Source organism: Corapipo altera, unplaced genomic scaffold (assembly GCF_003945725.1).
Source record: "Corapipo altera isolate COAL_440 unplaced genomic scaffold, ASM394572v1 2b, whole genome shotgun sequence".
NCBI classification, from domain to species: domain Eukaryota; kingdom Metazoa; phylum Chordata; class Aves; order Passeriformes; family Pipridae; genus Corapipo; species Corapipo altera.
The window spans coordinates 24,816,281-24,945,807 of record NW_020884874.1 but is presented as its reverse complement, the minus strand read 5'-3'; the positions used below and the strand labels follow the sequence as shown (position 1 = coordinate 24,945,807).

Below are 129,527 nucleotides of genomic sequence, written 5' to 3'. Positions count from 1 at the left end.
AGCAGACAAGAAAGTAACAATTGAGGAGAATCTTCCTAGTTTTGCCTTTGACAGAAAATAAAAGAAAGTATAATTCTGAACTTGATAAATGCCAGGGTTATGGCATGTATTGCTCTGGGTGGACAAAGACATGATAACACAATCTGACAGCAAATGCTTTTGGGGGGTATAAAAGTGGCACTTGGCCATGCAGACGATGGCCGTCTGTGATGTATGTTGTGATCTAATTTCACAGAATCACAGAATATGCCAAGTTGGAAAGGACTCACAAGGATCATCAAGTCCGACTCCTGGCCCTGCATAGGACCATCCCCAAGAGCCACACCACGTGCCTGAGAGCATCATCCAAACACTTCTTGAACTCTGTCAGGCTTGGTGCTGTGACCACTTCCCTGGGGAGCCCATTCCACTGATCAACCACCCTCTGGGTGAAAAACCTCTTTCTAGTATCCAACCTAAACCTCCCCTAGCACAGCTCCATATAATTCCCTCTGGTCCTGTCACACAGAGATCAGTGTCAGCCCCTCCTCTTCCCTTCACAAGGAAGTTGTAACTGCAATGAGGTCTCCCCTCAGCCTCCTCTTCTCCAGGCTGAACAGACCAAGTGACCTCAGTTGCTCCTTATACGGCTTCCCCTCAAGGTCCTTCACCATCTTCATTGGCCTCCTTTGGATGCTCTCTAATAGCTTTATATCTTTCTTATACCAAGGTGACCAAAACCATTTGTCTTTGTTTCAAGCAGTACATCACCTCCACCACTGGATCCAGCAGGCCTTCCAAGTCAGTGACAGCCACATGCACAATTTCTCAGTGTTCCTCTAGTGAGCTAAGCCTTCTAAGATTTTAAGGAGATCTTTGTTGATCAATACAATTCATTTTGTTTTCCCAATGGTTAAAACAACAATGTAGTATATTTCCGTGATACAATTAGTTTTAAATAATTTATTATATAATTTATCCTCCAGTGCAATCAAATAGCATTCCTAAGGTTGGAAGGAACTTTGAGTTTTTACTTACAAAATTATAAATTGTAGCAACTTTTTAATTAAAGCGCAAAAGATTGTGTTAATCTTCAAAATTTAAAAGCCTTACCTCTTAAAAATTACTATTCCCATTTTAATTCAATACTGGAAAAAAAATAGGCTGTCTTTTCAAATAGAGTATTTTCAAAAATAGTATTCTTATTTTCACAATTTTTAGAAATAGCAACATTTCTCTTTTTTTTTTTTTTTAATTGCATTTTGCAAGATCTGGACAACAACCTTTTTTACTCCAGTGAATTCCTTCCTCTCTTGAAAACTTAATCTTGTGAAAATTTCCTTTTCTTCAAAATGTGTCATTGTAATATAAACTTGGTTCGAATCCTCACAGCACAGGAGAGTTACTTCCCCACCAGCTGTATTTCTGTCTTCAAGCTATGTCCTCTTGTCCTCTCACTCCCGATGGAATAAATTTGAGTGTCCATAGAGGGCATGCTTCTGTACTGCCCATAGGTTTGGATACTGTTTATGTACAATGGAATGTTTTTTCAAAAACTGTTCTGGCACCTTCTGACTTACACCCCTGTTAAAACCCCATCCAGGGAGGAGTCACATAGCCTGACAGCCCACCAAGCAACAGAACCAGCCCAAACAATTTCCAGCCAGAGCATCCCTTATCCATGGTGGCCAAAGGCAGTGCTTCTCTTCTGAAGTGGTCTGCATAGCAACACTAGATGGAGACTTAACATGTAAGTACTTGGGTTTATTTATTCAAGGGGTTAATTGTGGTGAACTCTTCTGTTATGAGAAATACTTAGATCTACATGTACTGTACAATATGCTTTTATTTAAAATTTTCTGCTTGCTATCTATTTTGAGTAGATAGCCTTTAAGGTGTTTGAAGGCAAGTATTTTCTTCCCTCATCTCAGCTCCATGCTGGCCTCCTGGAGAGGGATGGAAGGGAATGTCGCCTGCCTCTGTCCGGCAGGGATATAGGGCAGGCAGCAAAGCAGTGAGATACAGTTGATCTGCCTAAGAGAGCCTGGGTTTTGTTCTTGTGTGAGCCTTTCATGGCACAGGTCTGACAGCTGACCTGTGCAAAGAGCATTCCTCAGCCTTCTCAAAGGCAGGAGAGGAGCTAAGCTTATGAAGTGTAAGAAGATGGAGAGCTGTAGCCTTTGGTAGGTTGGTGGAGAGGAGAGATAAACTGGTGCTTTTCATGACTTTGGAAGGAGGTGGGAAAAGGAAGTGGGAGGATTGAGTTTTTTTAGTCTTGTTGTAAAGAGAGGAAATTCTTGCATTTGTCTTCTTGAGGAGGTGCAGAGAAAGGAAGGAAATAAGTGCTTTTTTTTTTTTTTGGACGTGTATGGAGAGAAACATTCTGCCCCGTGAGCACTGGTTGGAACAAATATTCCTTAACGTAAAGGCCTTTCTTGCCCTACAGACCCAGGTGGTGCTTCTGAGGCTGTGCTGTTGCTAACACATATTTGCCTACCATCCCAGGGCTCAGGATTGCTCAGAGGCAGCAGCAGTGCTGAGATGAATATAGATAGAGTGAAAGACAATTTTATGGGGCTATTCCATGTTGAAGAGTTCACCAAAACCCACATGAAGAGATGGTATGGGATTTATCTGGTCATAGGAATTCTCACACAACATGGGAAATTGTAATTCCCTGAATCCTACCAGTCCATGTGGTCAGCAAGATGAGTGCATAGTCCCTCACAACATGGCATGTGTGCAGCTTGGCTGGGTACGGATACTTCATCCAAGATTAAAAAACTGCAGTGCCTGAAATAAACACAGGTTTTCCAGCTTTGTAGAACCAAGGTTCTGCAGAGGGGGAGAGAGTGCCAGCTACCCACTCTGGAAGAGTGGAGAATTGACAATGACTGATATTTTTCTCTTAAGTGTAGTTTTAAGAATTACATAGCCACATCTTGTGGGAATGTGAATCTTGTCTTTTTTTCCCTGCAATGAGAGAGTCCACAGTGGGCAAAGAGCTATCAATATTTCAGTGTTGCTGAAGGTTATGTGGGGATATAGCCTGTGGAGAATGGCTTTGAAGATCTTGACTGTAAACAGACCCACCTTGGATTTGCTGAAGCTCATCTGTACTAGATGCCTCCTAAATATGCATGGATGCCCAGAATGCTAGTTAGTGCTGAATGGCAGGTGCTAACTCTGAGACAGGCATCTCACACTGAGTTTTTGATTATCTGCAGCTTGTTCCAAATACAGACCATAACATGGGAATGTTAGTCTACAAGATGCAAAACCTCTTTAAATTATGAAATATTGGTTATTGCAAAAAAAAAAAGTGGTCCCTAGAGAAAAAAAATAATCTATTTTATATAAGTCTAGAAATTCCTGCAAGGTATTGGGGTGTGACATCTAGTGGCTTACCTGGCCCTGGCAGGCTCAGCAGAGGCCTGAGATGCTGTCATGATTTTTTTAAGTTGTTGCACAAGGAGCAGGTACAGTGGCAGGCACAGCAAGCAAAATAACACAGGGTGGAGTGTGTTTGCAGTGTAGGCTACACAAAGGTTACAGATGTGTGCTAGGCGTATTCTGAGCAACATGCTGTGGTTAGCTGTTGTGGTTAGAGCAGACAATTGCTGAGTGTTGTGCATAATGCATGACAGGCAGGGCTGTGGTATGCAGATAAAGCGTGGGATGGATTTTGCACTAAAATATGCTTCTCTGAGTGTGAAGAAAGGATGAAGCTAGCCTGCTAGGAAAGCCCTAGCTTTGACCCGTGTGCCAAAAGCTAGTCTGCGCCAGATGGCCTGGACAAGAATCACAAAAAAAGGAAAGTTAAATTGGGTTCTCATAAATCCCCATGAGCTGCCACAAGAAATTTGCTTTTTGTTAGATTTTCTCTGTGGAAGAAAACTGCTTTGTTGCAGTTATCTTCAGAAGTGGAAAAAATGCCAGGTTTTACAGATCATTTCCCCTTACAAGATGTTCCTTCTGAGTAAGGTGTCCCTAAAAATCCGCCTGCAGTTTCTCCCATAGGCAGTGTCAGACTTTTCCCCTCTTGATGTCCTCTGCCCCTACTCCTCAGCTCTGAGCAGCCACCTGAGGCTTCAGCCATAAACTTTACCAAGTATTCACCAACTCTCAGGTATCCAGGGCTGATGCTGTTTGCATGAAGGACTCAGACTCCACATGGGTGTTTGGAGACTTCATTCTTATGCATGTAACCTCACTTCATAAATTTTTCCATGTAAATATTTCTGTTTCTATCTCAAAGTTAAAACTTACTAAAAACCGAAGTTCATCAAGCTCAGATACTCACACAAGCTTTCCCTCCCTTCCCTCTTTCCATCTGTTGTTACTGGTCACTTGGGGCTGTGTGGCTGAGAGACAACTGAATTATGACGGTCCGCTTCATGTCCTCTGAGCTGAAGAGAAGGCAGGCTGAGTATGCTATGCTAGAGTCAAGGTGAACATATTTCTCCAATGTCTGCTTACACACACCTGTGGTACAAATGAATATGTGAATCTCACACTGGGAGGAACTCTGGTTACTCGTAAATGTTTTGCTTACATTTATATCAAGTTTGAGTTGAAATTGTTAGAATAATAGAACGGTTTTGATTTGAAGGTCTCTTAGAGATCCTCTAGTTCCAACCCTCCTGCCATGGGCAGGGACACCTCTCAGGTTGCTCAATGCCTCATCCAACCTGACCTTGAACGCCTACAGGGATGGGGCATCCATGACTTCTCTGGGCAACTTAACCTGTTCTCCATATCTCATTTCTCTAGGAAGTTTTTTTCCTATTTTGTTCCTGCTGGTATTCTGTACCTACACTCCTTTTAATCAAATAAAACATACCAATTCAGAATGCCTCCAAGACTAATCTTTGCATATTATTTATTGCATAAATAATTTTCTTTGGAATTCTGAACAGTTTTCCTGGATTTGCTGGTTACAGTTTTATTGGTTTAAGACGTGATTATACTCCAGGCTGCCGTTTGCTCATAATAATTCATTTATATGAATGCTAGTAGGTTAGTATAAACTAACTCTACAAAAAATCAGATTTATAAACTCATTCTCCTATTCTGGTGTAAAAAGCATACGTTCTAAAGTATTTCCAAGTCACTCTCAGAACCTTGGCCAAAATCTTCTCTTAACCATACAAATAATCCTATACCTTTTCTTATAAGACGTTCTTGAATGTGTTTTAGAATAATTATTAAATATTAAAATATTAAAATAATTAAGGCTAATAATCTTATAGGAAAAATAGAAATATGCTAATAATCTTATAGGAAAAAACAGAAATATGTGTTATGAGATCCATTTGGACATATTTGAAGAAGAAAAACTGAGAATGCTTAAAAGTGAACCATTGTGTTGACTGCAATATGAAATATGCATTTATTAAGTGAAAACCACATTTCCATCAGAAGATGATGCATCAACTAGTAGCAAAAGGAATTGCTAAAACTCTGATGCCAGAAACACATACCTAGTTGGGCACACGCTTCTGAGCAGAGCAAAGCCCATCCATTTAAGTGTTCACAGAAATATTGTAATGATAATGATAGTAAATAAATTTTAAAAATAGCAGAAAAAATGCTTTTGGTTTTTGATACCTCTGACCACATTTGTGTATGATAAGTATCACATTTCTGTTGATTGTCAGACTTCCTTTCTCTACCACAGTGTTGTCAGCCATATGATTCATGAGTCATATCTAATCCTTTGTATACAGAGCTCATTGAATATTCAGATTCCACAGAGTATAAATTACCAAGCAAATGAACTATTTTTTTTATTCCATTTGCTAGGGGGGAAGGGAAGGAACTCAGGCTTTCCAAATTTGAAATTAATTCAGTCCTTGCAGTGTTGCACCCCTGAACAGCACTCCTGTCTTATTGTCCTGAAAACAATAGCTCTGAGAGGTGTAAAATGACCTGTTCTCTCTTATTCTTTTTGCTCAGTGTTTTATGGTAGGAAGGTGGGAAAGAGGGGTGAGTGTGAAATCCAAGACCAACATTGCTGTTTGCTGAAAGAAAGTGTATGCCATGAGGAAGGGCAGGTCTAGAAGAGACACAGAACCAAGTTAAAGGTAGGAAAAGAAAAGAACAAGAGAAAAGCAATGATATATACTAAATCTTCTCTGTTAATGATGCTGAATGTGACAGTGAAGCATTAAAGAGATTTTCAAAAGCAGTTAGCTCCATTTTGAGATGGCCTAGTTAAGTGTTTAATGGTGTAGATAGCCCCCCTCTGGGATTGACAGAAGTCTCTAATTGCCTGATTCCCCTAGGAAAACTATTATGTATTTTGTATTAATCCATATAAGCACACATCATGGATGCATTCCACTGACAGCAATGGATGGTTCTCCTGTAAATGTTCAAAGTGCATAGTCCAAAACAGTGAAACAGCCCACAACTATAATTATTAAAAAGGCTTTTCTTAAAATGAGTGTCGTGCTCCTGCATGAGCTGGATGGAAACACTTTCTTGCACTCTACAGCAAAGCACAAGTTCCTACTTTCCGACAGTACAGTGAGTGGGTGTTTGCTGCGGCAGCAAAGAAGAGAAGGAAGAGGCAGCCAGGAAATACACATAGGGGGCAAAAATATTTGTATGTAAGATAAACTGGAGCATACTTGCAGTTATTGTTTTGTCAACCAGGAGTACAGTCCCTTCCCTAGCCTCAAGTAGGAAACAGGAAGAAAAAAAAAGAAACACCTCTAAAAGAGATATTCTTTTACACAGGAGCTATTGGTTAAAGAACACTATCTCAAAACATTTTTATTATGTTAATTGATTAATTAAAATAATTGCAATTGACAGCATCCCTTTAATTACATGACCCTTTGTAAATGTGTATTTTATTATTTTTTGTTTTGTTTCCTATGGGAACAAACTTAGGCAATTGTTTAAAGTGTCATTCAGACTTTCTTCTCTCCCCAGAGAAGAATTTGGAATTTGCTCAGCTGAATGGGAGAGTACAAGCTTCAAGTTTAATTATATTTTTTAGAAGTTTCCAGAAAATCAACGAAAGACAAATTGATGCCAACACTTTGTGAAGTACTTGGGCATTATGTATTACCATCCTGAGCAAGTCATAATGAGATGGGTTATCCAATAGTCCACCATTACCAGACACAAAAGTCCTGCTTTCCCTTCCTTCTCTGTCTTTAACTGCATGTTCTATTCCCTCACTTTTTGCCAGCTCTTGAATCCTATGGGATGCCTCCATGAGCACATCTGATTGAGCCTGAAGTTCAGTGTCAGCTTAGACCAATCTAACTGCTGCATACAGCCCTACTCTCTGCCCCTTTATTTTATAGATATTTAAGTTTTTATAATGTATATTTATAAAGAGTAAAGCTCTTTCTTCTTTCACTTCCCTTTCCCTGGGCAATGTGCTCCCGCCCCTCCATTGCAGCAGTCCTTTGTCATGCTTTGTCATGTCCTTTCCTTTGCTGAGTCATTTCAGTGTGATAAAGTGGCAGACAATGAACTTGGCAAAAAAAAAAAAAAAGGGAATAGTTTTCTATTTCTGCTAATATTTTTGTACCAAGCTCTGCAAAACATCCAATAAGCAGTGGTGAGACTGCAAGGGAGAGGGTGGAAGGATCTGAGGAGAGGACAGGCTAACTGCCACACTTCACTGCTAGTTTAGGAACAAGGAAATCTGGAGAGAGAGGCCTTCTTCCCTTGGTGCTTGTGAGCTGCGAGCTCTACTCAGCCACTCACCCATCTTATGTCAGTTCACTTCTGGTCATGCAGTGGCAGCCATCTGGTCCCCCAGTTAGCCACAGTATGGGATTCTCTTGTCACATGGAGAGAGTCAATGCAGACTATGGGGGAAAGCCAGGTGGTTGTGATGGGGGCAGAAAATCCAGCTTGTTCCATCCACTGCTCACACAGACACTCATTTTAATATTATTTATACAGAATGAGACCTGCAATTTGTACAGAATGAGACCTCATTATTTGCAAAGAATGAGACCTGGCTCAACAGTGAGGAGTTTAGGCATGAAAATACCTAGAAATTGGAAAGAGATGTGTGGTGAAGAGTACAGAGAGGTATGACCCATAATCATGTTTATTTCTCTGAAGTGCTAAGTTCATTTCCTGTACGTATTCTTAGAAAAAAAAAACAAAGTGGTTTTAAAGAGGAAGCTCACGGAAGAAAAACAACTGTTTTGATGAATGGGGATTAAGATAAAGCTGTATTAACGATATTAATCAAGAATTAATAAAGGGAATACCTGACCTTCACTAAAGTATATAGTACTTTGTATAGTACCGACCAATTAAATTAAGCTGTTCTGCATCAAGCAATGATCAATGCAAGGTTCTTCACAGGGAAGCAAAGCATCAAACAAACTGTAATTCACTCCATTGTTCGTGCAGTGTACTCTACCAATACATGATGTAGAACTGCAGAAAATTATTTCCTGGCTCTAGTGAGGGAACTTTCAGTGTGACTGGTAACACTGGAAAATTTGAGGTTTTTTCCTCATATAAGTGAACTTTCCTGGTCCTTTCTTTTGGCCGGCTCATGTTCTGTGTCAGCTTCCCAGAATCAAAGACTTTTTTTCTTTCCTTCACTCAAATTAGAGCAAGACAAAATGTTCAATAGGCTTACAATACCACACTGATAATATTGCACAATGCTCATCTTTATTTTTTCAGTTTAAATTGTAAGATTTTGAGGCAGTCTCCCTTCATGTTTGGAATCAGCCATTGATCAGGAAAGCATGGCCAATTCTGAAAATTTCTGGATTTGAATTGCATTTTTAAGGAGAATTCTCACTTTATTCTGCTGGAATAAATTAAAATATCCATAGATTCTGATTTCTATCCAAAGCAATGAAGTTATATGATAAGAGGCCAAAGTTAGAAGTTGAAAAACTACCAAAATATTCCAGACTCTATATGATTAAGCCATTTCAGATTTTTAAATTATAAACAATTGTGTTTCTAATGCTTCAAAACAGAAGAAAAAGAAAGCCACCTCGATCAAGAGATATGGTTTTAACATACCGTGGATAAATGTAAATACAAAATTGATTTTGGTCTCTAGAATTTACCATGAAAAAGCTTTCTTACCTCATCTTGTATGCTTAACTCACCTACTGCAGAGAAGTAATATATGTTACACTTTGTTAGAAGGCTATACAATAAATGACTAGTCATCTCAGTCTTTTGAAAGCAAGACTTAAGACATACTTAAAAGCTTTTTGGACCTGCTTAAGTCAATCACATTGTTGTAATGAAAAACTCTTTTTTTTGTTTTATTCCTTAGAGAGTGATTATGATGCGCATTCTCACTCTCTCTTCCTGCCAGCTCTTATGAAATATAATATTTCTAGTTTACACAACAGCTTTTTAAAGGAAACTAAGTACTTTCACAAAATGAACAGTTGGTAAGACTAAAATGATGGCAGCGAAACGTAAAACAGCACAGAAAAAGGAGAAAAATATTTGGTTGGGAAAACTCTCAGCATTACATACTCTTGACATGTTAAACTGGCATGTTTTATATACTGTAGCATTCAGCAAGTTTGGATGTGCTAGGCTACTTTCAGTGTCTTGCATAACAATGGTATTGTTTGATTTCTTTCTCATTTATTTTTCAAAATTCATAGTGAAATATGTCTAAAATGTGTCTAGAAAATGTGTCCACAGCAGTGCCTAACTTTTCTTTCCACCTGTAAGAATATTAGAAGAACTTTCAGTTCAATATTTGTCACTTCATCCCCCTTTTTTGATTGTAAACAAAGAGCATTTTATTTAGCAGTGTTGGACACATGAAGTACAGATATCTTACATACGGAATGCTAGTTTGTTTTTATTTAATCACTTAAATACTTTGCTTGATACTGCTTCCAACATATTCAAGCAGATTCTGACATGAAGCATGGTAACAGATGTTCTAGATAGGTAAGGTGACATTTCATCACAGCAAATTAGCTTCCTTGTTGTTTTAAGACTTGCCCTTATGATACCTCCACACTGCAGGCAGGGTAAGAAACAGCAATTTTTAGTGGCAACAGTTCTTTCATTAGCATTTACCTAACAAAAAGATAGTTTGTCTTAGATTTTTTTTTAAGCCAAGTAATATTGCTGCATCATATTCATCTATTGCATGACATCAACCTGAGTCAAAAATAAGAAATCAGAAGAGTACATACCATAACACATGATCCAACAAAGTTTTATGAAGGGAGAATATTTGTCCTACCTACTGTAAGATATTCAGCGCCTCAAACCAATTTTCACTACTGTGAATAAACGATAATAAATGCTTTCAAGAATAATGCTGAATTGTGTGAAATGTTAGCTGTCTAAAGTCCTTTTTATAGGGGAGTTTTCAAATTGTTTTGAAAAAAACTTCAAATAGGTGTTGATAGTGTGTTTGTAATGTTTGCAAAAGGATATAAATAATACTTGAAATTCCAATGCAATACTAGTAATGATTAGGGACTAGAACAGGCCATCATGTGAAAAGTACAATGTGTGGCACTGGACAATCCTGTTAGAATCAAAGTAGACTCATTATTGAAAATAAAAGTGTGTTTGTTCTCTGAGTTTGACTTTTAGAATTATTTTTCCATGCACTCCTCAAATTTCTTTATGTATTTCTCTCAGTTAATATGCCTGAAGTTCACTTCTCAATTATATAACATGTTAAAACCCAAGGGAAAGATTGTGGCATGAGACAGTAGCTTGAATGAGGTACTGGTATTGTTTACAAGTGTTTTGCTTTTGAAGAGTGTTTCTGAAATTAGCCTGAGTGCTACCTGTGAAGATAAGCCAACAATGACATTTTTGCATAAACCGTTTGCTCTATTTGTGAATGTCTAAAATATTCCATAATCTCAGGAGAGAACAGTGCCATTTGACATGACACAGTCATTAATATTGTCAAAGCACTGAAGACAGATCTCCAGCAATATGCTAATAAAAACCTGAGGAAGACTAAAAGTGCTTGTCAGTGAATAAAAAAGATTCTGTCAGCAGCCTTCTGCTGGCATACAGAGATGCCATATTCATTAAAGAAGAAAAATTATTAGCTGTTTATAAAGACCATTTCAAAGAATAAAAAATGCTGTGATATCCAAGTTATAAGATAGCAGGCAAACTGTCGACAACAGGCACTATAACAGGAGGTGGAGATGGAAAGGAATAAGGCAGCAACATGTGTGGAAAAAGGGTTCCAATGCATTTGCATGAGAGATGATATCAGAAACTGTTTTTATATCCTGCTGCCATAGGACTACTCCTTTACACCTTTCAGAGGGAGATGTCCCTCCATATTTTTCCCATGTGTCATTAACATTTCAAAATTATTTTTGTGTATCAATATAATGGATCATATAATCACCAAGAGTGTCTACCAGGCTACTCCATGTAATTTGGTTACCAAAGTAATTTCCTCCTAGAACAGGGAAGTTATTTAGTGCTGGTCAATCTGTTCCATGGTTCCTTTGTTATCACACACTGTTTATGGATAAAGAATTAGCTTGTTGTATTAAATTAAAGAGATAACTATTCCATTCCAAAATTCAAAACAGAATTATGAAAACAGAAAACACACTGCCTATGTACGAGCACTTATCTGCATCCTCACATGGTGTTTTTGCTGTCTCTCCTAGGACAACATTCAACCATGAGAGATGCAGGCTGGTTCCAATCAACTTTTTATCTCAGCTTTCTACAGAAGTTTGTTCAGTGTGCTTTTGAGTTTTCTGAACTGTGTTGATTCCTACCGCATATCCCAGACTAGTCCAGTCTCTGTAGTTTACACAGCTCTGCTAGTAAGTTGCAAAACTTTAAAAGAAGTGTTAAAATGAAAGTCTTTTAGCACTGTGCATGCCCGCTTATCTCTAGCAGATCATAAAATTATAGAATCACTTAGGTTGGAAAAGACTTTTAAGATCACAGAATTCACTGTAAACCTGTAAGTGCCAAATCCACCACTAAACCACATCCACGTCTTTTAAATACCTCCAGAGATGGTGACTCCACCACTTCCCTGGGCAGCCTGTTCCAGCACTTGACTACCCTTTCAGTGAAGAAATTTTTCCTAATATGCAATCTAAAGCTTCCCTAGCACAACTTCAAGACATTTCCTTTGTTCTACTGCTTGTTATTTAGGAGAACAGACCAACCTCTACCTGGCTACACCCTCCTTACAGATAGTTGTAGGGAGTTATAAGGTCTCCCCTGAGCCTCCTTTTCTCCAGGCTAAACACCCCCAGCTTCCTCAGCTGTTCCAAAGATTTATGCTCCAGACTCTTCACCAGCTTCATAGCTCTTCTTTGGATGCACACGAAGAACATATCAGGCAGAAACAACATCAAGCAGCTTTGAGACTGGTTCTGCCTTAGCTGTGGGAAGCCTCCCTGGCCTTTCTGCAGGCACTCCTGCCACCAGCGCTAGTGTGAGAAGGGCTTGGTGCAGGATTGCATTTATGGAAAGGCTTTTCCTTCATGGCTCGTCCCTTTCTGGGATGTGCAGTACCTCTGGGACGTGAAGTCAGGAGAGAGCGAGGGGCTGTACGAACATGTCAGCGTCGTTGGACGAGCCTTGGTCTTCCAGCAGCGTAGCATAATGGAGTATGTGGATGGCACCGATGGAGCAGCGAAACACTGGCACTCACGAGCGACAGCGGGGACAGCCGCCCGCTGGCCCAGCAGCGGTGCAAGCGCGCACTTCGGGCGGGCGGGACGGGAACGACCTCTGGCTACGCAGGGGACCCGAAGCGCGCGGGAGCGGCGGGTTCCAGCCCCAGCCCTCCGGCCTGACTGAAACACAAGCCTGGACATGACCCCCGGTCGCGGGGGAGGTCGGAGGAGGGCGGGGGTGCAAGCGTGGCTGCCCCGGCTGTTCGAGGCCCGGGGCACGGCCGGCCCGGGCAGAGGCACCACCCTCCGACAGCTGGCGGGGCGGCCCCGCCCCGCCCCACCGGACGACTCGCAAAGCATCCTGGGGCTTGTAGTCCCGCTCCACGCCGTCCGGCCTCCGGCTGCGAAACTACAACTGAGAGAAACTACAACTCCCGGCGGGTAGAGGCGTGTTCCCCTGAGTGCCGTGTCTGAGCCCGCACGGGGCGGGGGCTGGTCCCGCTAGGTCGGGCCGCGTGGGTGGGGCCTCTCCGTGTCCAGCGGTCGCCCGCGGGACTCGGCTGCGGGAGTCGCCTGCCCTCGGCCGCGAGAGCGGGGCAGGATCGGGCCGTCGCCGCCCAGGGCTGGCGGCACACACCGCTTGCGGCTCGGCGGAGCGTGGGGCGGGGGCGGCGAGGGCTGAGCGGGAGGCGGCGGCAGAAGCGGAGCTCCACCGCGGGCACCCGCTGCCCGGCGGGCGGCTTCCTGGGGGGGCGGCGATGGAGAGAAGTTAGCGCTATCGCCGCGCTCCAGTGGCCGGGGAGAGGGGGCCGGGCCGGGTCGGCTGGTGCCGGGGACCTGCTGCCCTCTCGCCGGGAAGCGACTGAGTGACCGAGCGGCCGGCGGGGGCGGCGGAGGGTGCGCGCCTGTGTGGTCCTGTCCCTCACCGGCTCCTCCCGCGGGCGGGCGGCCGGCGCTGCGGTGGTTACCGCCTCCCCCTGAAAATGAAAAGGTGGTGGCAGCTGCTGCTTCTGGGTCTGGCTGCTGGGGGGAAACCTGGATAGAGGCTCCTAAAGAAAGGTGGAGAGAAAGTCGCCGCTCTCTGGTTCGCGGAGGGGGAGGCCGGGCGTTTTTCTCACCTCGCTGCGGGGCCAAAGCCCAGCGGAGCCAGGGACGCCGGCGGGAGCCGCTCCTGCGCGCCGGGGGAGGGGGCGGGATGCGGGGGGTGGCCCAGCACCGCCGCGGGCCGTGGGCGAGAGCCTGCGGCGGGGCGGGGTGCGAGGGCCCGCGGCGGCGCTGAGCCGGGCGGGGAGGATGGTGCGGGGAGCGATAAGTCTTGGTGGAGGTCTCCCACCGGCGGCGAAGCCTCCCTGTCCCCTGCCTCCCAACCTCCCTGCCGCGGGGCCGAGGCGCTGGGCAGCATGAGGCGGCGGCGGGGACCTGTTGTGTAGGGGGAGGCGCGGATTGAGCAGCGCGGCGGCGGCGGGGAGGGAGGATGAGGAGAACCTGCTCCCGAGGCGCTGGTGTCTGTCGGCGACTGGCCCTGCCCCGGGCTGCCGCGGGCTCGGGAGAATCCCTTCCTATGGAGTAGTGACAGGGGAGCCCTGCGCCCCCGGGTCTGCGCGGAGCGGCGGCCGCTTCCCGCTGGACTGCGGCTTCAGGAGGAGGAGAGCTTGAAGTGTTCCTCGGAACTGGAGTTGCAGCCTGGTTCCTTACTTGAGTGTGGTTTTTTGTTTTTTTGGTTTTTTTTTTGTCTTCTCCTCCTTAATGATTTGTTACGCGTGTCTCTCGAGGGGACGTCTTAGGAATGGTCATTTTTAGCAGTGAAATCTGCTGCGCAAAGGAGGATTATAACAGATCTCTATGAATGATAGACTCGATTGCAAAACCTTGCCTTGACCAACCTTCTGACCCTCGGAGAGAGCTCTCAGGGTGTGCGTGGGAAGGATAAAAAAATCCTCCCATTTGAAAATAAACTTGAAAAAAAAAGACTTATTTTTTGGAGCCTAATTGCTTTATAATTGCTTTTTTCCCTCTTTGTTTTGTTTTGTGATAAGTTGTTTTGAAAAGGATTGTCCTACATGGTTGTTTTGTAACTGGTGGAGGAAGGAAGGATCCCTCTCAAGCGTTTCTGGTATGACAGCTTTGGTTTCTGAAGAGTTAACTGGTGTTTGCATTATACACCTCTTGCTAGTCTGGTAGCAGACTTTTCATCATTTTATTTGCATTTTTTATTAACTGGGGCTCGTGGAGAGGGCTGTCTTGGTCACAAGAATATTTGCACACATATATATATATTGTATATATTTTTGGTGGGGTTCTCCCCACATTTTACTCTTTCTTGATGACTCCTGGAGGTGGTAGTGGGCCCATGAAAGACTGTGAATACAGTCAGATCAGCACACACAGTTCTTCGTCTCCCATGGAGTCTCCCCATAAGAAAAAGAAATCAGTTCCCAAGAGAAAATGGGAGGTTTTTCCTGGAAGAAACAAATTCTTCTGCAATGGGAGGATCATGATGGCTCGACAGACTGGAGTTTTCTACCTGACTCTTGTTCTCATCTTGGTCACCAGTGGACTCTTCTTTGCATTTGAGTAAGTGATGTTAAAGTCTTCATATCTTCCTTCTCCTCCTCTAGTTATTTATTTTCTGACTGAAAGCAAAATAAACATTTTTATTTAGGTGTCATAGAGAATGCTGACTGAATTCACCTAATACAGGTTTGTATAATTGAAAATGTGATCTGATAAGATGCTGAGAAGTGCATAATACAGTTTGGGTTATCGTACTCTGTGAAAAACTAATGTTTGAGGATTAACATTGTAGGTATAAAAGCTCTTGATGATGTTGCATGAGGAGTGTAAAACAACAGGTTTGGGATGGCCAGGAAACGATGTAGCTTCTTGTGTGTTAATTACTCTGAGCATCAAAACTGGCAGGTGCAAAAATACGGACCTTTTGTCACAGAACTGAATGCAAGAAAAAAGGTATCTTTCATTAGTTTATTAATTAGGCCTGGTTTTGTTCTCTTGACATTGCTTAATAGCTTGTAGATGAGAATTCCAGGTGAGGAGGAAAAAAGTAAAGAGTCATACAATTTTGCATGTACCTAGCATTCCACCACTAGGTAACAGCATTAGTTTCTGTTTGTGATGATAGCTTGTATATGAGTTTGGTTTTAGTTTAAGCTATGTTTGCTTTGGTTTGGTTTGCTTTTTTTTTAAACACGCTTGTGTTGTCCTTCTAGGGCTGTTTTCTCTGTTGCTCTGAATTTTCAAGAGTCCTTTTCATCTGTGTAAAGTGAACATACAGTGACAGCAAATCAGTTATACTGATTTTTGCACTTATGTTGGAGTGGTTAAATTAACTACATATGGCAATAAAGAATTAGGCATTTGATATGAGCAATACAGTTTACTTATTTTTATTTAAGCACCAAGTACAAAGATGTTTATACTTCTAAAACACTTTATGTAACAATAATTGAATTATTTTTAAAGGGTTAGTGTTTTAAATTATTGTAGTTTGATTTGTGGCAGGGAAAAAAATCTTCACATTACTTTTTTTCTGGAATAGGAGCTATTATTTATAACTGAGGCTCAGTGCTGCCTACAGGAATTATGTTTGCTTTGCTAAGTGATACAGTTGAGAAACAAGGTCATTCATTACTTGGTGTCTTCAAGCAAGAAGATAGTGACATTAACAAACCCAAAATTGTACCTGTTAAATGCAGATCATCTCAACAGCACTGGTAGCAGTAAAGAAGGTAAAAATGCTCGGCAGGTAACGAGTGGCTAAATGCATATGTGAGCTCAGCAGATGAGTTGTCATTAGTGGGCTTCAGATTACTTTAGAGGGATTTATTAATTGTAAATCTTCTGCAGACATTATGAAGCTTGAATATCATGTCAGTAGTTGAAATAACACAGTCGATTATGGTATCTACAGTGCAAGAGTGTTTACTTTCCTGGTTTTGAACGGGTATTAAAGGTGTAACCTGACAGTATTGCATCAGGACTGGGTGCTACTGTATTCTGTTTGCCTAGTTTTGTAAAGCTTTTCTGTGTGGGCTGACACTTGCATCTGTGTGCAGTCTCGTCATCTTCAGAACAACCTTTGAACGCAAGTGTAAATGTAGGATCGAAACTGTAATGTTTTATGGTCATGATTGTAAAACTGATTTATCCAGCTACTGTTTACAGTTTATTTGTATGTTTTAACACTTCGATCCTTCAGAGAGAAATTTTCTCTGCAGCTGCATGATTCAGAACTGCTAAAGCAGGATGAGCAGCTGGCTGTTCATCACCTTCTGATTTTATTACTACTGTGAGTTACGTGCTCTACCGGAGTTGAATTCTGCAACTTCTGTCAGGTCTTTGAGATTATTTGCAGTGTAACCATATGTGATTGACAACATTTTTAGTCAAGCTACAGCATTTTCATATGTAGTTGGTGCTTATTCTAACTGGCAGTCTTGAAGCGGGGAAGAATCTTGGGCTTTATATAATATAACTGTAGAAATTCTCCTATGTACCGTTCTTGAGTCATTCTTGTATCACTTGCACTCTCCTTTTAAGGAAAATCAAAGTAGAGGGTGGCAATGGTATTTTATTTTTATAATTATAAGGTAGATTTTGGTCTTTAGAAAGCACTTGCATTGAAAAATTATTACTCATCCTCTGAAGGCTAATTAAAACCCAAACCTAAAGACTATGAGAACGGTCTTCAGTATGTTAGTGATGTTGCAACTGCAGAAGATTGTCAATGTTAGAAAAAGAGGGGAGTTTTTGTTGAAGAGTGTTACTTTGAAGTGTTATTCCTAGTACTGTGAAGTTACTATTTATTGATCAGTTGATAGCATCCTGAGTTGTTAAGTGTCGTTGCCATTACTGGCTTACTTGGTTATGATGCTTCTCATTAACCAGCTATTTATTGAATATGGCAGAAATGTCTTTCAGTTCTTTGTGTACATGTGGAACAAAGTGGTTTTGAAACGGGCATGTGCCTTATGTGTCTGAACTGTAAGGTTCAACTGTCATTGAAGAGGAAGATACTCTTTATGTTCTTTATGTTCTTGGAATTGTTTGGTCTTTTTTTTTTTTTTAATTGTAATAAATTATTTTGTTCCTTTTGGTTTTGGAAACTGGAAAATAGGTACTCATGGTCCAGGTCATTCCCTGGTTTCACACAGTGAAGAGGGGAAGTAGGAAAGAGATTATTCCTGGAGAACTAATTCCTTGAAAACATCATGCTAACATAAACAGTTGTCCCTTAGTCTTTGGCTTCATTTGTTTCTCCAATGTGATTTCCCCCCCCATTCCTTTTATTTTACTCTTGACATCCATTCATCCAGTGCTTTATCTCATGTACTTTGGAATACTCTTCAGGGGAGAAATACATTTTTCCAAATCAACAAATTTTAGGTCTCCAAAAGCAAACATATGTCACACATTTTGACCTGGATAACTTTTGACACTGAGCTGTGCCTTTGTAATCTTTGTTTCTTCGTATTGGTGCTTCTGTGCTTTTTTCTGCCTACTTTTTCCAGCTCCTGCTTTCAGTTGGTTTTATTCCTTTCTCCCTGTTGACTTTTATCTCTTGTATACTCCAAGTACATCACCACTTCTTCCTTTTATCATTTCACTGTTCTTTTTTATTTTCAAAGAGATAAGCTAGGATTTGCTTAAAAGAAAAGCAATAAACCATGAGCTTTCAAGCAGGTAAAATATTTATAATTCCTGTCTCCCTCCCCTTCCAAAGGAAAAGAATGCAAATAACAAGCAGTTTTATTTCTGCAACTTGTCTATTACATGTAACATGAATGATTGCAAGCACTTTTGGGTCCTAAGGGGGATGCTGTGCTTGAGTTGTCCTTAAAAATTATGCCTGTTTTAAATTACTCAAGTTGAGAGACCACAAATTACTGAATTTGTCTTTAAAATTTCAGTATATTATTTTACCTTGAAACTTTTTCCTAACTCTAATCATGTGGTATTTAACTGTTCTTTTTTTTTCTTGTAAATTTGGTGTTGTGTTTCATTTTCTTTTTTTCCTTTGCCTTCCCCTATTACACACACATGCATATTTTTCTAAAGTATTCAGTGCTCACTTATCAAGGTAGCTGCATGAAAAGCTCAGAAAACAAATTCCTTTCCCCAGAGCAAAGATAGCATCTGTAACTGAAGGGCAGATCTGCTGCTGTACCTAGCCAGTTCAGCCAATGTATTTACATATATGTAAATTCCTTTATTTGTGCAGTGGAGGCAGAACTAACTCACTTCATACTTACTGCACTTATTCAGCTAGGTATACATACTCAGGAAAGAATCCTTTATACCTGTGGTCATTTGGAGTACTGATTTTGCAGGTTACAGGAAAGCAAGATGGAGGGTGAATGACATTTAACACAGTAGGATTTTTTAAATGGGCATATTGTTAAATGGCAAATCTTGTGTGGATGCACAAGTTCATGAGTTCCAGAGCGGTGGAAGACAAGTTTGGGTATGTTGCTACTGTGAGTAGCCCCTGTGTGCCAGCTCCCTTCCCTCTTGGACCTTACTGAGCAGGTAGCAGGAGGGAATATGTCTGCACCTGAGCTGCTTCAGTTCAGACAGGCAAAATAAACTTCCCACAAAATGTGGTTTTAAGTGAAGATACTGGCTGAACTGAATTGACTCAGGCACAGTCATGTTTTCTTCTGTCAACTCATTTGCAGGGTGAGTGGCTCTGGGAGAAGGTTGAAGCAGATGGTAGGAAGCTGGAAGGGCTGAAGCAGTGCAGCTTTTTTCTCTGTAAACATGAGTCAGAGCCCTATCACTTCTGATACCATTTGAGGCTTGCACTGATTCAACAAATTGGAGGGGCTTTTAGTTTGTTTGTTTTGAGCTAATTAACCCTTGATTTTTTTTAATTTTTTTTTTTGGTGAGCATTTGTGTAATTCCATTGTCTTTGCACAAGATGGATGCTGGAAAATTATTTAAACTGAGACTGTTTGTGTGTCTATGTGTGTACAAGCCATTGATTTCTATCCACTCTTGCAGTTGCTGGCAAACTGCTCCATGCCTCCCGCTTTGAAAACCAGTGTGAGTGGAGAACATTGATGAGTCACACTCTGATGCCATGTAGATTGTTCAATATTGAACTTCTATGGCAAAGTGGTGTAACTTGCTGCTCACTGTGACAAACCTCTGTGTGTAAACACTGATGTCAGTAAGCTGAGCATTTTCACTGTGGTATCAATAATCATCATCATCTTATGGCAAGTGTTTTCTGCTCTTGCAAGAGCTGGATTCTTAGTGTGAGGTTTGTATTCCAAGTAGATAGAATGGTCTTCATGTAATAACCTTCTTTATCTTTCTTCGTCTGTTCTTAAGTCAAGTAGGTTACTTGCATCTTTAAGGACTTGCATTGCGATGTCCTTAAACTAAGAGTTCCTTAGAAGGAAGTGCTACCAATCTGACTTCAACTGTTAAAGGCTGCTATAAACTCACAGAGCATTTCCCACTGAAGTTGTCAAAATGGATTTTAAAGCAAAAATCATGGTATATAAACTAAAATTATTTTTCAACAAGAGGACTGCATCCTTTTTTACTTGGAAGGCAGTAGCTACCTAATTGTGGATAGTGACATTGGTGAATGCAGTGTTGAGTAAGTGTTTTTTTAAAAAACCCTGTCATCAAAACTGAACTGGAGCAATATTTCTGTTTCTCATTTTGCCATATTACGCATCCTTGATAAGTTAGTGAAAAAGACATGGAACAGGTTAAGTCTAATCTTATGGGTTCACTTTTTGTATTGAATTTATATAGTTATACCAAATGATATGACATATTTCTAAGGGATGACATGCGTTCAAACCAGGTGGTATTTATTCTTTGCACTTAATTGCCCTGAAAATGTTATCTATGAGTCAAATATCTCTCACATACAAAGTATATCTAACACTTTTTTCCTTGACAAGGGACTTTTCTTTCCCTGGTCACAAAAGAGTTTACTTAGTCTTTAAAGTTTCCTGGTGATCTGTGCAACTATGTCTGCTAAAGTTTTTCCCTGGTTTTGTACTACCAGACCTTAAAGTAGTACCTCACTGAGCACCTACTTGTAAACCTACTTGTAAACCTACTTTCAATTAATTATATGATATAAATTGAAATTCTTTCATCCAGAAATGACCAGCATTTGATATGAGGTTATGCATCTCTACTTTTCAAGGCTAGGTCTATTTATGTGGAAATGGATAATGATAAGTGCTTCATTTTTCAGGGTAGAATTCTGTGAGGGTAACAGAAGGATAACCTCTCAAGGTTTAGAAGTCATACCTTCTTTAGTTCCCCTGAAACCACAGAAACTTTTTATGGTTTTGTAACACTAACTGCTTTTCCAAAATAAATGTTAAACAGCTTTTTTTCCTTTCTTTCTGAGGATGTTTGAGGGTTTTTTGTTGGTTGGAAATTTTTTTCTGTATTCAGCTTAGTTGATGGTCTTTATCTACTGTTTCACTGAGGAGAGAAGTTTTGAACATAGTTTTTGTTCTTGTTTTACTTATATTTTCATGTTTTCTTTGTGGACGTGCAGGGCAATGAAAATAAGGACTACAGTGGTATAAGAAGGGATGTTGGCTTCTCAGATATCATGTCCTTTTAGGACCTTGGGAAAATCACTGTGTAGCTGTAGCTTTGGACCATCAACGCATGTGCATCTTGAGAGTGAAATGTGAACACTTGTGATGGTCTTTGCCTGATGTCACCCTGACCCGTTGCAGAAAGAGGGGAAATTCCATCACAGCTGGCTGGGAGGTGGTTTTTAGGCTCATCATAACTGCAGATAGGTGTAAATTTTTGCCTGGAATATTTGATATTCCTTCCAGAGTGGGGAAAAAAGGTAATTTCAATAATTTAGTTGTTCTTACCTATATAAATATCTTTAAATATTTACAAATGCTGATGGATGATACTTTTGTACATCTTGAGTCTCTAGAATGTGAGGCTAGACTTGTAGTTTTGTAACAGTTTTTTGATAAAATCTATCTTAATTTATCACTGAAAAGTTTGAGCTTTCTATTGCTGATATAATCTTCACAGTATGCCTATTTTATTTTGTTCTTCCCTAAGTAGGTACTGTTGTCCCTTTATCTGAATGGATGTGTGCCAAAGGTATAAAATGTATCTTCTGGAGAGACTGGTGTAGGGAGAGTCATATTAAATAGATTTACACTATTGAAATTTGTATAAGTTCTTCTTGGAAGACTGGTATTGTCATGTGGCCATCACTGGAAGTCTTCTCATATCAACCCTGCGGAAATTTTTGTACAGTGTTTAGAGAAAAGATGGTCTTTTTCAGGTGTTTTCTCAAGTTAGTTTCTCAGGAATCATATTATACGTATAGGTTCATGTAAAGTATTCTTTTCACTTATGTTTAAAATTGGACTAATTACGCAAAAAATACCTTTTTTGCTACATGATTTATTTTCTGTCGTAGCTGTGCTGCATTATTATTTTGTAAATAATAATGCAAAACAAAGTATATCAGTGGATCTGGATAACTGAGAAATTATCTTGCTTAGAAGGAAAAGAGAAAATATTAGTCTGTGCAGAACTTGAAACAAACCGTTCTCCTAATTTATTTTTTTTTCAGCAAAAATATTTTATTAAAAAGAATCTGGGCTTATTTGTAGATTCAGTAGAAATTGAAATGCTGAAATTTGAGCTGGATATTAAATATATAAATTCACTTTTAACAAGTAAGTCTCTCCACTCTAGTGCAGCATCAAACTGTTGGCTATAACATTCAAACATGAACTAGTAATGAGAAGTGAAAATTATTACAGAAGAGGAGAAAGCTGCGAATAACTTTCTAAGCTGCATTGTTGTTTCAAAATCCTAGTCCAAGAAAAACCCGCAACACTGGCTTAAAATACTGAAACATTTTGAAAAATTGCTTAAAAAGTTAAACAACTTTATGTAGGAAGTTTTTGTTATCCTGATTGGTGATTCTTCTAAGTGAGGCTGTAGTAGCTGACTTGAGGTCCAGGCTGCCAGTAAATATTTGTACGTGACAGTGCTGTTCATCTTTCACGTGACAAAACCGATGGAAAAGGGGGGAAAAATCGCCTGAAGTATATAATTACAGGCCTTTTATTTTTTTTTTTAAGAACTTAATACAGGAGTGGTTAAACTTTTTATAAATTAAAGGAGGAGACAAATTGAGAAATCAAGATTAAGCCTATGTGTAATAGCCCAAAATAAAATTCTGTTCATATTTCTCACGTTGCAGAAGTATTAAATAATACTAACATAGAACATGCTTATGGAAGGAGACTGAAGTGTTTCGAAGTTTTTTTTCATGTAACACACGCCCTGTCCCCTGCCTTGTTTTACATGTTCATATTTGAACTCCTGTTCGTACTGCAATTAGTAAGCAAAGAGGGCTTTGCATTTACAAAGCCTGACCATGGGCTTTCTACAGTGTGCATTAGTGGAGCTCTTACCCAAATATGTTCTAGAACTTCAGCTACTAAGTTGACAGTGTGCTGCAGTGTTATATGATTATTCAGCGCCTGTACCCCCTTTTCATCAGTGTCCATAGGGTTTATTCACATTATTGTGGAATGGTGGCTAATTAGGTCTTATATAATGAGCTTGGCTAATGAGATCACAGCTGGTTTTGTTTTGTTTTCCTACTCCTGCTGTCCCCTTAAGTTGCTTACTGCAATAAATACTAGCAGCATGCATTTGTTGTGGTGAATATGCAGTCAGTTCAGCTGCTTCTTTAAAATTTACTCTTATTTAAAAAAAAATAAAACTTACAAAACAGATTAAATAGAATACTGAGAATCAAATTGAAAACTGAGGACCTGAACTCAGAAGTTGATGTACATAAAATCTGAGGGTGTGAATTTCATGTTATAGTTTAAGTGCAAGATGACATTTTTACATTGGCTGCATTGAGTGAATATATGAAATAAATTTGGGTTTAGAATAAGTTTCTTGTATATATGATCAATATATATCAGTTCTTAAGAGCAAGGAACTGATATACTAGAATTTGTTAGTATTTTAGCATAAATACTCAGTATATTACTGAGTAGATTTAAAACATTATCAGGAATTGGAAGCTTCCCCTCTCCCTCTCCCTTTAAAAGGAGTACCAATACAAAATTTTTCTGATTGTGATAAATTTAGTGTATTCTCTTTTTTTGAGCTGTCTATATGTTTTGTGCTGATCAGAAAATTGCAGTCCTGGTCTTGCTTGTCCATTACACTTGTGAGATATCCCACTGGTTACGAATGCCATGATTCAGGGCAGAGAAGTGTGTCAGACCAGCCTGTACTTAAATTTTGCTGGCATGCTTGTTTGTGCACATGGTGTGGATTTTCATGGCACATCTATGTATGTTCCTTAGTAAGCACTTTTATTGACAAAAAGGGTTTTCTAATATTCACTTAGTATGTGAAAGAGTTATAATTGTTCCTAATTTGGAGCTGTGCAGAGCAGTTAAAAGCACTAAGAAGAAAAGTAAAAGCTAGAATAGCAGTGACCTCTCTCTAATCAGCATTGCAACTCTGTAATAAACTTGCTTCTTGTGGGTGTGGTTTCCTTAGACCTGAAACTCATAGTGCTTCTACACAGGGAAAAAAAATACCATTTTTAAGATACTTTTATCATTCAACATGACTTGTGTTGCATGGTGTGATACCAAAGATTGGAGTGCACTGTGTAAAGAGCATATTGATTTGCCTCAGTGACTTAGTCTGATGGGGGAATCTTATTAAAGTAAGTTCTTGACTGGAGAGAGGAAATGGAAAAAAAAAAGTGCCCTGGACCCTTCTCAGTGGTGCTCAACAATAGGACACAAAAAGAATTAAAACAGAAGAAAAAAGAGTGAGTTGGTTTTTGGTGCTTTTTTGGTGGCTTTTTTTTTTTTTAGTCTGCTTGTCTATTTGTTTTGGTTTTTTTGACATGAGGATGATTGAACACTGGCACAGGTTGCCCAGAGAGATTATGGACATAGTGAAAACGAACCAGATGTAGACCTGAGCAGTCTCCTCTAACTGACTCTGCTTTGATTTGGACTCAGTTTTCTGAGGTCCCATCCTGCCTTAGCTTTTCTATGTTACCTGAATATCTGAGAACTTACCAGAAGACAGCAAAAGGTATATCTAGCAAGATAATTTTAATCTTGTTTTGATGACCCATTTATCACATGCATACCTCAAGAAAACTTCAGTTTTATCTAGTCTTAGGATATGAACCTGAAGTCTAACAGAACTTAAAAATTGCAAGTGAAATAGATGTAGCTGTTCTTTCTGTCCCTCATTCTATTTTCTCACCTTTGAATGTAGCTTTGTCCATTCAAAGTGCACTTTCCAAGACTCTTTGGAGGTTCTTTTCCTGGTTTCTTTCATTTACATGCTGTTCCTCACCAAGCTTTGTCCTCTACTCTTCATCTGGGTTTTGCTGAATTATAGCTAGTATTGTCTTTTCTTGTCATGTAAATAACAGAATTAAGTTTAAATATAATTCACTTCATACAGAAGAATGTCTCTGTATGCAGTTGTTCCAGCACTGTTATGTATTCATTAGTTTGTTTGTCTTGTTTAACTTTTTGAACTTTTCTTGCCTTACTGTTCCTAGCCACTTGTTCACCTTAATAGACTAAGAGCACTGTTGCTGTAGAAGGAATGGGGAGGCAGTAAAGGTGAAGTTCAAAGACTTAGTTTTTCCCTTTCTGTAGTCATAAAGGATGAGAGTACCATTTTTTTCCTGCGATCTGTATTGTAAAGATATGTAAAATCGTGGTCTCTGTCTTCTAGCGCTTGAGTCAGGTAAAAAAGTTTGGATCCTGCAGATTCAGGTTTTTCCTTGAGCCTGTCTTGACAATACCAGCTTCAGGCCAACTCCTGTACCTTAAATTATAGTGTGTTCCAGCTTCTGGACTCTAGACATAAAAGATGAAATGGCTTGTCTGAAAAGCTGCTAAAGCTGGATTAGTTATCTTTAGGGAAGAGAAAACACCCTAGATATGTCAGATTAATCCAAACTCGCTTTAAATGGTGATTTGCTTAAAAAAGATAGAATGTGTAAATAATTCCAGTAAGGCAGATGTCCGTTTCTGGGTTAATAATTGGAAATAAAATGATAAGCAAAGAAATCTTAAATGAAGCAGTGTATTTTATTTCAGCAAAATGTATGTGTATGTCTCATAGCATTGATCACTGCTAAGGTTTTCCGAGGCTGGTGGAAGCCGAAGGGAGGATTTTCCCATACCACATATTCAAAGCACTGTGTTTTAGAGTGAACTTCATGCCTGTAGATCTGCCTGCTTTTTCTGAGAGGGCAGGAGTTGAGATTCTGCTTAAGAATTCAAACAAAATGTCAGATAATTTCATAGAAGCATCCCCATTTACTTTCTGTTTAGCATTCTCCATTGCAGCAAGATGAATCTGGTTGTAGGCTGCTGAAAAGGATGGACCCACCTCTTCCCTTCTCCCAGGCCTCATGTGTCACTTCTTTTGTCTGGCTCTGCTGTTTTCCCCACCCAATGGTGAGCTACTTCAGGGAGTTCCCTTCCTGCATTGAGCTTATCCTTCCCTTCTGCCCACACAAAGAAAAACTTTCTGCTGCTTTAGACCACTGAGCTGGATCCCTAAAAGTTCAGAAAAATGTTGGTACTAGTACAAGGGAGGAAGTGAGAGGGAGGAGATTGTTAGATCATCTTAGCTGTGATTTGAAACCATATCTCAACCTGAGGAAACTTGTTATAAAGTCTTGGGTCCGTTTGGCATGTGTGAGGATGCGAACAGAACATCTTAGTTGCTTAATTAGAATTTTCAGAGTTCTGACTTCTTAACCATACTTTATTTCTGAAGTAACTGGATTGTAATTTGCAGAACTTGAACTGCAACATCTTTCAAATAGCACATTATTAAATGCTCCGCAGTAATTTGTGTTAGGGATTTTATGATTTTTTTTTTTTTTTTAAATCACACTACACACAGTTCTGTAACACAGCACAGGGCAGTAACTGAAGCATTTTTCTTCCTGCATCGTTTCTTCTGTAGTCTGTGTTCCCCATATCCAGACTCCAGAGCCAATGCATTGTGTTGCATTTGACAGCAGAGCCTATGGAAAGCTGCATGAATGCCTCTTCACCTTAGTTTGTACAAAACCAGCTGAGTTAGCTCAAAATATGCTAAACTGAACCAGGAAAGGAGTATTGTCGGTCCTTGCTATTTCTTCTGTGCTTCAGCTGAGATAGCCAACAACACAGGGAAATTGCCTGTTTCTCCAGAGTCCCATTCAGCTGCCTACTTGGGTGGGTTTTTTTTGTTTTGCTTGTTTGTTTGCAATTGTAAATGTTGAAATTTTCATCTTAGAAGAATGAAGGAAGAACCATAAAGCAGTTAATGGAAATCTGAACAGCCTGCATGCAAGAAGCAGTTGGAGTGTATGCCTCTATTCACAGTGCAATTAAAAAAATGGCCTTTAAAATGATTTTGTTAAATAAGACACCTAAAGCTAATTAGAGCAGAAGGGATTGTCTATGGAGCAGAAGATAGGGAAGAAGTTGTGGACTGAAATCTAACAGAGATTACCTTGAAAGGGTAATCATTCTTCTTTTACAAGAGAGAAAGCTCAGATGGCTTTCTTTACCTTGAGCTGTGGAGGCTTTGAGACTTTTCATCACTGCTGCAAGTATTCATCTTCAGAGTAAAATTTGTTCTTTTTTTCCCTAATGTAATGAACCGCAGATCCTTTTAGGATCAGGCTGCACTGTGCATTGTTTTTAATGCTAGCCTCTGAAAGCTGAAATCTTTCCAGTACTTGAGTATATGAACAGTAGCGTGCTGAGGGACAGAGGGACATTGCAGAGGGAAGCATATAAAGACTGGGTGGAGTAAAATAATTTTGCTTTTTTACTCAGCTCATACTCGAGATGAGTTTCGGAAACAGGCAATTGACTATGAATGTGAAAATCCAAACAGTCTGATATGAGAAAAACAACTGACATACTTTTATCCCAGTAAGTGAAACTGTTACAGGCTGATATCCAGCACAATTGAAAGGTAAACATGCCCTTCCCAATTCACATACCTTTCTATTATTGCATCCTAGCAAACTTTAACCAATACTTAAAGTTGCTAAATGATACTCTGAAGGTGCAATTACCCAATGGTTGACTGTTCTTGGTAAAAGTAAGTTTATTTCCTGTTCTAAAACTTTTTTAAAACAGTTGTTGGCACTAGCTCTTGCTGTTGCAACAAAGAAATGGCATTTGTGAAAGGAGAACATAGGTTTGTTGCTTCTTAGTTCAATACAAAAGAAGCGACATTTGTTGCAAAGGTAATTCATTGTTACTGAAATAACGCTGTGACTGAAACAATATTTTAATTTGAGCTTTATTGCAATAAAGATCAAAGATTTAGGAAGTGTATAACTTGTTACTGAAATTCAACCCTACAGATAAGAAGAGTTGCATAGTTATCTTATTCATCCAGAATAAGTACATTCCTAGGCCAGCTATACTTGCCTGCATATTCTGAATGATGAAAAGAAAGACAGTGTTGGAAGACTGTTCAATGCATGCAGAAGATTTGGGAGCTGGGCGGAACAAGAAGTGGAGAAAAACTGAAGTATTTGCTGTAGTATTTGCTTCTGGAAATTATTTTCATTTACTCAAGGAAAGTTGTTTTGTTGCCATATTTAGTACATTTAAGTAAGCTAGTAATAACTTTGGATATGCATGCTGGATTTTTCAGTTATTGTAGCATCCAAAACTGTAGATAGAGTTGGACTGCACTTAAGTTGCTTATGCATGTTGTATCCTATCAACATTTCTCTCACTTCAGAGACTGAAAGTAAAAAATAAGCACATGAAAAATAGTTGAGAATGAAACACTGGCAGTCCTGCTTCATCAGTGCAGAATTAAGAACTCTGGGAATGACAACATGGTGCCTAGATCTTTGTTATTTGACTCTCTTTGGAGTTTGGTTATTTATATATTTGTTTTAAGAGTGGGTCAGAAAAGAGGGCTGTTAAAGATAGTTGTATCAGTAATGCTTCAAGGTTTCAAATTATTTTTGTGGGGGCTTTTGTTGCTTGTATAGAAAAAAAAATACAAACCCCACTTGGTAGCCCTAAATACTAATGCTGCCTTTTTAAGTCAAGGTTCTAAGCAAATTGCATAAGTGGAGCTATTTGATTAAAGTACATGTCCGTAGTTAAACTTGTGTTATAGCAAAGTGACCAGTCAAACTGCCTGGGTCTTGATGACATGGAAATTTACGCCAAATTTAGGTTAGTAAACTCCATGGCATAATAGTTTTTTAAGGTATACAATTTTCATTTTGTGACCATTTTACATGCTTAAGATGCTGTTCTTCACAAGGTAATGTAATACAGGTAGTTTGATACTTAGGCGTACCACCCCTATATTGACTGTTTTTGTTTTTCATATTGTAGTGCTTCAGAACCTTCTTTTTTTACTATTATTTTTTGTAACTACTTCCAACATAATTCTTGGGTTCTAATTCTGACGATCAGCTTTCATTTTTGCTTTTTATGTATCAGCATTACATATTAATTTTTATTTGTTTGAAGGTGCAGAAAACTTACTGCTGCTTCGGCTTTGGTCATATATCATAGTTCTAAATTTATTTTCAGTTTGTAAGATGACTCTACCTTTTGATAGCTTGTGTTGACTGAAGTGGACTAAAGTTCATTTGCCAGTGAAAGAAACTGAGGAGTTCAGCTTGGTTCTCCAGTGACAGCGTTGGTCTACTATGCACGAAAAAATATAAATATCTCAAAGTAGTGTTTTAACTGTATGTGCTAGTTATAAAAGGGTCAGGCATTGATCAGACTACAGACAAGTCAGAGATGTGTGTGAGACAGACATGCTGGATGCAAATTTTTACTTCAGTATAGATTTTCCTGGGCTCTTGATCAGTGGGCACAAAAACTAGTTAATACTAAACAGCTGGCAGAATGGAGAAGCAAAACTACTTTTGCTTTGCTGTTTGTTAATTATTTATTATTATTCTGTGACTTGGGATAGGTTTTTTGCAGTAAAATTGGCACTGGCTGCTTCCTCAGCTAGTTATCAAGACTCCCTGCCATTTTGAGTTTACTTTTCTTGCACAAAGCCTGGGAAAAAAGATGAACCTTGTTCTGAAGGTCACTATGTCCAGCTGTCTTTCTGAGCAGTGGGATTGAATCATTTCAGAACTACTGACCCTTCATGTATAATACTGTGCCACTCGCTGCCCTCATCTAAAGCAAGGGCTGACAGGATACTGAGGGGATTTCAGCAGCTGTGGAAATGAAGTAGGAGGATGTCCTGTTAAGGTAGCTGAATGCAATGGACTCTTGTATTGGCAGGTTCCACTGGAATTTTCTTTAAGCGAAAATTCATCCACAAACATTTTTCTTTATTTGAAGACAGCGGAGTTTTAAAGGACTGTCTTATTCTTATGGTAAGACATCGAGTACATTTTAGTACAAATTGCTACAGGCTTTGATACAGGAGGCTGTCTTCTGGGAGAGCTTGAATCCAGTAATCAGTGTCTGTCTCTTGGTCTCATGTTTGTGTACACGTCTATGTTACCAGTTTAATAAAGATGTACTTGTAGAGTGGAATCTTTGAAAAGGAGAAAATGGTCACTGACAGATGCAGACATGATATTTACTTTTTTTTTCTTTTTGTCTGAGGACAAATCTAATACATCCCTTCCCAAGAAGTATCTGAACTATAGTTGTGTTCTAAAAATGTTGTTTACAGTACAGACCATCCTACAAATCGAAGGCCAGCTCTAAAGTCTTGCTTATTACAGCCAAAAATATCTTTTGGAACACTCTGTATTTTAAGATGGTATCTTCCCAGTTGTTTTCTGCAGACTTTTTTCACATGCTTATGCTTAAAATTGAAAGTTGTTCCTCAGAAACTCTGTTTTCAGTTTGTACTCTGCCAGTAGGACTAACATACTCAAATCAAACTCTTCAGAATAGTACATTTCTCCTAGCAGCATTGCTTGGTTAGATGCAGGATAGCAGTTCAACAAATCGTGTGCTTTGTGCAAAACAACAATAAAAAAAATCTGTAAAAAGAAATCTTTGTGGATGACGGTTGCTGAACTATGACAAACGGGGCATTAGAATCCATTCAGAGATGAGCTTAGATCAGAATATTCTTCTCAGACTTGAATGATGATTTTTATGAAGTGAAATCTTCACATATTTGGAAGACTTCACAGGCAATACTTATGATGTGTACAAAAATTGCAAATGCAGTTAGTGTCAGTGTAAACTGTTACTGTAGATCAGGAGTGGCATGTGTTTAATTACTTGAGCATGTGCTTTTTTCTGTTGCTTTTACTGGAGAACTCAAGTCTCCTTCCTAATAGCCCTGATGGTACATGGGGTGATGTATAAGGGCAGTATAATGAAAGACGGTGTATTCCCTTGGGTATTGTTTTCCTATCTAGAGATAAGTTAGGTTGTTAAATTGAGAAATGTTTTTAATATTTTTGTTTCAATTTCCTGAATTTCTTCTCTTTTATTTCTCTGAAAATTAGAGAACCTATCACAAAAACTGGCCGTTTTCTTCATCACAGGAATTTCTTCCTTCCCTCTCACCACCCCAGATATCTTAAAAAAGGTTGGGGTTTCTTTTACTCAGAGAGGATGATGCTGGGAGAGTTAAGGTCATCGCCTTTGGATGTGTAGAAGGATGGTAAAAAATGGTTCTCCATGTTGTTTGGGATGTGACAGGACATTATGATTTTAAGTTGCAGAAGAGAGAATTCAGTTTAGAGGTTAGTAGATACTAGAAGAAAAGAATCTTTTCCAAGAAAAAGGATGGATAAGGACTGAAATAAATTTCCTACGAAGACTGTGGAATTGTCATCATTAGAAATTTTTTGCTAGGCACATTAGACAAAGCTTTACCTGAAGTGGTTCATATATAGCTGGTCTTTTCTTGAAGAAGGGTAACTTCCGAAGGTGGTTCCTCCTCCTCTTGTCAGGAATATATCTATGAAATGATAGAAGGACTTTAGTTGAAACTGTTATTTTTCTTGTCTTTATTGATAGTGCAACACAACTGGGGGTTGGGAGGAGGAATGTACTGTTTATTGAGTAGAAATAATTGTGTCACTTATTTAATGCACTTTAGCTATTACTAGGTAGAGGTGATAGTGGAAAGGACTTTTGAACTTTCAAAAACAGGGGTGCTATTGGTGACTCATAGAAAAGAGCTTTCAAATGAACCTACAATCTGGAGTTTAGAGTAATCATAATAGACTATTAATGTGTGAAGGAATCAATCTAAGTATTCACTGATGTCTTAGGAAAGGTAATTAATGAAATATGACATAAAAAATTGAGAAGGTTACCAAATTGATTAGATGGTACTTTCCAGTCCTACTACATACAAGAAAAATCTCATTATAAAGCATGGACTTTTTCTGCATTCTTATTAATCAGCTAGTTGTAAATGTATTTTCTTGTTAGCAGGAAAAATCACACTCCAGTAAACTAGTTTACTCTAGTAAACATACAAATTGCCTATTGCCTACTAGAGCAATTCATCAGTTCATCTCTTGCAAAGCTTGTGGTCTTTTTGAAACAAATGGTACTGTACTCCTGGGCTTAATATTTTCGGATGTCACCTATGATACATATCTTCTTGTAGTAGGGAAGAGTTGGCCCCCTGAAGAATAACAGCGGATGAGAACAGCTTGGTGATGCCCACAGCTTCTTTGATGGCTGGAGGTAGACTGGACCAAGTAATCAGGAGTGATGTTTAGCTCCTGCATGCCTGATTTCTAAGATAGTGTAAGCATAGTTTCTAGGAAGCCTTGGAGCTGTAGTATGTACACTTATCAGCTTACTTGACATATAACATGGAAAGGGCTATTGCCTGCAACCATCTTCTGCCACTGGAGAAAGTTATACAGTCACCTTACTAGAAATTGTGTGGTCCAGTGTCTTAAATATATTGAACTAAAATTGAAGGTAGGATGTGAAACTTGCAAAACTTCCAAAGGGCTTCCATGTGATACATTGAGATCTAAATATTTAAATTTCTAAATTACAGTATGTATTATGACCTTCCAATGAGTTTCAGTAGCATTGTCAAGAGATATATTAAAAATTAATAGTGTATGAAAACATGTTTGGTTTGGCCTACATAAAATAAATGCTTATGGAATCCATTCTTACTGTTTGCATTACTGAACATCTGAATTTTAATGAACTAGTACTTAGGACTATTTTAACATGTCTAAGCAGGTTTATCTGTCCACTGTTAGCTTCAGAATTAAAATGGGTAATGAATACCTCAATTTAGCAAGGTAACTTACAGCCGAAGACAGGTGATGAAAGCATTGGCAAACAAATGGTGGGACCAATCCTGAATTGACTGGTAGGACAATAGACTGGTCACAGTAGCAAGTAGAGGTTAGTTTGCTTCTCTCAAGCTGTTGAAGTACACCTGGGACAAGTAGTCAGGGTTTTTATGGAAATAACCTCTTAAAATGGCATGGGAGCAATTTGACAGTGAAAGAACACTTATGGATCTTGCAGCATAGCTGTAGTTACTATGCTTAATTTGAATGTTCAAATAGGTAATTTGGATAGGTAATAATCACCTGATTGGACCTGATGTTTTGCAGATCTGTGAGATCTCGTTTGTCTGCTTTAGCTAGGTGTTGTTGCTCACTACTGTTAGTCTCTTCAGCACTTGATAAGCAGACAACTAACCTGCTTTGATTAGAGTTAACTTGTAAGTTGTTGACCAACATATGGAATCATGCTCTCCTGCTACTCTCATCTTTGGGACCGCAGCTGTGGTGGCTCATTTAAAAGGGGAGAAATGAGGTCTCTTTGGATGAGTGCACGCCAGACTCTATGTGTGTGCTTCTATTACTTTGTGTCTGTAATGGAAATAAATATTATGAAAAAAAACAATGTTAAAGAAACTATATGGGAACTGTAAAGCTTTCATAGTTGAATGTTAAAAATCTCTGGGATAGGAATGGGTCATAACTGCCTGGTATCGTATTCCCACTCTGTGCTAACAAACTAATTGTGCTTCTTCCTGAGGAGGGAAAAAAGCTAGCTGTAGACTGTACGTTCACATATATTTGTCTCCCCACCCCACTTCACCATGTGTCTATTAAATATACTGCTTTTAAGGCATTCTCTTAACTGTATGAGGACTCTAAATGAGTTTCTTTTTAGGCCTGTCTTTGTTCCTGACACTGGGACTTTGCAACTAAGTTCATCTTTGTCCTGTTTTGTTGTGGGGTTTTTACAATTTTTTTTTCTTTAAAGTCTACTGTACTCTGATAAAGAGAAATTAAAGGTAAATAATGTTACCTGTTTTCTGTTTTCAGTATAGCAGTGTGATTGATTGTAGGCTTTACTGAGGTATTATGTAGAAACAGGAACATACTGCTGTGTGCGATGCTAGACAAATCAATCAGGTCTTGATGTTACCACGACTTATTTCAACTGGGTCCTTCCAAAAAGTTCATAATTTTTTCTAACAAATGTAACTGAAATCAGTACTACAATTGCCACTTGGATTTATTTGAGATTTAGCAAATGAATGGATAGTACCCTAGTTCTACAGCCATCTTTCCTCTACTTCATTTGGCTGATAAACATTTTTTCAATCTTTAGTATTAGCTGACAATGGTTTGTATCACAAAGATCAGAAAATAATGTAACATACAGAATTAAAGATCAAACACTCATGATAGTTTGTTTCTAAACTCATAGTTTTGCTTGCATTAAGTTTGTGTGTGCTTATCAAGAACTTAGCGTTACATTTTTTCTATTTTCTACTTGAAAATATTTCACTGTGTTCAATTTTTGACAGAAAGCACTTTAATTTTTTGTGAATCTAGGGATATTTAGTCATAGATTGAAAAAATGAATCTATTTGTAAATATTAGGTGTACTTGAAATAATTTACCTATTAAGTAGATTAACTGGCCCTTTTTTGTAATGTGTCATTTTGATCCACCCAAAATTATGTAGTAGTTTTTATTCTAGGTAGGTGTTTTAAGGTATATAACTTAAGACTAGATAAAAACTTCCTGTGTTAAAGAAACCTAGGTATCTCAGTGCCTTTGAACCAGTAGGCAGTTTCTTCATATAGTCTACTTTTTTTTTGGTAATGCAAGAGTAAATAACCATCATAGCTCTGACTGGCATGTGACTTAGAGCACTTTCTTCAGGGTACACTTCAAGTCTGCTTTATTTACTCTACTTTGTTGATTATTTTTTTTACACTAATTTATGTTAAATTTAGACCCTGTTTTAGGCGTGTAATTGCTAAAATTAATTGGAAAGTTTGCTTCTTCTGTGTCATTTCATAATGATAGAATTATGTCACGCTATTTGCACAGTGGTTTACTTTTGGTGACCTGCCAGAAGCCTGCTGGGATTTAGACATTTACAGAGGAAGAAGGATTTGTAAAATGTCTGCTGTAAACTCACGGAAAGGTATACAGGAAATACCATTATAGACAACATACAGTATATTTGTAGAAATGTTTATAGATGATACTGTGTTTTTGAGAGTTTGACTGAAAGAGTGTAAAGTCTACCTTTGAACATGAAGGAAAACTAATTTGGGGCTATTTTATTTGATGGCTGTCTGTAGACCCTGACACCTGGTTGTGGGTGGAGTCCTGTCCTGAGCTGATCAGTAGTGCATAGTCAGGAGATTGGAGGATGTTAAAGCAAGTCTAGTTAAGGATCAAAAAGTGTTAAAGCAATTTTGTGGACTAGTTGTAATATTTGTAAACTGAGCATGTTTTAATGCCGCTTTTCAGACAGTAGGAGTCCAAATCCAGGGATTCTTCTGAATACTGTAATTACTAAAATCTGCACTTGAATAGTTGCTTGGGGGAAAGCAAACGTTTTCCTTGTTACAGTCAGCAGAGATGTAAACAATTCCCATCAAAGTAAGAATCACTTCAAATTATTCTTTTGGGTGTGTCAGTCATTCTACAAAGTAAGTGAAGAGTGGCCTGTTTTGGCACAGATTCTTATTTCATAAATATAGCCTTGTTATCAAAATTGATGTCCTCCCTCCTTGTGGTACAAGGAATTATGTTACATCATACTTGACAGAAATGCAGCAGAAAATATAATCTTACTTACAAAGATTATTTTTACCTTACATATTACAAAAATTATCTCCTTTATATAATTGATCAGTTCTTTTTTAACTTGTCAACCTGTGTTTTCATTGCTTCTAACACATATACTTGGAAAGAACCATTTTTTCCAAGAAGATGTTTTCTCTTAGTTGTTGGGGTTTTTTTGGAGGGTTTTGTTTGCTTTTGCTGGGGATTTTTTTATGTGAGGTGCTGGGTTTTTGTTTACTTGTTTTTATTAAGCAAAGACAATAACTTTTGGCCTATTGAGAGGAATAATGGTAATTACTCTGTGTTTTTAATGGAATTATTTGTAAAGTGATTAGCTAAAGTATTATTAGTTAAGGGATGGTCTACATGGATTATAGTAATTTTCAGTGTTTGTTTAATACAAATATTGGAAATACATTTTTCTGTGTAAGCAAATGTTTGCCTACATGAAACAGTTTCCTTTTGCATTAAGATCCTGTCTAACTGAGGATGGTAAAATCCAAACAAATGCAATGATAGCTTTCTAGTGATTCATAAGTATGCAATTTAAATAGGAAGTGTGATGTATTTTGTTATTTAAACTCATTCATACCACTTAGAGATAGGGTTATGTGCCCTGCCCTCTTCTTTGACAGCTGTCTGGAGGTACAATTTAACATAATTTTTGAGGGCTGTGTTAATTGTTCAGACAGTAAGCCATTCTCTGTAAGTTGCACATATTCTTTCAGTTTTGTTAACAAGAAAGACCAGTTGCAGGATATAACAAACATAATGTTTGAAAGATTTGCAGGATCCAGAGTAAAAAAGGCAGTTATGATTATATTGCTGCAATTTAAAAATTGAAGCCTTTTTAAAATAGGAATTCACAGCATTTCCTTTTTTTTTTCCTTATGAGATTAAGATAAAGCATCTAGACAAATTAGGATCTATTTTTTCCCGCGTCTTTCATAAATGATACCCTTTGGCTGACTGTTGAACTAAATGAACAAAAATGTTAGTGTATTTTTGTAAATAGTACTTGTGACTTCTAGCTTAATTGTGGAAAGAAACTTTGCTGGTTTTTAACATGAGACTAAAGAATGAATATAGATATCAGAATTGATTACTTGATGAAGAAATATGATGACTATTGAGAGTTGAATACCATTTTCTGCTTTGGTTCCAGAAGTTATGCTGTCAAGGCATTGGAGCAAATTAGACAATTTTTCTGTGGATCCAATGATATGTTTTTCTCTTGGATCTAGGACTCTAGTATTTTCAGACATTTGTGTTTAACAAGTGGATCCTTATAAGGGCAGAAGTAGTGAAGCTGCTTTTTAAATTGTCTATAAAATCCTTTTAAGATAACTGCATCTCCTCTCTATGAAAATACCACAGAGAACCCTCAGATATAATACCTGCCCTTAACACCCACCTTCTTATCCTCCTCCCACAGTATCTCCAATACAAAAGATAACTATAGGCAACAGCTGCTGATTTAGTAGAGTACTAATTTCTTTGTCACCTCTATCTTTTGATTTTTATTAGAACAAGCAAACTTTTAGGTATTCTTTATTTCTTTATACTTTGTCAAAATCAGGTGGAAGGTTTGCCCTGGTATTTTGGAAGTTATGGAAAGAAGCTGGAAAAGGAAAAGTAGACAGCGTGATGGTGTGCACTCTGGTCCTTAGAATATCCAAGATGAAAGTAAAATGATTGAACTTTGTTTCAGTTCTTCTTCACTTTCCTTGTGTGGTAGAATGGCCACCAGAGGATTTTGAGTGGTTTTTGTACACATGTGCATACTGTACCAGATGTTTTAAAGTGAGGTGAAAATACACGTGATATTTACTGTAAAATGTAATGTGCTTTTGTATCTTTCCCTTACTTTCTCTCTGTTTAAACCTTTTAATCAGAGGCAGATAAATAGTTGAAACTTCAAAATTTTTTGGAAACATGGAGCTGAGATACCATACTCCCTCCATTTAGACCTGTGATCCCAGCCTGAGTGGAAAGAGACTGTGCACAAAATCCTAGAAGTACAAACCACACAGAATGAAGTGTAATGCAAGTGAAAGAGTGATACTATCTTGAATAGACTCTAGTTTTCTCTTATGAAAACAACGTGCCAAATGCAACAGTTTTCGGTTTTTATCATGTCTTTTTTCCCAAAATCATGTGGGGTTTTTTCACTACCAAAATAATTACTGAGATACTTTGAGGCTATTGGTTAAAATCTCACCAGTAAACCATATATAATAGTTTATATCTACCACTTTTTCATAACTATCTATTTATGCTTTTGGATGTTGTTTTTTATATATTCTAAATTATTATAAAATGTGTGAGAGCATTCTGTGGCAGTTGCAAAGGCTGGATCTGCAACGAGAGAGTAACTGTTGCAGTTGATTGGTGCAGAATGTTTCTTTGGAATTCATATTGTTATCTATTTTTCTTTTTTCTTTTTTCTTGTATAGTGATACAAAGTTGTACAGAGACAGGCAATGTTTTGTCTTCAGTGTGTGCTTTCATGTGTTTTTGACTGAGACACATGCCTCTCAACTGCCACATTTTTGGTTTGAGAACTCTCTGAACTTGCATGTTTAACATGTAGTTAAAATTTTACTTAAATGTTAGCTAAGCCATATACATTTTTCTTCTTGTTTTTCACTGCTGCTTAGGTTTAACAGTATTGAGCTCTGTAGATGACAGAGGAATTGGCAAGTTTGTTTTCAGCAAATACCTCATCCTAACTTGGCCTAAACAGGATGCTTGTACGTATTTTTAGTGTAATTGACTGTCTTTCTGGTAATTTCAGATATGTAAATTCCTGGTTGCGATGTATTAATGAGATTTTTTTTGTTTGAAAGAAATGATCTCTTAAATCTTACTACTATTTACTTTACTTTTATATAACATCAAAAGTAAACTGTTATATCTTTCTCATAATAAAATTGATTTATATGAGATTAGTGTACAAGTGGACTCAGGTCCACAGAGATATTCAGATACCTAACTTCCTGATGGAATCAGTAATATTTCAGAGAGACACCTTAAATAAATTTTTGAACCTGGCCACAAGGATTTTTAATGCTTTTTAGGCCTCATGATAACTCTTTTTTTAGATTGATCACTAAGTGAACTGTTCTTTAAAGTGATCACTTTATTCTTTAGAAGTGTAAGTTTCTTTTGCAAGAGATATTGATGTGATACTATGTATCACAGAGAATGCCAGCAAGAATAACCACGTTTCAAAATTATTATGTAGATATATACAAGCAAAGTTTTCTTTGCTTGCTTGCAAAAGTGCTGTACAGTTCTGTTCTTTAAGGGTAGCTTGACTTTGCTTTAGGAGCTGTGAGAGACAGTTTCTGTTTTGGTAAATAGCCATGGTTTGCATATTAGATTAAGCTGCCTGCTGACAGTAATTATTCTAATTGAGAATGTAATTAAAAAAAAACAAACAAACCAACAACCCAAACCTGCTCGTCCTAATTTATTTAACCTTTTTTTAAAAAGAACATCAGTGTGTGTGAGACCAAGATGGAGGGGTAAATACGTTCAAGTAGATAGCAAATTGTATTTGGATATAGGGAAGGAAGGTGTGTAGTGGATTCATTTTGCTATTCTACCTTGTGGATAACACTTCCAAAGGTGTTCTTTATCTCGGGCAAAGGGGATAGTGATGGACTTTTAGGTTATTGAGTGTGGGCTTGATTTTATTGATTGTAGTAGTGTGTTTATTGCATGGTTTCTTTTGGGACAGTTCTTCATAGCGTTTGTGGCTCGAAGGGACCATTAAATTGTCTAAGTTGCCATCCTTCACATACTACAAGTGTTTATATTTCATCCAGTTCTCCTGATAATGAACCTTGTGACTTAGCTGAGCAAAATGTAGTTTGTGCTTAGATAAAGTGCATTTGCAAGTATATCCATCATTTATTTAAAGATGCTGAGGGATTGAGAAGGCACTACTTTTTGTGCTAGTTTTGTTCTGATGGTTACTTCACTTTCTTGTTTGAAGGGAAAAAAAGTATTTCTGCATTATGACATTGATTTAAAATTGATCCTGACTTTTCAGTTTGGTAACGTGTTTTACAGATGTATCTGTATCATTAAAATGCGTATATGCACATAGTATATATGAGGTCCATACTCTCAGTCTTAATTCCATTAAATATATTTTTGTTTTTGGAAATTCTGCTAAGCCCTTTGTCATTTACCTATGATGTGTGGATGTGGCACAGAAATGACAAGCTGATTGGAATGAACATAAAGGTTTTTATGGTAGTTTTATCTAGTGTGAACACTTCAATACAATTCTGTAAATTAATAATAACATTATTATTTCTGCTTGTTATTAATTACCTTTGCTCTGAAACCTTTTGCAGCACAGAGCTTTCATTAAACAGGGTCAGAACAGGACTGCACAAACATCTGCTATTAGACTTTAATAACTTTTGGTATTTATTTTTTAGTATGTACTGGTTAGATCTAGAATTCTTCTAGCTTAAGTTTTTTTGCAGTGTTCTACAAATGCTGAATTTTTATATTTATTATTTTGTTTCGGGTGTATATGTCCATAGTACTCACCAATTCCCACACTGTATGGGGACTGAAAAAGCATTGCATTGGCCAAAATCCCTAATTGCTTTGCAGATTCCTATGAGAGTGTTCTTTTCAGCCAGGTTTTGGGTTATGGAATCTACCCCACATGGTGTTAATAAACCTTCAAATATGGTGTCATTTTCTATTCCTCTTCATTATGTTGCTGTTTGTCACACTATTGCATTAAGGTGCAAAATTGCTTTCAGGATGTATGTTTTGGTATACGTTACTGTAGTTTTCTGTGTTGTGCGGCTTGCTTTTGGTCCTACTGTATGTCCTCCTCCTACCCCATTACAAAATTTCAGCCTTTCCTAGGTAATCCTCTTATTTTTAGTATGATGACCTACATTTTTTGGCCAAGTATATATTTGAGAAGCTTGGGACTATCAGCCATATCGTTGACTTTATTTTAGAGTTTAATTATAGAGTACAGCTCAGTGTTGTGTTGAGATCTGTGCAGCATTCCTACCTTTCCCAGATTTCTTATGGTGATTCAGTTAAAATCAGAATTTCTGTAGATAGTCACTACTTGTGGGGGTTTTTTGTTCAACTTAAGAACCTTGAATTTGACTGGGAAAAGTGCTCTGAGCTCTCATGTGCAATTGAATTGATAGTAATTTTGTGTTAAATAAATACAAAATTCTATTTTTATATATAATAAAAATATGCAAGGCCACTAGTTGGGTAAATATGCTGCTGGATGTTTCAGTTTGGCATCCAAATCTTGAATGTTTTTTGCCTTTCTGTGCCTGAATTCTTCCATGTCAAATCTTGAGGTAATACTTTCTGGGTTTTAGGGACGTGTTTTCAGGACAGTGTTTTGTAAGACACTTAGTTGATATAATAGTGAGCCCTGTGGAACACCACAGCTGGAAACTGAGGAGTCTGCCTTGTAGAAATACTTGAGTAGTGCTCAGTTTGGAAGGTCTCAAGCTACATTTCAAATACTGAGAAGAAAACAAAATATTGAGTTGGTCAGTAAACAGGTGTTGATTCTTCTTTTTAACTGAATCAGGGAGCAGCCTTGTGGGCGGTAGTAGGATGTAATTCTATAAATAAAAACTTGACCATAATGCATGCACACAGGGCAAGGGCAAATCAAGGCTCCTAGGCATCTTGCCCGTTGTTTCTGGCAATGTCTTTGACATTTGCTGACTTTGGAGTGCTCGATTTTGCAGCTTGGTTTGTCTCTGGACCTAGTGTCTGTTCCTAACCGTATAACTAGGAATAGCCTGCAAAACCTATGACATGAGGGAGGTCTGGTACAGAACAGCTTTTAGAAGTTGATTTTGACAAGGATCATTGTAGGGTTGAAAAGAAAAGGGGCACGCCAAAAAAAAGGTCGGGAGTTTTTGGGTTAAGAACAAATGACTGATATGCCAGTGTATTTGTAAACTGTGTTTAATCTCTGCTGTGGACAATTCGTAATTTATCTACCACTAAGGAAAAGGAACATGAAATTTCCTTCTCAGAATGAGCAATCTAGTGTGGGAGCTATTCATCAAAGTTTGAATGTCAGAAAGGTCATGGGAAGAGATTTGTAAAATTTTCATAATTCCAGAAATAACTCCTTCGGCATCCACAAAGAAACTTGAGTGTTTAGGAAAGAACCTAGTGTATCTGATACCATCCTCTGGCAGGGTGGGTTGGCTCTCTGTGATGGATGTTCTGTTCAGCAGGGCTGTATGTTTTCACATACCTCTCCCTTCCACTCTGTGGGAAGAAAGGGGGAGGTAACATGCATATATTTTGTGTGAGACAAGCAGAATTTGTTCCCTTTGCTGCTCATGTCTGTCTTGTTTTGATTTTCCTACTCTGTATGAAAACCAACAGTATACTTTAGAGACCCTATATTAAACTTGCTGTTAATTAAATTCTTCAGATAAAATTCTCCCAGCAGGAGATTTTGAGTTGGGAAGATTTAAAATGGAGCTTTCGTGCAGAGGCTCCTGCTGTAATATGTTGCATTCTCTGTGAAGGCTCTACATAACTAAAATGTCAGAGTAGTAAGGTATTTATCATCCTGTTTGTTAATATTTTTTCCATTCAGATGTTTTTTACCTTTGTTCAGTTTTCTGATATCCCCTAATTGTCTTTATTTCTAAACACATTCTATGTCAGAGTGGTTTTCCTCGTATCTTTTTTTTCAAGTTCTAACTCTTAAACTGTTTACATCTTATGATTGCAGATAAGAGAAGGAAATGGATTTCAGAGTTTTTTTCCCCTGGATGAAGTATGCCAAGATACAAAATACTCAGTTGCCTATTATAGATATCTGTGAACTACCTTTGGAAAATTCTACTTTCAAAGACATTTGTATGAGGAACCAATATTATTCCCTTTTTGCTGAGTTTTTTCTCCACTCCCCCAAGAGTTTAATTAATGTCTGATCAGTATTAAGTAATAGCAGAGAATACAAATGTTTTTTCTAAAGGAATAGTAACAGGAGTAACTTCAGTTTCTTTTCATTAAAAGCAAAGCATGTGGCATTTTAATATACAAAAAAATCATAAAATCATAGGATGGTTTGGGTTGGAAGAGAGTTAAAGGTCATCTAGTTCCAGCCCCCTTCCGTTAGAGCAGGTTTCTAAAAGCTCCATGCAACCCAGCCAGGAACACTTCAGGAATGGAGCATCAACAACTTCTCTGGGCGACCTCTTCCAGTGTCTCACCACCCTCACAGTAAAGAATTTCTTCATAGTACCTAATATAAATCTACCCCTTGTCCTGCTGCTGCATGCCCTTGTAAAAAGTTCCTTTCCAGATTCTTTGGTATGGCATTAATTGGGGAAACTGATTTCAATTTGAAGTGTTAATGGACAAGATTCAATTTACATAGAAAAAGCTGCTTGCAAAAATGCCCTGTATTTCCCCCCTTCCTTTTTCTTTTCATATCTGTGTTGTATACGGGTACATGAAATAATGTGTGCAGCGTCAGATAAAGGAACACTTGCTACATAATTAGTAGGCCAATATAAATTTTTTAGGGAAGTATTTGATTGCAACAGGTAACATTGCCATAAATAAATAAAAAAATCTAAAACAATGGCCTCCAAAAAAAATCCAGATCAGCATTGTGTACATTTCTTCCTACAAGTTTTTTTAATTAGCATTTTGGGTAAGACCTTGTTGATTGCTGATGTAACAAGGTAGGCAGAGAGCAGAGGCAATTCAGGAACACCTTAGGGTCTTTCCTTATTGTTATCACTGTTGGAGTAGAATCAGCATGTAACAAGGTTTTTAAAATGTTCTTTCATCCATGATCTAGGGCTATTGATATAGTTCATGCAAAAATGTGAAGTTTTCAGAGTAAAAAATTTCATTTCAAGCATTTTGAGAATAAAGATCACAATGAAGAAAAAAAAAATCTGTTTTTCTATAGGAATTAAAGTGTGCCTTTGGAGGTTTTTTTTTGTTTGGTTTGGTTTGGTTTTTTTTAATAATACCTAATATTGCATTAGTGTTTTAAATTTTGCCTGTTTTGTCAACCATTTTATCTGTCTGTCTCCAGTTTCATCTTCTATGTGATATTCTGTGCCATTTTTCCCTTTCTGTTTTCATAATCTGGCAATTTTGTTCTTCCTGTACAGTGCTGAAATCTGATACTTGTAGTAAAAGATGGACACAAATTTAGCAAAGCCTTATGTAAAAATTGCTTTATAGAGGAGTTGTGAGTTTACAGTCGTACATTAATGCTGTGTAAGTATACATAGAGGACAGGTTTAATTGATGTTTTGAATTGCCTTGACTCTATTGAAAGTGACTTCACAAAAGATGAAAACTGTTGCTCTTTGGCTGACAGGAATTAACAGAGCCCAGAAAGTGCTGTGTAATGGTTTTCTTGATGATTTATTTTTAGCCAAGGAAAAAAAATTACTTCACAACCTGGTAGTGTTTTGAAATACTGTGAAAGAAATCAAAAGGCTAGTTCTGGAATGTGTCACTCCTGTTACAAAGTAAAAATGGGTTTAAATTCACTAATCAGAATTTATTTTTATACATTTGGTCTTTTTAATAATGCAGTTTTAAATTTCACTTTATTCTTTTTTGAAGATGTACTTACTTTTTGTTATGGTAGAACATTTTATTTTTAATGGATTTTTTTAGGCCAAAGGATAATATTATTGTTATGACTTGTGGAGTTACACTGTCAGTTTTACTTCCTCTTACCTGTATCAATGCCTGTGTGCAACAAACTTGCTAGTTTTAAATCAATTGCTGATTTGGAATAGTTAGTTCTGATGAGAGAAAACAATTTCATAAATTTTTCTACTGAGCTTTCTTTATCAGATGTCCTGTGAGAGAAAAGAGTTTTCAGCTTTGCTGTGCTCAGGCCAAATATTTTTGATTCTTCAGAGTGTCCATTTGGATTATGATTAGTACCATGGTATGAAGTTAGGACTGTAAAACCCTCTGTCAGAATGGACTCCCTCTGATGTTCAGACTTACTACCAAGCTAATGTTAGAAGTTGCAAGGTTTTTTATATTGATTTTTCATATATTATTTTGTTCAATAATTTTTTGTAAAATTCCCTCCTGTAGAGGTTTAGATCCGCTTTATACAGCTGCTTTAAAAAACCAAGCATGACTGTGCCACTGATGGTGCCAAATCTTTGCTGTGATCCTTTTTTTCTTTTCCTGCCTCAGATTTCTCAGATTCTCCTGCACTAGCTAATGCCTGTGTCATCTGTCTTTGTTCTTTAGAGATAAAACTTTGAATTATATTTTGAATTGCTCCATAGCTAAATATAGTTACCTTGGAAACGTTTTAAAGTTTCTTGGGACAATGAGGGTCGGAATACACGTATGTATGTATGTGTGTGTACACTTGTGTCTATAAGGATGTATACATATGTACGTATACATAACTGTGTATAGTATTAGATTCTGAAAAACACAAATTTTGTTTTGGACATGAGAAGACAAAGAAGTTTAGCAAATTCCTTAGCCTTGTGAGATTTAGACATGCAGCTATTTTAGAAGAATTTGGAGATTGTTTTAATTCTGTGACTCTGCATGAGGGGATGGATTTTAGTGTAAAATATCTTTCATTCTCTGTTTTGCCAAGGCAGCTGGCCTATTATGGTGAACAGTCAAGATGCTTATCAATTCAGGTATCTGATCTCAGTTAGAAGTCCTGTAATCTTGGCCGTAATTTTGGGAAGTTTTAATAGAAGACCAGTCTTACTGTTTCTGTAGCTAAAAAGTTCTTCCAGTTTGGATGGTATTTAACATAATGTCTTGTGCTGTATTTGGTGTATGCTGTTACTCTGTCAGGTGTGGGGATTGCCAGCTTTTCTGATTGTTCTGGTAGCATGATGTAATGTTGTGCTGAGAGTGAAATTAGTGTTATTTATAATGAACATTTCTCCTAAGCTCTTAGTAGTTCTATTTAGTAATACCGTGAGTAAAAATAACATTTTTGAAGTGGTTTTGAGGTAGTAAAATGAAATATTGAGGAGAAATGATTACTTAATGGTTTACTGCTTTAAAATAATGGCTGCTATTATAGCTGGATATTTTTCAAACTGGAGTGAGACAGCACCAAGCAAATGTAGTACTAGAAAAAAGACTTTAAATGCTGTTTGTATTTTATGTTGACTGTCTACTAGGGATGGACTTCATGCTCAGTAAGAGAATATCAAAATAAGTGGCTGTAAAAACCATTGCAAAGCCTTGGCAATGATTGAATATGAAAATAGGTATTAAAAAGAATAGTAAACTATCGAAGTTTAGGGGAGATATCTTTGTTTCAGCTGAGACAGTATGATGTTTGGTTACTGTTACCAGGAGAGAGAGATGATCTTTTTAATGATCTTTAATCCACTGCTGCAGCTGTGGGTATGGTACTTTTCTCTCCCATGCTCCAGTTCCAATGCTTCATGGACTAGCCTCTGATTTTGTCCAGTTTGCTAATGGAGCAGAAAGTGCCCTTCCTCAGCCCTTTTGCTAGGTGAGGGAGCTGCAGCCTCCCTCCTTGGGAGGCTGGCACAGGGTGTGCAGTGGGATTGCTCAACCGCGGGGTGTGTGGGCAGAGCAGGACTAATTGACTCCTTCTGTCACATGGAGTCCTACCTTTGTCTGTAATCCCTGTGCTTTTTCATACTACACAGCAGTCATTTTCCAAATACACCCTGCATTCAAGTTCTAATTTTGCGCATTTCAAAACTTTATTGCTAGTCTCTCCCACCAAAGCTGCTCTGCAAGGGATCAGATCTCCTTGATCTCTGCCCCGTGGGCTTTTTTTTTAGCACTTGCAGATTTTTAGATCTCACCTTTTAAACATATCTCTTCCCACTTGTACATTTTAGTGACTTAAAATTCTTTTTACTGGAGTTGGACTTCTTAGCCTTCATATTTTGCATAATACCTTATCAATATGCTTATTGTAACTTATAAATCCTCTGAATTAGTTTCTTACAAGCTGCACAAATCCTTTTTTGTGAAGCTTTCAGTACAAAATTTTAACATAATTTTCTGCTTCAACTCCTGGTTGATCTTTTTTTTTTAATCACATGCCTCTGTTAATCTGGGGATTAGTATTGGTTTCCTATAAATTAAACAATTTAGATGAGGATAATTCTTTTGGCCAAAAGTATTTAAATGTGCAGCTTTAATATTATTACTGAAAGTTTCTTACAGGCAAAATTTTGCTATTTTTATACAAGTTAATCATTATTGAGAAGATTATTATTTAATATAAGGGAACATTTTCTGGGTTTTCAGGAGTTCATCAAGAGCATATTTTTATCTCTTAGCAAAAAAGTGTAAACTTAAATCACTATAATCAAGTCTAGACTTTTCTTAACTCACTTTAATTGCCAGATGTCAGAGATACTGACTTTTATAGTTGTTCCTTTCGGGGTAATTTACAGGATCCATCACTTCCTGTAGTCTATAGCTTAGTTTATAATTGTGTGTATCCTGGTTTATATTGTGCATGATTTAGTTTATATTATGCATATGTATTATGAATCAGTTAGCTGAGAAAATATTTTTATCTTTCTGTCCATTTTTTTTCTTCTGTGTAAAATTAGGTTTAAACAGCTGTTTCCAGTGAACCTAATTATATGTATGTTTAAATCAAAGTTGCTTCATAAGAGTCCTTTTTGATAAATTAGAGTCCTTTAGCGTAGTAGTAATCTAGGATCAGTAATCTGCTTTTAGAAAGTGTACTAATTTGAGACAAAATCATTGAAGCAGACCGTCAAATAGAGGGTCAGCACTTCATGTTGACTTTTTGACTTATGCGTGGAAAATTTAAATTGCCAAAGCAACTATAGTAAAAATGGGATTGTGTTGGCAAAAGCAGTGGATTATGCTCTTCAGACATTTCTCACTCTATTCTCCTCTAACATGTAAACTTTGTCTTTTAATTTTAGTGGGTCATTCTGCTATTGTGAGCTCCTGCTATGATTTAGGTAAGGTAGAGATTTTTGGCAGTCGTGAATAGAATAAGGGGTGTGGGACACTGTGCAGGTCTTTTTACAAAGAGTGTGGGACCTTGAACTAGGCAATGTAAGCTGTAAATCTGGATAGGACAAGAAGCAGGAATTTCTTTGGTAGTTTTTATGGTCAAGAAATCCGACTAAATATGTTTGTCACTTCATTGTAATTGATTTTACACATTTTTGTAAATGTTATTATTTCACCTCAGTTGATGAGTAAATGTAGAAAGAATAATGCTGAGAGATAAGACTTTCATTTTTAGTTTGTCTTTGTTTGCTATGTACTTCTTCAGTTCTTTCTTTAAAAATGCATTCTAAAACCCTTTTTTTTTTTGTGGTCCTTAAGACAAATTCAGAGTTCTATATTTGTCAGAATTGGTTTCACAAATGCAGTTATTTATTGATTGCTAGTCATATGGTAACATATAGCTACTTTCCCAGTTTTATTACAAAAAAGTCCTACTTAATTTCCACTTTAATGTGCTGGGTTTTTTCATTTTTCTGGATTATCATTCCCATAGTAGAGCATGGCATATTCTCTGGGCTTCTCTCACGTAAGATGGGACTTTTGCACTCCTCTTCAGTATTTTCTTTAGCTTTTTCTCCATGTCTTTATTTATGCTGATCTGTTGTTTATTGGAAGCAGAAGCAAAGCATCTGTTTGATGCTATCTTTGATTTTTGTATGGCATGAATGCACATTTTTCTGGTTTGGGTTTTGGTTGCATGTGTTTGGTGGGGTTTTTTGTAGTTTTTGTTTGTTTGGGTTTGTTTTTTTCTGTTTGTTTTCAAATTTAAAAAAAGTGACAAAAATGTACTTTTTTATACTAATTCAAATATTTATTTGAGCAGTTCACTTCTTAAGCAAGCAATTTTTGACTTCCGGGATGTAAATGTCTTCCCTCAACATTTCTGTTGAGCTCCTATTCAATCCTGGCAATTTTTCTGAGGTTTTAATTTGTATAGTTAGTTTTGGGCACCTGCTTCTCTCTCTGCCACCATCCCAGCCAGATAATTTGTGTGCTTTTTGAGTTAAGAAATGACAAAGCCTCCTTCAGATCCAGATTTTTGTGTTCTCCAGTTCTACTCTTTTATTTCTCTGAGTTGCTGGGGGGAAAGGGATGGGCAAGTACCTAGTTACTGACTGATTTATCCTTTTACTGAACTTCAGTATTAAAAAAGTTGATTCACTTTAATATCAGTTTATTTCCTATGACTTGCTCCTTTGTAAAGTCCTTCCTTTTATCCTAAACCAGATTTTAATTAACATTGCCTCCCTGTTAGGTCAGTGCTTTTTCACTGAAGAAATCTTAATCTTTCAGGGATGCTGCTGTTTGGTGGTTTTTGTCTCTTTGTGAAGACAGTCTTTCCAAGACTATATTTTTGCTCTGTTATCCTCTATTCATCTCCCAGACCACTTATTGCAAATAGCAGCACTGTAACTATAATCTTTTTGAACTATCATTTTCCTAACTCAGACCAAAGCTAATTCTGCTTTATCCAAGGAATCTGTATTTTTAGTTGGGAAGACATTACTAACGCGCTTCAGTATCTAACTGGCTTTACTTTTGCTTTACTTTTTCTGAATACCATCAACCGTTCAGCTTTGATGTAGATATTCCACTGTATTTTTCTGTAGTGTTTTCAATGTGCTGAATTTAATGTCTGGAACCATGATTTCTAATTTTTCACGTTGTGTCTTCCAGGCTTCATATATTCAAATGTTTGTTGCTCTCTAACCTCTCCTGAAAGAGTGAGTTCAGGTGCAGTTCTTTCATGAACACTACTGCAGTAACTACAGCTCCTATCCATATTGGATCCTCTGCTGTGTTTGTGTATCCAGCTTCACATGGGTGTAGAAACCAAAACTCCGTTAATACTCTCTCGGACTCCAAGATCCAAAATCTTCTGGGGTACTGAGTTCATACGGAAACAGGTTTAAGTTTAAGCTTATACACAACAGGGAGTTTCCATATTTCCTTCCAAGTGCCTCTGTTAGACATTTTTGCTTTGGTTTGTAGAATTACACATAAATTAGCCTGAAATGGTTTGGTTGATTTACCTATAAAATAAAAAGCAGCTTCAACTTGCTTAAAATTCTGCCTTTAACTAAAAGAATACAATTCTGAGTGCAAATGAGACATAATTAAAATCCAAAATGCAGTTGACAATGTCTTTCCGTTTTGTTAGACCAAGTGAAAAAAGAGAGACAGAGCAATTGTTGCTAAAGTTGAAATAATACACAAAGCTAGTCTGAGTGTCACCTGTATAACATATCATAGTCTTATGATATGAGGATTTTTATTAGGCCTATTTTTGTACACTTTGTCAGGATAGCATTTGATGGTCATTTTCATTATTGACCCAATTTACTCAATATCATGTCACTTAACAAAACAGTAGTGGTGGTGTGCAGATAGTTGCTAGCAATACTTCAAATTAAAAAAGAATCTTGATAACTAAGGATTGTTTGTTTCTTGGATGCTTGCATTTTTTTAGGGATCTTATTTTTTTTTTCTGAAGCTTGAGGCCATACAAGGACATATATTTTTGTATGGCATTCATCATTCACTGTACTGTTGGGGTTTGGTGGTTTTTTTTTTTCCCATTTCAGACTTTGCCATTGATTGCACAGTCACAGAGTGAGCTGCAGGGCAGAAAGGGAAATGTACTTTTCTGTCACTCAGAATTTGCTTTTGTTGGAGAAGGAAGCAGTGCTGAAAGGAACAAAAGTGAAGCATTCAGTCAGTGCTGCATTGAAAATGCCTTCCCCCCAAAAATGATTCTTCTCTCTTTTATTATAGGTTTATAACACCGGAATACAGTTCTTTCCTGCCAGATTGAGATAATTGAAACTACCAAGTTACAACATCCTTCTGTATAAAGAGTTTCTCAGGTGTAGTCTCTGTAGTTGTTTCTCTGTTAAGCAGAGGGAATGGTCCTCTGGCTGGAGTCTGCAGTGTTGGAACACTGAAGTGTTGTCAGGTGCTAAGATACTCTCGTTACCTAACTAGGAAGAAAAAGAGTTGTTTGCATTTTGGTTTATAAGAACTGATTATCAGGATGCTTCCCTGGATAGTTTAATTTCACCACGAACACAAGGCACTGTTTTTATGGCTGCTATCCATGTGTCACAGCTGATGTGCACGGCGACTAGAAGGACAAGCAATGCTCAGGACTCTTCAATACTGACAGTGGGACTTGATCTGCTTGCAGGAAAGGACCATGAATTAAGGAAAGCTATTAGTTTTGAAGGAAGGCATTTTGGTGCTTCCCAGCTGAGATGGTCAGTAAGCTTCACTGCTTACTCCATTTCTAGTCCTGCTCCAGTGTTAATCCTTTTCCAATTTAGAGGTGTTTATGTCATCTTAAAGATGACACCGAGCATTTGGCATTTGGATTAGGCTCATGTGATTCATTCTATTTGCTGGAGTTGATTTAATCAACTCATACAGGCATTGGGAACAAATACAGATTTGTCGAGTTTCTTAAGTAAAGCTTTCTAATAGTAAATGCTGGAGAGACCAACTTGGAGATGTACTTTTCTTGCAAATAGAAGGTGCAAAATGCCTGATGTTTGTATTCAGGATTTCAAGAAAGAAAGTGAAAAATAAAGGAAGTTTGACAACATAGGAATTTTTTTACCCATGGAATCATAGGATTACTTTATCATTTACTTAAGTCTAGAAATGATATAGTTATTGAAGTATTAGCAGTAATAATATTCTGTAATATGGCAAATATCTATTAACTCTACCAATTTAACTGTTGTTCTGTCCCAATAAAATTTAAGTTCTACTAAGTAACCTCATCTTACAGAAAATATTTTTGTTTGACACAAGAAGAAATTGCAGATTAAGTGAATTTTATGTTAAGTAACAACAACTTTCATATAACATCAACACTTTTTTCATTATCTGGGAATCAGAGTGCTATATAACAAAATTAACAACAAAAGAAAGGAGGAAAGTGAAACTTTCCTTGTTGTTACAATGGTAATGGTAAAATTTGCTTTGTACACATCTCTGCAGATGACCCAACCTATTTTAACTATGTTTTGAAGAGACTGAGTGAAATTAGGATTTCTGTTTGAAAAGGTTTTTTTCTGCAAAATTCTGTAGAGTTCAAGAGTAAAATGCTCAAAGGACTAGGGATTTTTATGTGCTTTGGATTGTTTCTTTAATCAGTCATCTCAATTATAAGGGCTGCAAGTATTGCTTAATGACACCTGTTCATATTATCTATGAATTCTGTTGCTTTCCTTTAAAGTTCAGTCCTACTACATGGTACTTACTGTGCTGGAGTCAGTCCTGTGGTGTGCCTCAAAATAAATGGAGGTGTCTGACTTTTCCCTAAAAATATTTTAAAGTTTTTCTCTATTGTAGCTGTGTTTGTAGTTTAACTGAAGATGATTTCAGATCTTTGAAAGCTGGTGATCAACTATTTATTAACAATCTGCAATAAGAGACAGACAAATCTAAACAATTAAACCCAGCAATTTTAAAAACAACCAAAAACTCATCTCACTTCTCACTCTAGCATGTTTTCTGCACTTCATTTTCTCCTCGGGAGGGCATCAGTCTGGTCTGTTTTCCTCACTCCCTGGAACATTTGTGTCAGCACAGTGGAAATGACTAGGCTGGCTGAGAGGAAGAGGAACTTTCTTTGGCACCATCCACAAAAGTTACCGTCAGCACGGTGGTGATGGAGAATTTACTTTGGTGTGTATGGAGTACTGTTACTCTGCACAGTAGCAAATAGGTAATATCTGATTCCTTCAAGGCTCAAATACTGAAATTCAGAAAGTCTGGGGCTTTTTTTGAATCAACTTTCTTGGAACATACATATTTCTCAATATCATTCACTTTACAGAAAGAAGAATCCAGGTATCTCAGTAATTCTCAAGAAACTTTTTTACCCCAGAGCTTTGAAGTATTTTCCTTAGAGTTACTGTCTACAACATTGACAGACGTGCTGACTATATTTGGAAAGAAATTATTGATAACATATCTGCCAGCATCAGGTTCCTATAAAATATTTTTGAAAACCAATTTTTTCTGAAGCTGAATGATATTATTTTTTAAAACAAGAGTAAAATGTATGAAAGACAAACACTTTGTCTGTTTAGGAGGAGCTGAAACACTTCTGGTTTTATATATTTCTTAAATTTTTGTAACCACAGTATTTTTTTAATGAAATGACTAATAATCAGCATAGTAACATATGGAGTTACTATTTTAAGTCCTCTTCCTTTTTTTTTTTGCGCCTATTGTATTGTTTAAGGCAAGCAGTGTATCCTGTTAGCAATTATTTGTATTTCAGTATTACCTGAACGTTCCAGCTGATTTGCTTACTGCTTAGACAGTGTTTTTGTAGAGTAGAGTCCAATACCATCATCAGTGTTCATTGGCAGCAAAAAATCCCCCAATAAAAATAAATAGCTGGGGGTAATTTGTATAGTCATACAGAATTTGGCACCTAATTCTGCCTTAAATGTGTCCTGGATAGGTGTACACTCCAAAAAAGCAGAGGAATAATAGAGAGGTGAATTGCCTTTGCTCAAGGTCATGCTGCAGATTGCTGGGTGATCCAGGAAGGCAACTTTACTGATTTCTAGTCTCTTGTCCTATCTGCTAAACTGTCTCTGAGCTCTGTTGTGATGGACCTTTCTTAGGTTGAGCCATCTCCTTTTTGCAAGAAAATTAAATATTATTTCATCAACAAAAAATGTTCACCATCCTTCAAAAGAGACAAAAGATGCAAAGATGGATTTTGTATTTAGCAACAGTTGAAGGATACATTACTGTTTGTACAATACTCTTTAGGTCTCCAGAGATTCTTTCCTAAGCATAGAAAGGCTGAGGAAGTGAAGGCATTGGCATGGTGTCGAAGCAGCTGCAGAGGGTTGGCTAAGCTACAAGCATGTGAGTGCAGAGTAGGTCAGAAAATAAGGAATGTTGCTTTGTTGTTTTAAAAGAATATATAGTTTTAGCTAACTTTAGAATTAATATTATACTGTCATATACAAAATAGGGATGATTGCACTGTAGGGGTGCAGTGTAGCAAATAAGCAATTGGGGGTTTTACACCATATATTTCCAAAATATTTTCAGTTTGTTGTTTGTTTTTTTTTGTAATCTAGACACTTTCTTATACCAGTTAGACTCTAATAGGCCACCTCTGACCAGTAATGGTGCCAAGACCTTTGTTTACACTTCACTTACTCCTGTTGACATCCTTGGCATAGAGATTTCTTTTTTTTACCTAAGTCTTCTGTGAAGGAGAAATATACCTTAAAATTATGAATTTTTAAATTGTGTTTATAGGTTTAAGGTTTAATTTAGTTCTTCAGTACCATATGAGAAGCACCTTGAGAGGTTTTTAACAAGGACAGTATGCCAGCTTTTTGAGAACAGTAAGGAAAAACAAGGCAAAACTTTAATCTGTTGCTTTGGGCATCAAGTAGTCAGTAAAGAAATAGTAAAAATAAAATAATAAAGGATTTGCTGCCATTCAACTTTCCTTCTTAAAAAGGTCCCCTTTTTTGTCACTTTTGTTTCATTGGTTATTAAAATTGTACCATTTTTCACTCTATTGTAGTTTTTAATATAACTGTCATTAACATACTTTTCTGTGAAATTTTTTCTTTATTCACTGATGCTCTTGACTGTGACAATAGTAACTGGGCTTCAAGGAAACTCTTGCTTAAAAGCTGGAAACTCTTGCTTAAAAGCTAAGAGTAAGAACACAAATCATTCCGTTTATAGACCTTCATTGCATTAAGGTGCTCCTTTTGCTAATTTTAGTATCCAGCTAGATATTGCAAGGGAACACCACCTTGTGGACTAATTCCTACAGGTGTTTTGATTATTTTTGTCAGTTGTATGTTTCCAGAAATGGGAGAGAAGGGGTTGATAGAGTAGGAATTAATTAAATGCTCTCAAAGATTGTATTTATATTGGCACTAGGTTCCATTCCAGGACCGGAATCCAATTCTGGTGCTTATCATGTTCCTAAATGCTGAGTTTTTTCTCTGGGACCTTATCTTAGTGTAGGATGGGCTTGCAGAACAAGTGTTTACACTTTTTTAGGTTACAGATCAAAATGCAGCTGAAGATGCTATGAATAATTATTACTGCTGTTGAGAAACAGTAGGTTCACGTTCAAAGAGGGAGATTTGTGGTGTCCTCAGGATGCTCAAAGTGAGTTGATCATACCCTCTGCATAGTGCATGAGCCTGAAACACAAGCCTGGCAGTAGTTCCTGGTTGGCAGATGTGGGCTGTTACATTTTAATGGCTTTTCACTGTTCTAACAGTCTGAAAAATTGCAGAGAGCTCTCATCTTAGTATTTCTCAGTGTCTGTGTGGAGTTGGACACCAGTAACAGGGCTCATATCCATTCATGGCTATGCATTTTAATTCAAGAATAGTTGCATTAAAAATCTTTTGAGGGAATGGATGCGGCTATACTCGCAACTTGATATTTGCCATGCTGCTTGCTATTTTAAGGTTTGTAGCTTTTCTGAATGGAATAACTGCACTGCCAGCTCTTGCATGTTTGCTTCTATTCCCTCCAGCCCTAGTCTTTTCTGCATGTTTTAAACAAGGTTATTAGTATGTATTTAGGACATAGAATATGAATGTTGTATTGCAATGCAGGACAAAACCATAATATTTAGCATTTTAATGAACATAAAATTAAAATAGAAGTTTCTCTCTAGATTAGAGTGTGTGTTAGGATAATGTCTGGTTTTCATAAGTCGTATAGTTTTCAGTCCTTTTTTCATCCTTTCAGCAAAATTTTTTTAGAATCTTCTGTATCCTAGTAAGCTTTAACTTCATAGACAGAACAGAAATGTGTCTGACAAAGCATCAAATATGAGAAAAGAATGGAAGGGGTCTAGTAGTGAGAATGATTTGGTTTATTGCTTTAACAAGGGCTTTAAAAAATAAGCAAGCAGGAATCAAATACTCACTTCATTGAGAAGTTTGGTTGCCTGACAGCACTTCTGGACTTCAATTTTTGAACTTATTCACAGTGATATGATGATATTATTTGGTGTGCTCGTCATACCAGTGAACCTTTGAGGGTTTGATCTTCTTCAGGCTAATAAAACACTAGGTAATACATTATTGTTCAATAGATGTGAAAAATGAAGTTTGGTTTGGCATGTAAGAGGGCAAAATAATTGCTTTTGGAGGAATAAGTGCACATAATGTTATTTAAGCTTATAATGTAAAGTTCAATGGACCCGAAATTAGATTTACAACTGTATTTTAAGGTTGCTTGCATGACTGTCCGTTCTTCTTCTTTTTTTTTTTCTCTTCAGAGAAAACAGAGTACTGGAATAAAGAATTCTATACTTCAATTGTAAAACAGAGTACTTTCCTATGCTTTGAGAGGCAAAGGTTTTTTGTATACCTGTGAAGAAACAGAATCTTGTGTTCCTGGTCTGTCCTTTATTTGTAAATAGAAATTGCTTACTCTGCTGCAGTGCATGTACACTTTGCTTTGTCATTGATTCACTGTGAGCATTAGAGTAATGTTAATAACTAGGAACAAGATGCACCAAGGTCTTTCTTTTCTGAACACATGCAGACAGGAAATGCTATAAATCCCCATTACATTGCACCTTTCTGTAGAAAAACTGTGCAGATATGAACTTGACAACTCCTGAACTTTGTTGTCATGTAAAGCGTACAGGAAGGAGGAGGAACGTGTTGGGCATTTACCTTTTCATTTAGTGCAACTATTTGAAATTACATAATCAGCACCCTTCTTAGTTACATGTAGCGTATCTGTTTGAATGTAGTATGTTCTGCAAACCTGAAAGGGAAGCTTTTACATGGAGAATGAACATAATCGGAGGACGGGTTGAAAGAAGGCTGACGAACATTACCATTGCATCTTCTTCCTGGTTATGGTCTGTGTAGGAAGCCGCTGATTATTCCAGGGTAGCAACTGCTCTTTTAAGTTCAGTTGCCAATATCCTCAGATAAGTGGGGACACTGGTGGGGTGTTGTGAAAGCTGCAACTCCCCTCTGATACTGTAGCACAAGGAGCATGTGAGTTTGGAGCTTGTAGAGAGACCCGAGCAGCCTCTGTTCTCTGATGCCCAGAGTCCAGCCAGGAGAGAGCCTGAGGAACTTGGGAGGGACTGACCAAAGACAGCAGAAAACCTGGTTAGAAATAGAAAACACCAGGTCGAAAAGTGGAACTCATGATACCAGTACTTGAAGGACTCAGTGAAATAGGTTGCACGTCACTGATTTACATTTAGAGATAGTTCACTACAGAGATATTGGCTGTAGGCTGTAGCATGATGTTTTCTCCAACCAAGTGCTTTTTTTTTTTTTTTTTTTTTTTTGGTAGGGTAGTGGTCTTATAGTGGTATTTCATTGGTTGCTGCAATCTTTGTTTTATTTTAGCTTCTGTGCAATTGTTTTAGATATTCAGAAGATTTCCATTTTTATTGAACTTGGTGCCCTGCTGGTTTCCTGTTTGTGTAGAACTCCCAAGCGTTGGTGCAGTATTTGCATGGTTGAGAGTGTCTGGAGGAATTGTTTTTATGTCAGCATCTGAAACTGGAAGGTGGACAGCAGAACATGTTTAACAGTGGAAAGATGGAGAATAAATCTTGTGTTACAATTCCTGGGAGTATATTCTGGGAACAATGATTTTCATGGCTGGCTTGCCTTAGAGAGAGAGTTCACATCATTCCGCTTGTCTACTGGACATCTGTATAAATACTGGTAAAACAAGTGTTCTTTCAGGGGGGGCTGGAAATCACATCATAGATAGGTGCTAACAAGTTGCATAATTGAAATGTTAGGAAAAAAAAATTTAAATTTACAGTCACGGTGGATGTAATAAAGACCTTCTTTTTTTTTACTTCACCTTCTTGTGACAGTTTTTAGGAGTTTTGGCAGTCTGACAAAAATAGACAGATGTTAAATTGAAGAGGTAAATTATACTTTCAAAGAAGGATAGCAGTAACACCTTGTGTTTGTTTTTCTTCCCTACCTGAAATCCTGGTTCAATTTACATTAAAATTGGGAGTTATGGTAATTACTGGACAAAATTGCAGTATCAACTTAACTGGGAAAAGACTTGAAAATTTTAATGAAATAGTAGAAAGAGAAATTTGCATATGAAAAAAATTAAAACTGAGTGGCAATTCTAAATAAAATATTTTTAAGAAACAATGGAAAAACTAGGCATTAATTTGTCATCTTACATTCAGGTCTTGTTTATGCTTTAGCACTCAAAATATTTAGTTACTCTACAGCAGCTAACAGTAAATTAACTGGTTCTTAAGTGACTGACAACTGTATGAAGAACATAATTCTTTTAAATGTGGAAATTTTTTTACTCTTGAGCTTGCTACAGAACCTTCTATGATATCCTCAACTTCTAACAATTAATGGATTATTTTAATAGTTTTTAATTTTTAAGTAAAATTTCTGTGATAATTTTCATTATATTTTTCTGTAATGCATTTTTCTTTATGTAGTTGGTTGAAGAGAAAATATGCTGGAATATGCTTTTCTTGTCTAAACAGGTGATGTAAATCTCAGAATTGATATGTGGTAGAAATAAATTTTGGTGAATTATACAAGTGTTCAGGAAGAGAATAATGGAATTAATAATTTCAGTCAGTGGTCTTTCTCGAGGAGAAAACGCTTGTGCGTGACGTGTTTGTGGAAATACAGAGGAAAGCAGAATATATTAAAGCCACTGATTTTCAATTTGAACGTGCTTATCTAGGTTTGGTAAGTATTTAACATCGAAGTGTATAAAGAGCATTTTAAATGTCTTCCTAGAAAAGGAAAAATTCAGACAAAAGTATTTCAATATTCAAACATTGCAATCTTTTCTGCACCCATCCCTATCCCTAAAGACAAATAAATAATAAAATAATTAAATAAATGCTATGACATTGCTAAGCTCTGGTGATTCAGAAGTGATCTTTCAGTGCAGGATATTTCTTAAACTTACATACCTGGACTTGTGTGGCTTGCACCCAAATCTCATTTCTGATGCAAAACAGTAAAAGGCTATTCCTAGTTTTTTGAATTACATTGCTGACCCAAATATTGCAGTGGTGATGCTTTTTGTGTAGATGAAGCACTGTGTGTTTTATTTTTTCCATGAAATAAATGATTTGCCTCAAGCTGATCTTGCAAGTTGATATATTTAAACTGACCCATTTTTAGATATGGAGATTTGGCACTGCTTTGGAATCATGAGTGCCAATTAGTTGTTGGGGGTTTTTTGATCTGAAGTGGCTTGCAATATGCCAGTCTACCTGTCCAGTGAATGCGTAGTCTGGGGTAAGAGAATTTGCGTATTACTATGAGGAGGCAGTAGGAGAAAGCAAAGGATGCCATTTTGGGTAAAACTCTGCCAGTGCTTGTGGAGACCCACAACCATGAAGTTACTACTAACAGGCCTCTTGGGTCTTTGAGAAGGATGATCAATTTGCTGAATTGCTCAGCTCTGCTTCTTTTGGGGAAGAGGATATAAAAGTCTTAGTTTTATCCCCCTTCTTGCTTTATGTTCCCAGTGGCTTTATTATAACAATGTGATGTATACTTTTGATATGTAGTATGGGCAGGATCATCAGTTCTCCACATTTTTATAAGTAAAGGAGCCCTAGGAAGTGATGTATCTCTATCTGTTTTTCTATGGATGTGCAAAGGCTTCTATTATAGTGTATTCCACTGAGAAGTTAAGATTTTAATGTTTTTTCTCTGTATTTTAGGTGAAAGTTCATTTGTGGGTTTTATACCAAAGACAGGAAACCGAATAGCCCCCCTGTAATCCAGGAGGAAACAGTGACTTGCTGAGCCACTTGAGTCTGTGGGACCAGATGGGATCTACCCAAGGGTGATGAGGGAGCTGGCAGAAGAGCTCGCCAAGCCGCTCTCCATCATCTATCAACAGTCCTGGCTCACTGGGGAGGTCCCAGATGATTGGAAGTTGGTGAATGTCACACCCATCCACAAAAAGGGCTGCAAGGAGAAACTACAGGCCTGTCAGCCTGACCTCAGTGCTTGGGAAGGTTATGGAGCAGATCATCCTAAGTGCAATCACACAGCACCTACAGAATGGACAAGGGATCAGACCCAACCAGCATGGGTTTAAGAAGGGCAGGTCCTGTCTGACCAACCTGATCTCCTTTTATGATCAGGTGACCCACCTGGTGGATGAGGGGAAGGCTGTGGATGTGGTCTATCTGGACTTCAGCAAAGCCTTTGACACCATCTCCCATAGCATACTCCTGAAAAAACTGGCAGCCCACAGCCTGGACAGGGGCACTCTGTGCTGGGTTAGGAACTGGCTGGAGGGCCGGGCCCAGAGAGTGGTGGTGAACGGTGCTGCATCCAGTTGGCGGCCGGTCACTAGTGGTGTCCCCCAGGGATCAGTGTTGGGCCCAGTTCTATTTAATATCTTTATTGATGATCTGGGTGAGAAGATTGAGTGTACCATTAACAAATTTGCGGATGACACCAAATTGGAAGGCAGGAGGGCTCTGCAGAGGGGCCTGGACAAGCTGGAGAGACGGTCTGATTCCAGCGGGATGAGGTTGAACAAGACCAAGTGCCGGGTCCTGCACTTTGGCCACAACCCCCTGCAGCACTACAGGCTGGGGACAGAGTGACAGGAGAGCAGCCAGGCAGAAAGGGACCTGAGAATTTGGGTTGATAGGAAGCTGAACATGAACCAGCAGTGTGCCCAGGTGGCCAAGAAGGCCAATGGCATCCTGGCCTGGCTCAGGAACAGTGTGGCCAACAGGTCCAGGGAAGTGATTCTTCCCCTGAACTCAGCACTGGTGAGGCCACACCTCAAGCACTGTGTCTAGTTCTGGGCCCCTCAGTTCAGGAAGGATACTGAGGTGCTGGAGCAGGTCCAGAGAAGAGCAACAAGGCTGGTGAAGGGACTTGAAAACAAGTCCTGTGATGAGAGGCTGAGGGAGCTGTGGTTGTTTAGACTGGAGAAGAGGAGGAGGCTCAGGGGAGACCTCATCACTCTCTACAACTACCTGAAAGAAGGCTGTAGCCAGGTGGGGGTTGGAATCTTCTCCCAGGCAACCAGCAGTAGGACAAGAGGGCATGGTCTTAAGCTCTGCCGAGGAGGTTTAGGTTGGATATTAGGAAGAAGTTTTTTACGGAGAGAGTAATCAGACACTGGAATGTGCTGCCCAGGGAGGTGGTGGATTCACTGTCCCTGGAGGTTTTTAAGATGAGACTGGATGTGGCACTTAGTGCCATGGTCTAGTAACTACAGCAGTGTTGGATCAAGGGTTGGACTTGATGATCTCGGAGGTCTTTTCCAATCCAGTTGATTCTATGATTCTGTAATTCTATGACTTGCAATATGGAGAACTGCAGAGGAAAAAAGATTAAAAAAAAAAATCCAGGGTAAGTGAGCAACTGTGTGGTGGTTAGCTACCTGCCAGGTTAAACCATGACAATAAGACAGTAGATCTACTATTCCTAAGCTGATATGACTATATGTGGGATTTCATTTTAAATCTAAATCCACATAGCAGCTGGGTGGATCTAGAAACAACAGTTGAACTTCATCCTGCCTTCTGTGTGTTCACTGGCACTCATTAACTGTACAGTGAGTGAAGTTGTTCAGGCAACTGATCAAACAGAAAATGAATGGTTTTGGGTATTTTGGTTTTTTTCTGTTTTCCAGAAAAGGGAACAAGTTGAAAACAATTCCTCTGTTTTAACTCAGTGTTAGCCAGCTCATTTGTGCTATACTGGGGTGTGGCCAGGGGTAGGAATTGCATTTACAGGCCTTTGCCCTTTAGCAAGAGCTAGGCTTTACATTTAGCCTTAAGATCTTATAAATAGTGTAGGGTGAAAATAAAATATGGTTCATTGAAAGCTTGGAGCTGGCAGCAGCTTACCTGTGTGTGCTTCAGTTTCCAGAGAATCCTGTGAAAAATCATCTAGAAGCTCGCACTCCTTGAGGGACTTGCTCATGATGTAAGGCATTTCCGCTTGTTTTGTCCCAGTTTTCATTTCTTTTCATTAGTACTTGGGATTAACCTGATGGTTTAGTTATAAAATCGCCTAACAGGAAATTATAAGAAATAATAAGGAAGTAATATGGAGCATAACAGGAAAGGAAGTGTTCTATGTGAGCTGTTTAAAAGAAATGGTGAGTTTACATATTTAGTGGAATTCATTAATTGGTAGTTGTACACTATGAAAAACAGACCTTGCACTGTATGCAAAACTGGAAAATTCAAGTACAAGTATCTTTTTGGCTTTTTGAATAAGTAGTCAGAGAACAGAAATAACCATAAAGCAAGACTTTGATTTGCTGCGTGGTTGGAAGCCATGACTTTTCTGAGTTTGTCTTTTGAGGATATGGCATACTTGCATTGACCTTTCATAAAGAAACCAATTATTTGCTAAGATTCAGGCACTCGAGGTAGAGTTTGGTAGATATTCCTAATTTTCTTACTACCTTGCTTGGAAATTTCTGGCCAACAGTTGATGCAATCAAAATTTTAGAAATTGTGTTCTTTAAAACACAGACGTTCCTTCTCTGTATAACAAAGCAAAATTTAATTGCCCTTGTAGGAGCTTCAGTAACCACATCTGTTTTGCAGACAGGTTCATATTGCATTATGCATGTTATTTATCCCAGCTTTGAAGTTTGACAGCAAATCATTAGAGTTAATTCACGTAGCAATAAAAACTGGGAGGTCATGCAAGGCTGTTACTTTGATTGTTGTATATCTGCTTCATTAAACCCTTAAGACCTTTACTTGTAGAAGAGAGTTTGTGCTTAACTTCTACAATGTCATAATCAACCCTGCTTGCTTAGCTTCATCTAAATTCCTACATCCAAATCCAGCCAGTGAAAATCTGATCTCAATGGTAATGCACTACAATTTGAGTCAGTGCTGCAAGGTGTTCCACTGAACACTTGCAGGTTTGAGCAGAGGACAGACAGGTCCATGCAGTCTTTCATTCTTGAAATTGCTCATGTGCTTGGACAGCAGTTTGAAAGACCAAACTGCAGAAAGTTTCCACATGAAACTTTGAAGACCATTTGTTGAGCTTTTCCTGCCTAGGGTAACATTACTCTAATTTTATTTCATATTAGATTTCTGAAGTACTTAATTCATTAGGTTTAAGGATCATGCTGTTCGGTAATCTGTGTGGTTTCATCATATTAATCTTCTTTAAAGTAATCATTTTTAAGTGCTGGTGGAGGCGAGGACCACTTAGGTACACACTATAATTACTATTAGTCTATATGTCTTCCCACTTTAAAATTAATTTTAATTTTAAGTGGAGTTACCCGCAAGCAGTATTGCAAATACAGAAAAAAGTAGGATGTATCCAGTACCTTAAAATACAGAATAAACAAGTAAAGTATTTAAGTAAAGTTCAATGCCACTTTTCTGTAATAATTCATTAAACATGCCTTTCTGATTTTAGATTGTTAAACTGAGGAGGAAGTAATATTCTGTGTATTGTTTCCCCTCCTGTTGTCATTTTGCCTTTTGTTTGTCAGGTGTTGTTTTCCATAGTCTTCACACGTTTGAAGCATTCCAAATTTCCTGGATTTGAAATGAAGCAAGTTATTAGAAGACTGATTTTTGTCTTGTATTTTGTCAAATAAATTTTGAAACTGGTTGGCTACTCTGAAATGAGGGAGCGTATGATTTAGAAAAACTGTACAAAACACAGAAATAATAACTAAATAAATCTTTTATGAGTAAATTTCAAATCCTATTGAAATTAGTCTATGCATGCCTTAATATCTCTTTAAAAATTCAGTAGGAATTTTAAAGGCTGTTCAAAAGAATCAGGCAGATGTGGGAAACTAATGCAGGACTTCCTCAGCTAATCTTGTTAGGAATTTCACGTAACATTATTTGGACTAATCTATACTCAAATTACACATTTTTTGTGTGCCAGCAGCATGCTTGTGAAAAAAAACAAGTACAAAGAAGCAACCTTTCAAAGCCTACAAGAGAGTGAAATTATTTCACTCTCATCATTCTCTTTGTCCTGTTTATATATTCTTTCTCAGGCAGCAACCTCCAAGTTTCTTGCTGTGCCCTCTGTTTTGCCCATCTTTCCATCTTGTGCTGTCTGTGTTGTTCTTCATGTACATCTTTGGCTGCTTTCTTTAAACTGAAAACTTGTCATTAGAAAAATAAATTATGAACTATTTTTATTCTTCTAGCCCAGAGTCTTGATTTGCCTGTGATTTGTCTGTGTGGGTATTCTGTTGCCATCTCTAAATTGAAAGAGGTCAAGGTTAGAACATGGTTTCACAAGAGGCAGTGGTCTGCATGAAGACCTTACTGACAGCTGCTGAAATGGAGGTCTCCTCCCTCTGTCCCAAGTTTCCTCTCACTATAATTTGGTGTGTGCTTCTTTCTCTCTTGCTTTGTGCCTGTCTCAGTGCTCTTTTCCAAGTGCATGTTTGGTTTGTTAAAGAGACAGAAGTCAACAAAATGGTGTTGTTTTCATACGTTTTAGTAAACTAACTTTGCTCACAAAAGAACCTGATGAAACTTTATGTTGGCATAAGGGCAGAAGTTTGGGACTGAGAGGCTTGGAGCAATGATGCAGTAGAGTGGAAAGGAAGGGTAAACTGAGAGGAGCCATAAATGAAAGTGGAAGGAGAAACGACAAACCATTTGGGCTAGCTTAAAGAAAGCAGCACAGTCTCATTCAGATGTTAACTTGTAACATGTGGAACTGAACTCGGGGTTTGCAGTGCCAGCCTTCTCTCTTTTGTTGGACATCACCTGCATACCAATAGCTACTGGTATATTAAATAGGCTATACTTGGAGAAATGGAAATTAAGTTGATGATGTAGGAAAATGAACAGTTATTTTATTTCCCTATGTTACTTGGTTCAGCTATATTTATAGTATGCTTTTCCTAGAGTACTTATATTTGATATCTACTATGAAGAGTTTTATGTTGATGAAAAGCTTGACATAGAGTAGCCTTATAACAGTCTTGCTAACCAAGCTTGTAGGGGTCTTTTTTTTTTTTAAATTAGTGTAATTAAGTGTGATCTCTGCATGAAATTTGTACTTTTATTGTTTTCTGTCTGCCAACTGTGCGAATACTAAATGAAATCTCTAGTGTAACTAAAGGCTTAGCCTCTCTCCAAATCTCCATTGTCCCTACTGGGCAAATTTGTCATTGACTGAATCTCCCCATCAGTGAATAACTGTCAGAGAACTGTTCAGGAAAGCCTTCATCTTTCCAGGAAGGGCCTTAAGGAGACTTCTCTTCTTTCCTCCCCTTTTCTGATGACAGTGCTTGCAAGTTGTAGGACTCTCACTGTGTGTACTCCTCAGTACCGTTACTATTTGTACTCTTCCGCTGGTGTCCATAGCCACAAGGAGCATGGTTACACAGTTAAGAGGGCTGCTGGTAAGAATTGCTTTTGTATCCTTTGTTTGCAGGGGTGATACTTGATAATGTTACCAGCATGTTTTTATTTTTATCTAGCTATGACAGACTAGTCTTCCAGCAGATTTTATTTCCCTCCTACACTCATGCAAACTTTCACACGGTGCTTCAAGCAAGCAGCTGAGAAGCCAAGCAAAAAGCAAGGCTGAAAGTATAAAACTCCTCTATTAATTAATTCAAACCTTTAAGTTGTGTTATAGCTTGCTATGTGCAGAACAAATATTTTTCTCCGGAGAAGCTATTTTCACAGTCACAGTTTCTAGTGGGATCTGTGGTTAAGTAGTATTTCCTAAAAATTTTCTGGGGTGGACCTAATCAGTACTTGCTGTCATTACAGATACTGATTAAGAACAATTGTTCTATTCTAAGATGTAAACTGAGGAAATCTGCTCGCATCTAGTAGTTACCAAGTGTCAGTTTGAAAAGCTTGGTCACTGTTTGCTCTATAGTAGGACAGAAATTTTTCTGGACCTCTCTGCTTTTTGTCATAAGTGGTGCTGGCATTGGATAGGTCTCTGCTCAGGGAGTCCCTCTGCCTGCAAATTCTGGAATTTGCTGTCAGGAAATACCCACTAATGTTTACTTTAAAAACTCACTGAAAATACCATCAATAAAAAGATATTTCTTGTAATATCTGAGGAAAGCTGATGCCTGAAGGGATATATTCTCATTTAAAGAAAATTAATTAAGGACTTTGAGCAAATATTAAGGATAATCTTTTTCCATGTACTTGACATTTCTGAAAGTAGTAACACTAAAACAAATAGTTTAATATTGACTTAATGTAGCAGTACAAGTACATTTGTTATATAAGCATATAAATATAAACTATGTAAATATACAAGTGTATTTCTGCAGATACATTCGCAATTTTGAGCTAAGATTCACATTTTTAATTTGGAGTCATGTTTCATCATCATCATGGCTAGGCTTCGCAAACGAAGATTTGGGAAGGGCACTACCCACGTTTGTTACAAGCACACTGGTAACTAGAAAGGCCAATATGAGATAGGAACATCTGGTTGCAAAAGGCACAGCAGAAAGGCTCCTTAGGTGGTATATTCTGCAAGACACGATTCTTTCTGCATTGTCTTTTCTCCTCGAGAGTGATCCTGCGTGCTTTCTCAAAAGCATCAGCAGCGTTATAGATGGTGTGTCTCCAGACCTCCCATTTGGAGGCCAGAGTAGACCAGTTATGTTGATCAATATGGCCAAGGCTGAGATGTTGTTTCAGGGAGTCCTTGTATCTTCTCTTCGGGGCTCCTCTCTTGCGGCAGCTGGTGGCAAGTTCACCATAAAGCAAGATCTTAGGGAGGCAGTGGTCCTTCATCCTTGAGACGTACCCTGCCCAGCACAGCTGTGTTCTCAGCAACATGGCCTCAGTACTTGTGACTGCTGCTTGTTCTAGAACAGATGTATTGGTCACATAATCTGACCAGTGGATGTTTAGGATTGTACGAAGGCAGCGTTGACGGAAGCGTTCTAGGAGACGCAGATGGTGGCGGTAGATGACCCATGATTCAGATCCATATAAGAGAGTAGACAGCACAATGGCTCTGTAAACACTGATCTTGGTGCTTTTCTTCAAGTGTTTATTTCGCCAAACTCTTTTATGAAGCTTTCCAAAGGCACTGTATGCCTTTGCTAACCTATTGTCTATCTCTCCATCAATCTTACCATCTGAGGAGATGAGGCTACCTAGTCATGTTTAGTGGATTTTTAATAACCCAGGAGAATTACAATTTTTTCACCCTCCTTTTTTATACAGAGATAAAGAAAAAGAGTCTAACAGTATCTACTGGTTTCTGTTGGTGATTTTTGTGCTTTTTGTTTATTTTTTTTTTTATTTAGCTGACAGCTACTTGAAAAATTAATTGGACCTTTTTAAAGGATAGACATCAATGAGATCCCTGCAGGCCCATGTAATCAGACTGTATTAAATGGTCCTACCTAGGCTTACTGTCTGAATCTCTGTAAGGACTGTTTACTGAGCTTGAAATAATTTCTGAATTGGTGGAACATTACTTACTTTTCTACATTATTGATGAATTAATTCCAAGTCAAAGTTGGTAAAATACAAGTTGTTAAACCCTGAAAACACCTTTAGGTAAAGCAGATTACCTTACACTTGCTTATCATGAAGAGTATACGCAGCTTTGAGAGTGGGGTTTTTTTCACTGCTGATGGACTTGGTTCAGCAAGGCAGACAGATGTTTTCATGTTTTTTTACTATATCGAAGACATCATTTTCAGCAATGCAAGGCTTTCTCAGTATTTCAGCACAGGATTTTGTTCTTTCTACCAATTTCCTGTGAAATTACTGTTATAAGAAAACATGTCAGTGTCATGATGGCCCTTCACTTTCTGTTCTTTGAGTATCAATGAGATTTTGTGTATGTAGATGCCATTGCTGTTTTTGTGTTAACACCTGTCAAAATTGTATTGCACCTATTGTGCTACCCTGGGATTATCTCATGTTACCTTTCACACACATACATCTCTTATTTGGTCAACAGACTTCATCACAGTTGCAATTTCTTTGGTATGTATAATGAATAATGCAATGGAAGAATAATAGCACTGTGCTATATTTAGTGTTCATTAATGTACATGTTCCTTCTAATCCTTTTAAAAATATGTTCTTGCAGCCTATTTGTACTCTTGTCTGAGCATATTACAGTAGTTTTGATTTCAGTAATACTTTGCGGCAAGAAATAAATTGAACACTAGGACATTTATACCCTATGAAAGCTTCTCTTTGGTTGTTCATTGTGACTGACTTCTAATGTGAAAGGAGGAAGGCTTGTAGCTACTAAGGCTTATGTCTTGCTACTGCTTCCCTTAGTTAGCACTGATTTTTATAAATCTGGATCTTTGAGATTTTCCTCAAAGTGTACATTTGAAGTACATCTCCCAGTATTTAAATAGTCCACTTGTTATAGGAAACTGTAGGATCTCTTGTCCCTCACCTTTATTCTATACCCAGTTGTCTTTTAATATTTCGTAACTTGTTACACTTGTAATATTGCATTCATGTAGGAAGGAAGATGATTTCCACTCGTACTGGTGTAATGCACAGTGTAATGTTTGTGGACTCACTGCATCCATGAAACCCACTATGTTTGAACCATCCAAATACATTTAAAAGGATTATGCAGACAGATAAACATTTTGTACTTGGTAGCTGGTATGAAAAGTGTTTCCATTCTCTCCCCATCCCGCAGAAGTGATGGACAGTGAAACTGCCACTGTCATCACTTGCTCAGAGTTAACATTCCACTGAGGCTGACTGACTTGCAGTGCAAAAACTTGCGCTTCTGAATCATCATTTGAGGCAGTCAGCAGAAGCGGGGAAAACGACGTTAATTAAACTTGATTGATACCTGGAAGCTTTAGATGAAGCCCTAAGGCCTAGAACTTGTTGATTTTTAGCTTATGTTGGGCTTAGGCTTATTTTATGACTTCTCATGCAGACATAAGAAATACATGAAGCCATGTATTACCCTACTTAATATGAGAGCTATGAAGAGAATCTTCAACCTGTGTGTTTTCTAAGATGGTCCTGCAGTGCTTACTGTGTGACTGAGATTAGCAAGACTGGTATACTGTTTAATGTCTAAGTGCTCATATCCCTTCTTTTTGCACAACTGTAGAGAGGTATTTATGCTTGTCTAGTGTTTAGATTTCATGTTTCCATCCATTTTGATTTCATCACATGTAAAGCTCAGAGGAAAATTTGCTAAAACTGTAATCCAATCTAGACCCCTGCACATATATTGTAAATCTGGTAACCACAGGGCCGTTTTTGTCCTGCTGAAGGGCTGTTGATGTTACCATAGGCATGTGCTCCCCACTCCAATTATTTGGTCCCAGGTGTGTTGCACTGTCATTTGCACTCTGTTTACTTTGTAAATGAGTAAAAAAGTTTACCAAGTTACAAGAACAGGATTAAGAAAGAGAATCAGTAGTGGTGTTATAATATTGATATATACCAAGGCTATTAAAGGAATATGTCACAAGTTCTTGAGCACCATCTTGCTCTGGTGGATATTAAATTCATTGTATAGACTTAATTGCATTTTCCAGTGTGGCTTATTTCATCGTGTTATATGCAGGTTATTTCCCCTTCCCTCACTCTGCCCAATTTACTTTTATGTAACTAGGCATTAGGTGAAGAAATATATAAGCTTATTATCCTGTACTAAAAATATTTTCTTATGTAAATGAGTATTGCATAATAGCGAGACCATTATTATGCTATTTCGGCCTTTATTGAACAAATCATTGAGAAATTTTAGAAGTGTCATAAACACATAAACAGAAATTTCAGCTTCAGTAAACATTCCAAGACAAGTAATTTATCCATAGGAGTGAGTTCTTCATATGCATTTATAGAGGTAAATAGTTTTTGAGAGCAAGTTGCCCTATGTGTTGTTGATTGTTTAATCTTTTTCTCTTTCCAGTTGTCCATATTTGTCAGAGAAGATTACACCTGCTATACCTGCAATTGGTGGGATTCTTTTCTTTTTCGTGATGGGGACCCTGCTGCGTACTAGTTTCAGTGATCCTGGTGTCCTCCCCCGCGCAACACCAGATGAAGCAGCAGATCTAGAGAGACAAATAGGTAACACGGAAGGTCTGTTGTCTCTTCGCTTTCCTCCCGAGGGTGCATGTACTGTGTGAAGGCAGTGTGCTGCTCTGATCATGAGAGCACTTACTCCTATCTTGCCACAGTGATTGTTCCGGAATTGTCATGTCTAATAACATTGCAGTGATTCCTGTGAAAAGATCAGTTCTTCACCAAAAAAGTAAACACGATCCTGGCCTTGGACTGCAATAGTTATTACTGTAAATACTTTTCAGCAAATCTGGTAAAAGTCTCTCTGTGGTGCACAAGAGAATACTTTTTAAATTGTTTTTGGCAAAAACCCTGATATTTCAAAGGTTCTACAATTGTGCATCTTTTAAAGTAGCGTATCCTCAGAGTTTTAACTGAATTTAATTGTTATTATTTATATTGTGAAACTGTATTAATGTACAGTAAAAATGTTACTGTTTTTTATTTATGTAAAGCCAGCATAATTAGAGAGCTAGATTTTAATCAGCCTCACTTATCAAGAGAATTGTTAACAAAATTCTAAAAGTGAGATTTCTGCAGCTGAATAGCTAAAATGTGCTACCTGGATAAGAAACCAGGATGAGTTTGCAGAGTTGCTTCATAAGCAGTGGATTTGTGTGCTTATTTTTTAGTAAGCTAGTAAAGCTTACCAAAGGCTACTGTATCTGCTTTGATATGACAGCCAACGGAAATCCAATTTTTCTGAAGCAGTTTCAGAGGAATGCTCACTCATATAATTGAAATGACAAGTAACATGTTTATGCAAGCACAGGAGAAATACCTGAGGCATCCTTGACATTTAATGCTATAATACAGTCTTGGGCTTTTTACAATAGAAGTATTTAAATGTTTACTATCCATCTGAATTTCAGAAGTGGTTGAATCACCTTGCTTAAGCATCTGAAAATCTCAGAAAAAAAGGTATACAGCTTAGGCCACAACATTTCACCAAGATTTTTTTTAATGCATATGGAAAAATATAATGAAGCATTTATTTAGCACCTTTTCCTAATCGGTGTTATGGTCTACTTTCATTGATCTCTTTCAAGGAATTCTTTACCTAGAATAAGGTACTGGCTTTAGTCCAAAATACAGGCGTAAGTTCCAGTTTAAGGAATTGCTTATTTACCCTGAGTGCAAAGAAACGTTGATCTATGTCAGGAAAAAAATTATTTCAAATAAGCAGTTAACAATAATTTTTTGTTAGCATCTGTCAGAGTTTCAACTAAATAAAAAACTAACAATACAAATTGGAAACTAGAAAAAATTCTGTATCAAAAAGTTGATTAGGAGAGTCAAAATGTTTCCATATGTGACTATTTCAGAACTTCTGTTTACAAATCATAATTTATTTAAATGATATTGCATACTTGCTTCACAGATTCAGGCTGCTGAGCTGATCAAAGCCACTGTCTTTTCTTCAGCAGTAGCAAAGGCAGTAGTCTTCCAAAAAAGACCAGTGGAGTATTGAAGCAAGGAATTACATTGCCAGCAAATGTGGAATTCCCAAGCATGAGGGCTTATGGCAAGTCTGATAGAGGAAGAAGCTAGGTAGCTATAAGAAATCCTTCTGCCCTAAAACTGTGACTCTGGATTCAACAATAGAAATGGAAAGAAGGATTTTTGTACTCTTAAAATATATTTTTTTTTAATGTACCCTTAAAAGATGTATCCTAGTGGAGTGGTGTCTGTGCAGCAGGAAAAGCTGAATGGCTCCCACAGTTGAAAGGAAAACTAGATGCTCCAAAGCTATCATTCTGGTTAGATTGCCTTGTAACTTGCTGTACTTTTGAACTTTCAGTGCCTTCTAAAGATGTGGTGTGAGGTTAACAGTAATATATTTCTAGGCAAGAAATTCTTCAGATAACTCACCTAAAAAATAATGCCTCTACCGAATTGGTTTTTTTCTAAAATCTGTGTATGTTGCATATGCTATCTGTGGCTTTTACTTTACTCAAGTCATTCTTAGATACTTGAGTCTTACACTGCCCTACCTGTCTCTTTGGGAAGCAGTCTCCCAAAAATTATTACAAATGCAGTGAGAAACAGTTCTGTTCCTGAGAAGAGGAATTCTGATTTAAGAATGTTATTTAGAAGGTTTTTTTAAAACTTTTTAAACTAAGGCATAGAATAGAATGAGCTGATTAAGGAGAACAGTTCTCAAGATAAGGCCCTCTAAAGAACCTGCCGGTACTTCATTCTTTCAGGTGACTTTTTGGAAACAGGGTCATCATACTGACAATGAGAAATGTTTCCAACTAGGCTGTCACCCTTGTTTGGGTGAAGATGGGGGACTAACAGAACTGTGATGCTGCTGTTTTCACCCTCAGGGTACAAGAATGCAAAGCAGTTGTTCTTGCAAATTTGCAGTGTTCATAGAAAAACAGAAAGTGAAAGAAACAGAAAAAGTTGTCCAAAAAGCAAAAGGGACTTCTATTATTGAAAAATATTACATTAAATGCACATCATCAAGCTATCCTCATCCAGAGGAAGGTTGGAAAATATACTAAGAGGCCATTCTGACTGTATTTGATTGCCGTCAAAAAGATACTTGTATCATAAGTGGAAATAGTTTCTAAAGGTGAGTAAAAAGACATGGCACAAGTATATTTGGAAAGTGTGGGAAAGGCAAAAGTAGAGTGAAGTCAGTTACAACCATCAAGGAACAGTAGAAGGAAACAGTACAGGTTCTGTTAGAGGTTAGAGGAAGAAAGAGCAGCTGAAGGTGTGCTATGTTGTTGGGAAATGAGAAATAGCAGAGGGCAATCGGAAGGATCAGCACTGCTTTGATCTCAGAAGATAACTTGTAGCTTCTTGACTGCTGATAGGAAGTACAGGTCAGGAGAGGGAAAGTAGTTAAAAGTCTGTCAATCTACTATACTGTATCTTTACTGGTTTATCTAATGTTCTACTTTAGTAGAAATCTGTCAGTTTTCTCTCTAGAAACTGTTCTCTGGTTAGAGACATGGATTAAACTGCTAAATGATCAAATTATAAGAATTGGACCTGGCAAGGAGTGGGGTTTATGGCCATTTAAATCTCAAAAAGAGCAACAAAGTATTTCAAAGCAAATCAAGTGTAGCCAAACTGATGTCCTTCATTGAAAGAAGTAACGTTTTCTTGGTGAAAAAGAACTTTTAGTGGAAAAGAAGAAGCAGAATTTTTCACTCTGAGCTCTTGATGCTGTACTGCGTGGTATTATTTCTATATAAATTTTGGAAATAAGGTCTAGATTAAATTGCCACAAAGTCAGTGATCAACTTTTTGAAAAGACACTCTAGTAGCAAATGGTAGGTGATCAAGTAGGATATTTCAGAGACTGATTGTGGGCTTAAGAAGAATATGCTTAACTCTGAAGTTAATGCTGACATGGGGACATTTGCAGCTACTGGGTTTGATTTTTTTAAATATATTTTAAATAGTCTCAGCAAATTTAGGGAATAAACACAAAATGCATGACTACAAATGGAAATCAAATATTAACAAAAAAGGGTCTAATTGGTGAATGGACACTTGAGGATTATCCACAAGCAGATTGATATTCACAAGCACTGTGATATGACAAAAAGGGGAAATCCTTTTTGGGATGTGTTAGAAGAAGAGTCATTGCATGAACCAGAAGTGACATTCTGTGATACCTAGTGGTGATGAGGGGTCAGTTCACTGTCTGGCTTTAGACACCCTGTATGGAAACTCGAGAGGAAGGCAGGAAAACAGAAGTCTAGAAAACAGGACCTGTAAGAATATTTAATACATACATGTGTTTAAGAGAGAAGAGGAGCAAAAATCTTAAAATACTCTAGTTTGGTTGCTTTTTTTTTTTTTTCTATATAACAACAAAAGCAACTAGATTCATGAGGCTTATATAATGCAAAATCACTGAAGGTAATGCAGGGTTATTTGCTATAAAAGTGCTATAATTTCACTGAAATGCAGCATGGTATTTTTTTTTTCTTCTCTAAATGGAACATTAAATTTATTGATGTAGTATTTTTATTTTCGTTATAACTTTCATTGAGATTGGAAAGTCATTTTTACCAGGGGAACCCCAGTGGTAATTGCATTATTTTCATGGTACTTCTGCAATAACACAAAATATACTGAGGGGGGCTGTTTTTTCTATGGAAACATAAATACTAGGAGCAGCCATATTTTGTAGCCTCTTTGCAATTCTGATACGTATCTCTTGTAGTTACATTAGTGTGAAATCACCTCAAGTGGAAAAGTTCTAAATATGAAGACCTAAAAGGATAACCAAATCCAGGAGAATGGGTTTCGCAGATGAAAAAGTGTCTGTCCAGTTGGCATACACAAATTTAACAATTATTCCTCAAAATTGATCTTGTTTGCATTGAGTAGGTGATAGAATACAATCATAGAATCACAGAATCAACTGGATTGGAAAAGACCTGAGATCATCAAGTCCAACCCTTGATCCAACACCACTGTGGTTACTAGACCATGGCACTAAGTGCCACATCCAGTCTCATCTTAAAAACCTCCAGGGATGGTGAATCCACCACCTCCCTGGGCAGCCCATTCCAATGTCTGATTACTCTCTCTGTAAAATATTTCTTCCTAATATCCAACTTAAACCTCCTCGGCAGAGCTTAAGACCATGCCCTCTTGTCCTACTGCTGGTTACCTGGGAGAAGAGACCGACGCCCACCTGGCTACAACCTCCTTTCAGGTAGTTGTAGGGAGTGATGAGGTCTCCCCTGAGCCTCCTCTTCTCCAGGCTGAACAACCCCAGCTCCCTCAGCCTCTCCTCACAGGACTTGTTGTGAGTCCCTTCACCAGCCTTGTTGCTCTTCTCTGGACCTGCTCCAGCATCTCAATATCCTTCCTGAACTGAGAGGCCCAGCACTGGACACAGTACTCCAGGTGTGGCCTCACCAGTGCTGAGTACAGGGGAAGAATCACTGGTGATGCAGATAAATGAAAATATGATCATAGTAATTTATCCTTCCAACCTTTGGATTTTTCTTCAAGCTAACTGTCTTAATCTGTGTGTATCTTACTCATTTATTCTGTGCAACCAGCTCAGACCAGATCACAGTTTCTTCTTGCTTGCCTTTTGCATTTTCAAAAGCCCTGAACTCAGTGTATAAGCTACACCAGCACACCATCTCTGGAAGTCATTTATGTCTTGGCTCTGTAATTTACATTGATGCTTAAGACCACATTTGAGACTCCTTCACAATTCCTTACCTTTCATTTGTTTTGAAATGCAGAATTTGATTTCGTTATAGCCTTATAAAATTAAATCTGTGCCACAGCATAGGCAATTTATAGAACTGACAATATTCTGAACAAATACATACTGTTTGTGGGTATAACATGTTTTACTTTCTCTCCAAAGGTGGGATACGAACTTGATAGGCTTATAGTCACAGCTGATATTGCACTCTTTAAACAACATTCTTAAAATAAATGTAGTGAAATTACTTTGTGTGTCAGGTAAGTCTTAGAAAGTTCTTCCTCTCTAGACTCTTCTTTTCCTCAGCAAATCACTAAAGATGAACTGATCCGATCCACTTAGATGCAGAGGGGGGAACCAGGTTCTAAAACATTGCCATAAGTGAGATTAAGGCACAAACGAGACCAGATGCTGGATCCCAAAATGATAATTCAACTTTATTTTGTAACACAAAAGAGCCAAAAGAAATAGAAAAGTAGAAAAAGCTAAGGGTAACTGCTAAAAGCACAGGACAGGAGTTACCACCACCATGAAGTGCTGCTGGCTTTCAGGTTGGTAGATCTCACTCTGGCTTCTTCCCTGGTCACCTTGTAGCCTCTGAGGAGTGAACCAGCAGGCCGAGTAACAGAGTGGCAGCACCTTCCATAGCATTCCTCCAGCAGGCCCCCAGCACGGCCTTAAATACCCTCGCCGTGGTAGCCCCTGGGTACCCATTGACCAGTTCACCAGTATCCAAGCAAAGTTTGCCTGGTACCAAGACTCCATCTTTTAATCAGTCGTGACACGATCATACCTTTCCAATAAAGTTTTAGACTTCAAGAAGATCATGCAATTCTACTTTTAAGAAAATAATACATGATTTCAGAAAAACTTCAGGCAGCAAGTCTTACGTCTTAAAGTCAAGACCAATATACGGTCGATATCTCTTGCTGGCTGTCAGATGAAGAGCTATCTTAAGAATGCAGTTAGCAGCTGGTGGTTTCAGTCTAAGCCAGGTTCCCAGTATTGTTTGTCCCTGAGATTACTGTCTGGAAACAAGAACATTTTATTAAAGTTCTCTCCCCCCACTCCACCCCAAAATAAATTAGTCGATCCTCTTGTAGCCTGCTATTGTTAAGCATGTAGCTTAGATTTAAGTGGTTCAGTACAGTGGAAGATATTTCTTAGAGGTCTGCATTTTTGTAGGGCTTTGTTTTGTTTGATGTTTTTTCTGTTATTCTTCAGATGTTATAGGTTATACATAAAGATTTTTTTCTTACATTGTCATTTTCTTGTCAGGAAACATTACAATTATTTCAAGTTGCTGACTTTTTTTAATAATATTGTTTGAAGATTGAAATTGTGTCCTGTTAAAGTTGTCAGCAAACCTTGCATAATATGATTGTGAAGCTTGTATAGAGACAATGTGGGGAGACCACCTAGAGGCTGTCTGTCTTAGGATCTTAAGAATATTGACCAAAAAATCCAACCCTTGATTGAGCAGGAGAATCCCAGTGATATGTATAAAAACTTGCAGTGTCCGTGTTTCATCTAAACAGCACCTCTTATTTCTTTTCAGGATAATAAATTGAGAAGTCTAAGTGGAGTTTGTTGTCACATTAGAAGGTTGCTAGCCTGTACTGTAACTCAATTAAATACTTATTTTTTTGGAGCAGTTCGGGTCTCTTGGTCCTGCAAAGACATGGATTACATGTTTGGGACTTTTGTAATAGGGTAATAAAAATGCTGGAACCCCATCTAGTGCATGAACAGTTAACCCTGCTAGAGAAGTTATAAAACATGTCAGAACAGAGAGGATAGAAGGCAATTCCATTAGTGGGCAAATTTTAGCCTTTTTGTAAAATAATTTGTATTACTACATCAATAATGGATTGGATGAGAAAAATGTAGTAGTGGTCAAACACAGGTCGTTGGGGGAAGGTGATTCCATAAAGGTTAATTTTATTGTGCCTCAAAGGGACCATATATATTGAAAGATTTAACTGTGTTAGACCCCAAATACGAGCAGTCAAATTGAAGGCTAATTACAGTCTGAAAATTCGCAGTGGGACCAGGACATGTTTAGCACATTTAGATTAGATAAATCAGTTTAAATCCAAACATGTTTGACCTTGCTCAGTTGCTTGCTTCCAGGAAAAAGATGCTAGTAAACAGAAAGACTGGGACTTTTAGGTTTGATTATGCAATTTAGGATTGCGAGTAAAATTCTAAGTCCATGGAAAGTCAGCAAGACTGTTTTCATTAATTTCATTTGCATCAACTTTCACCCTTGGATTTTGTTATTAATTTTCCTAAGAGAGCTAGGGTTTGCTGTCTCTGTGAACTTCCCTGCAAATGTCTGGGAGGAAATCGTCTTAGAAAACTAGCATTGTAAATATAATGGGCTGGATAGTAGTCTCCCTTCTCCACCAGAGAAGACAGAAGTTGCCTTTGAGATTCTGCCAGAGCCCATTTAAAACAAATGCAGTGCACTTTTTGAAGTTCATGAAAGGGAGGGGAAATATGAATATTTAGTCAATATTCGGTTTATAACATAAATGTTTCTTTAGGAAAAAGAGCATTTTTCTTCTAACCAATTCCCCTTGACTGGTTTCAGTACTTTTCTTTCAATGATTATGTACATACTCAGGCATAATAAGATTTTTTAAAAGAAGAAAACCTGAAATATTACTGTTATTTTGGGAAATCTAATACATCAACATTTCTAGCAGTATAGAAAGCTACACCTAGATGAAATTCAGGCTTTATAAGTAATTTTTTTTATAATTATGCACCTAAATTTGGGTATGAGTATCAAATGGAAACCTTCAGTTTATTGATGAATATGCTATGCATGCATGTGTTAAATGCTTTATTCAATAAAAAACTAACTAGAGCTAATGACCTATGTTTTTGCTCACAGTTTAAGTCTTACTTCGACCAAACTATGGTAAGAAATGGGCATAACAGTGTGTTTTGTGGACCAAGGATTTCTAGAAAGACTATTACCAGCCTGCTGGTTATAATGTTACTGGAAGTTTTTTTTTAATGTAATGTAAATTATAAGACATTCTTCCCAGTATTCTGGATTTAGGAGTCATCCATGTCTCTGTAAAGCTTTAAATAGTATAAGCACCATTGTGCTCTGCCTTCCAAAGAACATCTTTTCAGTTTACACACTGATATACACTGGTATACAACTTGTAATGCAATACTTATTGAATTAAAAATACTGTGTTCTAGTAGTATTGGCCTTGAGGTCAAAATCAGTGTTATTGATAGTTATGGGAACCACACAGTAGTCCATGGTTCCATATGCAGGTCATAGGACCTGGCCAACCATCACAAGGGCATGGTTTAGATCCAACCCAAGCCAATGACTGTACCTCACTGAGCTCTAGGAGGTCCTTCTAAGCTACTGTTTCTTCAGTGTTCACCACTTCGTTCTCAGATGTTTAGGAGCTTCGCACCCAGATTCCATCACTCTCAGCTATTGCTCCCTTTCTTCCTTTCATCCTCTTCTCCAACAGAGCTTTCTGAAGTCTATTTCATTGATCAAGTTTACAGTGGTGTCCCACAAGGACTTTTATTGATGCATATTTCTGAAGTGGGTGAGCACATTGCAGACAAGAACTTCTTAAGGGAGGTTTGCTACCAAATCAGGCACTTTGTATAATTACACCTTTGTTAGCTGTGCTGTTGCTAGTTTGAATATCTTGCTAGGTGAGGAGGCTTTCTTATTGCCCTCTTGGAAAATACGTAGTTTGTAGGCTGTGTAATTCACAGAAACTGTAATTGTGGGTGATATTTCTAACAATTTGAGCTCAAATACAACTCATAGATCTTTTAATAACAAGCCCCACATGAAAGCGAGTGGGACAACTTAAGACACCGTTGTGCAAGTGACTGTGACTTTGAAATGTATTTTCGTTCATATATTGGAAAGTGCTTTATTTTACTTTCCTATTGTCTTAGCTGTTCTACCTGTCCAAGAGTAATAATTTAGGGGGGTTTCACTTCTGTGGTTTGATTTGATTGTGATTACACAAGAACAGTTAAACCTAGAAAAAGGTGCCACTTTTAGATGTTCAACTTTGAGTAAAGTTCAGCTTGGGCTAAATTGAATTTTAGTGACTTAGCCTGATCGGTACTTTAGTTGCCAGAAAACTTACTGCTAATGTCCTAAAATAAAACAAAATGAAGTTAAGAAACCAAAACCAAAATTCCACCACTTGTATCAATTGAGATAGTTAGAAACTGGTTTTATGCAACAAACAAACTTCAGAGTGTGTAGAAGTAACACTGGGAGTTGTATTTTCAAACTTCTAAACAGCAAGAGCTGAAAAATACTATTGTGAATGTGCCCCATTGTACCATAGCATTCAAGGGATCTCAGCATATGCTAGGTTCTGATGACAGAGCTGTTGTTGCTTAAGTAAATGTACAGGTTCTATATTTCATTGTAGAATTTCTGCAGCACTTCTAAAGAGACTTTTCATTATTACTGGAATTCTGAAAATATTCAGGAATATCCTAAGGAAAACTTGTCCAAGTTTTACTATCCTACACCAGTATTCATAGTTGTCTTTAATGTATTATCTATGAACTATTAGGGGATGTGAGAGTTGTAAGAGTTTGGGGATCAAGGTCACTGTCAGCATTTGAGAATTGGGCTTGGATGGTTTCTTTAATTTAAATTGATTGGCTATGTATGCTATTTTTAATGAAATATCTCTTTGCTACATGTTATTTTAGGAGAGTTAGGAGGGCAACAATTTATTTTAAGTGTGTTAATATAAATTTGAGGCTTTCTATAGATTGCCATCAAGGACAGTCATACGTCAGCATACATCATAGCTTGTGAAAAATTAATGTGTTGTATTTCCATGTTTAGATATAGCAAATGGCTCCAGTTCAGGAGGATATCGCCCCCCTCCCAGAACAAAAGAAGTGATCATCAATGGACAGACAGTGAAACTAAAATATTGTTTTACTTGCAAGATTTTCCGCCCACCTCGTGCCTCACATTGCAGCCTTTGTGATAACTGCGTAGGTGAGTAAAAAAAAAGATATGGTATATGTTCAATTTGGTAGTATTTGGTATTGTTATGAATACTTTACTTAGGAGAGAGAAAAGAATCAGCGTTAGTGACAAGATTACTCATAGGTGACTTGCTGTGTTCATCCTTCTTTTCTGCAACCTCTGTTAAATGTTAAGAATTTTAGTGGAGGCAGGAAAGGAGATTTGGCCTAACAGATGTTGCTAATCTAAGAAAGAAAAATATCTTCTGATGCATACACGTCCTAACCTTCTCTGTAAGGCAGAGAAGGTCTGCATACAATGTACAATGACCTTTCTGATGCAGAGAATCAACCTTTATGGAAGTCTCAGAATTGTTTCCTTCAACAGCAAGGAGCTGCTTCCCCAGTTCATTAGAAACTGATTATAACACATAGTTCAAACTGTTAGGGCTTGGACTGTGACCAAAATACACACTGTAGGTGATTCTCACCTTTGAGCAGTTTTATGATTAGAAATTTTGAAGTCAGAATCCATAAGAAATTATGGGCAAACATGGTATTTTCAGAGTAAGTACATGTGGTCAGGACCTAAGCATATTTTATAATGATAGGGTTGGGGTTTGTTTCTTTCTGAACATCTTGTCCTTTTTCATGATTATTTTCTATGGAGGGCAGACAAGGTGATTAAGATATGCTTGGATTTAAAAGCAGACCAAAAATCCCCTACCAATCAAATCTGAGTGGTTTCCAGTTAATTAGATCACATTTGGAGTTTAGTGCGGTTGATTAGCACACTGTTGAGCCTGGATCTTAAGCATTCAAGAAAATAATGTAGAAAGATGTCTCCAGCTGAGAAATGTAATTGCAGCATTCAGTAGTGATATTTTTAGATATAAAGCAGTCATTGAAAGAATTGGAGTTTTATGTTTAGATGACATTCATTTAGGGAGTACACTTGCATCACAGTGAAAAGTTTATTAGCCTTTTGGCCCTGTGGAATTGATTGGTATCTCTAGATGGTTCTTCCAGTAAATAAATTTTTCTGATGTATTAGAATTTTGTAAGTGTTGCAAAAGCTCTTGAGCAAGTAGGAATGTTTATGAATTGCAGTTGACATATTTTTCAGAAAAATATTTTAGCAAATGTGTAACCTGAACATTACAGTGTTATGATATTACTCAGCAAACCTGATTATTTGGAAATACAGTTGTTGACCAATGCAGTAAATAAAGTTAAAAGGCTGTTGTTGTCTTTACCAAGAAAGCATAAATAAGAGCAACCCCTCCACACACATTCTGAAGCTTATTTTAAAATAATGTTTTGGTTTTTTAATACACTGGTATGAAGGATTTTTCTATAGGTTATTCTGTACCATTTTCATACTACATTTGGAAAACCTATTCTGTGAAATATCACAGTCTTCTGATTATGTCTGTGGTGAAACAACAGATGTGAGTTATTATGAATGTCTATCAGAAAAGAATCTGAGCAAATGATTCATACAAGTGAGATATCTTTTCTGCCTATAAAATAGATATGATCATCATAATTTGCTCTTGCACATTTTTTAATTTGGAGTTTATTTGTTTTAAAATAATTACATCCATTAATTGGAATGAATTTGCTGTGGTTTTTTTCCTCAGTGTTTATAATGAGAATTACAAAAAACGGTGACTTTTTCAGAGTACACTGTATAGTAGTTTTGTTTCTTGATTAGGTACAGCTGTTTTTCATATAAGTATGCAGATATAATGAACGCAAAAAGTGAAATCTACAAATACCTGCAACTAATTTTCTATGAAAAATAGGTGTCAAGAAAACTGGATGGCTTACATGCTTGTGGAAATCTAAGTGTAAGAGCATACACTTAATCGGAATGTGTTATGCAGTTTACCACAATCTTTTAGTTAGGATTGTCTATATGGTGATGCTTTTATTTCATTTTTAGTTTGTGACTAAATCTTGTAATAGCAATGAACGTTCTTGCGCCACTGTCATTTGCTAGGTTTTTACTGATGTAACTAAACCAATGCACAGGTAGTCCTGCTTCACACGCATGTGGATATTTAAGTAAGTTATGCTACTTAAGCATAACATCTGATATTTAAGTAACATGATATTTAAGCAGCCCACTACCAAAATGGCCACGTGTTCCTTTTTAACCACGTAGATTCCAAAGATTTTGCCGCATAGCTACAAACCAGCTACAGACTTTGTGGTGCAGGAATGGAGTCTGTCTTCAAACCAGCACTCACTGCTCAGAAAAAAACAGTATGCTACTCTTACCTAAAGTGTCTACTTGACAAATGAATGCAGTGTGAAAGAGAGGTTCTTTCATCCTGTGTTTTCTATTAATGCTTTTCATTCTCTAAGGAATCAATTGCAGCATTTTAAATATGTAAGTACATACGGAAACTTATTCTTTGGGTTTTTCCCTCTTTGGAATTGATCCTAACTTTCTAGTTGTTTAGTAAGCATGTGTGACTTGATCTTTTGCACTGACTTTTTTATAAATGTCTATATGGTATTTGTAGATAAAAATAGCAAGAAATAGCTTTAAAATAATAATAATAAAGAGGTAATTAGAGTTCTACCCATGGTAATACTTCAAACTCCTTTAGGTCTACAACATTTTCCTAGTAATATCCAAAAAAGTACATATTTTCATACAAATCTAGTTTGTTGCATTTATGTAATGCCTTCGAAAATTTGGTTGAATAAGTGTTCCCTGAAGCAAATATCTTGGGTGTATTCCTGATCTGCTTTTTTTACTGCCTCTGAATGTCAGTTGGAAGTTAGCCCCTCAAGGGTTTTGTGTACCATTACGTTGCTTAAGAATTATAAATGAATTAAAAATAATGGATGTCCAAACACAAGAAATAAAGACTTTAAAGATAAATAATGAAAGCAGACATAAATTCTGAGCCCAAGCCAGTTATTGCCAGGTTTTGACAAGAGGTTGCTTTGTAATGCTAGTAAAGCCAGTGGTTGGGCTTGCTTCTCAAATTAACAAATGGCTTCTTTTTAATTTTTATTTGGTAATTTCAATATCAACTGTGTTTTAATAAATAATTTTTGTCTTGTTTAATTTGATTTCTATAGTAAAAGCTGAAGAAGCAGGTGACTGTATCCAAACAATTTACTTAAATATGGTAGTAATGCCTAATGAGTAACAGTGAATAATGATTAGCAAGCAGTAAATCAACTTAAGTGTTCTAACCTAAATGTCTAAAGTCTTGCTTGTCTTCACAATGACACAGTTTTTCTTTTCAAGTGAAGTAACTGTTTTTAGACTTAAGACAAAAATACAGTAAGGTGGAAGAAGAGATTCACCATTTATATTAGTCTAACACAATATGGCCTTTTTATTAATTTCAAAATCTGTGTATCATAGATTTGTGTGCAACTGATGGATAAAGATTATTTTCTTTGGTTTCACTGTGTTTCTTTCAACACCTTTTTTTTTTTTTTTGCATAGAGGATTCAAAGCTCAGATTTTTGAAATTTGGTGTCATGACTTTGAAACAGTTAGTTTGATTTTTTTCAGAGACCACTGATGAACATGAAAACAGCATACTAACTTAGACCAAAATTTTGGTTCATGTAGTAGCCCCTTTCCCACCTTGGCAGAGTGGATCCCTGGGAAAGAAAAGGAGAAGAGGGTGAGCACGTGGGAATTCTTCCTGTGAATATTCTCACACTCTCAGAAATCTTCAGTGTAGGCCTTCTTGAACCCTGAGTGGTTATTCTTTTTTTCAATAGCTCTTTATAGATCCTAGTGGCCTCTATACCTAATATAAGTTTCTTGAGAGGGTAATCCAGCATGCCAGTAGTGCCGAAGGCACACACCATACTGGCACTTTTTCTTGATGTTTCTGTTTCCTGTAGGAGACAGGATTCCTCTAACTCGTGAGTAAAATTGCTTTTATACAGATCCTAAACATGACACCAACTGTCAAGATTTTGACAGAAATTTTGACAGAAAATATGCTGTATTAGAAGCCCATAGACACCTCCTTTCCGATTAAATCATTGCTTCTGTAAAGCACTTCTACCAGGCAATTGTAGGCATTGTCTTCTGGTTTCAGTCTTGACTGGACTCCATTAATTTATTGTTTTGAAAATTCAATGTGTTATGTACCTAGCAGTATGCCAAACAGCAGAATTTGGATAAAATAATTGTTTTTAAAAGTTATTTCCCAGATTAGGCACCAGTGTTGTAAACTTGTTTTTAAAATGGGGAAATAATTACTAAAACACACAAACCATATGACACATACAATGTAAGACAAAGAGTGAGAATTACCAATTTGTTCTGAGGAGAAGCTTTTCCTTGTAGTTACTCTGGATACCACCATCTTCCTGCCTGAAGAACACAAATTACTTCAAAAGTGGGCTGAGGGATGGCATTGTAACAGTTTGGCTTTTATAACAGAAATGTGTCTAAAAGTAATTTTCCCAGGACTTTTTGGTTCTTTATAAACAATGTGTGTTTATTTGATGTTGGGACTTTGGTTTGCTTGGTTTAAATTCCGTTCTGTAGCACTCTTCCTTCATTAATTTATTATTTCCCTTTTTGCCTTCAGTTCCTTTTCATGACCTTTGCTTATTTCTTTCCTTACATTTCCTGCGATGAATAGACTACAATTTTCATTTCATTTTGAACCTCCTAAACCTTAACTCTGGGTGTCTTGAAATGACTCTTTAGCTGAACAGTTAAAAGTACAAAGTTGACTGCTATGACCTTTTTTTTTATCTTTTTTTCTTTCTTTTCTTTCCGTGTGTATTTTTCCCAGTTTTTACATGTGACAAATGGCTTTGGCTCTTTTAGTTTGTTCTACCTTTTTGGGCCACCCAAGAAGCTGTCAAATGGCGTACACACCAGTATTTACAGAAGTGATATATTATTTATCATTGTGCCGTCTATATAATTAGATGTACTTTAGAAATTAAGAAAGCATGGCATCTGTGTCAAAGAGCTTTTATGTCTTAAGCCAAAACAGTGCAAAATATGTCAGAAAGTCTCTTTCAAAAAGAAAATAGTATTATAAATTACTTCAGAGAGAGGTTGTGACTTATACATCGGTCTGCATATAGTAAAGTGCAGAGATGATCATAATATCTAACTGCATAAATGATGTTGTAAACCTCAGATGTCAGAGTAAAAAAAAAAATTAGGAACCCAAGAAAATAAACAAATATTTACATTTGGTGCAATAACAATTTGCAAGATGGTTAAACTCAAATTCAGATAAAAGACAGCAACAGAGTTGGGTAAAAAGTTTTGCTTTCCTGTAAAAAAGAGCAACAAATCTTTCAACTTTGTGGATGCTATTATTTAGTAGGGATAGTGTGCTTCCTCTTGGGACAAGTTTGGGGTTTTAAAATCTGTTGCTCCACAATTGGGCGTGTGTCCAGCACTCATCTGGTTCCCAAAGTGTGAAGATGTTGTATTGACAAGGATTGGTATCTAAGGAGAGATTGTGAAGCAGTGAGGTCCATCACTGTGCCCTCTTTGTACCTGTCAAAGAGTAGACATTCTAAACTGCTGCTGCTGCATTTGAAAATGTCACCATTAATGTGCATGCAGTCAAAGGATTTTTTTAATTAGTCAACATTTATTATTGGAGGACGCAGAGATCTATGTGACAATATGGTTTAATTACCAAGAGCTGTCCTAGGGCAATGGCTGGATGTTTTCCTAATAAATCAATTGCTATTTTTATTTTTAAAATTAGGCGTGTTTGTTTTCTTTTTGTGAATGGCATTAGTCTGCCACTGTTGAAGTTGATTAGCACACAAAGTTGACATTGCAACTTAACTTTCTAAAACAACCCCCCTCCCCCCCAAATAACTTAGCTATCTGGAACAGTTTAAACAATCATGAGAGTGAAATATCTGTTAAGTAGCTCTTGTGTTTGTGTTTCTGTTTGACTTTTAGTTGTAGATATCTATGCACATTATTAGTTTATTTCATTGACAGAGACCATCTTTTCCCATGTTACATTGCTGTTTCAGTTGGCATCGCCTTGTAGACATTAGTGTCCAGAATGTAATTTGGAGTAAACTTTTGGAGAGTATTTCCCAAATGTGAACTTAAGGCTGGAAGGCTCTCTCTGTTCTTTTTGGTTTTCATGGGGTGTTTTGGTTTGGAATCTGAGTACAAAAGTACTGAAGCTTGGTGATTTAAAGGATCCATTGTGCATTGTCCATAACAGATGTTCTAAAATAACATCAGCATGCATATAAATGTAACTTGCAAATGGTCTTTTGTTATTTTCATATAAATTTCTACTGAGATTTCATTCCACAAAAGTAAAAGGAGAGGTATTGACAGAGGACTGTCAGACAGATGAATGGTGTGTAAGTTAAATTGATCCAAGTATTTGATTGCTGTTGCCCATTGATGGCAAATATCATCAGTGTGGTTTTTAAATATGATTAAATAAATAATTTTCTTAGGAGTGACAGTTTTAGTCAGTGGAACTGAACATCTGGACTAAGGATAGTTTTTTTTTTTTTATGCTATGAATACTGGATACAAATTTTTTTAAAATGTCAAATTATCAGACATTTTAAACTGACTAAAGGTCTTAATGCAATGATTATATTTGCTTTTGTGCATGTGTCGCTCTCAGCAGTTGGGATTTGACTGCTGTGTCTTTGAGGAAAAAAAATAACTCTTTGTAATAAAAAACTATTTTTTAAATGGACTTCTAAAAACCACATTTGTTTTCCTAAACATTTCAAGAGCAATCACATTCTGATGGCACTGTTTTTCGTACAAAATGTCAAGTCAAGAAGCCTGAATAGATGTGGTCACATCATGACGTCATAGTCCTTCAACAAGCTGTAATTGTCATCATTATAAATACCTGCAGATGTGTCAGTATCTCTACATAATTGCTCAGTGTGAATCCATGACAATGGACATTGTAGTCCTGTGTTGTACTGCTGCCAGTATCACAAGTAATTTTGAGTAATCCTGGCCCAGGATTGAGCTGAATGGTTGATCTGTAGTGTGATTTTTTTGACTGACACAAGATTTAAATAGTGGGCTGTTGACTCTCTCCTGTCCTGGGATGTGTGTTTGCATGTGTTAAATAAGGATGGTGCATGTGTTAAATAAGGATGGTAACATTCAGTGAATACCTTAGGTTTGTGCCTTTGCCTCACAGCGCTTTACTTGAATGGCAAGGAAGAATCATCAAGTGAATTCTAACTTGTGCTCATTGGAATCTCTGAGTAATGTGACCTAGGTATTTTTGCACCTGTCGACTTCTTGTCTTTGAGGCCTGCCTTCACATTAAGCTTTAGAAAAATGTATGCTGGTGTGTAATGATCCTGTTGAGCAAAAGAAAAAGGAAGCAGTTCGTAAATACTGCAGTCTGAAAGGCCAAGCTTGCCTAAGAATGTTCCCCATAAAAATGCTTTTGTGTTCCTTTTAAATTATAAAACTTTTATTAAATGTTTTGAAAGAGGAAGGAAAGCATTTGGGTAATTTTTTACATGATTTCTTGGAGTGTAGTGATTGAAAAATGGAAGCAGAACACATAAGGATTTAAGAGTCTGGGCTTTAAGGATTTTAAGAGGCTGTGCTGTGGAAAGTAGAGATTGGACTCCTTGGTTCTGAGCAGCAAGGAACATGCTTTAGTGTGGCTTCTGAAGGAAACACTCTATCTATAAGGCCATTGCTTATTAAAATGGCAAATGTTCTCTCTTTTTTTAAATCTGAGATATCCAGCAGTTAATGTTTCTCAAGCAAGTTTTCAAATGTAAATGTTTCAGGAAAGGTAAAAAATTAGAAGTGTCTAAAGTATGAGGTAAGGTGTTCTTCTGTGATCCAGTTAGCATAGATTATTAGGTGAGTGTTAATGAGACCACTTAGGTGAGTGTTAATGAGACCACTGAGTCATGCTGACAGCTTGTGGTTTCCAAAGGGGTCTGAGCATCATCCTACTTGTGTGATTCTCTCCTTTGTGCCTATTCTCACAGCCTTGCTAACACACAACCATTGCTAAGTCAGTTTTTCCCACTGAGCAATGAACAAAATAATTCCCTTATTTCTTTCCTGCCAATTCAGGGAGGTGACGTGATTCATCGTGAGCTTTCACAATGAAAAAAGGAGGTGGGATAAAGTGGCAGGAAAGGCAACGTGTGACCATCTCTTTCACTGCTACTAAGCTTTTAGATTGGCTCAGTTATCTTGTGAAGCCTCATCTTTTGGATTTGGTTATGGCAGTCCTGGCTATCCTCACAAGTTATTATCTAAACTCGAAGTTACTGATCACTTGGGAAAGACTAGTGAAATAAAGTCATTGTTACAGGTTTACTGACAGTTCTTGAGGTTTCTTACTTCTTTGGTTTTCTGTGATTTTTACAGCAGTGTTTTTAGTCTCCATTTGATCATCTCCTCTTTCCATTGATGCTTCACCTTATAAACTGTTCACACATTTTCTCAGTCTGTTTTGTATGCTTCAGCTTTTGTTCTCAGATCCTAAAAAATTAATCTCCAAGATTTCTCCTGCAGTTGTGATAAGTGTTAACATGTAGTAAGGTTGGTGTTACAGTTGCACTGAAATAACACTTAGCTGTTTCTGAAAGTGTCCTTTCATTCCTTCGCTGGCAGTGTGTTCTTACTTCTTCACTTGGCACAGCTTTGGTGTTTGTCTGATACTGTGATAAGCTGGTCTGAGGAGACAGGCAATAGAAAATCATGGTTTTAAGTTTTTCTGGCTCTGTCAACCAGCTCCCCAGAGGGTAAAATGAACACCAGGTTTGGCCTAAGAAAGAGGAGCCATAAAGACACAGGCAAAAGTTTGTTCACAGGACTGCTGAAAGAGTAGAAGCTGGTCCATCTGTTTTAGCAGCAGTTGTTGATTAGGTAGATATAGCTGCAACATCACACCACATTGTTAAGGCAAATATATTGCTACTTTTGCTTAAAATTGAATGCAGGAGGATGATCTGTCATAACTTTTCTATCCATGAGATTCTTCCATAGAAAAACTTTTCAGCCCTTTCAGCTTTCTTCTTCCCTCATTAAGAGTTCTAATATACTTTCATTGGCAAGTGTTTGTATTACCATGTTTTCATTCTCATAATTTCCCTCAAATATTTTTACGTTAACCTTGTCACAAATGTATGATCAAATACAGCAGTACATTAATTATAGCCTAAACATTTAAACCAGAACTGCAGTCATCACCTCTAAACAGTCTGTTATTCTTCAATAAGAGGTTGCATTTCTATTTTCTCTGTGTTTTAAGTTTGCAAGGGCTGGAATTCCAGTTTTTCTCAGCATCAGTAGTTTTTCATTTCTCTGTAAAGTTAAATCGTAATTTTGCTGCCAACTTTGCCCAAGCCAAGTAGAAATATCAGACAGAGTTTCCTTTACCAAATAATTGGTTGTTCGGTTAGTAGGCATCGGGAGGACCAAGGGTGAACCTTAAGACACTGTGTTGTCTTCATTAGTACTTATTAAGTTGTGTCTTCTTTTAAGGAAAAAAAAGCAGCTCCAGATTTAATAGCTTTTATATTTCTTAAATGTGAAAAGTTTCTGCTTAGCATTTGTCTGTTCATTTTTACATGGTTGGCAGTTTCCTCCTGCGTTAATAACTAAGCAGAGCAGCTTGCAAGCTGTTACCATTAAATTGCATTTACGTATTTGTGCTCTTCTGAGTAGAACGTTTTACTTTTTGATATGCTGTTCTGTGGCACATGTCACATGCCTTTCTATTTTATGACTGAGAAAAATGAGGCCCAGTTTATTTATCATAACATTCATGCAAACCCTTTAATCTTTTTTCATTAGGATCAATTCCAATTAAACACTGTGGCAGTTTTTCTTATCCAGCCTATTCTGTCCATTTTTCCTTTGTAGTTATATTAGGTAGTTACTTAGCTTCACAATGGTTGGAAAGGTATTTATTAAAAAAGCGGAGCCTTTCAGTTCACCAGGAAAGTTTGAAGATGAAAATTGGAGAGGAGTGACAAGTAGGTTAAAAATACCAAGTCAGTCTTTAGTAAGGAATGTATGTATGTGTGTGTATATGGATGTGTGTTTTTATTTTTGTCTGCATTTATCTGAGTATCAAATATATGTCTACATATTTCTAAGTATTGTTTCATGGCTAGAAACAGCTTTAAGTCAGTATAATTGTTGTTTCCTACTGTGTCAGCATAGAAGAGAATGAGTCTCTATGTACAGAATTTGTCTTCCAAGACATGTAATGTATTTTTTTAGCAGTAGGGTACAAAAGTACCCTAGGATTATGCTCTTTAAAAAGGCTCTGTAGCTGTATGTTTCTTTGTGGTGTTGTTTGCTCATGTGTTGTATGTGTGAATAAATTTAAATGAAGTGTTTATCAGAATATAAGGACTCATTCAGAAGCACAAATTTAAAGACAAGCACTGTTCAAAGGCAATGTCAATTTGTTTTGGAAGTACAATTGTATTGCACTAAATAAAGGTAATATCATCTATCCAGAGTGTTTAGTTCTTGGTATTCTTAGCAGTAGTCATTCAATCAAAATATTCTGAAGCCTTATCCTAAGGAAGTCCAATAACTTCACCTTGAATAACCCTGTTGGAATTTGAAACAGATTTATGGCAGAAACTTGTGTTCCAAACAGCTGTCATGCAAAACCATTTAGAAAACCCCTGAAAGTCTGGTGAACTCAGAAATCCATTGCACATGTTGTTTTGACTTTTTTTTAATTAAGGTAATACATCCTTCCAGGAAAACCTCTAATGTAGGTCTTTAACATAAAGCCATAGCTAAAATAAACTGATGCACTTGGTCAGTGTGCCTTTTAAACACAGGGCTTAAGGACTTCAAATTTATAGCTCGCCTTTCCTGTGGAATTACAAATAGTTTGATATCGTACGTCAATGGAGGCATAAAAGTCACAGAAAACAAAACAGAATTTGGACAAGGATCAGAGAGGGAGAGAAAGAGTCAGAATGAGAGCATCTGTCTTATGGTCTTGGATTTGATTTAAAAAATTTAAAATTCTGTCGGAGTAATCTCTCCAAAATGAAGTTAGGCAATGCAAGTTTGTTTCCTGGCAATAGCTCTGTTTCCACTATCCGGCAAATGGGACACAGAGGGTGGGTCCAGGCTGCCTGCGGGGAAGCAGAGCAAACTGTTCCCCCTGCTGCCTTCCAGCACTGGGGCATTTCCCCCATGTTGGGTTTGCTCATTTCTGATCCACGCTGGCCTTTTCCTATCTCATAAACAAGTTAATCTTAGGAAAATAACTGGAAAGGCCTTGGCTGAGTAAAAACGAGATGGAGCCTATTGTGCAAAGGGTAACAGCATTCAGATTACATGTACCAATTTTTATACTATGTGTTTAAATATTATCATTTGAAAAATGGTTTATGTGAATGATTTTGCTATTTTTAATGGGTTTGTATGGCAGTGTCGACTCCAAGTGGAAAAATAGGTGGTCTGGAATGAAGAGTATCTTGAGTGTGAAGCAGTAAAAGGAAGTGGGAAGGTGTAGATATTTCATACTCCTTAATGGGTGGGTGATATGATAGTATACATAAGTCAGAGGTGTGATCATGACAGATATAAGTAAAACAACCTCAGAAAGTCCAATTTTGAGTAGAAGATGCCCTGAAAGAAAAAAAAACAACCCACCCTTATTTTGAAAAAATCACGTACTACTGAGTTGCTAATGCTCCGTGTGGCAGTGGATAAATACATACATTTTGATCTGACACCACAATTTATCACAATAATACTGGTAGTTTAACAGGAACTCACCTCAACCATGCTTTGATTTCTTTAAAAACTGTAAAGTTTCATTAAAATACTCCTTTTTTTCTTTTCTATTTTCGTTCCTTTCTAAGTAAGAACTTCTCTGCAGCTACTTTGCAAATGCCAGTTAAATCATGAGTTTTAATGTAGTATTCAGAGAGCTTTTTTTTGAATAAACAGCATTTTATTAATTGTTTTCCATTTTTTTTTCTTCTGCCTCTCATTTCAGAACGGTTTGATCACCACTGTCCCTGGGTAGGCAACTGTGTGGGGAAAAGAAACTACAGATTTTTTTATATGTTTATTTTATCTCTGTCCTTTCTGACAGTCTTTATATTTGCATTCGTTATCACCCACGTCATCCTTCGTAAGTATGCTGATGAAATCAGATTACGTATGTAGCCATTTGCTTGAGTTTTTTAAGTTAATATTTTGATCATTCAGGGTTTATTTCTTTATTATTTGTTTATTTGCCTTTTCTCTGAAGCTTCACAATCCCCAGTGAGTCCCATTCTGGTCTATAGTAGGCCCCATTCATAGTAGTCATTGACTTAGCAGTAGCTTTAACTTAATACAGTATTAATTCTTTTCATTTTTTTTTTGTCCTTTTATGGATGATTTATTGGAAAAGCATCACGCATACTGTATGTCTAAGTATACAGGTAGTATCATTTACCCAAAGAACTGTTTTGTGCTTTTTTTAACTGTAAGCATGGGTCACTTGCCATCCAGGCAAACAGGTAAATTACTAGGAAATAGGTTGGAGCTATACTTTTGGTTGTTTGCTGTTTAATTTACATTGTTCTCTACCTTATTTTTAACACACATTATTTTCATTTGCATAGACATTCTGAGAATAACCAATTCATAATGAAGCGAATCAGATAAATATTCAGGAGTTTGAAGTTGATTTTTATTTGTGTTCTGAATTGTGTTTGAGGTCAGAACTCTTTTGGGTGTTGTCTTTTTTTTTTCCACACACCTAACAAATTTTGCTGGCTCCTATATGATGATGATCTCATTTATGGTAACAGGCTTTATGACTTGTCTTTAAAGATCTTTTGTATGTTGGAGTTTTTTAACTCACTATCATAAGAAACCTAGGAATGTTTTATTTTTTTTCACTAACTATGTAGGATATTGCCTTGAAAAGTAGGTCTTTAACCATTTTGGAAATGTTATCTTTTTATTTCTTTGTATTCTGTATTACAACACAAACCTGGTAGAAATAATAATTTTGGTATTTAAGACATTTATAAAGCTAACTTGACAATGGTAATATTAGAGAATGTTTTCCTGAAAAAAACATGTTAGATTGTGCTCTTCTAAATTGCTTACAATGTGCTGGGAAAAGCTGTATTTTAAAAAACAGAACTTGTGCTTTTATTTGTTCTTCACAAAAGAATGATAAGAGTACTGAGCAACTCCCTTATAGCTCAGAAATCTAGCTCATAGGCTAGAACTGGTGTGCCTAATTTTGAGGGAGTCTGAATAAACAAGTTGTTCTCACTAACAGATACAGCATTTCTAATACCAGTTGTTTAAAAAGGGAAAAGTAGTTGTTGGAAAAAGAACACTTGCCATTAATACTTAAATCCTTGACATTTATCTGGGCATACACACAGATATACATATATACACACATTTTATATACATATATACATACATAGTTTTTACATTAAGAAGAAGGAAGCGTGTTTTTTTCTGCCATCTTACCTTGCTAGAGTTCAGTAATTGAAAACATTACTAGTCTGACAATGTAAAGCTACTTTTGACACTAGCCTACCTTCATTTCACAGGAACTACAGTGCTTTTCTCTTTAGTTTTCAGCATATGAATTACCAATATTATGTCAGTATTCCATGTACTGTATGTCAAGTAGGTTTATCTAGTGGATTTTAACCTTAGAGTGTCCATTTCTAAGTATGATTTAGACAAAGAGCAGAGTAATTAATTGTGCCTCTCTGTGGTTGAGAAACACTTCAGCATTGTGTAGGTGTTACAGATAATGTATAGTAAATGTTAAATGCTAAACTGTCTACCAGCTGCAAAATATTCTTGCTATGGAGGTTTATCTACCTTGGACGAGACAGGGAAAAACATCCTTAAGTTCCAAAGTTTGGTCAGTCCTCAAAGGCAATGGGAGCAGGTATGAAATGCAATTAGTTCCTCGATGTTTATTTGCTACACTGGGGCTTCAAGCCCAGCTTTCAGATTTGTCTTCTGTAATCTTGGCAGTGTCCAAAAAAGAGTTTTTTACAAATGAAGTTTTCTTATCACATTGATCACTCCACTCTGTGCCTACCGTGCTTCTAGAAGTCCTCATATCTACCTTTCTAATAGTTACCACTTAACTATTTGTGTTCTATTTTGCAGCCCTGTAGTTGTTCAGCTGATGCTAACCATTTAGCAGGATTCTCAGTTACTTAATCTGAACCTTTGCACTTGGCATAGACTGCTTTTTGTTAGTGTGTCTGAAGAAAGTCTCAGTTATTAGACCTGGAACTATGACCTTTCTACAGTGTTTCAAAGTCATACATATGTATTTTCATAAGACCTGACAAAATTATTTTATTTTAATGCCCCTTGATTTGGACAGATTTTGAAATTTGTATATTTTTCTAATACATCTTGCAAGCTGGCATGTTATCATTTTTGGGAGGCCTAAGTGGTGATATGAGATACATCTTAACTTCTGAGGCATACATTGGAAATTTGCTCTTGCTAGGATTAGGAGTGTGTGTACATAATATCTTTGAAGATCATAAAACTAATTTTAAATATCAGAGGTATTGTCTTGCAAGAATTTCTTCCATCTCATGAAGCTGAACGCATTTTCAGTAGTAATAGTGTCTTTGTTCAGAGTTACTCATCTCTGTTTGAGGCATCAGTATTTCAACTGTTTGTTGCAGTGAAGAACCCTCCCCTTCTGACGTTTTGGTTGCACTGCTTAGAGGAGTGTGACCAGCAGTAGGGTGTAGAGATCACACCTACCTGCTGCCATTGCCATTAAGGAACCTAAAAAACAGTAGAGGAGGTAGGGGAAGTTCCATTAGTCCTGTACCTTGAGAATAAGAATCAGTTAAGTCTCAGAAATACAAGGTAAGTAACTTCCCTTTTGTAATGGCGAACAGTAAATTGACCAGATAGGTCTAGAGAATAATTTTTTATTCTTATAAAGGCAAGATTCTTCTCTCCATACAAGTCTTCAGATTAATTTAGCTAAGTGGAAAATCTGTCTGCAGGAGGACTTTCAACCTGATGGATTTAAATCAGTTACGTTAGACGGTAAAATTCAAACTATGTGCCTACAGTGTGTCACATTAAGTTAGTTTCTAATGAAGATTCATTTGCTGCAACCAGGAAATTGTCAAATCACCCTTTTTGACTACTGTCTCAGGGTTATGGAACCCAAGTGCTTCTGCACTCTGCATGCTTTGCATCTCTAGTTTAATAGCTCATGCTTCTCTTGAGCTTTTTTCAGCTAGTAGATTGTGTTTTATTTGCCAAGAGGCAACAGTAACCTATTAGAAAAATCTTCTACGTAGGTGCATAGGAGCAGGATTATAGTTGAAAAAGCTCTGCTTCTGAAACAAAGGATGGAAAGTTGAAAAATCTGAGTTTATAGGATAAATTTTCCAAGTCAAAAAGTTACTTTGAAAAACAGTATTTCAAAATAAAACAGGAGGTTATAATTTTTTGTTTCCATATTAGGTCTGAAAAGAACAAGAATAATCAGAAATCTTGTTCATGGGAAAGTATGCGTGCATCAATGTGGTATGACTGAGCAAATATCCTGCAGATGTTAAACCTTATAACTTACCCAGGTTTTTTTCAATGTTGTTGCTGCTGCACAGTGTATTCTCCTATTCATATTAGTAAATCTATTGTATGATTATTTGATTATCTTCAAATATTAATTGTTTCAACTATATGAAAACAGCCTGTAAGCCAATATCTTACTCAGCTGGTAATTTTGGGTTCTATTTCTACAGGTTCTCAACAAACAGGGTTCCTCAATGCCCTGAAGGACAGCCCTGCAAGATATCCTTTCACAGAAACAAATTGCTGATTTTGTTGCAAAATAACATCTGAGATGTGGGTTTGCTTTTTTTTTTTTTTTTTTTGCTATTGTTGGATATGTGCTTTGGGACTTTATCAGTTAATGACTTCATCACTTCCTGCACAATAGCATTTCTTGCCACATGTTGGAGGGAGGAAAGAGACTATAGCCCAGAGTGGTTTTTATTCATCTTTTGCAGAGCAGTACTCTTGACAAAGATCTGTAGTTTCCATATATGATGAAATATGCTTCATATTTTGTGGTGAATTTCATAAATATATCTTACACTATGGCCGTGCTGTGGTTTCACTTAAAATATTCAGTAATTCTCCTGGTTTTACATCCAAAAGTATCCAAAATGGCTGATTCTTTTCAGGATAGAAAAAGTAGATTTTGGAACAACTGAAACCATATGCTGTCCTCGAAGAGTTCAATTCCTGAAACTGTTCTAATGTTTTTAGAGTAGTCATTTTCAAATATTAACTTCTGTTAAGCTACAGAGCAATATGTAACTTGCATACACAGGGACTATTATTGTTGTTCAGCCTGGAGAAAACAAGACTCTGGGGAGATCATTGTGGTCTCATAAGAAAAACAGAAAGAGAGACTTTTTACCAGGGCCTGTAGTGACAGGACAAGAAGCAGTGGTTTTTAACTGAAAAGAGGGTAGGTTTAGATTGGCCTTAACAAAGATGGTTTTTACAATAAAGGTTGTAAGACACGGGAACGGGTTCCCCGGAGATGTGGATGCTCCATCCCTGGAAGTGTTCAAGGCTGGGTTGAATGGGGTTTTGAGCAACCTGGTCTAGTGGAAGGTGTTCCTGCCCATGGCAGAGGGGTTGGAACTGCATGATCTTTAAGGTCCCTTCCAACCTAAGCCATTCTGTGGTTCTGTTTTGTAAATACTCCATGTACTATTTGTCTCTTCATGAGAGCTTTCTGTATATTTTCTGTTCAGTGAGAATGGAGTCAGAAAGCAGCTAACATAATGAAAAAATGGGAAGCTGACATAACTACTGGTTAATTTCTTTCTTACATTTCAGTACAGACCATAAGCTTCCTGTTCCTTATGTATATATTTTGAATGGTTTGTGTCTGAATAAACAGTTTGCACTTCTCACAAAGATACTATAAAAAGAATTCTTTCCCTTTTGTCCATTGTACCTCACAGAGTTTGCTTTTCCACAGAAGAGTAGGAAGAATCCTTCAGAGTTGTGCATAGAGACCTCCCTTTCCAGATAGTTTTCCCAAGTGTCAAATTCTACAGATACAATTTTTTTGTGTTTTTATTCATCAGGTAGAGTCACTGAGCTGTAAACACCCTTTTTAAACAAAGCCATTGTTCAGATTTTTTGGTACAAATAATTTTACAAATTTTTCTAAATAGCATAACCATAGCTTCCAATTAAAATAATTACAATCAGTTCTTGCAAAAGATGATTCTTTCAAACTATTTCCAAACTGAGAATAGCTTTCAGTTGTCCTTAAATCAAAATGTGATCGCTTATGCACTTGAGGATTTTTTGTACAGGAGCAATGGGCTATTAATTCATAATTTATGTTCAGAGATGTGCTGCTTTGAATGGCTCAGTGGCGCATCTTCTAGCAATGCCTGATTTGATAGTGATATGTTGGACAATTTAATAGCTTGGTTACAATTAACAACAGTAAAAAATTAAATTGTCCAAATACTATTGGGAGTGCTGCTTTGGAGCCAGTCAATTTAGGCACAGAGAACATTACTACTTCTATCTTGCTAACAACCCTGTGTGAGATATCATATTATGCTAGAAAGATAATTATACTATAATATGCTAGTAAGCTATACTTTATGTTGAGCATATATTGGTTTTTTGTGTTTCTCTTTAATTAGTGGACTCAGGTTTAATTAATGGAGTCATGTTAATTTAACATAAACCACACCTGCTGTTCTAGAAGTCTTTTTGGATCTTGGTGTGGGGAACTGAAAAATGTCCCTTCGTGTAGTGAACTGAAAGAGGTTTTGAACTGAAAGAAATTCCCTTTTTTGTCAGTAGGAATTACTGTGGAGAGGAGAAATATACTTTTCAGTACCTTTTTGAGTGTAATTCTGGTGAGGAACATCTTATAAGTGGTGTGTTCGGGTTACAGGGAGCCCTTCTCCCTCTAAGGTTCTTATTATCTGACCAGGTGAATCTTCCTCCTGGTGTGTAGATTCTATCCAACAGTGCTTCTCTACAACCTTCTGTACTATTTCTACCCTCTCAAAGCCCAGTTGGTATTGTGCATAATATTTTGGCCTGTTTCCTTCTTTTGCACATTCTGGAACCCTCTGCCAACAGTCTACTTCCTTATCCATTCTTTCTTGTACTCCTCGCTTTAGCTGTGGCCATTTAACAGTCAGCTGAGTCAGAGATCCTGTCCTGTGTTGGTTTGACTTCACATAGTTTGAGGAGGAGACGAGAGGGAAAAAGCAGTGAACATGCTGCTCAGGAATGAACTTTGGTCATCCTGCTGCTTTTGGAGAAAATTTGCTTAAATGCAAATGTCTCTTTTCTGGCTTTAAACCACTCTGACTGGAATAGGTTGTAGGGAAAGCTACACCAGGACTTCAGGTGTTTCCCAGTTTGTTAGGGGAGAGCAGCTCTGCAATACAAAAATCTATGCTGTTAACTAATATTAGGATTTTTCATTGCAAACACGTCCATCCGTGCATTTTCCACTCTGTGTCTCTGTGTGATGGTGAGGAGCTGTCATATTTCTCTTCCATTGATATGTTCAGGATATTTATTCTGTGTTTTAAGGCTATGTCCTTGTTCTGGAAAATTTTGACTTGACATTGTCTTGGAAAGTGACTATACTAAAGGTTGATATGGTTAATATACAGATTATTTTTATCCTCTTCCCATCATCTTGTTCCTACTGATTCATTTGATCTATATCTCTGGGAACCAAAACTCCTTCTGCTGTTGATTTGTGTTCCCTAAAATAAAACCCGAAAACCTATTGAAGTGTTGTAGAAAATAGCATTCTCAAAGCAGATGTATTTTGAGTTCATGGCTATTTTGTGTAAATAAAACTATATATAAATAAAAAACTATAGCAGGAAGCTTTCTATAGAAATTTCCTCTTTATGTTTGCTTATATCAAGTTTAGAAGCAACTTTATTGTTTTATTGCTGAGACAATGATTCCTTTAGAGTTAAAGGAATTATATAAACTCTAGTAAGTATGCAGTGTTGAGTGCTGACTGATTTTCCTAGTATACCAATCTCACTTTTAAAGCCTAGCTATTTTTTTATGGGTATAACATTTGGGTTATACAGTTTATAATGAATGAAAATACGTGTAGTTTGAAAAGTTGTAGTGATGCACACAAACGTGCATGTGCACACCTTTGCTACTCTCTTGAGGTGAGGGAGTTCTTGCTGTACATGTACCTGTGCCACTCCCTTTAACTCACAAGTGAGAACACCCCTAGAGCTCACATGCTTGTACCTTGAGTGCAAGTCCCTGTACATTGCACCTCATACTGAGTCTGCTGTTTGGATGCTGACTACTTGATGTTTGACAGGGATGGCGCTGTGTCTGGGCTCGACAGATTCCAGCAGATTTACCCGTGGCTGTACCAAACCAAGTTTTAACTGCTGCTGTTCCCACTTCTGTGGGAACAGAAGTTATCTTTCTGCCATTTTTTGTGATTTACTTATAGATCAGACTGATGTCTTCATTAAAAAGTCTACTTGTAATTCCTCAACTAGTGTTTAATAGCAGCACAGTGAGCTGGGAGTTGATAGGCTTCCTCTTTAACATAAGTTTTGGGCGAATGCTGCTGAGTTTTGAATATCCAATGCCACCTCACCTGTTTAGACTCACAGGTTTAACAGAAGTTGCTTTCCAGGCCATTTGCCAAAGCTGGGCCACTCAGGCATCCCCACAGTCTTAACATAGAATATATCCAGTTATTAGGGGGACTTGAAAGAGCAAGTGAACTTTATATTTTATTTGGACTAGTGCACTTCAATGCTAGTGTTAGGATGCCTGTCAGCATCTTAACTTCAGTAACAGAAGAAAAACAAGAGAGTCTAGCAGTTAGAACGTATGACTGAGATGCAGTTTACTCAGTTGTTGTTGCCATACTTGTGAGCAGAGATCTAGAACTCTTAGTCCTGGCTGAAGACTCACACTGTGCAATAAGTATTTGTACAAACATACCTGTTCAGTTTTTGGTGTTCAGCTAGCCTTGGGTTACTTCTCTTGTCTTTGATCTTCCCCTCACCCCATCAAAACCATTATTTACTGTTACTTATCAATTTGCCTGTCTTAATACAAGTGTGATGACTCTTACAGGATGAACATGAAAATTTGAATTTCAGCAATTAAGATGAGTAGTTTCTAGCCTTTTTCAATTTGCAAACCCTTAAATATTTGCTGGTGTACTATCCAGTGGTCTATACAATAAAGCCTACTGGCAGTAGTCTTGCTTTTCTGAGTTTAATTTTTACTGACCCCTTTGAAGTACCCCAGAGATCTAAAGGGACTTGTGGATTACCTGGAATTTTGTGATTTTTTAACTACTTTTTATTGGATTTTTTTTCCATTTGTGTTATTTCCTTGACTTTCAATTACTGTGCTGGAAGCTGTGGTATGTTTTTTCTCAGTATGGTCCATTGTTGGCCTCTCAGGTTTTCACACATATTTGATCAGCTCCAATCAAACAACAAATGAAGATGTAAGTTCGTAGTTTATTTCTACATATGTTTCTAAATAGTAGTGAGGAGGTTTTTCTCAAATCACACCTGTCTGCATCATTTTGTGAATACCTCATTAGGAAAGAAGACAGTAACATGGTTGTGCTTGATTCGAAAGATCAGATGAAATCTTTTTGCCTATATTTGTTGTGGCTTGAAAATATGGTGGTTTATATACATAGTATGTCCATTATGGTTTATGCATACAGGACCTTGATCTTGAAATAGGAAAATATAGAATAGAGGATAAAAAGAAACAAGTATATATTTTATACGGTAGGGAATTAATAAATACTTTTCAGTATCTGTTTTTCATTGAGAGTTCTAAATATTATTTGACTCAAAAATTGATTACTGTGAAAACTAAAAAGTGTGTTGAATTCTCTAAACAAAAATTTCACCCTTTGTTTTATTTTACCTTTGAAATTTTTTTGCCAGTCTGAGGTCTAAAACCTCTGGCAAGAAGTATATAATTAATTTAAAGGTCAACATTCTCATTTCTACAGTTTTCTATTTTGCGCGTAAATTTCTACTGTTTTGTTGTGGAAATTATGTTTGACTGTGTGTGAAGTCTTCATGTGTCCTCCCCTAACTAAAAGGAGAAACATAAAATGAATGAAAGGAGAAAATAAAATTAGCTAGGGAGCTAATGGTATAGAAAACCTGTTGGAAATTTAGTAAGTGATCTAACAAAGGAATGTAAACTTTAAATTATTTTGCTGTAATTTTATGTTGTACCTTTTTCACAGGTATTTGGCAGATATAAATGTAGCATCTTTGAGACTGTCAAACACATGTTTTGTCACTGTTTAAGGTCACTATTAAAATAGTAAACTTTACAATCAATACCAGTCAACCACAAAAAAACTTCCCAGGCAGAAGGAATCGTGCCTCAGCATCGAGTATCAGAGCAAGTAGCCTGACTTGGAACAAGCTACGTTGTTAGTAAGACAGATGAGATACTCTGGTATTCCTCAATTATTAGGTTTAGGCCAACATTGTCTCTCTATGTGAACTTGTTGTGCTTCCGCTATCCCACTTCCCTCAAATAGATGTCTCGTTTGGATTGTTGAAAGACAGATAGCAGCGACCTGCAGCAGTGGAACATGTCTGAATTTCAAGTAAACTGTTCAGTAATTTAGTTTAAAACTTACATCCCCAATTGAATACAGCAAGACATTTTACTCAGGCTCTCAAGTATCTCACAAACAGAAAAACTAACTAGCTAAGGAAAAATGTAATATGCAGTAAAAGGTAGTAATGGCTGCAGATACTTCACAATATTTTAGAGCCATTTGTGAACTGTATCATGTGATATGCCATATTATTTGTAAACTTAGACCATTAGGTTTAGATGATGAAATTCTTACTGTGAATATATTGATTCTTTGAAATTTTGGGTTGTCTAAATCTATGGAGGTAAAGCATGTGCTCACTTTTAAGATTTTAGGATCCAGCCTTGCATAACAGCCCAAAACTCTAAGCTGTTTGGACATGTCACCATGGGTTTTCTGTGATCTGCTTCTGCAAGTAGCATGTTGGTGCTTTGGTAACCCTTAATTTGTCCCAGCCATTTTCTATATTGTTTTACATGTGATGTATATTGTTCATATCTCTTCAGATTAAAGGATCATGGTCAAATAAAAGAGGTAAAGAGAACTATAATCCCTACAGTTATGGCAACATCTTTACCAATTGCTGTGCTGCACTCTGTGGGCCCCTCTCTCCAAGGTAAGAGTATCAAAAGCATTGTTAACATAAATAGAGCCACCTGATTATTGATGAAAGAATTATTCTTTGCGATTGCGTAAGTTGACTCAATAAAACTAAAGTTTTGTATTAGTGTCCGTTAGAAGCTTTAATTAGGTTTTTCTTCAGTAGGAAAAAGATAAATTGGTAAATTGTGTTTAAAGTAAATTAGTGATCAGATGCTCTAAATTATATTTAAGATTGACATCTGAAATGAAAATAAACTTATTTGTTGTTTGAACTTTTGCCACTGCAGTTAACTTACAGCAGTGGAAGATTGCTAGTAGTTAACCATTGCATAAAGGATAACTTGAAATTTTATTAAACTCTTACATATCTAACAAATGTTTCATGAGTTTAGGAGAGTTTATGAACCTTTAGTCTACAGCAGCTTGATAATTGTTCATTTTTGACCCGTTTTATTTAAATGGACAGTATTTTTTTATTTAATACTATTAACATATATACATTAAGCTGAATTTGGTGATCTTACACCAAAGCAATTCAAAAGAAAGCACAATGGATTAAGTTTTACATTTTCACTTTTGAAATCCAAAATGTTTGTATATGTAAGGTTAGAGATGTTTTTTTCAGCTTGAACAAAATGTAGGACAGAGCTGAGAGCAGAGAAATAAAACTGCCAGCTGAAAAGACTTCATTCTTTTCTTATTCCAGTGCTCAGTGATTACATAGTTCACACACTACATATACAGTTTCACTGTAGAGACTAGCTGAGATCTTGTAGATTATTTTTGTGACATACTCATCAGTTGATATGTTTTGCTTTGTCTGGAATTATGTAGTGATGAATCTGAACTACCAAGAAGGAAGAAAGTAAATGACTCTATGGTCCAATGGCCAAGGTGTTTAGTTGGAAGTGGGATTTTCTGGCTTTGCTATCAGGAATATCAGAGGTGGTTCTTCTTTGAGCAGTCAAAGGTCAACAGGAGAGACTGATGTCTTTTCCTAAATTAGAGACAACTGGGTAATGATTTCCACATACTGGGTTAACACTGGTGAGAAAGAGTAGCCTTATGTCTGCTTCCTACCTGTGTGGATGTTGCCTGAAGCCAGCCCTTTAATTTTGCCATTTTGCTTTTCATAAAAGTATGTGACATAAAAGCTTACTGGCACACTTCAAATTCTTTTGACTCCAAATGAAAATCTTCATTAAAACTACATCATGTTTCTCAGTATTTGAAATAACATCTTAGGCTGATAAAGTAGCAGTACGCAATTAGACCAAACTGGCATTGGCTCCTGTGTTTTAACAGAGTTTGTACATTTTTTCCTATTCCATGCAGCAACATTACTTATTTAGATGTCAAAATAATATGTAGAAGTTCTTCAAGGAGATATTTTATGACCAAGGGGAAAAATTTACTGACTGTAAAATGTAAATTATATCCTTGCTTTTTTTACTTTTAATCTCAGCTGTGTCCCAAGTCACTAAATATTAATTTTTCCCTTAAATTCTGGAAAAGTGGCTTACCAGCAATTACAGCTTAAAATTCAAAATGTTCAAGTGCCTTTGAGAGTGCAATGCAGGGAGAGAGGATCTGTAAATAATCAAAACTTTTCTCCTTTCTGTTAAAGATGGTTTCTCATTTTAAATCTATGCTAGCAAATTCAGAATGCATTTTATATGTACTCAACAATTACTTTCAAATCTTAATTTGATCCATAGCTGTCAGCATAGGTCTAATCAGTCTTCTGATATAATAAATCATATAACATTTTTAAGCATCTTTAATTAGGTTAGATTATTCCATTCTATTATTTTTTTTTTTAAATCTTATGTAGATTTTTACTTATGTTTAGTAATTTCTTCACAAAGCATTTTCTTAGATGCAAATAAGCAATTTTATGAGTGCATCACTTTGGTAAGCACAGTGGAGTATTATTAGCGGTGTTAAGTAGCTGTCATGAAAAACCTGATGAGTAAGTTTTCTGTCTGAACAAAAGTTCATCTTTCTTTCTTTCTTACTAAATTTTGTGACTAAGTAGTTTTAATTTAGATGTGAAAACTGGCAAAAAAACCAACCTTCAGAAGGGATGCTGAATCAAAGTGCCCTAGTGAGTTTTGTAATTTGTTTTCACACCTATGGTTTAAAATTCTTTGGTTTTGTGGTATCTGCTGGTAAGCTTATAAATCTACTGTCTGTGATAAAAATCCAGAAAAGTAGTAGTATGTATAACTGTGTGATAGGCAGTATCACAAGGAAGAACTACCTTACTGATGAGTGCAAATGAAGTCTTGTGCTTTAGTTGAGTAAAAGAGGACATTCTTTTTATTGAGAGGAAGTAGTTATTGACCAGAAATATTCCTAACTCTTTTTCTTTATTGTGATTATTCTGTAGCTTAATTGACAGAAGAGGATTTATACAACCGGATACACCGCAGTTAGCAGGACCATCAAATGGCATTACTATGTATGGGGCCACACAATCTCAGAGCAACATGGTAGGAATCATCCCATAGTGTTGTTCATCAAGATTCCTGTGAATGTTTTCCTTCTTCACTTTCATGTGAACTAATCAAGTAATAACTAACTGGATACAGCTGACACACTGGGTGGAATGACTTGTTTATTAACAGTAAAGAAAAAAACCAAAACCCAAGGCTCTTTTTAATATATGTTTCACACAGTGTAATAGTTATGGCTCACGGATTCTAAAAAAAAAAAAAAAAAGGCTTTTCTACACTTGATTTATTGAATATACTGGCATTTTGACTTTTACTGTTGACACCTGCTGTGTTTTCAACTGGAATATTCAAGTATCATGGACTTGCTCTGGTTCGTCATTTTCCAGCTAATTGTTATTTTGTATGGCACTTCCTTCATACTTTATTTCCTTCCTTGCTTGTGCACTGCGGTTTTGCATAGACTAATGTATTTAAAAAAGCAAAGATGAACAAAGAGAAGTTTCTAGGGGAGAAGTATTTTGAAGAAAGAGCAGGAGGACACTGAACTTGCAATGAACAAAAAATGGCAACTGGATTGTTACAACAAAAACTTTTAAACACCTTTGAAACTGTGCCAATAGTTTTTACTTTGTTTTTTGCTGGTAGCATTGGCTATCATAATGGAAGATAGGATTTCCAGTGCCAAGAAGAAGAGAATAACTGGAAAGATCTTTTTCCAAAGGCAAGCATCTTGCATATGTGCCTATTTCTGAATTGTTATCCACATATCTTCATATAATGTGGGTTCTAAGACTTTGTCCAAGAAGTCATGAGTTATGGACACCCTCCCTCTGCCAAAAAAGAGGAAGCCACAAGGCCTTCTGACATAATTCAGCCTTTCTTTTGAACAAAAGAAGAAAAGACTCTCTCTTCTCAGCCAGATTAGTTTTTGTGTCACTGATAAATTTGTGTAAAAATTTTGGTTTAGTTCCTAAGCTGGTTTTACGTACTATTTTGAGGATTAAATAGATTTGTTAGTCTCTTTAACAAGAAAACTTATTAGAGGCACAGTGTTAAGTCTGAATATTCTGTGAGGTGCAGTTGAGCAGAACAAGGTAATGCTCAATGCAGATTATCAAAATAATATAACTCTGAAGAGAGAAAAGGGCATTTAAAAAAAAAAAAAGAGAAAGCAAACCTTAGAAATGGGCTGAGGTCTTTCAGGGATTACCAAACTTTCTGACTCTGTCAAGGCTTCTTATTTGTGAGGATCATAAACCCACAGTATGTCCCTGGCATTAAATTACCTTATCATTATAAGGATTATACTTGCATTATAAGAAGACACTATCATTATTCCTAGATATTAATGAGAATATCTTGTGCTAGTTTGATAGAAAATTGACTAAGTTTGTCTCTAGGAATGGAGAAATCTGTTATGGTATTACTTTAATTCAAATAGGTAGCTGTTATGATTTTTAAGTGTAATACTGGTAATTACACAAATTCTTTGAGGACTTGAACTTCTTATGTCCTAGAACACCACACCACATGAGCTGGGAAAGGCTTAGGTTCTTAAACAGTTATCAAAATCACTAGGAAACGTCCAGATTTCATTCCTGAAAATGATCTCTTAGAAAAAGCTTGAAAAATGTAATATGTCAAGTTTGATTTGGAGGAATATGTTATGTGACTGTAATGCTATTTTTCTCATTATACCTGGTCTGTATCCAAGACCAGTTGGTTTCTAGTGGCCTCTGGGTATAAGGATTAAAATTTCTCCCTTCAGTTTTGTTGCAAACTGTTAAAGACATGCTTAGTTTACCAGTCTCTCTAACACTGTTTTCTCTTCCCTGTTGAAGGGGATGTGTCTGGTACTGCCACTTGTATTATTACAATTTTAGATAAGGACAGACAAAGTAAAATTCCTTGACTTGAAAGGGCATGTGTAGATCATAGTCTAGGGATGGCAGAGGTTTAGCCATTTATACATCTTCAGAGATATTTACACTGTTTTAGCAAGCTTAATGCTTCTGCATACAAGAAATAATTTACTAGAAATCTGAAGTGTGTTTCAGTACACCTTTATGGTGTGTCTCCAGTTTTATTCCAGAATGCATTGCATCTTCTTATCTCAACATTGAATCCTAATGTCTAGATGTTATGCTGCTTAATCCACATAGCGTGCTAAAATGTCTATCCTGCCCATTGATATTAAATAAAGATTTTAATGAGCATATTCTCTCACAATTGTCTTCTCTTATTCCTTCCCTCTTTCATTTCCTTCTCTTCCCTCAAATCTTTTACTCAGTGACTTGTGTCTTTCTAAATAGAATTTTTGTGCCTCGCCCAACTAGCCTCTTATCGCTCTTTAAATCTCTCTGGGTTGCTTAGTATTATATTCTCTTTTCATGTATTTTAATGAATCTTTTAGCATAGCATCATTTTTGCATTTAAGCTCAACATAAATATCAGGTTAAGTGTAAAGTTGCCAGACGCTTGTTTTCAGTGCAATGTATTATCTCTTATTCAGTATACCATTTGTGGGGCACTATTACCACAGCTTTTGTGGTAATTTTGTGGTAATTTTGCCTCTGAGACTTTGAATATTTCATATAGGATCTACCCTACTCATGATAGTGACCCAGTTTGTCACAATCTCAAAAAGTCAGGATTATTGCTATAATCAGTGCTTGATAAACCCATACTGTGATTTTATTTTTTTATAGGTCTTCATAGAAGAGATTTTTCTCATGTTCTGTCCTTAATATCTCCCTTATTTTACTAAAAGCTGAAGTTGTATTTACTTTTATGAAGACTGGAAGCACATACAATTATTATTTTGCCAGTATGTTCCAAGAGTTTTTAATTTCTTTTCCAATGTAATTTGAAATTAATCTGGTAAATTGATTAGCCAACTTCTTAATATCCTTATCCACATGACAAGCATGGTCACTTGGAGCTCATAATCCATGCATCTGGTTATTTCCAAAGTATTTCCCTATTGCATTTTACTGCTGATTATTTTTGCAACCTTGTTATTAGTTGGATTGCCCAAGTATATCTCTTATTCTTAAGAATTTCTTTTTGTGTGAAGCACAGTATCTCATCCATTATGAAATAAGAATTTTCTCTGTAATTTATTCTTTCTCTTTCATTTTAAAGTGTATTTTGTGTTCCGAAAAAAGTTCTAATTTCACCATAAACCCACCAGCTACCATTACTTAGGTCTGCACTGTTGTAATACTTAGCTTTCCCTTAAAAGCCTGAGCTGATCCTTGGGGTTTGGTACTGGGTATTTTATTCTTTAGTATTTCATTGAGAGGAAACACAGACTATCTCACTCCATGCATTTTTTTTTTTTTGGTGAGGAATTAGTTTGGTTTATATTTACAATGATGTCTCTAGGAGTTCTCTAATGCCTTATAAACTGATAGACTTTGCTGCTATCTGACTTTGTGTCAGGACAGGTTTATTTCCTTATTTTTAAGAAATTCACTTGCACTCCTGCATTCCTAGGCATCTCTTCTTCAGTGCTTAGGTGGTAGTTCCTTGTGTGCCAAATTCTCTTATTTCTAGTTCTCTGTTTTCTTTCCTGGATGCAAATTCTTTAGAGTGTTTTCTTACTTATATGTACCACTAAAAATTGTAGGAGCCATAGTGCATGTGTAGCATTTATTACCAGTGAGATGTGCAGGAAAGTCCTCTCCCAGGTGTTCACATAAGTATTTCTATTACTCATCTGGAAACAGATCCAGCTGCACCAGGCAACAGTAACTCTGACAGTCCTGGTGTACTTTTTCCTTTGATTTTCATATTTTCATTGTTAGCAGTAAGTTTCTATTATGACAGTAATAGGATCGGCAAGGACAGGAATCCCATTTTGCTGGGAGTCTTTCCTTGTATATTTACCAGTGTCCTTCCCAAATGCCTGAAACAGAAGTCAACATCACTACAGTCAAGGTTTTTCATTAAAGCATTTTACTTCATGGTTAAAATGGGTTAAGGGCACATGCAAGTAAATCAACTTCAGCATTTTGCCTTGGGTTGGGATATGTTTTAGGAGCAATTCTTTTGATAGTGCATGTTCACTGCAATTTAATTTATATCCCGGTGCGGTGTCAGAGCGCATGAACTAGATTTATTTTACCTCATCATAGATCTGCTCATTGTGCACTGTAGTACTTGATAGTGGAGCCATTCACTTGGTGGGATTTGTGGCTCAGTTCTTGCACAGTATCCACAGTACATTGATTTTGATTGTGAAATCCTGCACCTGTCAGGAACAGTTATACTGCTCCATCCCTCCACTTTTTACCTATCTACTGTATCCACCTAGTATGGTATTTCAGCATCCTTCCTGTTACTTCGTAGCACTGTCAGCCTCCTCTGAACTTCTTATTGTTTGTACTTTATTCAGAGATGCTGAGATAATTCAACCTCCTTTTCTCCATCTTCTGAGAATTGTAACAATTCTGGAATGTTACTAGTGTTTAGAAAATTTTTAACAAAGTTTATTTAAAATTTAAACTAAATGATCTCTGATTATTTAGAAATAAACACATTTGGAAATGTGAAAAATCTATTGCCATGTACAACAACTATGTTACCAAGTATTTTCTGTGTAGCTTAGAAAAAAACAGATTTTTCTTCAGGAAAAAAATTTGTTTCCTTAGTTGTTTGTATTTATTATTTGTGAAATAAACACAGAATTCTAGGTTTTGTCTAATTTGCTTTAATTTATGCCTTTTTATGTGAAAATAAATATAGAGATGGCTAAAAATGTCTATGCATGCATGTAGTTGAACTTCTGTACTGGTAGAACTTATTGGACTTATCTTACCTTCAGAATCTGCTGTTTCTCTTGAAACAGTGGAAAATAAAGCCAGGTCTGAAGCAAGAAGGTACTGGTGGAATAGTTTTGACAGACTTTTAGTTATTTAGATTTCAGTTCTTGGGTTTCTTTTTGTTGTAGTCATAGGTTTTTTAATTTAATTTGAAATCCTGGTGTTGAATAATTCGTGTGATTAGTAGCAGTTAAGGCTTCTGGCCCTAAATTTCATTCAGTCAAGAGTGAAATATGGAATGGAGGAAAACCTACCATGCCAGCCCTATAAACAAGTCTGATTTCCTTGTTTAGGTTTGTGTTGGCTGTTTAGACTCAAGAATAGTCTTGCCTGTATATTCTGTGGTTTTATCAGATATTTTTGAGGGCTTCATTGAGCACATATACTTTTTCTAGTTTAAACGCTGCCCTAATTCTCTTTCCAAAGCTGTTTACAGCCTGTATTTTCCCAGAGATTTCATGCTGCTCACCATTAAACAGAACAAGAAAAGGAAAACCTGAACTGTATCTAAATGAAAAGAGAGGCATAAGGGAAATGACAAGTACATGAAAAATGAAGAAGAGAAATACAACACCTGAAGAAGTTTATAACACTACTTAATGGAGCTTTATGAGACTACTTTTTCTTTTCCAGTATTGATTCAATTGAAATGCAGTAGAGTTCTGTAAGAAAATGAATTCAGACTATACAATGAGTTCAAGTAAATTACCTTCAGCTAATTTAAAAGGGTGTACTTGTATTACTTGTATTGCCTGGAACACATTAATGATTGCCTTTTGAAGATCAGAGCTGAAAGTTCACTAAAGCAATAAGTCAGTTGCTAATGTTATTTGTTTTCAGTGTACCCCAGTGGCAGTAGGCATTCCTTGCTTTGGCTGCTGCTCTTCAGAGAAGATAGATTTTGTCTGTCTTTTTGAAGTTTGAAAATTCAGTTAACATATTTTTGAGGTCTGCACAGTAAGGTTAGTTGAAGGCGCTATAGTTTAATTGAAGTAAGCAGGTGTGAATAACAGAATATTGATCAAGAATGAGTTATTCACACTGAATTACTAATTGAAAACATGACTTTAAAAGATGCTGACAGTTTTCTTCTTAGTAACTGCAGCAAGGTTTCAGCTTTAAGCCTGTGAGTAATCCCCCTGAAATTATAGGGGACCACTTCAGTTTTTTGGCTGGGGCTGTTTGTCATTTTGTGGGGGGGAAATTGCTTACAATTTATATGAACTCAATTCATGTAATAGGAAGTCCTTCTGAAAGCAGAAGTGTTGGAAATATGTAACTGAGTAAGGATTGGACTTCTGCCTATCAAAAAATAGTTGGTCTGGAAGTCCTAAACTAATTATACATCTTTTAAATACTACCTATCTACTATGATAAGTACTCTACCTGCACACTTTCTGAGTGTAACGTATGCATCCACCATTAAGCTATTCAGTGGTGAAACTGGAGAACCTGAAAATACCAGAGGAACCATTCTTGGTTGTGGTTTTCATTATATACTAAAGGAAGCAAAAGTATTTCCATAAGTTTCCTTAGAGTGTATCACAGTGGCTTATTAAACTCAAAGGGACATTTTAGGGAATTGCTATGATGTTAGTAGCAATAGTTATGATGGGAATATAGGAAAAGATGATGGATTTGTAACATATAGTGATTTGATATAGATCAAAGAACTTAGTCATAAAGCAGAACATACTGCTTTAACAGAATTCTTGAAATAACAAGAGTGAATAGGCATGTCTTACCTCTGGACGTATCTTTTATTTTGCTTACTTGCTTCCAAATGTTCTTCATTGCATTGGATTTATAGTTGTATTCATTGATTGTAGTGTTTTTCTTACACAGCAGAACAGTACTATGGCAAATGAATCTAACAAGATTTTGAAAATCTGCAGATGTTATAACTGATCTGGCTAGGAATTAAATATATTTTTTCCTTGGAAGCTCTCAAAAATCATGCCAATTTGTGTTAAAGAAAATTTGGCAGTAGGTGTACTACCCACTTAGCTATCTGGACATTACTGAAACACCTACCTGTCTTATCATCTCAAGGAATAAGTGATAATTTTGTATCAACAGGAATAGGTGTAGAGCCAAAAGCATTTCTGGTAATAGTCACTTCAGCCGAACTGAATTTATATTATGCTGAATTTTGCTTGTTTTTGAGACAGTACTTGCCAGAAAAGGTTTTATTTTATACATTGATTGTTCACATTGTCAAGATTAGTCAAGAAACTGCCTAAAAAATCATTCAGGTTGATCTCAAATTGATACGTCTGCAGTGCTGCCTGATTTCCACACATCCGCTAGAATATAGAGTATAGTGTAGTATATTCTGTAGAATGTATATATCATGTATTAAAAAATAATGTAAGAAAAAATTTTTACTCATAAGGGCTGTATTGCCAACTATATTTTTATAAAAATCACCTGCGTCAAAGGAATTCTTGTTCTGGAAACCTTCTGTAGTAGCTTAATTCCTGCATGTGAAGACCAGTTAAAAGAAGACAATTGCCTAGTGTTTTTGAACTTAAAGATGCTTAGATCTATTTTAAAGACTACCGAAGCCCTTAAGTGAACACTGTAAATGTTTTTCATAATTTACTTTGATAATAATTCAAAGCATTGGCTCAGTTACGCGTGCCTTTCTTTTTTTCCCTGGGCAGCATGCAATGGGATTTTTGGGTGGCTAACCATGGTATGATACTAATGGCTTTCTTTTTTTTTTCTCTTCACATCCCATTCTTTTCCATACCTCTTTGTCCATATTCTCCCTGGTTTTTTTTCTCTGTTTTGTTTGCGTTGTATGATTTTGACACCCTTTCCATTCTACAGTGTGACCAAGATCAGTGCATTCAGAGCACCAAATTCGTTTTGCAGGCTGCTGCCACCCCTCTACTACAGAGTGAGCCAAGCATAACTAGTGAAGAGCTACCTTTACCAGGAAAGACTTCTATCAGTGGGCCTTGTGCAGCTCTATCTCTAGGGCAACCGACACCACCATCTTCTATGCCAAATCTCACATCAGATTCAGGTTTGACAGACATCATACCATTAAAAGAGGAACACGAAGGTCATCAGTTTCTCACTCCTGAAGAAGCTCCATCACCTCCTGGGATGCTGCCAAGTGGAAGTCCTATCACACACAGCCATACAATGCACGTCCTGAGTCTAGCCAGCCAGGATTCATTGCATGAAGACTCAGTACGTGGTCTCGTGAAGCTTAGCTCAGTTTGAACAGCTTTTTTGAACATCACACCATTTCCTGGTGTCTATACAAATCTCTAATTAACAGGAATGACACTTCAGTACCGCTATAAGACTTCATAACATACCTATAATGGAAACTATATCGCATAGTGGAGTCTACTAAAAAAACAAGTTATTTTTCAATTGAGCTATGGCATATTTTTGAACAGGTTGCTAATGGTTGTGCTTTGATGGTGACTGCATTTTATTTTTAAATAAAACCAGAAGAGGTCAATAATCTTGTTTCCTGAAGCTTTGGTACCCCAAGTTGGAAGTCTGCCTGTAACAAACACCATGTACAGTACAAAAGAGAAAGATTATTGGATGTAAGTGTCATGCTCTGTGTTCTATGCTCTTGTAATACACACTTGTTAAGGCTTACCACACCTGTGGCCAGAATGATCTGCACTTACATGTTATGCTACCAATATCTGAGAATAGAAAATTACCATTCCATTTGTTAATACAAAAAAAAAAAAGACTGCAGATGTGGATTTGCATGCCACGCTACAGTATGTGTTACAGTGGTGTTGGTATTAAGAGAAAGTGCTGCTTTTTTATTTGTGACTTTCAAAGTGCTGTTTCATTTAAAGACAGTACAATAAACAAATTAATGGACTATATTTTTTCAATTTATTAAATTTTATTTTAAATTAATCAGTGGTGCCTAGAAGGTGACGAATTACTGATTTGATCATGTTGCATATCATTTAACCTTCTGTTTAAGTGTTTAGAGTGAGGTATTGTGTTGTGCCATACCACAAAATTCTTCCACTCCCTAATGTGATACAGTTACCTGTGGACCTCCAATAAAATTACATCCTCTATTTCGTGGACATGTGTACAGTTATCCTTACACAGTTTTGGTGGGGAAAGAGGGGGAAATTGTGACTTGGTAACACAGTTTGTAAAGATTTGACTGGAATATATATACATAATGAAACTAGTGTTATGGAGGAATAGTTGGTTATGATTAGGGTGGCTTCACCATTTTTTATGGCTTTGTTTGAGATGTGTATTTGCTCCCATAAGAAGTCCTTATTTGGAAACAGTAGAATTACCTTCTGCTTGCACTGTAATTTTATGTTCCTTATCATATGGCTAAAGGGTGAGGGGCTTAAGATTCAAGACAGTGAGCTTAGTGAAGTAATCTTAAATGATTAACATAGTCAGTAGCTGTCCTCAGCCATCATCCTTCATTTGTATGTGCTTTGATATTTTAAATGGAAAGCTTGATTTCATAGAATTCTTCTGTCCTTTTTGTTTGTTTAAGTAAAGCACAACTAAAAGGTTAAAGAGATTTTTATAAGTATTTTTCATGACAGCTGAAGAGAACCTTAGTTAAGCTGAGAAACTGTAATAGCTTTAATACTGTATTTACCTGCTTTTCAGAGTGTGGAACCTGGATTCTTCTTTTCTAAGGACAGTCTAAGTGCAGAATATGCTTTATCTGATGCTTCTATTACATGAAAGCCATAGTTAAGAAAAGTACCACCAGTTAAGAAATGTAACAGTTCTGTATTGTTGACTGTGGTCATTCAGCAACACTAAGTTAAAATCTTTTTTTTTTTACTTTCATTGTTGAAATTGAGAACAGTCAGCCTGCAGAAAATCAGTCACCCGTGCCATTGAAGGTTCAGACAAGATACTGACAAATCCCCTACTCCTCTAAGATTTCGTAAGCAATCTGTTTCTATAATTGATGATGCTAGCTTTGACCTAATTCAGTGTGTATATATAATATACACAATATAGCAATGGTTTCTGTCTGTAAGTGCCATAATGGGTCTAACAAAGAACCTCTAGCGGTCAAACGTGTCCCAGTCATTTGAGCCACCAAAGAAGCTCTAGCAGAAAATTCTGTTCCAGATGCTGTAACTACCCTCCCAGCGTTTTCCAGAAGCTGGGACAGTCTTGAATTCTTTCCACCAGCCAAACTGTAGTGACTGACATGTCCCAGTTGGCTGATCTCCCAGTAAGCCACAAGTATCAGCACTTACTTCTGTATCTGCTCTTGAAGAAGAGTCAGTGATACTGATGATCTTGATTTCATCTTTCTCTAATATGGCTTCACGTGTATGAAGCTGTGAACATCTGCATTAAAGCAGGTAATGGATTGAGGGCTGGAGATACTGGTCTCATAGACCTGGGTAAAGAATCCCAGTTTTTGAGGTTGTAGACCAGTACTTGATGAATAATTATCTCATAATTATTCTGTGTCTGTGGGTAGTTAACTGTGGGTGCATTATTCACTACAGAGAAGGACAAGTTAAATATTTTTAATGTGGTATCAAAACTTTCCAGTTGTACAAGTAATGATGAGGATGACTATTTTAAGGAAATTGTTCTTTTTAAGTCTCCCTGAAATAGACGGGGGATTTTATGTTTCCAAGAATACCAGCTTCGTGACAACATTTATATGTCATTGCCACTAGGGAGTAGTGCAGAAGGCTCTGTGCACAATAAAATTTGTGTCAATTTTAACATGAAAGAACAGGGAGTGGGACAGGATTAGAGTCTTTGTGCTGTTTGCCGGGTGCTCATGCTTTCTACCATCATTTTCTGAACTTTCTGTTTTGTTTATAAGTGAGGTGTAAGAATTACCAAACAAATTGGAAACAGATGCCTTAGTTTAAACGTGCTAGTTACGTACTTGTTCAGGTGACTTTCTTTTAGTTTTTAAGATAATGGTCTTATTTTCTAAACATGCTGCCCATGTTTCCAAGTTTGGTGTTTGAAAAGGCACTTAATATCTTGAATTCGTTTTATATATCGCCCTTATTTTAGGCCTCTTTTCTTCCCCATCTGTCTGTTTTAAATGGTGACATCTCTAACCTTCCTGGCACGCCTGCCTTACGAGGACATCTGCTGGACGGTTTCGGAACTAAGTACTAACCCAGGCGGAGTGGTAATTGCGGTCTTTGATTGACAGCAGGCAGTGATTTAGCAGCAGGTTGATCAAAGAGGTGCCTCTGACAGGGGGTTTTAGTCCCTTCCCCTCACCTCCATCACATCTGTCTTCAGTCGTGAGCACTCCCTTCGTTGGAATTTGTGTATACATCTGGAATGAGTCAGTGAAGTGACTATTCATCACCTTCTCTACAGATTTGATTACTGATATTTTACTTTGAACTATGATTACAGAGCATGCACACTAAGGATCCAAAATTATAATCCTAGTTAATACTGCACAGGGGTTTTTCTATGGTTTTTTTTCTTTGATAATTAGTATATTGTTATTAAAATTAAATGTTTGATTTATAAATTCAAAGTTGATATTTTCAGAAAAGTAAATATTTTTTTCTTAAAAACCTAAAATCTTTGAATGTGTAAAACTAGTTAGTTTATCTGATTTAAAATATTTATTCTGCTTTAGTTTTTTTAAATCATATTTTTTCCCTTCTAGTTGTCTATATAATATTCTTTGTGGAATGAAATACAGTGCTTCATAAAATGTTTTTAAAGGCTCTTTATTCTTGTGATTTCTCAAAGACACTTCTGCCTGGAAAGGGAGTTTTAAATTACTATCAGTTAAACAGTAATGTAATAAAAGTCCAAGTATTACTGTATTTTTGTATTATAGTACATCCTTTGGCAACTTTTCATCTGTTTCTGTTAACTGATGATACAGATAGATGTATTTCTGCATAAAGTAGTTAGTGCAGTCATTAAAAATAATCTTATAGATGGAAGATTAGCTGTTTTGCCATTGATCCTAGTAAGTACTCATAGAGGAAACCCAAAGACCAATGGCTTAGCAGCATGTCTTACAAGGGTGACGACCAACTTGTAATAATGCAGATTTTTATTTTTTTAAGTCTATAACGGTAAGTATAATAGTTCACAGTAAGTAAATGGTTGCCTAATGTTCAAAATACTAAACAAAGGAGCTTCACTGCAGAACCTATAAAACTGAGCTTCTATTCATTTCTTAGTTCCCAAATTCAATACATCTTGAAGAACAACTCAGCAATGTTATAGAGGGATCTAATCCTTACGTTAGTAATTTTCTGGTTTAAATTATATGTGGGAACTGTCATCACATATCTGTTGATCTTTTTTTTTTCCCCTTCACCTCTTTATCAGCAGTGGTACTCTGAAGCTGAACATGGTGTGTTTGCTTGTGGGCCATTTTGATCTTTGTTTTAAAAGCCAGTTGCTGCCTGAATGATTTTGTTTTAAGGCCTGACATAAAATGAGGTACTACAGTTCAATACTTTCAAATACTCTTAGGCCCAAAATATGAATTAAATGTGTTGCAGACAGTTGCATATTGATTTAGTTTACTTAAACTAGAACTGGCGTAGTTTTCAGGATTCATCTGGATCAGGGCTTCCTGGTTTTGTTTACCTACCTGCAAAGATGTTGCAATTTGACATCTGTCCAAGTGCACTGCCAAGACTCCCAAAAGAGTCATGAGATTGAGATATTTAAACCTGTGGATATCTAGATTAATTATGAATTGTTGCAGCAATTCAGTTCCATCACCAGAAGGCAACTGTCTGTTAACATTCAACTATAGAATTTGAAAGTTGACCACAAACAAGGCAAGTTGGGGAGGAGAACAACTTTTGGATGTTCTGAAGAGATTAAACAGGAGTTTGTTTCTAAGGTGTGTCAGAGAGGACAAGAATAAGAAGATGAAAAGACTGAGTGAAAGCAGACCAGAGAAGATTAGCAGGTGACATGGAGGAAAAGAGGAATTGCCTTTAAGCTGAGGAGGGAGAGGGAGGGGGTATAAACAAAAAAGTTTCTGTGAGTAGTGTCCAAGTAGGAATTAAGACTACGGGCTAGATAAACTTTGTGGTTCGCAAACCAAAAATCTATCCCACTGAGATATATTTACTTTTATATATGCTGAAGTCAGTTCCAGTGGCAACAAAACATCAATGACAGAGTTACTTTAATGTATTTTATGCTCCTCCCAACTTTAGCTACATTGCCACTTCTGAAAACTTGGAAAAACAAAACTAAGTTTAATCCAACTATAATTTAAATCTCGTCAAACCCAAAGCTGGTAACAGCTGCTGGGACTTACTGTATGTATTTAGGTATAGTTATAGAAAGGGCAGGAAGGGACCACCTTAAAACAGCTTGGCTGAATATGATCTGTGATGAGAGGAGAACTCTTAGAGCCTTTCTTCAGCTCCTCTTGAAAGCACCATATATAATTGAGAAAAGAATGTGAATTTAGCAGGCTTGAAAGTGCAACACTTTGGTGTTACACTCTATAGTCTGTCCATGGCAAATTGCAGGATCTGACTGCACTGGGCACTGCCACCTGGGAGGTGGAAGATGAGCTGGACTATTTCATTGTTGCACTTGTTAGGGAATGAACTAATAAGGGTGGGAAGTTCAGTCAGAAGATGGTGGTACTCTAGTTAAAGCACTGTTCGTGCGAAGGCAATGAGTGAGTGATTCCTGTCACATTTGCTAAGCATGAAGGTTTTGGTAACAAAAGTGCTTAAGTCCTGTGACCTGGTTCCTGAGTCTTCTACACTGTCAGGAAAGAGACTGTTAGTGCACAGTGGGTTCACACAGGAAAGTTCATTTATTAAAAAAAAGCTACTTAAAGGTGAAAATATTAATCTAATTCAGCATATGTATTTATAGTTATTGCATGTTGTGCTGGTTTTGGCTGGGATAGAATTCATTTTCTTCATAGTAGCTAATATGGGCCTATGTTTGGGATTTTGCTGGAAAGAGTTAATAATTCAGGGATGTCATGGTTTCACCCCAACCACCAACTAAGCAGCACACAGATGCTCACACACCCTTCTCCAGTGGGATGGGGAAGAGAATCGGAAGAGTGAAGTGAGAAAATTCATGGGTTGAGATAAAGACAGCTTGATAGGGAAAGCAAAAACCACACACACAAGCAAGGTGAAACAAGGAATTTATTCACCACTTCCCATGGGCAGGCAGGTGTTCAGCCATCTCAGGAGAGCCGGGCTCCATCACACATAATGGTGACATGGAAAGACAAACGTCATCACTATGAACATTTCACTCTTCCTTCTTCATCCCCCAGCTTTATATGCTGAGGATAATGCCATATGGTCTGGGACATCCCTTTGGTCTTTTGGGATCAGCTGTCCTCCCAACGTCATGTGCACCCACAGCCTGCTCCCTGGTGGAGTGATGTGAGAGGCTCAAAAGGCCTTGACACTGTGTAAGCACTGCTCAGCAATAACATCACTGTATTATCAGTACTGTTTCCAGCACAATTCTGAAACATAGGACCATACCAGCTACTATGAAGAAAATAAACTTTATCCCAGCCAAAGCCAGCACAACATGGTTTTGCAGGTGAGCCACAACTATGTTGCAATAAACAGAAAGTTGGTTATAGGATTTCTAGTCCGTCTGCCTGGCTACCTGCCTTGTGGTAGTGGAGCAGTTGATTGTGGTTATTGGCTGAAATAGGAAGGACACAGCTAGCCAAATTTTCTTTTTTTAGTGAAGTGTTAAGTTTCTTTCTATGTAGGTCACAGAAAATTAAAAGCATGCTCTGTAGTGCTGACCAGTTAATTTTCTAGCAGGCAGAAGATACCTGATATTTCTGTGTACTTTGGTTTTCTTTCTAAATTGAAAGAATAAGCAAAGTTCAAAAAAGTTTCCACAGGTTCTGAAGACTTCAATCGAAAAACCTTTTGGAACACAAATGGCGTTTCCTTTTTAAATAAATAGTACCTTTATGTATTTAGTATTTAATTGATTACCTATATGAAATTGAAATATTGAGATACTAAAAAGCTCAAAGTTCTACTGTTGTTTTCATATTCACAGTGTCTGTCATAGAACCATAGAATAGTTTGGAAGGGATACTAAAGATGATCCAGTTTCAGCGCCTCCTGCCACAGGCAGGTGCACACTATCTCTTATTATAGTTACATTTGAAGAAGAAAACAAATGCTTTATGCAATAATTACATGAGTAGCAACAGTTTCTAATATTTTTCTCTTACTCTTGAATATTTTTTCTCTCTCATATCAGAAATTTAAAATTCTCTTTCATCTCTAAATCAGTGTTCTGTAACACATTGTACCTGATCTTTTTTAATTAGTTAATGAATTTCTGATAGGATAAGTCAAGACTATCAAAAACAGCTCACACATATCAGGAGAAAACCCCCAAATACTATTTTTTGTTAATTTGATCACAAGACTTCACAATAGTAATAGTATAACTGCAGTTGATATGAGATGACTTGCTCTAGATTCCAGATTCTGATATCAAAGAGAGGCAGAGAAAATTCCTATCTTCCATTTTAGAGTGTCTTTTCCCTTTCATCCTCCTGTTTCCCCACTTAATCAGAAAATTCTGGGACGAAGAAACTTTGGATCATCCCATCTGTCAGACAGATGCGTCTGACTTGGCCTTTACCCCCTTAGTCACAGCCCCCCTCTCTGTGCCTACCCAGCACCCTGGTGCACAGCTTCCCTTACTGCTGTGGCTCCTGAGAAACCCTCAGTCTGCAACAAAACCATGCTGGCTTTCTCTGCTCCTTCATGTGGGGCTGCTCTTGAAACCAGTCCTGTCACTGAGGTTTTCTGGGAGGCACACAGGAACAGGAGTTGTTCCTCAGTTGTTCATTTTCATGAAAAGCAAAAGTTCCCTGTATTTCCAAGATACCTACCCTTTTATATAATTTGATTGAAATATATTCTTATTTAGGGGTAGGGAGACAGAGACACACACTGGCCGTATAATTGCATAGGAAACCAGACTGAAAAGAAAACACTACAAATTTGGATTGACAGGCTAAAATATGTTGTGAGAAAGGAATATATGGGTGAGGGGAGAGCAAGAAGACTTATATCCAGAACTTTCTGACTAAATTCTTGGGACTGAATTTCTTCTGGCTTTTGTTTCTGTATGTATTCACATTAGTATTTCAATGCGCTTTTGAAGTTTGTTTTCTTGTTACCTCTGCTTAGCACTTCAGCTATAATGACAATAGCATCCTACAGAATTTTTCTAACATGTATGTCAAGGATAATTAAGGAGCACAGCACTGATTAGAATACATACCTAAAAAGTCTGAAAGAGATTTCTCCCACTGACAGTAAGGAAAAGAACAGATTACATTAGAGAAAACAGAAACATAGAGTAGTGTGTTGGATTTTATTTAGTCTCATTTGAGCAGCATCACATTCACACAAACTGATACTTGTCTGTGGTCACACTAGTGTTAGTGGGAAAGAAATGTAAGTATAAAGAGGTAGCCTTAAAGTCTTTAATTTAGTGTCTTTCCACTGGGATTCACAGCAATGAGCTGTTGGTAGCACCAGTACAGTGGCAAATGCATTGCCTACACATGAAAGGAAAGTAAGAGTGGGGAATGCTGCATGCAGCCTGTGATATGATTCACAACAACTGTGTGCAAATTAAGGATGCTAACACACTTAAAAATTACAACTTGCTGATGCTTTTATCTTATTCTAGATGTTAGCTGCTGACCCAGCATGCTATTCATGTTATCAGTCCTTGAACATCTGCACTGTAAAGATTCGTTCATAGTGAGAATTCTATAGTAAAACATACTGTAATTGTTCTAAAAGCACAGAAACTTCTCTTGATGTTTCTGCAGCTGGCTTTTGCTTATTTCTCATAGGAAAAAAAAACTCTTTCCAAATCATTCCCCAGTAATAAGTAGGTAGTTTTATGTAACTATGTTTGAGCAATAATATGCAGTGTGAAATGATTAGTTATTAAAATTAATTTTAAAATTTGTAAATAATTTAGAAATATAACTACATGTGTGTCTTTGTGTGAAATCACAATTTTAGATATTTATCTTGGAAGTGCTGCTGAGTTTAGATAGACATGGAATTTCTAAAGGAAAAATACAGCTCAGCGGACAAAATCTCTGACCCAGTGCAGGCAACCCCACATAATTAAAGGATTTTTATTTATTTTGTTTTTACCATTTCAGGCGTACATAAATGGCAAATACTGTGTTGGTGTAACATTCTTGACATATGTAGAATTTTGTAATTAAATAAGCCATATTTTCCGAACAAGATATATTAAAAGACCAGGGTACTATTCCTGAGTGTAGAAAGTCTGTTTGATTTTATTTTTTTTAAACGCAGCTTTTCAATACTCTGTTTTATTATATTGGATAATGTATAACCCATATAAAAAATCAAATATCCAGGTTTGACGTCTTGCCAAGGTGCTCTGCTGATTTTACAGAGCCTGGTGCTGTCCCAAGACCTTATCTATCATGTAGATCTGAGGTGGTTTTTCTGTCCTCACAGATTTAGGCAGTGCTCTGCTTTAATCTTTTTTCTAATGGACAGTGCAATTGGTCACAGTTCTGCCCCAAACAAGGAGCAGGAACTGCTTTCAGGCTTCTTTTCTGCCACTTCAGTTTCATAAATACTTACCTCTGCAATTTCTTCTGCATTTTCTTCTTCTAGGTTTCTGGATGTTCCTCTCTCCTGCATGGTTTTTCTCATTTGTTCATAAGGAGGGTGTTCTACTAGGAAGTTTCATCTAATGGAACATTTAACTCTGTTTGTCTTTGGATTCCTAGTTGCAACTCTTTGGAGGGGATCAGCTATAAACAGAGTTTCAAATGTTCAGTTCTTAAACTGGAAGCTGGTGAGGTCTGTAGCCTTCCATTGTGCCTGAAGTGTCATGTCTCCTGTTTGAGACAGGACTTTATATGTGGGGGGGGTTCCACAGTTGTGTAGGTATTTATTAGTTTCCCTAGTGAATATATGAATTTACAGGTATAACAAAGATGCAGTTATTATTGAGTGGATAAACTGAAACTTTTTGTGGTGATGCATGAACTGAAAAGAGTTTTCCTCATGGTTGCATGAATTTCAAAGAGTAGGGAATAACAAGATTGTACTGGTTCTGTCAATTAATTATGTTTCAAAAAGAAACAAATAACATATTCAGTTCACATGGGAAAAGAGCTGCTCTGTAGTTCTGGGCTTTTTAAGTAGTCCTTTTGTCTGGCAACACTCACCTTTGTTACTTACACTAAATTTTCACTTGTCACCACTACTCACTTCTGTGTTTGCATTTGCTCCCTAAATTGGGAACACACCAATTTTGAGTCTGAGCTAGGTGATGGAAGAATATATTGCCTTATTCTCTTCATCTGAAAGCCCTGGAATAACAATTTCCTGCCCAAGACTCATTTTCTTTGATTTGCTTGCCACAGCAGCATGACCATCTCCCACAGACTTGCAATGGAGATATACATATTTATATGTATGTATAAATACATACACGTACACGCTCCCTGTATCGCTGCAGGGGCTTATTGTGCTCCGGCTGCCAAGCTCTGCATTGTTTATTGCTGAACTTAACAGGGATGTTGTGTAGTCCTCCAGCCTGCCTCAGGCTCCCTGAATGTCAACCTTTCCCTTTGCACACTGGCTAAACCCCCATCTGCACCCCGCCATACAACTGTTGGCATCATTCTCTGGTAGCTTCAAGGTTATTAGGAGGATCCACACCCGCATGCATACCCACAAGCTCAGGATGATTGCTTAAGTCTGTTTTGCCATAGAAAACCCTTCTAAAGAATCCACACAATTTTACTTTATGCTTTGATTTTCTTTACATGCAAGTCTACTATAGATAGCGTGGACTTTCATCCGCATACACGTAATGCTGACTAATATCTGATGTTGTTTTCCTGTTCAAAGAATATAAGCCATAACAGAGAGCTTCTTTCAGTATACTTCTACAGCTCCCCAGTGTTTCTGAGTTTTACCTAAAGTACTTCCTTGAACTTATTTCTTAGTCTGCTGAAAGCTTCAAGATAGCAGATTACTTTGTGTAAGTGGCTTGCTGGACGACTCAAACTATAAATGATTTAGTACCTGTCTTTCCAGAATGGCTGAAGCTAGGTTATATGTTCTATAATTCAGAAAATACTTCACACTTGAGTGAACAGGCACATACAAAAAGAATTATGATTCACCCGGTATTAAAGCAAATCTCTTGCATGTAATTTTTTTTCCTTCATCATTGTTCAATGTTCCTCATTCTATGTTAAATGAAGTTAGGTATGTAGGAGTATACATCCAAGTCTAGAAAGGCAACAGGAACAGTAACAACCCTGTTTAATTTTGCTGTTACATCAGAACATTTAAAACTTACTGGTTATAAAAACAAATGTTGTTTGTTCTTTTTTTCTTTCAGAATAAACTGCTTATTTCAGTGCAGTTGGGTTCAGTGAGGTGCTATTTCGCTCCTCCAGAAAATTTACTGTTTCTTTTCCTGGGAAAATAAGTATCTGTAGAAGGCATTTGTGCTGTAAACAGCTGTGTTGTTTATCAGATCACCTTAAGATGCATCTCTTCATTTAAGTAAATGTTTATTTACTGAAATATAGTTCATAACTACCATTTTTCTAGAAAGGAAAGTTTCAGGCAATAATCTTGCCCACTTGCAATAATATGGGAAGTTCCTTGTGTAGCTTTTGGTTAAACTGGTGAAAAAACACTCTGTAAAGTGTGACTTTACATAAGACACTTGTGCATAACTGTGGTCTCAATATGTTTATGTTGTGAAGACCTTGCTCTTGAAATTTGAGTTTCACTGGGAATTAATATATTTATCAACCAAAGAAAAATAATTGCTTTTTTTTTAAGATCTGATGTAGACAAAATTAGCAAAATGATGTGAATAGGAAAGAGTTTTGTAATAATTCCCATGAAGAAAAAGAAGGACCCCATTTCCGAGAGATAAAATTTTGCAGTCAAGATCTTCTGAAAGTCTTTTCCTACCTGCCTGTAATGCTGCAAAATGGGCTAAGCAACTGATGGTTTTTCCCAATGCATGTAACAGGAGTTGGAAGCTAGCACACAGGGTGTTGTACTAAACTGTGTGTTTACGTCCAGTGGTTTGATCAGCTAAGATTAAGATATGATTAACAATTAGAAAAAAAGCCTTTTCATTTGACCTCTTTATTGCCATACCTGCCAAGCTTTGTGTCACTGTTGCCTCAGGTTAATGTTTTACAAAAACAATTAACTAAATAGGTTTACATCGATGCCAACTTCAATTCTTAAAATGTAGAATCGGCGCCGCTCTGCAGTGACAAGAGTTAGATGCGTGTGTAACCTAGTAAACAGATTACATTTTGTTATCCTCTCTTGTTTTATGTTGCCCTTAGTAAATTTTGGGATTTTGAGTTTTTATTGTCTTTTATAATTTCCAAGAAAGTGAGAAGCTTTTCTGTCTTTCAGGAAATTAGCTGTTAGTTTTTTCTGCTTGCAGCCTCCTAGTCTCAAAATTAGTGTCATTTGTTCTCATTTAACCCCTGTTCTAGGCTCTGGGAATGGAAAGTTTAGCTCTACAAGGAAGTGAAATATATTTTTAAGGGTGTTTTTTGTTCTCCACTCCCATTTTCACAGTGAGGAAACTAAATCAGAGGTATGTGGTCCAGTCAAGTCGTTAAATAAATAGTAGTTCAGTAGATTATATCTCACAGAAAGCAAAAGCAAAAGTTCAGTGTTAAATACCAGCTTAAATTCAAGAAATAGTTACTGAGAAGAAGCACTGCTAGAAGGGACCCTGAAAGCTTCTAACCCATCCTTGTGTCCCAACACGTACAAATACCTGTCTCTGTCACACCTGAACAGTTCTTGGTTATACTGTGTGTAATGAGGGAGACTTCACAGACTCTCCAGGCAACCTTCTGTTGCTTCAGTAGCCTCACCGTTAGACATGTTTTCTCAGGGTCTAAATTAAATTTCCCGGAAGGTAACTCATTCCCATTATCCCACATTATGGCTGGTTGGGGCATGTTGCACAGGCAGCGATTTTCTCAGCACTGGCAACTGTATTTGCCTTTGGTACTTACAGAAGATTCAGAATATCTTACTGTATTTGATGTTATTTTGATTTTTTTTTTTCCTAATCTGCCATAGAAGTGAGGAAAAGCTGAACAAATACTTAGATCCTACTATCTTACCTGAAAGCGTGGGAAAGATGATGGAGATTTTAAATAACTTCGTTTCAGTGAATGCATTCTGACAGTTTGTTTATGCCAGCTCATCCAAAATTCCTAATATAACTGATATGATTCTTTGGACAGAAAACTTGTCTTCATCATGCAGTTCTGATATCATGTTTTGGTACAAGACAGATCCCCAGTCTTTGCTATGACAAGATAGGTACTATAGAAGTCTTCATTTTCCAGACATACGTGAGAGTCTCTTGCTGATGATCATGTCTTATATTAGGCAGTACTGCACAGTGGCAGAAGAGACATGACATTGGTACATCTCTGTTGGATACTCTCAGGTACAGTGCTATCAGAAAAGCTGCAAAGCTGGGTGGATTGTGCATGTGGTGCCAGTAGTTCCTGTGCTCTGGAAAAGGGATACTTCCATGAGGAATGTGTGTGATGGTCTGACCACCCTTTGAGCGTCTTGTTCTGTGTATACCGTGAATTTCATGTCTTCATCTTGTTCAATAATGGAGATCTGCTGGGAGATGGATAGGGAAGGAGAAGGGGAGAAGGAAAGGAAGGGAATAAAGAAGGAACATGTATTTCTACAGAGATGAACTAATACATATTTTAAGTCTAAGTAAGGAGATTAATTGTACATAGTTCTGTGTTTTAGGATGTGTTGTGCTGAAATAATTTGGGTATATGGAGCCTGTGCTTCACTTTTACATACAAGTTCTGCTTTCTCAGCATACAGAGTAAACAGATTTTACTCTCCAGCAGCTGCCTTCTGATTACTCTGTGGAAAGGACCTTAAAAGCAGCACATCCCCTGCCTTCACCCCAGAGAAAATGGCAAAAATAGCAGATACCTAACCAAATGCAACCTAATATGGAATTTCAAGCCGCCTACCAATTACAAAGCATTTGCAATGCTCCTCAGGCTCCCTTTGCAGTCCTGGTGAGCACCAGCGCTCCCTAGTAATGCTCCAGGAAGTACTGAGTCTACTTGTTCTGGTGTGAAATATCCTGGGCCTCAACTGTTCCAGCAGCAGTCATTCCTCCTCTGAGCATGCAAACGGATCAGTTCAGGAGTCCTTAGCTCCCTCCCCTCCCATACTAGACATGCAGCCTGTTTCTATGAGAGATTTATTGCTGCATTTATTTATTTCTCAAAGAACTTGAATTTAGCAGTGTTACTCATGTTCTCTGATGAGAGGCTGTGTAGAGCCAGAAGGGTGCTACTAATCACTGGCAGGTAGCATGTCTTGCACTGTGGTTCATGCAGTGCTATAAGGACGTTCAAAGGATTTGAAAGGGAGCTCTAAGGAGCAAGTGAAAGGTGTGTAAGCAAGAAAGTTTGGGTACATGTACCTCCTGCCCTAAACAGGCAACTTTACTTTCAACTGTTCAGGCTTTTCCAAAGTAATTTCAATTATTGTTTACCGATGGTTGATGGGGTAAAAACATAGAGTTGCAGAGGAAGAGAGAAGTATGAAAGACAAGTAGAGCCTAGAATGCAAGTTAGGCTCTGTTTCAGCTCAGCACTTGGCAGAAAAGAACTTCTGAAAAGACTGGCATCTCAGTGAACAAAGATGAAGGTAACAGTCCTCAGAAATCCAGAAAAACGCCATTGACCTGGAAATAACAGAGTTCTGAACTGACCACTTGGCTGAAGCTATTGCTTACACAGGGAATTGGAAACAAAAAGAAGCAGGAAACACAAAAGAAAAATTATAATAGCCATTGCTATGGAAATTTGATACTTCCCAGACACTCAGACCTCGTGATCTTATGTTTTTTGTTGAGCTGAAAGCCCTGTTCTGAACAGAAGACAGTAGCACTAAGGGGGGTTTTGTAAGATTGGGAACCATTTAAGGCACATCTGCACAGTTATCGTAGGCTAATTAATCTTGGTGTTCAGTCAGCAGAGCCAGTCATCTGGAGTAAGTGTGACATGCAGGCCTACCCTTAGTGAGTGAGTTGTCAGTCATGAAGCTGGATTGCTGACTTGCTGGGTGATCTCAAGCAAGTTGTTTATTGTCCTCCTGTTTACGGTACCAAATGTTCTACAAACTGGTTGGGTTCATTATGGGAACTAATGTTGTGTTACAATACAAAGATGCAATTCCCAGGCAGAAAAGCAATTTCTGTTTCCTCATACATAGAATGTGGCTTCTTGCTCCCTTACTTCCCTCCAGAGAGGAACTGCAATTCCAAATTTAGTTTAAATTTGCTTACTACACTGAAAACACGTACCAGAGATTTTGAACTTCAGAATTCCGAGGTTCAGGTTTATCATGTTCTGCAGTTCCTAGGTGCTCTGGATTGATGGAGTAATATGTGCTGTACTGTGATGTGGTGTAAGTGTACATTATAGTGCGTTATAGATTTGTCATGGATCAAGTATTTTTCTCACAGACATTTACTGTATGTATTTACTCCATTTGTGTATACACGTGTACCTACACCTGAGCACATTGTATTAACTATATTTGTGTATAGATAAATGTGTTCTGACATTGACAGTCATGGCAGGTTACAGGCAGCAAAGAGGAAAATTATTCCCCTATCTGAGTTATTATCAGACATTAAACTGCCTCTATTCAGGAATACTTCATTCTTGCACCATCCTGGAGAGAAAATGTGACAATGTTTCACTTAAATTAATTTATTAATTAATTTTAACTTAATTAACTTATTTAGTTTATTAATATATAATTATGAAGAAATAAATAAATATTTTACTATTAACTAATATATAATGCAAAGTATCATTATATTTCTTAAGTGGAATGCATTTCCTATGATTTACTGCTGAAAGCAGTGAATAACTTTGTGATAACTTTGACCATATGTTAGATGCTATATAGGGATCTAATGATAGCTAAAATAATGGTTTCCAAAATCTGTTTCTTAGACTACCTGCAATTTTTTAATTTCTTGATAGTAGTTCATAAAAAAAAATGGGCTATTCTTGTTTGCTGTTGCTGCTGCACTAGACTTAAGAGAAGCCCTAATTTATAATTTGTTTTTTAATTTATTACCTTGGTAAGAAAAAAATGGCTATCATTGCCATAAAGATGTTATCATTTGCTAGCAGAAGGAAGAGCAGTCATTTTCACAGTCTAGGAACTGAACTGAGAACCTCTGGCTCTGCCAGACTATTCCAGGCAGTGTTTCTGCAGTGTCTGCCAACTCACATGATTTTGTACTGAGCTGAAACCTTTTCCTGCTCTTCCAGAATCTGTGGGGACAGATTGTAGCCCAGGTTCAGAAGATCTTGGTGCAGCTTTGTTGGCTTCATTATAAATCTGTCCTTCAGATTTCTGAGAGTTGCACAGGGATTCAGACATGCTAAGATGCTGAAATGCTAAATCATGTCTCTTCTCCCCCAGCTGCCTCTCCAAGGCATCAGGGAAACACTTTTCTGAGACATTTTGCTGCAACCTTCCAGATCCTGAAAGTTTTTGTGGAGTCCTTATTGCTTATACCACAGTGCAAAAGAGACTAATCCTACGTAGTGCTCATAGGCTGGATGGAACAGCTCTGGGGAAGGTTGTATAAAACCAGCTTTAGTCTCTGTGCTGTCCCAGCTAGTGACAGCTAAGAGCTCTACTGCTGCTCTCCAAATAGTAGGTTGGTGTCCTATAATTTGCTGCAAGTCAGGCTTATCTGATAATATCTTCAGGAATCCAGTGCAGCAGAAAGAA

At 37.1% G+C, this 129,527-nt stretch overlaps 1 protein-coding gene across 5 annotated transcripts; it reads left to right on the top strand.

Moving 5' to 3' along the window:
- The first annotated feature begins 13,837 nt into the window (after positions 1–13,837).
- On the top strand, positions 13,838–113,718 carry ZDHHC14 (zinc finger DHHC-type containing 14). 5 transcript variants are annotated; one of them, XM_027631189.1, is made up of 9 exons: positions 13,839–15,167; positions 69,715–69,875; positions 79,943–80,101; positions 92,070–92,207; positions 95,836–95,884; positions 100,511–100,613; positions 102,254–102,363; positions 104,743–104,845; positions 112,516–113,718. In XM_027631189.1, the coding sequence occupies exons 1-9, from the start codon at positions 14,917–14,919 to the stop codon at positions 112,870–112,872; spliced, it is 1,431 nt and encodes a 476-aa protein (XP_027486990.1). In that variant the 5' UTR covers positions 13,839–14,916; the 3' UTR covers positions 112,873–113,718. The 5 variants fall into 5 exon arrangements, with proteins under 5 accessions (XP_027486996.1, XP_027486990.1, XP_027486983.1 ...); XM_027631182.1 differs by having other exon boundaries at positions 69,715–69,887; XM_027631166.1 differs by having other exon boundaries at positions 69,715–69,887; positions 112,471–113,718.
- Positions 113,719–129,527: the final 15,809 nt, after the last annotated feature.

Bases quoted from the DNA above. Each gene is read 5' to 3' on its own strand.
- ZDHHC14 (XM_027631166.1), top strand. From the start codon at position 14,917: ATGACTCCTGGAGGTGGTAGTGGGCCCATGAAAGACTGTGAATACAGT. The intron at 15,168-69,714 runs GTAAGTGATGTT...TTCTCTTTCCAG, and splicing joins GGACTCTTCTTTGCATTTGA to TTGTCCATATTTGTCAGAGA. The intron at 80,102-92,069 runs GTGAGTAAAAAA...CTCTCATTTCAG, and splicing joins CCTTTGTGATAACTGCGTAG to AACGGTTTGATCACCACTGT.